Below are 144,179 nucleotides of genomic sequence, written 5' to 3'. Positions count from 1 at the left end.
TCATCACACTTAAACAAAAAACCCTCTCCTGATTAAATTCAACTGTCTGTGTGTTCTACACTTGCACAGGTACAACTAAACATTGTTGGAGAAAAACACAAAATCATGCTAACCACTCAAAATTCAGGGCCATGAACCTTAATAGATTGCTTATTGCTGCCACAGCAATAACAGTATATGTCCCTAGTCTATGCACTCTCCTTCCTCCCTACATGTCTATTACATATTCAACCTCACTCAGACCTCTTTCATCAGCCCCACTCTCAACTGATGAACTAGTTTCCTACTTCACTCAAAGAAAGAAATAAACTAAAAATAAATTCTTAGCCGGGCGTTGTGGCGGGCGCCTGTAGTCCCAGCTGCTCGGGAGGCTGAGGCAAGAGAATCGCTTAAGCCCAAGAGTTGGAGGTTGCTGTGAGCTGTGTGAGGCCACGGCACTCTACCGAGGGTGGTACAGTGAGACTCTGTCTCTACAAAAAAAAAAATAAATAAAAAAAAATAAAAATAAATTCTATTAGTTTCCAACATCACAAGTCCCATCTGTGTGAATCTTTGCCTTTATGTGATACTTTCTCTTCTGTTTCTCAGGATTCACTTTCTGGGCTTCTAGCAATGGCAAATAACTCTGCCTACACATTAGATTCTATCTCCTCTTGCCTACTCGAGGACATAACTTCAGTAATTATACTTTCTCTCTCCTGCATCATCATTTTTCCCTCATTTTATTACCATAAACATAAAAGTTCTATTATTTCTCTTATGCTTACGACAACAAAAACCACTCTTGACCATACCTCCCTTTCCAGATACTGACCCACTTCTCTCTTTCCCATTAATCATATTTTCCACAAATGGTTTGTGATTCAACATTTCCAGTTCCAGAAGTCAGAACTATATATAGTCAGTACCAGAAAGAAGATGCTTTCTGTCTTGAAAAGACCCAAATCAGGCATTTGCTCTTACATTACCTCTACAAACTCAACAGTAGTGTGCTTTTAGGGCTCACTCTGTGAATCTATTCTCAATTCTTATTTTGGGGGGTTGGCTTTGACTGATCTCCACTTGAATATATAATAGGCACCATAAATTTAACATGTCAGAAATTTAATTTACATTACTTTTTAGTCTTCCTCATCTCTGTTAATGACCGTTTCTCCCTTTCAATTCCTCAGGCCAAAAACTAAAACCATTTTTGATTCAGCTTTCTCTTACACTTCATGTACAAACGTTCAGGAAATCCTCTTTGTTTTACCTTGAAATTTTATTTAAGATATGACCACTTCTTGCTAGCACTAGGACCTTGCTCACCTTATTTACTAACTGAATCATTGCAATAGCAACCTTATTGCTTCCTCTCCCCACTTTAGCTTGCATAACCACAACAGCCATGGTAAGCTTTTTTAATATGTAACAGAATCTTCTAATGGCTTTCCAGCTTACATTTTAAACTAAGCCATCGCAATGACCTATGAAGTCCATTTTATTTTTTAATACTTATCTCTTCCCAGTAGACAGTAATCTTCAATAGAGGGTATGGATGATTAATTCTTGTGCTTACTTTTCATCCCATAATGTCAGGAACAGTATGTGGTGCATAGTAGACATACAAGAAATATGTGCTGATAAAATAAATCAATCAGACAGTCCAGGTACTGAAAATAAATGTGATAATAGAGTTTCTGATACATATTTATTTTATTCTGATATTCTAGAATTAGCTGAGGTGGAATGGCAATAGTGTTTACACCACCAAAAACGTGACATCTAGTATTTACAGTATATTGATGTGAGCTAGGCCCCATGATAAGTAATTTATTATACACTGTATGCAATCCTTACACAACCCAGCAAAGTAAGTGAAACTCAATGAAGTTAACGAACTACTTCAAGGTTACCAGTTAATTATCTATGCTATGATTAAAGTCAAATTCTAGCTAACTCTATAAACTCTGCACTCTTTCTAAATTATACTCTACTGCTTCCATAAAAGTGCTAAAGTTTCTGTGGCTTCTATAATTTTATCAAAATTTCTTCCATACAAACTTGCTACTGCTGAGTCAAATCTTCCTTTCAATTGTTCTTAGCTGCGTAAGTAATTTTTTTCTGGCATGTTACTGACTTGTGGTTGCATGTTAATACCATTCCTTGAAGAGTAATTATACTTTCACCAATATTCCCCCCATTTCCTCCAAGCCTCAGCCCCTGAAAACCACCATTCTACATTCTGTTTCTATTAAGTCTGACACTTTTAGATTTCACATTATGAATATTGCCGCACCCACGGCACCACAGCCATAGTGAGGCAGCGCTGTCCGCGTTTTAGAACGCTGGTAAGGAGGCTTGTGCTCCACGGAGCTTCGCCCCCAGCGACCCCTGCACAAACGGCATCAGAAACGGTGCTTTACGTGCCAAGTCACCCGCAGGAGCTTGAACGACCGTGGCAGCCTTTAAAATTTATTACTTTGGCCTGTAGTCCCAGCTACTCGGGAGGCTGAGGCAAGAGAATCGCTTAAGCCCAGGAGCTGGAGGTTGCTGTGAGCTGTGTGAGGCCACGGCACTCTACCGAGGGCCATAAAGTGAGACTCTGTCTCTACAAAAAAAAAAAAAAAAAAAAAAATTTATTACTTTGTTTTTCTTTAGCATAGGTCTGTGTGCTCTGACACTAATCACAATGTACTTTCTCAAGGCTGAACCCACCGCACTATAGGATAAGATAAGGCACAAGCCTGCTAGACTCAGGGCCGCCTATAAGTCAGACACTAAAACGTTTAAGTAATAAATACCATCACAGTAAATATCAATGATTTAGGAGTAAAACAATTTCACAACCATGAGTGGTACTGTTTATTTTAGGTATGCTTTTAACTGCTATCAATTACGAACAGAGACAAAGTAATTACATTGTTAAAAATATCTAAAACAATCAGAGCTTACCTAAACACAAAACTGCAACCGTAAAGAAAAAATTTGTAACTTTCCCAGTAATTCAGAATGACCCTTGTGTAACCCATGACGCCCCTGCCTGTGAGCAGAAGTGTATAAGTACTTGCATAAGTTTCACAATGAATTTGCAGCTGCATACTTCACCCGTGGTGTGCCAGACTGTCATTCCTGCGCCGACCTCTCAACTTTCCTCGTTCCTTCTCCCTGCTTTCCCTCGGACTGGAGCCCACCGACAGGGCGGTCCGCGGCAGAATATCATATAGTATTTATCTTTGTCTCATTTATTCCAACTGTGGCATAATGTTATCAAGATTCATCTATGTCACAAATAGCAGGAAATTTTTATGGCTGAAGAATATGCCATTGTGTATATACCACATTTTCTATAACTATTCATTCATCCACACTTAGGTTATGCCCATGTCTAGGCTGTTGTGAATAATGCTGTAATGAATATGCAAGTACAGATACCATTAAGATACTGGTTTTTGTTTTCTTCATAAGTGGGATTCCTGGATCATATAGTAGTTCTATTGTTAATGTTTAATGAAACTTCATATTGTTTTTCATAATGACTGCACCAATTTACTTTCTCTCCACTGGTGGACAAGGATATGCTTTTTTCCACATCCTTGCTAACACTTGTTATCTTTTGTTCTTTTCCTTTTTGTTTTGTTTTTTATAATAGCCAACTTAATGGTTGTGAGGTAATATCTCATGGTGATTTTAATTTGCAGTTTCCTGATGATTAGTGATGTTGAGCATATGTCAAGCAATAGGCATACACCTATTGGCCATTTTTTTGTCTTCTTTGTAAAAATGTATATTTGGGTCCTTCGCACATTTTCGAATTATTTGACATGTTTTATGCTATTAAGTTATATGAGCTTCTTATACTTTTTGGATTTTAACTCTATCAGATGCCTTGTTTTGAAATATTTTCTCGCATTCCACATGTTGCCTTTTTATTTTGTTCATTGTTTTCTTGGCTGTGCTGAAGCCTGTTAGTTCGATGTAGTCCTGCTTATTTCTTTGTGCTTTTGGAGCCTACACTTTTCAACATACAACATGGTGACTATATTTAATGATATTGTATTGAATACTTGAAATTTTCTAAGAGAGTAGATCTTAAATGCTTTTGCCACACAAAAAGATGATAACTATGTGAGATGCTGTATGTGTTAACTAATTTTTGTGGTAATCATTTTACAATGAATATGTCAAATAACCACATTATATACCTCAAATCTATACAATTTTATTTGACAAGTATACCTCAATAAAGCTGGAGGAGAAAAAGGAAGAGTATTACCATCACCAGGAGTTGTGTCCACAAAAAACTTCTAACAGTATTGAATGAAGCATTTGTTGTTACCTGCCTATACAAAATGTCATCTATAGAATATAATCAGAACACATCAACACAGATGTTCAACAAAATTTCCACCAACATCTTTTTTTTTTTATTAAATCGTAGCTGTGTACATTAATGTGATCATGGGGCATCATACACTAGTTTCATAGACCGTTTGACACATTTTCATCACTCCTGGCTTGTAAAGTTTTTACCAAAATGTCTGCTGCCAGACATATTGGGCTTCCTTTTATGTTATTTGTTTCTTTTCTCTTGCTGATTTTGGATCCTTTGTTTATTTTTGACCTTTTAGAGTTTGATTATTATATGCCTTCAGGTAGCCTTATTTGGGTTGAATCTTTTAGGTGTCCTTTAAGCCTCTTATACCTGGATATTCATATCTCTCTCTCTCTAGGTTTGGATAGTTCCTTCTTATTATTTCTTTGAATAAAATTTCTGCCTCAATCTCTCTGTCTCTATATTATCATTAAGGCTAGTAAGTCTTACATATGCCCATTTCTGACTATTTTCCAGATCTTGGAGGTGTGCTTTATTCTTTTTATTTTCTTTTTCTCCTCTGTCGGTGTATGTTCATAAAGCCTGTATTTGGGCTCATTTATTAATTTTACTTCTTAACCAAGTCTGGTGTAGTGAGACTCTGATGAAGTTTTTAAATTGTTAATTGAATTTTTTAGCTCCAGAATTTGTTTGATTAATTTTCTTATTTTAATTTCTTTGTTAAATTTCTCTGATAGAATGCTGAATTCTTTCTCTGTGTTGTTTTGAAGTTCATTGAGCTTCCTCAAGGCAGCTATTTTGAATTATCTGTTTGAAAAGTCACATAACTCCATCCCTATAGTGATTTTACTTGTGGCTCCAATGTCACTTTATTGGTTACTGGTGCATTACTTAGTCCATTTGGGGAGCTTATGTTTTCCTGGATGTTCTTGATGCTTGCAAATCTTTGTCAATTTACGGACAATGAAGACTTAGTATTTATTCCAGTCTTTGCAATCTGGACTTGTTTGTACTCATCCTTCTTAATAAAGCTTTCCAAGAATTCAAGGGGGATTGAGTGTTAGGACAATTAAGTGTTGAATGTGATTATTAATTTTAAAGCTAGGGGGTACCTTAACCCCAAGAATACTGCAACTCTTGCATACTCCTAGATAAACAGCTCTGATGAATATAGGAAAGTGAGAAAAGCATACCCTGAGTTACCAGACAATTTCCACTCTCTTCCTTCTTTTTCCCCCAATCAGAAGTCTGTCTCTGTGCTGAGCTGCCTGGAGATAAAGGAGAGGAGGGTGGCATAAGTACTCCTGTGGCCACCACAGCTGTACTTGGCTGGTTCACACCTAAAGCCCAGGGCCTTCTAGACTAGCCCAATACTGGAGCTCACACAAGGACTCTAGGTACTACTGCCTGATTACTATTAAGTTTATTCAAGGTGAAAGCCCTCTTTAGTCAGCATGGAAATGGGTTCATCCATCAGGTTGGCAGATTCTCTTCTGTCCCAGGGTATGTCTAAAAATGCCATATAGGAGCAAAAGCCTGTAAATGGTTGCTGCAGGAGTCTGCCTGGTGCTTTACTTTACTTTGGTTGAATTCCTTCCTGATTCTTTTGGCTAAAATTGAGTGTACTTTGGCTAAGTTGATACTGAAGTTGCGAGACAAAATCCTCTGTACTCTTCCTTCTACTTCTTCCAAGTTTAAGGAATCTCTTCATGAACTGTATTATCTGGAGTTGGAAGAAAGGCGATATAGGTACTCCTAGGTCAATGCAGCCAGTGATTCACTGGGCTGCACCATAATACACTGCATCCAAGACCAAAGCAACACCAGAGATTGCCCAAGGACTGTAGTTCTTGAGGATTTACTGCCACTAAAATTTATTTTGGGCCTCATGCCATTTTATCAAGTGTGTGGAGAAACCAGACAGGATTTGAGTTCCTCTGCTGAGATTGACTATTCCCCTTTGGCTCAGGGATAACCTAAATTCTCCATCCATGTGCACCAGCAGAATTCCACTCTGTGTCATGTTCTGCTGTGACAGGGAAGCACTGAGTTCCAATTCAAAATCCCACACTCACTTTGTTCTCTGTCTCCTACGCATACAGATTCTCTCTCTGCTGTGCTATATGTCACTGTGGGATGAGTGGTCTCTGCGATCTGAGACTGAGACTCTCTTTCCTACTCTTTTCAATGCCTCTTTCCTTGACATTATGTTAAAACCAGATACTTTGATTGTTCACCTGATCTTTTGGTTCTCATGGTGGTACTTTCTGGCATGGATAGTTGTTCAATTTGGTATTCCTTAGGGATACAATTATTGAAGGGTTTTATTTTTAGACATCATCCTCTGCCTCCTCTTCCTTTAATTTTTTGATGTAGGCTTTTATGGCTATAAACTTCCCTCTTGGTGCTGCTTTTTCTGTATCGCATATGTTTTAGTATGTTGTGTTTCTTAAATGTGAGACTTAAAACTATGAAACTACTTGAAGAAAACATTGGGGAAATGTCCCAGGACACTGGTCTCAGCAAATATTTCTTGAGCAATACTCCCAAAACACAGCCAACCAAAACAAAAATGGACAAATGGGATCACATCAAGTTAAAACATTTTTCACACCAAAGGAAACAATCAATGAAGAGACAACCCACAGAATGGGAGAAATATTTGCAAACTACCATCTGAAAACAGGTTAAGAACAAGAATATACAAGGAGATAAAACAATTCAATAAAAATGTCCAATAATCTGATGAAAAAGTGAGCAAAATTTTGAAAAGGCATTTCTCAAAAGAATATACGTAAATGCTCAACAGGTATATGAAAAAATGCTCATCATCACTACTCTTCAGAAAAATGCAAACCAAAACCACAATGAGATATCATCTTACCACAGTCAAAATGGCTTTTAGCAAAAAAGGTAGGTAATAATAGATGCTGATGAAGAAAGAGGAACTCTTGTACACTGTTGATGAGAATGTAAGTTGGTATAACCACTATGGAGGACAATATGGAAGTTCCTGCAAAAACAAATAATCCAACTACCATATGATCTAGCAATCTCACTGCTGGGTATATTTCCATAGGAGGGAATTCATTACATCAAAAAGATATCTGTGCTACCATGTTTACTGCAACAGTAGTAAGTGTCTATCAATTGATGAATGAACAAAGAAAATGTGGTAAATATACACAATAAAATACTATTTGGCCCTCAGAAAGAATGAGATTTTATTATCATCAGCAATATAGATGGAAGTGGAGGACATTAAATTGAGGGAAATAAGCCAGGCACCAATATATATATATATATATATATCTCACATGTTCAGACTCATATTTCAGAGCTACAAAAAATTATATAAATGAAGAGCAGAATGATAGTATTCAGAAGTTGGGAAGGATAGTGTAAACGGGGAATAAAGAGATGGTAAAGGGATACAAAAATACAGTTAGGTAAAAGGAATATTATCTAGTGTTTGGTAGCACCATAGGGTGACTAGAGTTAAGAATATTTTAATAAATATTATTAATTATTACTTATTAATTTTATTATATATTGCAAAATAACTAAGAGTGAAATTGGAATGCTCCTAAGACAAAAAAAGATGAATGCATTAAGTGATAGATGTTATCCTGATTTAATCAGCACATAATTCTATGCTCGTATCAAAATATTACATGTATCCATAAATATTTACAACTGTTATATAGTTATAAAAATTTAAAATAAAAATATATACATACATACACATATATGCATTTGAAATACCATCCAAAACCCTATTCATATTTTGTTAATCTATGTAATCTATTGTCATTTTAAGAAGTAAAAATAAATTAAAATGTTAAATAATTTTGCACCTATTTTTAATCTGCCCAGAATTTAGTACAATTCAACCTTTTAAATGACCATTATTATCTATAATTAACACAATTTTATACCATAATTTTTACTTTTAAACAATTTGTGAAAACAATGATTTTTAAACTCATCAAATCAATGTGGGAAATATAGGAAATTTTAATTACAAGGAATTTAACCCTCATCTTCAACAAACTAAGATATTGGGTAATATTTTTATATGGCAAACTAATTTTATAAAGACTCTGAGCCATGCAAAACTAAAGCCTTTTCTTATTATCTTATAGCAGTAGTAAGAAAAGCTATTATGTAAATGTAATTTTCAGTGTCCATAAAAAGAAACAGCATTTAAAAACTTTGTGGGTTTTTTTTAACTTTTAGACAATTTTCATTATCTAGATTAGATATCCCTGGAGTGCATGCAAACAAGTGTATTAGTTTTTGATTAATCTTTAAAGTTTCACCAGAAAGAAGAAAGAGAAAGAGTAGAGAAAATGAAAGGAAGCCACCTCCAGACAAATATGATGTTATCATTGTAAAAGACTAATTATGTTTTCTCTGCAATAAAGAGAAGAAAGTTTAGATGTAGAAAAAGATATTTGACATATATACACGCAAAAGAGAGTGCCACACAACTGCTTTTGACATAACTTGTGTTCTTGACAATTTTATTATGTACAGTTAAAAGCCAGCATGTATTAATCTGCAATGCTGCCATGTGTAAAAAAGAAGGGGATGTCTATCACATTAAGGAAAATGATCTTATAAAAATAAGTCTTCTAATAAGGGTTTCTTTGCTTTTGTTCTAAGATACTCCTCAAATGAACAATCTTACTTATCGCTTCTCGGCCTTTTGGCTAAGATCAAGTGTGAACAATCTTACTTATGTCAAAAGCTCCCAAAGTGGCTACTCCTATTCCAAATTTTCCCTCTTATAATTGTTCCAGGTAGAAAATTATAAGGATACAATTTATCCTTATAATGAGAGAACATTAAGGAAGCAGTGTTTAGCATGTAAAACACATAGTTGTAGAAGAAGAACATCTCATGAAAACAGAATGACCTGTGAGAACAACTCTCCTATATCTTGGTGAATCCAACGTTCAGCTAAAGGTCAACCATCACCAATCGAGGGCCATAAAAACTTTCTGATTCTGGGAAGATGGAACTAAATAGAGAAATTAACTGGAAGACAAAGGCAATGCTGAGGAGGAAGTCATTTCCAGTTTTTAAAATGGTGATGCCTGACAGTGTTCATTCAATCAACTATGGTCTGAGGAAATATTCTAAGCCCTTCAACCACTGGAATAAGATCAAGTATGACTTACTGAACTTATACTTGTCCTCCCCCTATATACTTTTCTTCTTATAAACAAACAGTATTCAAGACCCTAGAATAGCAGATAGACCATTGGAGCAGGTATTATGTGGCTCTAAAACAAATTTATCAAGAAATAATCCAATCTAATAAGGTAACAAAAATATTACAGTTGACCTTATTTCTAATAAAACAAAATAAACTCAATGCGATTTCAGTGAAATGTTAGAGCTCAATTCGGAATAAATTTGCCTTTCAGCCACATGGACAAGATAGAATATCAAACAGAGCAAAACAAAAGGACTCTCAGATATGAATACTACGTCCAAAGCAGGGAATGCTTCAGGTGAATCTCAATGAAACTTCCATATCTGGCAATGTTTTATAAACAAAGACCACCAGAAACATATGGTTAAACAAGTTTTGCTTATTTCTTGCTGCAGAAAGGAAGAATGAATACCATAGAAATAATTTATTATTGAAAAGACTTAATTTCAAAAGGACGTGGGCTTGTGTTAGGTGATTTGGGGGCAAGTATAAGGAAATGGGACTTTACTCTGGATTTGATGCTGTTCGGAAGTAGGATAATGCTATCACTGACAATTTTAATCAATCTTATCTATAGAAAGGGCAGACCAGATCTGACTAAAGCTGTGATTAGTAAGGAAGAATCAGTCACTCATAATAGCCAACAAAGGAGAATGTTAAATATTTTGTAGCTTAGGCAATGTTAATATTTTGTCTGTGCTCAGTAATGATTAAGAATGGTATTCTTTTTGTCTTAATCCACCAAGGCTATAGTGTGACCACGCTGGTATTGATGTTCCATAATATTGTTTATGTTCAACAGGAGAATATCAAGGCATACCAATGAGTCCCTGACTATCCTGCAGCAACACCAAGATACAATAATTCTACATGGCCAGCTCCCGGATGTCAGTGGCTGCTTTGTCTTTCTCATCTTAATCCAAGCCCCCTTTTCCTAGGATCAGCAGACATTTCATTTGAGGTATTTTATAGAATAAACTATAGGGAAAATGTCTTCCATTAGAGAATAAATGTGTCATAAGTGACAAGCAAAGTCCATGTTACAGATACATTATTAAATTGAGAAATAACTCAAATTGGCTTTTGTATAGAAAAATTAAAGTAGAAATGGATAAATGTACATTATATGTCCCTGAGTTTGTATTTTTCATAAATTACTCAAATAGGCTTATTTAAAAGTCTTCTAATTAAAAGTAAACATATCTAAATGAGAACAACATACTCACTTTGTTCAACACAGAAAAGCTCCATAATTTGCTGGAGAGATAATAGAACTGTTACACAGACAAAACCAAAGCTCATAAAAATCTGTTTACCACTGGCCTAATAATAAGTAATCCTCTTTTAAATTTTTTATTTGCAATTAATTTCTACAGGTTGAAAATAAGTCTGTGACTCAGGAGTTTAAAGTTGGCTGGATGAATTCACTATCTCAGTGTCATGCTGGTTGTAGGTAGCAATGGAATGGAAAGGAACAACAGAAAGAAACTTGCGCTAATAAACGGGGTTTGGGCAAGAGGTGAGGTAAGCAACAAGAGTAATGAGGACATAAATAATGGAGAGTCACATCACGTGGTCCTCCAAAACCCATGTAAATTGTCAGGTCTTATGAGGTTGGGTGGAGAACTAGAAAACTGAAGTGAATACACTCCAGCAACCATAAAGAAAGGGCAGAGTTACGAAGGCAATTCCAGGTACTTTTATAGTCCTGTTGGTGAGTTTGGCCTAAAGCCTTGCAGGACTCTTAAGTGAGAGTTCACAGAAAAAAAGTATAAAGAAGATCCTAAAGAATAAACTGCTGGATGGATTAAAATAGAGAAGATAACTAGCAATCTCAGAAAATGGATTACTCCAAAATATAGATTTCATCTTCACTGGTAGTGATGATATTATTTTACCTAGTGTTTTTTGTTTATTTGTTTTTAATACCATAACCCACCTGCCTAACCTCCTGGAATGGGTTCTTATTCTTCCTATGTTGTTTCTAATGTTTGTGATACCGTCCAGTGTTTGTAAAGAGCCAAAACAATAATTCCTTCTTCATGAGAATAATCTATGAACCAGACACTATTCTAGGAGCTTTATACTCATTATTATTTTTCCAGTGTATATTATATTGAAGTTTATTGATTCATTCTACTGTTTTAATTTCAGATCAATATGAGAATACAAATGTTTAGGTTATATTGTTTTTATTTCTAAGGTGAAGTTCCAGTTATATGCTCATTATTTTTAATTCTCCCAGCAATCCAGCAAAGTAGAAATGGGAGACTCAAAGAAGTTGTCTCAATCGGTTTCCAACAACTGGAACCTGGGTTGTTTTGTTTCTGTATTAAGCCATTCACCTTTCACATAGCATTGTTATTTGTCCTCAGCTGTGAAATGTGGCAAGCATGTCCCTATAATCACTGAGTAAAACTTTCACATTTCCCTACCAGGGTATTCTTCACCTGAGCTACTGTCTCTCACAGTAGCTCTTTATGTAATTTATTTTCCACCAGAAACATACACAACCCAAGTTAAGGGAAATAACTATTACTTTTGTGGGTATTGGTCATTTGGTGACTTTTCCCCTTGTGGCTTTACCTGCCTTACAGCCACTTCCTGTGCCTACTGGGTTGCCCTGTCCACTCAGTTATCCGGCTTCCAAATAATTGTCATTGTATGTTTAGCAATACAAATTTTAATATGGTGAGATGGTATCGTTAGTAGAACAAATTTATTAAACTGTAACAGTGTTTAAGCTGCTGGTCATCACTTTTTATTTATTTGGGGAACTAGAAAAACACAAAGGACCATAGGAAAAGGCATTATTTTCAGAGGGCTGTAACAGAAAGATCCAGCAGTAACTGACAATTCCATCCTCCAAAGCTCTCTACTCCCATTAACCTCTGAAGACCTACCTTGAAATTTACTAGAGGAGGTAACTTCTCTCAACAGGATGGCTATTTTTAGGTCAACTTCCTTCCTACTTCCATGTGGAATGATTTCCTGTCCATTATTTTTTTTTATTTATTTATTTTTATTAAACCATAGCTGTGTACATTAGTATGATCATGGGGCACCATACACTTGGTTCATAGATCGTTTGACACATTTTCATCACATTAGTTAACATAGCTTTTGTAGCATTTTCTTAGTTATTTTGCTAAGACCTTTACATTCCACATTTACTAGGATTCACATATACCCTTGTAAGATGCACCGCAGGTGTAATCCCATTAATCCCCCTCCTTCCCCCTCCCTCCCCCCTCCTTCCCCTCCCTTTCCCCTTTCTCCCTATTCTTAGGTTGTAACTGGGTTATAGCTTTCATGTGAAGGTCCTACATTAGTTTCATAATAAGGGTGAGTACATTGGGTACTTTTTCTTCCATTCTTGAGACACTGTACTAAGAAGAATATGTTCCAGCTCCATCCATGTAAACATGAAAGAGGTAAAGTCTCCATCTTTCTTTAAGGCTGCATAATATTCCACGGTGTACATATACCACAATTTATTAATCCATTCATGGATCGATGGGCACTTGGGCTTTTTCCATGACTTAGCAATTATGAATAGGGCTGCAATAAATATTCTGATACAAATATCTTTGTGAAAATCATCTCACCCTTTTTCCATTATTTAATCTACACTGAATGCTCAACCTGTATTTGCCAGTTGAGTTTTTAGGAATTTTAATCACAGTGCTTCTAGGGTTTCTGAATGTCCAAGCTTTCTATTTTGATGTGATTTTATGCCCATTACCCATCCACTGCCTCTTGCCATTATCTGAAACTTTTCAGTCAGAGCTGTATGGTATACCAAATATAACAATAAAAATAGGTAAAATTAAGCAAAGCAAAGAAGTAAACATCAAAGCACTGAGCACAGCATTTATTTTCTCTAGAAATACAGAATTATTTTCAAATGCATTGAAAAAAATCAAGTATCCATTTTCACTATAAAGAGGTACAAATGAACTTGTATATTGTCAAATGGAAGTTTAAACGGACATGAGAAATTATGTCAGCATCATGTTCACCTTATTTTCCTATAAAATAAAAGTTTTATGTTTACCTTTTAGTTCTTTTTTTTTCCCTTTTTATCGTTAAATCATAGCTGTGTACATTAGTGCAATCAAGGGGTACAATGTGCTGGTTTCATATACAATCTGAAATATTCTCATCAAACTGTTCAACGCAATTACTGAGGTGTAACAGATGAATTATCAAAACATACTAAGGTATCCCAGAATTAAGCTATCTCTGGTATGCATTAATTCAATTATATAATATTTCAGAGAAACTCTTTGTGTTTATCAAAGAAAAATAAAATTGCAAATAGTTTTTAATATAATTTCAAAACTTAAAAATTAATTTCCATATTTATTTTAAAAGAAAATTATTTCTTGTAAATAAATTACGGAGCAAAAATATTTATCCTATAGATGTCAAATTATGTAAAATATAAGTCAAAAAGTACTCGTAAATAATAAGTGAATGGACAAACTGCTCTGCTATTGCATCACTTTGTTTTAGTTTCTCTAAAGCCTCTGCAGAGATAGATTTCAGTCAGCTAATGCTACTTCTGAATTAAAAATAACTGTGCATACAGTAGCCTCATCCTGAATTATAAGCTCCTCAGCATATGTCATTACCATATTCAAGTCACAAAATGTTATTAGGAACTTTTCCAATTTTCACAGAGAAATCCTGAGCAAGAATAAAAGAATTTGAAGGGAGATGCACAGAGCAAGTTCATCTTCAAATCTGGATTAGGCTTTTGAAGGCAACAGAAAAAATTTCTTGAATAATACCAAAACCTTCACATGTAGCTCTAGACTAAGCATATTGTGATAAGGATGTGTGGCTGACCTGTCCAACTTAATTTTCCTTGCTGTGTTATTTTCCCTTTCCCTTGGGACCTCTTGCTCTTATTTCACACAGTGGCCCCAGATATGGAAGAGGGACAGCTGAGAGGAATGTATTTGGATATAGGCTGCATTTCCATAAAGTGTTAACCTCACTACATTTCAGGCAATCTATATCATGAGAAAACTCAGAAAGACATAACTTTCTTTATTCACAAAGAGATTAAGTTATTTTAGTACCCCCACAAACAAATCACCCCATTTCCTCCAGGGAAGGACCCACAGGTTAAGATATGGGAAGGAGCAATGATGCAAATGAAAATGCCCTTCAGGTAAGCAGATTTCTTCCTTGTCACACACACACACACACACACACACACACACACACACACACTCCTTAGCAGGTAGAACAAGGCCAGAGTAGCAGCAGATGAATGAAAGAGTCAGACATACCACCAACATGACAATACAGGGAAAAGAATACCTGGTCAGCACCCTAGTGAGAAAAATGAGAAAAAAGCTTGATATTTTTTTAAAAATCACTATAATAATTGATTTCTCAAATGAATTTCTCCCTTATAAATTCATACTGAAGGCCATGCATATCAGGCATAACAAAATATTACAACTTATTTGTACTTACATAGTCTGGAAACTTTCATTTAACCTATTCATTACTGAAACATAAAATCAATCCTTTTCTTTTTGTTGTTTTTGGCTGCAATTACAGTGATTCAGTAGTCAAGATTCTTTTGGTAGCAAGTGACAAATCAACTCAAACTGTATTAAGCCATTAAAGAGGGTTTTAATGGTGTTTTGTGAGACGAAGTGGGAAGGACAGAGTTTGGCAAGAACTGATGGCTGAGCATGTTAGAAAGCTTCTGCATATTTTTACTTTGCATTTTCCGCAATTTGCAGACATAAAGGAAAACATGACTGCCAGGGTAACCTGACTTTCTCATTAATAATAAGTTGGCAGGCTATTGCTGATCACCATGTATGACTTTTACTTTGAGTATGCTATATTCACAACCAAGGTGAATGTCTCTCTCTCCTACCAAAATTAAAATAAATAGATTCATAAGAAATAATGAATATGTACAGTATTTATATGTGAAAACCATTTCATTTAGGATTTCTGGTAGTAGTAGCAAGGTAGTGGAGTTGCTATCATATGTTTTGTAAAATTACTGAAATCTCTAGAATTTCAGCTGTGTTTGGCCCATTTTTTCCATTATGATATAATATAATGCTGTGTTTCTGACTAGGTGTAGATATTATAAATCAGAGATCTCAGTCCCTCAGACACACATACATATCTTTGAAAACACTCAATTTTGAGTGATTACATCAATTAACTAGAAACAGGCTAAAGTTGAAGTGAATAGGGAGAATCATAAGGGTTAAGCCATTTATTTCTAGGAAACAAGGAAATAAAGATGCTTTCATCAAAACAGAGACTTCAAAGGAAAGAGATGAAAGAAAAGTAGATGATCATAACAATACTTTAAATCTGCAATGAAAAATGCCACCTAATTTCAGGAAAGACTGTATGTCCTGGAATAGAGAAGATCTATTCAGGTCACACAGGGAGAACAACAGCATGTGTTTTATGCCAAAATATCCTATTGTGGGCTACATGGAGGAGGGTGACAGAAAGGCAGAGAGAGGGAGGCAAATCATTTAATCATTGCTTAAATCTGTATCATAATCCATTGCTTGTTTCCATTGGAGAATAAATGCTTAGTGTACCACCAGCACCAGCCTTTCGGCACAAGCAATGGGCCATGTGGCCAAGAATATTTTTGTTACCAGGTAGAGACTAACGTTTTATGCTTTCATAAAAGTGTCTTTTTCCATTTAAAGTATTTATTGGGGCAGGGGGATGGAGCAAGATGGCGGAATAGAAACAGAACCTTACTAGCCACTCCTGGAGAACTGGTACTGCAGCCACCTCTGAGGAACTTAACATAGGGACATCACTCCGAGGGCATGGTGAAGCAGTGGTGGACTTCAAGAGTGGACAAGGAGGTCTGGAGCTGAAAAGAGCTCACACAGAAGGCAAGTGCTTGCATATAAGCAGGGGCCAGCCACCAGCCCTCACACAGTCTGGACATGGGAAAGGGCTGTCCTGTAGTTTATTGATTTTGGAATAAATAGCTCCAGTGAGCAGTTTAAAGAGCTTAAACGAGAAGAGGACTTAAACAGTATGCACCAGCTAGGATTGAATACCTGACAGGGTAGATCTCCCATCAGCTTGGCTGCTAACTGTGCAGCACCACTGCGAGAAGGCAGTGTAGGAGGAACAGTATGCAGTGTCCAAGTACATGTCCAGCTCTGGCACACTTGCTGAGCTCAGGCAATTATTCTCCGGGTGAGCTCATCGGACCCTGCAGCCCCAGGAAGGCCATGTTGTTGTCAGGGTCACTGTTTGATGTGCCACTTAAGGAAGCTGGTGAGAGCTTTAGGACCCCAATTACACAGGGATTGGATGCTAATGAAGCAATCAGGTTCTGATTGAGGGCAAAAAACTCAGTAAGACAGGACTCAATCTCCTCTGCAAGTAGAAAGTGGCTTCCAGGTTCTATTTTATATATAGCAGCATGAGTGTTCTCCATCTCCTAACAACAAAGCACCACCTGGTGTCAAGGCAATATATTGCTTGCTCTCTCTCTCTCTCTCTCTCTCTCTATATATATATATATATATATATATATATATATACACACACACACACACACACCCATATATATATAGATATTTCTTCCATTTTTTTTTGCTCCATTTCACAAGTTTTCTTCTTAGGTGTCTTTTTTTTCTCTTTTTTGATGATGTGGTTGCTGAATCAACATTGTTAAAATGTCCATATTACCGAAAGCAAATTACAATTTTAATGCAATCCCTATCAAAGCACCACCATCATACTTTAAAAATCTGGAAAAAATAGTACTTAATTTTATATGGAACCAGAAATAACCTTGAATAGCCAAGACATTACTCAGAAATAAAAATAAATCTGGAGGAATCACACTACCAGACTTCAAACTATACTATAAATCTATAGGGATCAAAACAGCATGGTATTGGCACAATAATAGAGAGGTAGATGTATGGAACAGAATTGAGAACCAAGAGATGAACAAAGACACTTATCATCATTTGATCTTTCATAAGCCTATCAAAAATATAAATTGGGGGAAAGATTCCCTATGTAACAAATGGTGCTAGGAGAACTGGCTGTTGACTTGTAGAGGACTGAAACTGGATCCACACCTTTCACCATTAACAAAAATTGACTCTCACTGGATAAAAGATTTAAACTTAAGACATGAAACTATAAATATTCTTGGAGAGAGTGCAGGAGAAACACTTGAAGAAATTGGCCTGGGATAATACTTTATGAGGCAATTGAAACAACACCAAAAATACATTACTAGGATCTGATCAAACTAAAAAGCTTCCACATAGCCAAGAACACAGTAAGTAAAGCAAGCAGATAACCCTCAGAATGGGAGAGAATATTTGTAGGTTATGCTTCTGACAAAGCTTTGATAACCAGAATCCACAAAGAACTCAAATTTATTAATAAGAAAGAAACAAGTAATCCCATTTCATTGTGGACAAGGGACTTGAACAGAAACTTCTCTGAAGAAGATAGGTGCATGGCCTACAGACACATGAAAAAATGCCCATCATCTTTAATCATCAGAGAAATGCAAATCAAAACCACTTTGAGATATCATCTAACTCCCATAAGACTGGTTCACATAACAAAATCCCAAAACTACAGATGTTGGCATGGTTGTGGAGAAAAGGGAACACTTTGCATTGCTGGTGGGAGTGCAAACTAATATGTCCCTTTTGGAAAAAAATATGAAGAATACTCATGGATCTAAAAGTAGACCTGCCATTTGATACTGCAATTCCTCTACTAGATACATATCCAAAAGACCAAAAATCAATTTATAACAAAGATATTTGCACCAGATTGTTCATTGCAGCTCAATTCATAATAGGCAAGTCATGGAAGAAGCCCAAGTGCCCATCGACCCATGAATGGATTAATAAATTGTGGTATATGTATACCATGGAATATTATGCAGCCTTAAAAAAGATGAAGACTTTACCTCTCTTATGTTTACATGGATGGACCTGGAACATATCTTTCTTAGTAAAGTATCTCAAGAAGGAAAGAAAAAATATCTCATGTACTCAGTACTATTATGAAACCAATTTACAATCACTCACACTTTCATATGAAGAATAGATCACAACTATGGCCCAAAATGAAGGAGGGAAGAGGTGAGGATGGAAAGGGAGGGGGGAGGTCAGATGGAGAGAGTGTGAATGGTGGGATCACACCAATGGTGCATAATGCAAGGGTACATGTCAGATCTATTAGTATAGAGTATAAATGTCTTAACGCAATAACTAAGTAAACAAGATGAGGTATATATTAACCAATGTGATGCAAGCATCCCTAATTCTATATGAAATCAGCACATTGTACCCCATAAATGCATTAATGTATACATGATCTATGTGTTTATGATTTAATAAAAAAATAGTTAATTAAAAAAAACTATAACCTCATCTCTTTCCCTGTATGAAAGTCAAATAAAAATTGATTAAGGACTTAAATCTAAGACTTTAATCTATGGAACTACAAAACAAAAACATTGGAGAAATGCTTCAGGACATTGGTCTGGGCAAGAGCTTCTGAATAAAAATATCCTCAAAGCATAAACGACTAAAGTTAAATTGGACAAATGGGATCACATAAGGCTAAAATTCTTCCACAAAGCAAAAGACACAATCAACAAAGAGACAACCACATAATGGGAGAAAATATTTGCAAACTACCCATCTGACAAGAGATTAAGGATCTACAACATCTCAATAGAAAAAAACAATCAAATAATCTAATTTAAAATGTGCACAAAGGAGCTGAATAGGCATTTCTCAAAAGAAGCTATGAGAATGGCCAACAGTTATATGAAAAAATGCTCAACATAATCAGTCATCAGAGAAATGCAAATGAAAACTACAATGTTGTATCATTTTGCCCTCGTTAAAAGGGCTTTTATCAAAAAGACAAGCAGTAATGAATGTTAGAAAGGATATGGAGAAAAGGGAAGACTTGTACACTGCTAGTGGGAATATAAATCATTGCAAACACTTTGGTTCCTCAAAAAACTAGAAACAGAACTACCATATAATCCAGAAATCCCTTTACTAGTTACATATCCAAAAGAAGGGAATTTGGTATATTGAAAAGATATCTCCATTCCCATGTTAATTGCAGCACTATTCACAATAGCCATGATTTGCAATCAACATAAGTGTCCATAAATGGGTGAATGGGTAAATTGTGGCACATATACACAATGGAATATAATCACAAAAAGAACAAAATCCTGCCATTCACAACAAGAAAGATTGAACCAGAGAACATTATACATAAGGCAAGCACAAAAAGACAAATCTCACATGTCCTGGAATAATCTCATACGTAGACTCATGTGTTGAAGCTAAATATTAAAAATAGTTGCTCTGACAGAGACAAGAGTATAAGAATGGTTACCAAAGGTTGGAAAAGGGAGTGGGGAGGGGATGGATAAAATGAGGATAGTTAATGTGTACAAAACTATAGTTAGATAATTTAGATAGGATGAACAATATTTTATAGTTCAACTAAAGTGACTATAATCCACAATAAGTTAGGGTATACCTTAAAATAATTATACATGTGAAATTTGAATGTTCCTAACACAAGGAAATGGTAAATGCCTGAGGTGATAGATACTGCATTTACCTTGGTTTGATTAACTCACATCATATACCTACAAACATATATAACTATTATGTGCTCAAATAATTACATTGTTTTGAAAGTTTAAATAATAGAAAAACCCTACTGACCTAGAACTTGCATTTTAGTACAGGAGACACACAGTGGCAATATAAGTTAAATAGAAGATTTTAGATAATGTTAAAAAAGTCTGTGAAGAAAAATATAGCAGGTGGGATAGGGATGGCGTGGGAATTTCTATTTTAGATGAGGTGCCCAGGGAAGGCCTCAGTGACATTTTAGTAAATATGTAAGGAAGTGAATAAATGAAAAACGTTGATATCTAAAGGAACGACATTCCAGAATAAGAGAACAGTAAATATTAACAAGGGAAGGGCCTTGAGGCAAGAACGTGCCTATTGTGTATAACAGCAAAAGAGACCAATGTAGAAGTCAACGGAATGAGGTGGGAAAGTGGAAGAAGATGAGGTCACAGAGAGAAGGGGCAGAGAAAGTCAAGCTCGGTGTCCCATAAGTTCTTTTGTGTCAAAGCAGTAGGTGCATGTAAGGTATTCATATTCCAGATACATTATAAAGTTAGAGTAAATGGGATTTACCAGTGGATTGAATGTAGAATGTGAGAGAAAGACAGAAGCAAGGGTGACTCCAAGTTTTTTTTTAGACAGAGCAATTAAAATGATACAATGTAATTTTAGGGGATAGGAAAGCCCCGTGAAGGAGCAGGTTTAGCTGGGAAAATCAAGACTTTGTTTTAATTTTGAGGTATCAATAGACATCAAGTTGGAAGTGCTTGGTAAGTAGCTAGAAATATAAATTTGGAGTTCAATATGGGAGTATAAACAAGGGATATAAATCTATGAGTCAGCAGAATATAGATGGTACATAGAGCCATAATCCTGGATGGGATAACAAGGAATTGCTATGAATAAACAAGAAAGGAGAAGATATCCAAGGATCAGGTCTTAGATAGACTCAATGTTGATTACTTTTGGTTTACCCAGGCAATAGCCTCAAGATTAGCAGTCCTTCATAAAGAGCACAAACCTTAGAGCAAGACCTACACACATTATTGACATTCCAGCCTTTTCAAAGCACTCAACTTTCTCTTCTTTTTCCCATTTCCACATCCCCGTATTCCAAAGGCAATATATCTAAAGGGAAATCTGTAAAGCTTTTGGTGGCAGTTTCTGTATCATTGTTTTTTTTTTCCTGCAAATATATTAAAGTAATAATTATACATGTTCATAGCTACAGTCAAATTATCATTAGTTATAGTTAAGTATAGTTGGTTAAAGCTACTACCTATTATGGTTACTAAGCTATAATCATGATCAATTATGGATAAATATTATCAGTTATAGTTACCAACTAGTTGTGGCTCCTGGTTATGGCTACAAACTGGTTGTAGTTGCAGATGTATGGGAGCTAACTAGTCCCTATTACTAGGCAGTTACCAGCTATCTGTGGTCATTATGATATAGCTACTAACTAGTCATGGTTATTTATTTGTGGTTATTAGCTAGTTGTATTTAACCAGTTAGTCTGATAACTAGTAATAGTTACCAATTTGTGGTAGTTAATTAGTTTGGGTTACCATGGTGGACTGTTAACCAGTTTGTGATCACTAACTAGTTGGGATTTGTGGGTTGAAAATAGTTCGTAGTTATCAGGTTATAGCTGCTAAGTAGTCATATTTACTATTTGTTGCTACTAAAAAGTTATAGTTACAAGATTCTGACTGCTAATTAGTTATGGTTACTAGGTTGATGGTGCCAAAAAGTTGTGGTTGTTAATTAGCGACAAATAGCTAGTTGTAATTTCTGGTTTATAGGTTCTTACTAATAGTTGTAGTTTATAAGTTGTAGCTACTGTTTTGACTAACTTTGGCTTCTAAGTTAGTTTTGGTTACTATGTATTCTTGTTAACTAGCTATGGTTACTGGCTATGACAAGTAACATGTGGCTTTTAGTTATGGTTAATTGGATCTGTGGTTAGTTATGTTAGTTATGCTTATGGCTTGTGAAGTTGTAGTTGTAGCTATAGTTTGCTAAAGTTGGTTATGGGTATAATGTACACAATTATAGGATTATTTAGTTTAGGTGGTCACAGTTATATAGTGATAGCTATAGCTGCATATAGTTCTAATGATATCTGTTATAAATTGTTAGAGTATTATAAAGTGTTAAAATGTTAGAGTTTTAGTATTTGCTCTAGAATTTAATCTATTCACAGATGTAAGTTTTTCCAAAACTGTCACAAGTCATTTCAACTGAACAGCACACATTTTACTGTTTAATTCCACTGCATTCATTTGACTTACTGTTACACAGAGCCTAAGGTGTAAGGTGTTTTAAGACAAAGCCACATACATAAATTTCTAAGCATTCCTTTCCTTCTCTGTTCTATCTGTTATGGCTTCAGGAGGCATCTGGCTATTGAAAAGGCAATCACTTGTGCAATATTTATTCGTAAAAAGGTCACCTGCCCATAGTCTCTGGTTTCTGTCTAATCCTAAAGAAAAATGATCTGGAAAGTATATATGGAGACCTGATTATCCCATCTCAAATCTTTCTTGAACCAATCTATCCTGCACCACACCCCTCACCAACAACCCCCATCTAGTGCTCCTTCCATGAAAGATCTTTTCATGAACTCAAATTTAGAGGTGATTTTAGTCTAACCTTCTTCTCCAAGGCCCTGTGTATAGGTCTTGGGTAGCACAGAATATATTCTAGCCTGTATTAGTTTAAGCATCAGTGTCTCTGTTTCTCTCAGTGGAGCATGAGTTCCCAGAAGATAGAGGCACATACTTCCTTTATTTCTCCGTACACTAGAGCATGGAGGTGATTCTAAACTGTTCTCGTACATAATATTTGTGAAGTCATTCACACTTAACATTACTAACAAAATATCAAAGTTTGGCATGGCTTATTTTCTTTACATACACACATGCATGTGTGTATACATATGCATATGTATTAATCCTAAGTTATACAAAAGATACAGCCCTGGGTTATTTCTGATAAGCCTTTATTTATCAGTTCAGCAAATATTCATAGAGCACTTATGTTGAACCAGGCACTATTCCAGACATGTGAAGCGTATCAGTGAATGAAACAGATAAAGATAATTGTCCTCATTTGGCTTCCCTGCTACTGCCACGAGGCAGACAATAGACGGCAGATACAATGAATAAGTTAATTATACAGCAGGCTGGAAAATGGTAAGTGCTGCTGTGGAATAGAGAACACGCAGAGCTGGGCAGGGAGAAATGGATGCGCCTTCAGGTGAGGGGCAGATGGTAATTTTTAGAAGGGTGGCCAGTGTAGGCCACAAAAAAGTGGCATTTGACTTGAAAGCATAAGGAGATCAGCTATGGGGCTGTGTAGGATGAAGGAACGGCCAGGAAAAGGCTGTGATTAGAGAATGAGCCTGGAAAATCCAAGGACAGCCAGGAGGCCAGTGTGGCTGCTGTGGAGTGGCCTGACTACCTCCCAGCCCCCTTCTCAGGCATGCAACATGCCCTGCACCCGACACACTGCTGCTCTCCCTCTATCCTCCTGCTCCTACCTTGGCCGTGTTGTCACCTGCACCCTGTCACTTCTCACTCACAGGACTTGGACAACCAACTCTCCCTCTCAAGACAGTTTCTGCCTCAGCTTGCTGGGACTTACCTAGTTCTCCTCCCACACTCATTTTCCCAGAGTGTGTCTAATTCATGTCCTTCACTCCAATGCATCAGTCAGTTAATTCTCCCATGCAGAGGCTGCCCAGCACTCCCCATACTCCCCTGACTGGCTGTCATATAGGCAGGAGGACCTCAATCTGATCCTGGGATGGAAACTTGGGAGGTGCCTGTGGTTCCTGAAGGTTCAGGACTGTACTTGTCCTCCTTATACTGACAAGGATGGAATAGTATGTAAGGAGAGCACATTTGTATGGCAAATGGGCACCACACATTTTTCTAAGAATTCCATGCTTTGGGAGAAAAATGTCAGTATTCAATTTCAACTTCAGATTTTGATAACTGTGACACTGAAATTGTTTCTATGACAAGTAAGAAGTTTGGTCTTGTATATAAAGTGTGACTGTATAATAATGAGAACAGAGTTTTACTGATTCAATTCAGCAAATATTTATCAGGTGCCTACGGCATGAAAGGTACTGGACCAGTTAAATGGAGGCCACACGGCAGGCATGCTGTTGCACCCCTGTAGTTCCAGTTACTTCAGAGGCCAAGGTGGGAGGACTGCTTGAATCCAGGAGTTCAAGGTTGCAATGAGCCATGATTACATTACTGGGCAACAAAAGGAGGCTACAGCTTTAGTCCCTGGCCTGAAGGGATCTGGGGAGCTCCAAGACATGGAATAAAAACATGTATTAGTGGAGGTTCAACATTTCTCCAGTACTGTCCATAGTGGGAGAATAAAGAGAAGCATATCCTGATAATACTGGGGACTCACCCTAAGAGAAGAGGGGGTTATCAGCTCCATTTTGGAATAGTGACTTACATAGACCTAAGAAGGTAGATTAGCAAGGTGGCATTCCAAGAGAACATATTTGCACTCATTCACAGAAAAGGTTAGAAAATTGAATGAGCCAAGGAATATTTCAGGGACCATGAGACCTATTGTTATTTAAAGATTCAAAGTTAATTGAAATAGCTATAATTCCCTGGCAGAAAGCCATATTCTCTTTGGGAATATAGAACATAGCTATAGGAATTACATGAAAGGGTGTTGATTTTAAAGAATTAGAAAATTGCAAAGGCTGCCTGCGAGCAATGTAATCCATTCAGGCCCATGGGGAGTGAAGTACAGTCACAACACTGTATGGGTGCTTACAGTCAAGTACTATTGTGATCATATTCAAGACCAGTGTAACTTTGAAACACTCAGATTACAGTCATCATATAAATAAATATAGTGCCATGAGATGAGAGCCATAAGCATTTTATCAATGGTGACACAATCAGTCATCATCCAAAGTCAAAACCCCCATACAAATACTGTATTTTACTTAAAACTATCACTTTGTAATAATAACACAAGGCTTAATAGTGCTTTATATTAAAGAAGGCATTCTCTCATTTTTAATGTCATGTAGTAGCATAACAATTCAATGACATAACACAGATTGGCCAGAAAATATCTGAGTCATAGATTAAGGAACTGAAACTATCGAATGTTAATTGATTTGCACAAATACATAGAACTAGTAACTAGTGGAATCCGACTTCAGTTCAGTTCAATAAACACAGCATATCTTATATATTTACCACATGGTACTCATAATGGAAGAGTTGATAAACTAGAAAGCAGAAAGAAAAAATAAAAGACAATTATGAACACCTTACCCACAAGTAGAACAGCAGACATGCAAACTACTGATGTCAACTCAATGGCCTAAGTCAGTGGGTCTCAACTTTCCTAATGCCCCTTTAATACAGTTCCTCACATTGTGGTGACCCCCAACCATAAAATTATTTTCGTTGCTACATCATAACTGTAATGTTGCTACTATAATGAATCGTAATGTAAATATCGATATGCAGGATGGTCTTAGACAACCCCTGTGAAAGGGTCGTTTGACCCCCAAAGCACTCGCGACCCACAGATTGAGAACTGCTGGCCTAAGTGTTAGAACATATAAAAATCCTCTGAGAGCATAAAGAGTTAGCACCCAATCAAGACAGTGGTAGGTATCAGGAAAAGTAAGCTTCCTATAGGAGATGATACCTGAACTGATTCTTGGGAGACTGACCAAAGGATAGCCAAGTTAAAATGGTCCACTTATAGGGCCACTTTAGGGGGACAGCTAGTAGTATAAAGCAGGATGGCATGTCAGAGGAATTTTGAACAGTTAACTACTGCCATCATAATAGAAGAGTACATTGCTACCCACATTTGGGGATTGGGTTAAATGGAGACCAAAGAGCTGAGAAAGAGTCAACCCAAATTTGTGGGAAAATCCTAAGCATAAACAGCATATAGTTTTAATCTTTCTAAGTAATTCCAATGTGCAGCTAGGTCTGAGGATTTCTGATATAATCTTTCCCTAGGCCATGATTTTCAATTTTTAGTGTGCAAATAAATTGCCCAGGCACTTGTTAAAAATGGAAATTGCATAAATACCTCCCATAGATAGCCAGCTTCATCAGGTCTGGGGCAGCATTTAGTTATATGCACACCCAACATATGGCAGATAACTCTAATGTGGGCAGTAGCCAGAGCACACCACAGGTGACCCTTATCCACTTAAATGTACCCAGCCTCAATATAAAATGATGAGTTTCAAATCTATATTTCCTGTCAGATCTCCTTTCTGCAGGTCAAGAACTATGGAATCAACAACCTAGCAGAGAGCTTCTTTTGGAGGGTCCCAGAGGAACTTAAAATTCAACTTGTCTAACAATGAACCTGTTATCTCTTATTAGCCAATTTACTATTTATCATTGTTCCCAGTCCCAGTGCTGAAAACGTTGCAATGGCTTTCCATTGTGCTTGAGTTAAAATCCAAAAACTTTAAGATGGTCTATCAAGCCCACAACGAGCTGTCCCCTCAGCACATGTCTCCTCTCACCTGTGCCATCATCAGCCCTTTCATGCCTTTTTCTCTCAGCATTATGGATTTCCGTTTATTTCCTACAGAGTATCCTCTTCTCTCACCTCCCGGCCTTTAATGTGCTTTTGCTTCTGCCAACATGCTTTATTGCTTTCTTCCTGTCCATTGTTTAATTTCAGTAAATGTCATTTCCTCCAGGAGGTCCTTCTAGGTTCTATTCCATAACTATATATTCCCCTTCATATGTTATTTGACTCTCAACTTACTGTAGTCCAGCTAAACTGTAAACTCAGTTAGTGAAGAGTCCATGTTTGTCTGCTTCAATAGGGCAGCGGTTCTCAACCTGTGGATTGAGACCCACAGGAACTGTATTAAAGGGCTGTGGCATTAGGAAGGTTGAGAACCACTGCAGTAGGGCATCCCTATTGCCTAACATAATGTCTGGTCTGTAGAAAGCAATTGATAGATATTTTGAGCAATGAAAAGATAAAAGTGGTTTCCATATAATTATTTCAGGAAAGGAATAAGGAAAATACAAACTTCAGACAGAGATTGAAGTGCATATATATTAACCACAGTGCTATATAGCATAGCTAAAAAATAGAGAAAACATTAAATGTTATCATTGGGGACAAGATGGCTGACTAGCAATTACACTTCTCAGTCTATCCCTGCTGGAGGTAGCTGAGTTTGACTGAAGTGAGCTGGGAGCAGTTGCAATTAAGGCATAGATCTCAGGGAGAGGCAACAGAGGCTCCCAGAAACCTCCACCAAGAAGGGCTGAGAAGATGAAGAGAAAGAGGAGGAAAAAGAGGAAAAGATGGTACATTGACCAGATCCAGAGAAGACCAGAATCAAATAGAAGAGTAAAGGGATCCTCTCCTCCCACCCGGGGTCCTCAGGGAGCAATGGGACACAGGAGTTCTTACCTTGCAGGAGAGGGCCACAAGGGACAAGAGAACCAGCTTTCCTTCACCTAGACATTTTCTCCTCTGACTCTCTCCCTTTCCTGACATAAAAGCAATTTTGGCTCCAGCCAGCTTGTAGCCATTGCCATTGACCCCTCCCCCCTGCCAACTGGAGAGGGTGCCCATGCTGAGAAAATCACAATTAAACTCCAGTGGAAAAGAGAGGAAAGCGGGAGGGGATTGTTGTACTCTCACCTAACAGGCACAGTGTAAGGGTAAAAGGCACACCTCCTGGGGGAGGGGCACAGCTACAACTTGGACTCTACCTAACAAATGCAACCAATGTAATCTGATCACCTACACTCTCACATAAATCTGAAATAAAAATATTTAAAAAACTAAAAAAGAACAAAATGAAGGAATCACCTTAACAGACTTCAAGCTATACTACAAGGCTATAGTAAACAAACCTGCATGTTACTGGGACACACAAAAACACACACAAACAAAAAAACAGAAATGTAGAACATTTCAGAGGATCAGAACAGAGAACCCAGAAATGAAATCATCCACATATTGCCATCTATTTTTTTTTAATTTCAGACTAATGTGGGGGTACAAAAAATTATATTCCATAGTTTTTATTTGTGAGGTTCAAGTACAATTTTTAGGTGTGTCTCAGACCCAGGCAGAGTTCTATATACCACTACAATGTACCTGTTGGGGAAGAATACACTCAATCCCTGCTCCCCCTCCCTTTCCACCCTCCACTCTCTCCACTCCCCCCTAGCGTGAATTTCATTGAGTTTTTCTCTCATATGAGCATATTAATCTACTAGTTCCAACTTAGTACTAGTTACGTTTCTTTATTCATTCCTGTGATACTTAGGAGAACAGTCTCCAAAGCCCATTTGATTTTTGAAAAAACATACATTGGGAGAAATAATACCTACTCAATAAATGGTGCATGGACCATTTATTGTAAATGGAAAACTAGATAACCACAAATAAAAGACTGAAGTAGGATTCACAGTTCTCACAACTCACAAAAATTAACACATGATGGATAAAAGACTGAACTCTATGGCAGGAAACTATAAGAATATTGGAAGAAAATGTTGAAAAACACCCTTAGAGATATAAGCCTAAGAAAATAATTCATAAAGAAGATGCCAAAAGTAATCACAGCAACAACAAAAATAAATAAATTGGACCTCATCAACTTAAAAAGCTTCTGCACAGCCAGGAACAAAATCAAAACAGCAAATAGAAAACCCACAGAAAGGGAGAAAATATTTGCATGCCATTCAGCTGATAAAGGACTGATAACTAGAACAAAGAACTCATGAATAAATCAAACAACCCCATTAAAAAATAGGCAACAGACATGAACAGAAACTTTTCTAATGAAGACAGACTAATGGCCAGAAAACACATGAGAAAAATGCTTAGCATCTCTAATCATCAGGGAAATGCAAATCAGAATGACATTGAGATCTCACCTAACCCCAGTGAGAATGGCTCACATATAAAATCCTACAACAATAGATGTTGGCGTGGATTCAGAGATAAGGGAACACTTACACACTTGGTGGGAATGCAAACTAGTAAAACGTCTATGGAAAGTTATATAGAAATACCTCAAAAAATTAAAATAGACTTACCATTCGATCCAGCAATCTCACTGCTGGGTAAATAACAGAAGAAACGAATGTCATTGTCTAAGTGCATCTTACATGTGAAACTTAGTAAATGTAGAATGTAAATGTCTTAACACAATAACTAAGAAAATGCCAGGAAGGTTATGTTAACCAGTGTGATGAAAATGTGTCAAACGGTCTATAAAACCAGTGTATGATGCCCCATGATAGCATTAATGTACACAGCTATGATTTAATAATAAAAAAAAAAAAAAGAAAAGAAAAGGAACACCTGTCCTGGAATGTTCACAGCAGCACAATTCACAGTCACAAAGACATGGAAACAACCCAAGTGCTCAGCAATACATGAATGGTTTAATAAAATGTTATATATGCATATCATGGAGTACTACTATGGCAATCTATCTTCTGTGACAACTAGAAGGAGGGAACTAGAAACCATTCTTATAAGTGAAACATCATAAGAATGGGGAAACAAACACATGTACTCAATACTAATTGGAACTAATTGATACTTAAATGCACATAGGCGAGCAAATCTCAATAAAACTCAAGCTTGGGCGGGGGGGGAGAAAAAGGGTTGGGTAAAATCACACCTATTGGGCACAGTGCACAGTATCTGGGTGAGGAGCACACATATAATTTTGATTCAATATGTATAAATGCAAGGTATGTAAACAAGGAATTTGTATCCCCTACTGTTCTGAAATGAAAAAAAATTGAAGGGAAAGGAAGCATCTTCAAGATGTGCACAGCTCACAGAAAAAAAAAAAAGAGGGATTTTAACATTTTTACTATGAGCATTGCTTTCTACTCAAGCAATCAAAGGACTGAGTTATTTTATGGTTACAAAAATTCAAATGAATGTTCATCTATAGGAAAATGAGTGGATAAACTATTGTATATCCAGGTAAAGTCATATCACATATGCTTTGAAAAGATGTTGAATTTCCAAATATTCAGAATTAAATATTAATTTTATGTCCAGAAAAATTACTTATGAAAAAAAGTCCTGAAAATGTTATTGTTTTAGAAACTATAGGAAGAAGATGGTAGACAGGTTATTTCACCTAGAATTCTACATCAGTCAAGGTTTAATCAGGCAAAGTCATATTATGTACTCTAAATGTAAAGTTTGTTTCTTTCCGTGGGACTTAGAGGCCTACTCAAGGAATAAAAGTGAATGTGGAAAAGAGTTTTAAAAATTCAGAACAGACAAGATAGCTGATAACAAAACACCAAAGCAGGCTGTTCGTAAGTGCTTTCTGGGACCCTGTCAGGATGCAAGTGATTCTCTAGACACTCAATACTAAGTGGATTCAAACACCAGGTCTGTCCACACCTGTTGGAATAACCTCCTGAAAACAATGCCCTATATTTCTCTACTGCATTCCAAATCATCCACAAGTGACTTTCTTGGTGGTGGATTTTAACCTGGGACTGTATAGGGAAGAGAATTCTGGATAAAGGCAAGTCTTATTTCTGGCTTTTCATTTGAAATGCAAATGAAGTGACAGTATAGCTGAATGACAACAAATGATTCAGCCCAACTGCCAATAGAGTACAACCCAAATGTCATCATCCAAACCTTTAGGAAGGCATTGTGGCCTGGTGGAAAGAAAATCAGATTTAGAATGTGAAGACCATTTTTTCACATGTCTGTAGGCCGTGTGCCTGTCTTCAGAGAAGTTTCTCTTCAAGTCCCTTGCCCAGCCTGCGATGGGATCACTTGTTCTTTTCTTGCTTATACGTTTGAGTTCTCTGTGGATTCTGGTTATTAAACCTTTGTCGGAGACATAACCTGCAAATATCTTCTCCCATTCTGAGGGCTGTTTGCTTGCTTGACTTACTGTGTTCTTGGCTGTGCAGAAGCTTTTTAGTTTGATCAGGTCCCAGTAGTGTATTTTTGAAGCTGCTTCAATTGCCCAGGGGATCCTCCTCATGAAATACTCCCCCAGACTGATTTCTTCAAGGGTTTTCCCTGCACTCTCTTCCAGTATTTTTATAGTTTCATGTCTTAAGTTTAAATCTTTAATCCAGGGAGAGTCTACCTTAGTTAATGGTGAAAGGTGTGGGTCCAGTTTTAGTCTTCTACAAGTTGCCAGCCAGTTCACCCAGCACAGCTATGTTAATATTAATAAAAAAAATAGAATGTGAAGACCCAGATTTGGGTCCTAACATCACAGTTTACTTGCTGTGTGACCTTGGATTGTTTCCTGAGCTCAAATTAGTTTTAGTTTACTTATCTGTACCAAGGAGAAAATATCTCTCCATCATCAAATAAGATTAAGTATCTGAAATATTTTGTTAAGTATAAAGTATATGCTTCCTATATCTATTAATTATAATTCAACATTGTATATCTTATCTTCTAATAGGAGCCATCAAAATAATAATTCAAACAATAATAATAATAATGAGATAGAGATTTAATAAGCATAACTCCAAAGCTAGTATCACAAGAAGGTATACTTATTCCATTAAATACAGGTTGATCATTGTAGCAAATGCCAGTACCAGAGGTTGAATGCGGACCAACCATGACGAATATTGGAGACAGAGTGAAAAGCAATTTGTAAATCAATAAAAGTTTAAGACCTGCTGAGAAGTTGGTAAATTCTACAGCTGTATGAAAATGGAATTGTTAAATTCCAAATTGTTTGTAGATGAAGATTTTAATTTTTCTTCTTCTTTTTTTTTTTTTTTGCAGTTTTTGGCTGGGGCCAGGTTTGAACCCACCACCTCCGGTATATGGGGCCAGTGCCCTACTCCTTTGAGCCACAGGTGCCGTCCGTGAATGAAGATTTTAGAAAAGTTAAATTTAATGGTTTGTACCTCACTTAATTCTTAAGAACCAATCTAGTTTTCAAAAACACCATTTGACCACTTTTTGTACTATCACAGCAGAAGAAAGCATCTCAGTTGCATAGTTTCAAAGACTTGAAAAGATTATGACAAAATACTGTCCTACTAGTCTTCCAAATGAAATGTTCAAAGTTAACATTACCTTACCTGACGAAGATGGAATTTCCCATGGACTGTGCTATGGTACCTTCCACTCTCTCTTCTTCAAAAATAGAAAAGAAAGCTCCTCCTGCAAGGAAATGGTGAGATGAATCCCAAATATGCAACACAATCTTTTTCTACACTACTTGAATGAGAGATTACACTTGCACATTGAGATTTCACACATTCTTATTGGCCTCAATGATAATGTGTAGATTTTAAAAATGTGGCAAAAAATTAAAGTTAACAGCCATTAGCAAACCAATATTGTTCCCCTCCTCTAACCTCCAAGAGTATACTACCAAAAGTAATTTCTCATAGATGTCTAAGAATAGACCAGATAACTACTTCACCGCGATGGTGGAAGATTATAGCAGGGCTTCTCTAATGTTAAAGTGTAGAGAAATCACCTGGAGATCCTCTTAAAAAGCAGATACTAACTCAGGGGATGGCCCTGAGATCATGTATTTCTTTTTTTTTCTTTTCTTTTCTTTCTTTCTTTCTTTTTTTTTTTTTTTTTTTGTAGTTTCTGGCAAGGGCTGTGCCTGAACCCACCACATCTGGCATATGGGGCCAGTGCCCTACCCCTTTGAGCCACAGGCACTGCCCAGATCACGTATTTCTTTCATTTATTTCAAAATATTAAGGGGCTACACATATGTCTGGTTAGATGGATCACTTTTGTAATATTTGAGTCACAGCTATAAGTCTTCCCATCACCCACATAGTGTTCATTGTACCCATTAGGTACATGTTTGCCCCTCCTCTCCTATCCCCTCTGCCCTGTGTGATTTCCACTGAGTTTTACTTTTTTCTCTGCACATGTGTGCTCATCAGTTAATTCCAAATTAATAATGGGTATATTTGGTGTTTATTTTTCCATTGTTAAGATACTTCACTTAGGACAATGATCTCTAGTTCCATTGAAATTGCTGCAAAAGGCATGAATTCATCCTTTTTCATGGCTGAGTAGTACACCATGGTATACATATGCCACGTTTTATTAACGCACTGATGAAGTAATGGACACTGGATTGATTCCACATCTTTGCAATTGTGAATGGTGCTGCAATAAACATTTGGGGGCAAGTGTCTATTAGAAAGACTTATTTTACTTTAGGTAGATACCCAGCAGTAGGATTGCTGGATGGAACGGTAAGTCTACTTTTAGTTCCTCGAGGATCTCCAAACCATTTTCCATACAGGCTGCACTAATTTTCAGTCCCGCCAACAGTGTATAAGCATTCCTTTCTCTCTGCATCCACAATAGCATCTATTATTTTGGGACTTTTTAATAAGAACCATTTTAACAGGGGTCAGGAGATATCTCATTGTGCTTTTGATTTGCATTTCTCTGGTGATAAGTGATGTTGAGCATTTTTTCATACATTTATTGGCCATTTGTCTGTCTTCTTTTTAAAAGCTCTGTTCATGTTTTTGTCCAAATGTAATGGTATTGTTTGTCTTGTTTTTAATGATAAAATTGCATTTGGAGAGGTTTAATTAATTAATTTATTTTTTATTGTTTGGTTTTTACTTGGTGATTTTCTTGATTTCTTTATAGATTCTGGTCATTGGTCCTTTATCAGATGAATAGCTTACAAACATTTTCTCCCATTCTGTAGGTTTGTCCTGCTAATTGTTTCCTTAGCTGTGCAGAAGTTTCATGGTTTAATCAAATATAATTTCTCTGTCCTTGTTGTTACGTGATTGCCAATGGAGTCTTAGTCATAAATTTTTCTAACATTTTCCTCTAGAATTCTTACAGTTTCATGCCTCATATTTAAGTATTTTATTCATCTTGAATTAATGTTTGTGAGTGGTAAGAGATAGGGGTCCTGATTAATTCTTCTATATGTGGCTATCCAATTCTCCCAGCACCATTTATTGAATGAGTTCCTTTTCCCCACCATATATTATTGTCTCCTTTATCAAAATCATTTGGTCATCAATAGGGGGTTTTATATCTCTGTTCTCTATACTATTCCATTGGTCTATGTCTCTACTTTTGTACAATATATAGTGTTGTTTATGTTACTATAGCTTGTAGCATAGTTTGAAGTCTGGTAATGTGATGCTTCCAGATTTGTTCTTTCTGCTTAAGATTGCTTTGGCTTTTTTCGTGGTCCCAAATGAAATATAGAATTATTTTTTCTCAGTCTGTGAAGTATGACATTGGCATTTTTTCTTCCTTTTTATTTCAAATTAATATGAGGGTACAAATTTTTAGGTTACATTGTTCTCACTTCTAAGGTAAAGTTCAAATTGTAGGAGAGCTCCTCACCTGGGGGGTGTACTGAATACCCTCACATTGTGCAGATTAGCCAAGAGCCTACCAAATGCCCTCCCTCCTCCCACCAGTCACCCTCCCCCTTCTCTCCTCTCCCCCCTCTCCCTCCCCCTTGCTAGACTATATTTGTGTTTTGTCTATGGAATACTATTCAGCCATAAAATGGAGACTTTACATCTTTTATGTATACCTAAATGGAGTTGAAGCACATTTTACTTAGTAAAGTGTCTCAAGAGTGGGGAAAAAAAATGTATCCAATGTACTCAATACTAATATGAAACCAACATACACTTACATGCTCATACAAATGCTGTTGATATTTTGAAAAGGACTGCTTTGAATCTGTAAATCACTTTGTGTAGTATGGACATTTTAACAATCTTGATTCTGCCAATCCATGAGCATGATTTATTTTTCCATTCGTTTGTGTCATCTTCAATTTTTTTTTCTCAGTGTTTCATAGTTTTCCTTATAGAGTTCTTGCACCTCCTTGGTTCAATATGTTCCTAGAAATATTACATTCTTTGTACTTATTGTGAATGGTGAGTCTTTGATTAGACTCTTAGTTTGACTGTTATTGATATATATCTATATATAGATTTATGTATATTGATTTTATATCCTGAAATTTTGCTGAATTTATTTTTCAATTCCAGGAGTCTCTTGGTGGAGTCTTTGGGGACTTCTAGGAATAAGATCAAGTCAACAGGAAAGATCAATAGTTTGACCCTCTCTTTCTTAGTTTGGGTACCCTTTATTTCTTTCTCTTGCCTGATTGCACTGGGTAGGACGTCCTCCACTATGTTGAATAGTAGTAGTGACAGTGGATACCATTGTCTTGTTCTAGTTCTTAGAGGAAATGCTTTCAAGTTTTCTCCATTCAGCCTGATGTTGGCAGTGAGTTTGTCATATATGGCTTTTAAAATTTTGAGATATGAGTCTTCTATTACAAGTTTGTTGAGGGTTTTTATCCTAACAGACAGATGAATTTTGTCAAATGTTTTTCCTGCATATATTGAGATGGGCACGTCATCTTTTTTTTTTTGCTTCTATTTCATTTATTGATTTATGTACCATAAATTTATTGACCTTAGTTTTATCACTGTGATGATGCTCACTTGATCATGGTGGATTATTTTTTGATACACTATTGACTTTTCTCTCATTTGCTAGTATTTTATTGAGGATTTTTGTATCTATATTCCTAAGGAATATTGGTCTGTAGTTTCCTTTTTCTGTTGTGTCCTTCCCTGGCTTTGATAGCAAAGTGATGCAGGCTTCATAGAATGAGTTGAAGAACATTCCCTCCTTGTGAATATTGTGGAATTATTTCTGTAAAATGGATACCAGCTCTTCTTTGTAGGTTAGCTAGAATTCAACAGTGAATCCATCTGGCCCCCCAAGGGAGCATTGTTGTTCTTGGGAGTTTTATTATTATTATTACTGCTTTGATCTCACTGCTCAATAATGGCCCTTTCAAGAGTTCTGTTTCTTCCTGATTATATTTTGAGAGGTTGTGTATTTCCAGGAGTTTGTATATTTCCTTTACATTTTCTGGTTTATGTGCATAGAGATTTTCATAGCGTTTATGCGTTATGGATGATGTTTTTTATATCTGTGGTAAAAGTTGTCATACCTCCTTTTTTGATTTCTGATTGAGCTTATCCTTTTTCTTCTACTTCTTGTTAATCTAGAGAAAGGTCTGTCATCTGTATTTATCTCTTCAAGAATTATCCCTTTTTTTATTGATCCTTTGTATTACTTTTGTTTTCTATTTCATTTAGTTCTGCTCTGACTTTCATTATTGAATTTCTTCTGCCAGCTCTGGATTTGGCTTCTTCCTTTTCTAATTCCTTAGGTTGTTAGTTTGTGATCTTTCTGTCTTTTGGATGTAGGCATTTAAGGCTATGGATTTTCCCCTGAGGAATACTTTCAGTGTATCATACAGATGTCAGAAACTTCTGTCCTGTTTGTCTTTTAATTCAAATAATCTTTTGATTTCCATTTTAATTTCATTCTTGACTCAACAGTCATTTAGTAGCAGGTTGTTTAATTCCCATGACTTTGTATATGTTTGAGTGTGTCTCTTGTGATAGATTTCTTCTCAAACCATATTCCACTGTGGTCTGAGAAGATACATGGTGTGACTTCAGGTTTTTTTTAATTTCTTAAGACTTGTTTTGTTCCCTACATCTTGAAGAATGTCTCAGGTGCTCTTGAGAAAAATATATAGTCAGTAGTTAATGGGTAGAATGTTCTATAAATGTCTGTTAGAGTCTGGTTTAAGACTATTGTTTCTTTATTTATTTTCTGCTTTGATGATTTGTCAAGCTCTGACCATGGGCATTGAAGTACCTGGAAATTACAATGGTGCCATCAGTTTGCTTAGCTCTAGTAAAATTTACGTTATATACCCTGGAATTCCTGTGTTTGTTGCGTATATATTTAGGATTGTTATGTCTTTCTGTTTAATGGCTCCTTTTGTCATTATATAATGACCCTATTTATCTTTCTTTACCTTTGCTCCTTTAAATTCAATTTTATATGATCTCAGAATGGCTACCCTTGCTTTTTTTGTTTTCATCTATCCTTAATATTTTTTCCCATTCTTTCACAATGAGACCTGTGTGCATCACTGCTTCGATGTGCTACATGGAAATGACAGATGTTTGGGTTGTTGTTGTTTTGTGTGTGTGTGTGGTTTCATTCACTGAGCTAGGCTATGCCATTTTATGGAGCATTCATACCATTTACATTAAGTGATAGAACTGGTATTTGGCTGCTGTTCTATTCATCTGTTGTGTAGTACCTTATGCATCGTTTTCTCTCTTACGCTTTTGCTCTCTTTATAAGAGTTGTGGGTTTTGCCATTTGGGGGATGAATTTATATCTGTGGGTAGATGTTATGCTCATTCACAGACAGTGCTATTCTGAGTATTTCCTGTAAGGCAGGTCTAATCATGGCAGACTTCTTTAGTGTTTGCTTGGCTGGGAAAGAATTAATTTCTCCATCAGTTGTGAAACTTTGTTTTGCAGGATACAACATGCTGGTCTGGTAGTTCTGTTTAAGAATACTGAATATGGGGCCCAATTCCCTTCTGGCTTGGAAGGTTTTTACTGAGTAGTCTGTGGTTTGCTAGATAGGTTTTCCTTTATAGTTTATTTATTGCTTTCATCTTGCTGCTTACAGAATTTTCTACTTCATTTTGACTTTGAAAAGGGTGATTACTATGTGTCCTGGAGATATCCTATTTGTATGAATCTTCCTCATGTTTGATGTCCATCTTGAATCTGACTCTCTGGCAACAACAGAGAAGTTTTCTGTAATAATTCCCTCATTAGGATTTTAGGATTTTCATGCTTTTAACTTTCTTCTTCTACCTCATGGATATCTATAATTCAAATGTTAATTTGCTTCACATAATCTCCCCTCCCTCTCAGTGATTGTTCTGACTTTTTTAATACTCATCTCTGCCTCTTTTCATGACTGGGTTATCTTGAGAGACTTGTCTTCAAGTTCTGAGATTATTTGTTTTCCTTGGTTTAGACTGTTGTTCAACGTTTCTCCTGTGTTCAAAATTCCCTAAATGATTCCTTCATTTCTTAAAGTTCTAGTACATCCTTCTTTAAATTGTTTACAAGTTTTTCATTGATTTCCTGAAATATTTTCTTGGATTCTTTTTCTTGGTTTTAAAGTTTCTCTTCAATTACATTCATCTTAATTACCAGCCATATTCTGAATTACATTTCTGTCATTTTGGCAATTTCCTTGTGGGTGGAGTTCACAGGTATAGCTCCATTGTGTTCTCTGGAAGTTGTCAAAGGACTTTTTTTTTTTTATGTTGCTGGGTTCTACTTATGCTTTCTTCTCATCTGGCTCCTCTTCTCCCATATCTGGATTAATAGGGTTGCAGAGCACGTTCTCTTCTTCTGGGAACTCTCCTACTGAGTTAGGATAAGGGAAGGTCTCTAAATGGAGCTTTGGTGTTCTACTCAAGAATGTTGACAGGGGCAGGGAGTGTTGCCTGTGGCTCAAAGGAGTAGGGCCCTGGCCCCATATACCAGAGGTGGTGGGTTCAAATCCAGCCCCAGTAAAAAAACAAAAAAAAAAAAAAAAAAGAAAGAAAAAAGAATCTTGACCCATCAGGGGAGGGACAGGTGCACTGAGAGCCTGTAATACAGCTGCTCTGTTTTAATTCATTCCCCTGTGATTGTCCCAGTTCAAGCAAGTGCTGGATGATCTTCATGTGGTATTGCAGGATGTTCCCCATCTCATTGTTGGAAGTTTACATTGGGGGCTTTTTGAGACCTCTCTTGGTGGTTGCTATTGTGAGAAATTTCTTTAATCAGGATAATCCTGTGGAGGTGTTAGTAGTAGCCAGGTAAGATTACTTAGGCAATGGTTGTGAAAGACCATTTGCTTGAACCACGTCCATGAGCAATGGCTACTCATGTCTTGGGGATCCTGAGTGAGGCTTTGGCCCTTGTAGAAGTTCCACCAATCCAGAATCAATGGTGGGGATTTAGGGCCTAGGTTCTCTGGAATCCCAAGGTAGTGGTTGCAGGTACAGTAGGATCTCTGGATATACATGGTCATAGCCTTGGGCATAGGCATAATAAGACCTTCAAAGCTGGCTCTAGGGATTATGGGGCCTGAGCCACACATATGGAGTGCTGTTCTATCAGCATGGAGACTGCTAATGTCCAGTTACAGTCTCAGTGGCCCAGGGATTGGATAGGCAGATCAGAGCTGCTGTTCAGCCAAGGCTTTCCTCCCACACCTAAGACTCACTGAGGCTGTCACCCAAGGCTTTTTTGGTGCCCATGGTGTCTGAGGCTTCTCATCTGCTCAGGTCTCATGCAGAGGAGGAGGCATGCTCAGCCCTCAGTCTCAGGGCACAACACAAGGGAGCTTCGGTACTGTCTGCTTCCTACCCAGGCTGGCAGGGGTGATGCAAAGGCCACTGCCAAATGGCTGGGTACTGGGCGGCTTGGCCATCTGTTGTGGAGGACCCAAGATGGGTAGTCACTGGATCTCTCTTACACCTGCTTTCTGGTGTGATGTCTATGCACAGACTCTGAGCAGCTCCCCAATCAGCTCAGAGATCTACAGTGGAGGAGGGATACCCCTTGCAGCTTGAGCTGCCTACGATTTTTATTCCTCTCCTATAAAGAAGTACCCCCTTGGGTTGCTTCTATTGTGTTGTCTTCCCGTTTCCACCAGTGTAAATTGTATTGGGACCCCCAGATTAATCACTGAGTTAGTGGGTGGTGCTTGTAAGAATCAACTCGCTCTCTGTTTGACTGCATCTGTAGATCCTGTAATGAGCTATAGAGTTCTTCTCCCTGACAATGGTTGATGCTTACAGAAAAAAGCCAAATTCAGAGATGTACATTTTAGCCCTTTATGAGGGCTAGGCTTGAATACCCTAGGCTGTGGGAAGGGTCCTATTGCTCACAGGGGGTTGCTTGTTTTCCACTATACCAGATGTGGTTGGGGAGTGAGGCTGGATAGTGTTAGGTTGGACAAGCCTAGAAGGCTCTGAAACACCTCAGCAGTGCTCAGAGGTTGTTTCTGAGGCCCCTAGGAAAATCTACTGGGAGCTGGATATAAGAAGCCTCCTCAAACTGAAAAGACTTCTCATGGGGAAGGGGCTGTCTGAAATTCACCAACTATCGGAGTGATCTCTGCTCCCTCTTGCTACACTCACCCCAAGAGTCTTCCTCCACTGTATGTTTGCAAAGGGGTGTCTGAATGTGTCACATTTGATAGCAGTGGGACCATAAGCTGAGAATATCACACCAGTGGAGCTGCCCAAGTCTGACAGCAGGACTTTCCTGTGGGGGGATGGGCACCAAACCAGATCTACATGGCTTGGATTCACTGTGTACTTTCCTGTCACTTCTGCCCACATGGGATCCCTGGCCTCCCCAGTCAAGCTTTCAAACCTCTCCTTTGTGCCCCCTATTAACTTATTCAAGTCTTGGGTCCTTAGGATCTAGACTGCATATCTCACCCACTGGTGTGCATCTTTGGGGAGTGCCAGCAGGTAGGGAGCTCCCAGACCAGGCACCCTTGGGTCCACTGCAGATCCTCAAGGGGAAATGCATGGGTTCAACTCTCTGTGCAAACCTCAGATTGGAGGACACTCAAGCTAATGAGAGTCAGCTACTCCTGAAACTCTCAATCTGCCCTCCCAGCTGCAGGGCTTGGAGAGGGGAAAGGTAGAAAATGAGCATAAATGGAAGAAATATGAGTCACTCATCCCTCTAGTCCCTCTACCTAGGAGGACACTTGCGCAGAATGTTCAATCTCTAGGACCATGACAGTCTCTAAGCAATTCAGTGGTTGCAGCAGCACGTGGGCTCAAACGAGTGGAAAAGCTTCCGAACAACTCAGTAGATCACTGATTCCCAAAGGCAGGTGGGAAGGAAAAACCTAATACCCCTTTACTGCCTCACTGGGCTCCAAGCCTCTCTGGGTTTGGTCCTCACTAATATCTTTTCTTCTTTTTCCTTTTCCTGATCTGCTTTGTAATTCTCCACAAAATCCCAGCAAGCTCCAGAACTTCCACTGAACTCCACCTGAGCTGTGCCCATTCTCTCCTTTCTTTTATCTGAAACGTCCCCTTCTCTCTGGGATACTCTGGAAAATAATGTCTCTACTCAGCCATATTTCCCTCTCCTCCTCGAGATTAATGTATTTCCAAACAACTCCAAGGTGATGCAGATACTGATGGCCTGAACTATAATTTGAATACCAAGATACTACACTTACGTTTCAAAAATTTGCCTTTTGAAACAATCACCTGAAGTAGTTGTTGAAAATGCATATTTTTATCCTCTGACCCTAGGTGGGTAGCCAGAGGCCCTAAATTATACATCTGGGCAGTGGAATAGGTGAGATTTGAACCCAGGTCCATTTATTCTTGAGCCACTCTTTCCACAACATCCAGATGTAAGAGGAAGCAACTTCTTAGCTGAAATAATTGACTGCATGACCTTGGCTACATCAGCCATATCAAAAAGCTCCAGTGACTCAGATATTACCCTGAACTCTGAGTAAAATATGGATATTCCCTATGGGAACCTCATTTTCTTATTACCTCTTACCCTTGCACTTCCAGACTCACTCTATTTCTGGACAGTCTGCCTGGTATTCAGCTTGACGGTGGTCCTGAACATACCCTCAGAGTAGCCTCAATTCCATGACACGCATCAGGCCCCCAGAGACCAGCAGGACCTGTCCCTGAGACTCTCCATTTGCTCTGGATCTCAGTGTTCTCTTGTGTACAGTAATGGGATTTGAGTAGATGACTGATTCCTACTCACCTTTTCAGGGTACTATAGAATGTGCATTATGTTTCCACGCATCTGCTTGTCAGAGAGCTAAGTCACTTGACTTTTTCCAGTTGATAAGCAGGGCTATTCCTCATCTTTTCTTCATCAGTTTCCTTCTAGCAGGTCAACAAGAAAGAAAAAATAGATAAATGAAACAAAATTCATCCAAAAATATTTCCTTAACAACTAAAAATTGCTACTTTAAAAAGATAGAGCAGTGCCAGTGACTCAAAGGAGTAGGGTGCCAGCCCCATATGCCGGAGGTGGTGGGTTCAAAACCCAGCACTGGCCAAAAACCGCAAAAAGAAAAAAGAAAGACAGTGGTTAAGACATTTTTACTCTGTCTCAATGTCAACCCACTCGGCATTTAAGTTCTATTTTATCACATTGATTATTCTTCCAATTCCAAAAAGATTAGCAGGATAAAAGAAGCCTTATCCCAAACAGGGTCCTGCTGAAACCTAGACAATGAGCTTCCCATCAGTGAACTAACAGTAGTTTTGGGATAGATGTTAATCCTTTTCCTACATAACCTGTACTTATTTTTATTCCTCTGAAGAATGGGTTTGAAAGTAAAATGTAGTAGTTCTTCTCCTTAGACTCTCCCAATACATATTTATCCCATTTGAAGGTTTTGTTTTAAAGACATTTTCCACAATAATTGTAGGCAAAGCACCTAACCACTTATGGGTAAGGCATTGCAGTCTTGAGAAGATGCTTATGTAAAAGGCTCAATGAACTGTGCATGGAACCATTTCAGAACTAAGTGTGAAATTTCATTTATATTTATCACATCCAAATATAGTCATGTGCATCATAACAACTTCTTTGTTCAAGGAGATACCACGTAAGATGGTGGTCCCATAAGATTATCTTGATATCGTGATCTTACCCTAATATAGGTCTAAGCTAATATGTGTCTATGCCTTAGTTTTTCACAAAAAGTTTAAAAATTAAAAATAATTTAAATAGAAAAAACTCATAGAATTAGGGATAAAGAAAAATCTTTCTGCACAATATGTTTGTGTTATTACAAAAATAGTAAAAAAAAATTTAAAAGTTTATAAAGTAAAAAGATTATAGGTAGCTAATTTATTATTGAAGAAAGAAAAATATTTTCACAAATTTAGTATAGCTTAAGTGTGCAGTGTTCATAAATTCTATACTAGTAAACAGTAATGTCCTAGGCCTTCACATTCACTCACCATTCACTGACTCACCAAGAGAAACTTTCAGTTTTGCAAACTCTATTCATGGTAAGTACCATATACAGGTATAGCATTTTCTATCTTTTATATTATACATAGTTTACTGTACTTTTTCTATGTTTAGATATGCAAATTCTTACCATTTTGTTGCAATTACCAATAGTATTCAGTGTAGTAACATGCTATATCAGTTTATAACTTAGGAACAATTGGTGATACCATGTAACTTAGGTGTAGACTAGGCTACATTATCTAGGACTGTGTAGGTACACTCCATGGTGGTTTCACAATAATAAAATTATCCAAGGACATATTTCTCTGAATGTGTTCTCTGTCATTAAGTGAAACACAACTGCATATTTTTGTGTTCAGTTTTCTTCAAACTCAAAGAGGTTAGGCATGTAAAAGTGAAGAGATTTCAGGGCAGTTAGGTTAGTGAGCTCACCTCTCAATTAGTAGACAGAATCCCATGGAACTGAGACACAAGAGGCATATGTTTATGACTGGAGAAAGTGCCCTGTGGTGCAAGGATGTTTTAGGACCAGATGTTTGCTCCAATCGCCTACTAACCCGGTGACTTAGCAGTGTTGTACCAGCTTATAAAAGCCTAATCAGTTTTCAGGATCTTTATAAAACTGGTTAAATAAACATTGACAGTTTGAAATCAACCATGTTGAGACTATCTATATCACAAAAATTGATGCATGTGTTGTCCTAATGAAGAGAGAAAACTCAGGTGGGTTCTTGGCTTTGCATAGGAAAGAATTCAAGTCCAAGCGAACTAACAATGGGTAAGTTTACTGAGATAAAGACAAACAATAGATCCTACTTCAGAGACTGAGTAGGGTCCTCTCTCACACAGGAGGGGAACCCCATATTGGACAATGGTAACATTTTTAAATTTCAAACTCCCCCCACCCCCAGAAACAACCATAGGTGACCAGCATTGTCTTGTGGTCAGGTCATAAAGGTTAATCATAAACTGCTGTCACAGAAAGGTAAGCACAAACAGTTTGCAAGGCATCTGGTTCAGTAATTCATTTATTTTTCAGAGGGTCATGGGCCAGTGCCTTGCTGGCAATTTCCTTGTTCAGTGTGGTTGGGGTCTGCTGCAAAATGGCTGCACTCAAGCCCTTTTGACCTTTATTTTCTGTCATATACCTACATTAAAATCATCCAATGCTACAAAGTAGAGTTTTTCAAAACTACTCATTCATTCATTCATTCATTCATTTCAGAGAACCTATTTAGTGGCATGCCATTGACAGGGCGAAATGTTTCTTTGCCTTTCTAAGTGCTAGTTTTCTCATCTGTAAAATGGGCTTAATAATAATTAGGTCTGCTACTTGCAGGACTTTGGAGCAAAAAAAAGTGGAGACTAATATTTATAAGTGTTTTAAAACTATAAATCAATCTATTAAATGTTTATAAAATATTTTTATCATCTAATTTTCAGTGCTATTGCTCCATAATAACTACATAAAAATGTATAAAGCTGTGGTTTTTATATCATTAAAACTTGCCAAAATATCAAAGACAACTAAAAATACTACTTATTATATAGATATAAATGTTCTGTTGACTGGTAATGTTTGAATGAGTAAACATATATACACCTACTTTTCAAAGCATTATGTATTTATTTGAAGAGTTTTTTTTATCTCACTATATTTCCAAAAAATCTTGAATTATGCCTTATAATAAAGATTTTTATATAACTTATATTCATTGACAGTGGTGATATAAAGAATTAGCAAAGTACCTAGAATAAAAATGTGCAGAATTGTATAGTGTTTTTATAATAATATAAATTACATTTTCAAATAAAAAAAATAACCAGGTGCAGTGGCTCAGGCCAGTAGTCTGAGCTCTCTGGGAGGCCAAGTAGGGTGGACCTCTTGAGCTCACGAGTTCAAGACCAGCCTGAGCAAGAGGGAGACACTGTCTCTAAAAATTAGCCAGGTGTTGTGGCTGGTGCCTGCAGTCCTAACTACTTGGGAGGCTGAGGCAAGAGGATCACTTGAGCCCAGGAGTTTAAGGTTGCTGTGAGTTATGACGCCACAGCAAGCTACCAGGAGTAAGAAAGTTAGAATGTGTCTCAAAAAAAACAAACAAAAAAACCCAAAATAAATAAAAAGTTAACATGTTTAGAAACTTTATATTCTTTTAAATATTCAAAATAATATATTAAACTTAAAATTAGAAATTGTAATTAATAAATATAAAATTTTAAAAACAAAGTTATGTAAATAAAGAATATTCTTTTGGGGAAAATTTTAATAAATCTTGTTTTTTAATATAAGTAGTTATTAAATAGTTTTATAGGAGCTGGAACATATTCTTCTTAGTAAAGTATCTCAAGAATGGAAGAAAAAGTATCCAATGTACTCAGTACTATTATCAAACCAATACATAATCACCCACACTTTCATACGAATGATAAAACACTATAGCCCAGGATGAAGAATGGAAGAGGAAGGGAAGGGGAAGACCAGGTGGAGGGAGAATAATTGGTGGGACCTCACCTATTGTGCATAATGCAAGGGTACATGTCAAATCTATTAAGAGTAGAATATAAATGTCTTAACACAACAAATAATTAAGTCAGGTGAAGGCTATGTTAACTAGTTTGATGTAAGCATTGCAAACTGTATGTAAATCAGCACATTGTACCCCACACATGCATTAATATACACAGTTATGATTTAATAAAAAAAATCATCCTAGTCTTCAATGTTCTTTTTTCCTTTTTTTTTTTTTAAGACAGAGTCTGAAGCTGTCTGCCCTGTATAGAGTGCTGTGGCATCACAGCTCACAGCAACCTACAACTCTTGGGATTAAGCAATTCTCTTGCCTCAGCCTCCCAAGTAGCTGGGACTACAGGCACCCACCATAACGCCCAGCTACTTTTTGTTGTTGTTGTTACAGTTGACATTGTTGTTTTAGCTGGCCTGGGCTGGGTTTGAACTTGCTAGTCTGAGTGTATGTGGTTGGCACCCTACCCACTGATCTATGGGTGCCGCCATCTTCTTATTCTTGCTCATGTAAAGAAATGATGTAACACTTCATATATTTAGCTCTTAATCTATGTAAATAAAAAGTTATGAAAATATTAATCATTTAATATTGAAAAATGTTTTTCAGTTGCTATGTAACTGTTAAGAACATGCTAATTTGTGTATATTTCTAGAACCATGACCTGTAAAAAAAAAAAAAAAAGAAAGAAAATAAAAGAAAAGAAAATCAAAGCTTGGCATTACTGGGAAACAATATGGAACAATCCTCTGCATTCATGCTATTAGAGAAGAAAAATGGGTTAATTTGTCTTTTCTGTTACCTAAGCATTTCTACAACTTGAATACTCCCTGTAGTGCAAAAGCAGTGTCCTTCTCTAATGTCAGCAATGGCACAATTGTATTTTCATACAGATTTCTCCTGTTTGGGGACTTGGGGCAGGATATGTGGGGACTGAACAGTGTTAGTGATGGAAATAGAGGTTTAGTGTCATGGATGACACCATGCCAGCACTGAGCATGAGTGACCGAGGTGCACATGATGTTTTTCTAAAAAATAAACTAATTTCTTTGTCTCTGTGATTACTATCTAGGACCTTTCTAAATTGTTAAATTCACTGGAGGGACCGTCTTTTCCTGGTTGAATGGTGATACCTTGTTAAGCCCCTATGTGTTTAGCACTTTAGATGCAATATCACATTTAATCTTTACAAAACCCTACTATATATTAATTAGTCTTCTTTACTTGTTAGCTATTCTTATTATTCTTACTTATTATAACTATTATTCCTTTCAGACAAAAAAAAAACTACCTCTTTAAATAAACTATCACTTCAAAGATGCATCAATAGCCAAAAGTCTCTAGTAACATACAGAAAAGAACATTATAAATAGGTTCTGTACTAGTTTCTTAGTGATGTTGTAACAAATTATCACAAACTTGGCAGTTTAAAAGATACCAATTTATTATTTTACATTTCCATAGATTAGAAGTATGATATTGGTTGGGGGGGAGAAGTGTGATACAGTTATCACCGTGGGAAAGTTAAGGTGTCAGCAGGGCTGTACTTATTCTGAGGGATAATCTATTCCTTTGCTTTTTCCAAGTTCTAGAGGCTGCCTGTGTTCCTTGGCTCAGTGTTCCTTTCTTTATCATTAAAGACAGAATGCAGAGTTTGACTCCTCCCCACCCTGAATTACTCTGACTTCTTCCTCTCTCTTTTCTCTTTATGATTACATTAGGCTCATCTAGATAAATTCAATCACATCTTCTAAGTCCCTTCTGTCATGTGAAGTCACTTATTCACAGGTTCCCAGGATTAAGACATGGACATTTGGGCAGGATATTATTCTGTCCACCATAAACCTCCATTTAGAATTTCCTACTTCCAACATTTCTAATAAATGACTTTCGACCATAGTCTCCTAACTTCTCACTTTTTAGGATTATTTTTCCTTCACATTAATGGAAAACTTACTGTAAGCCAGATATTGTTCTTGGCAAAGGGATACAGCAGTGAACAAAACCGATGTGGCCCTTCTCAAATGAACTTTACTGTATAGTGGAGGAGATAGAAATTAATCAAGAATTACACAAATTTATGTGAAATGCCACTATTGTCATTGGAGTTTACCCATGCAAGGGTTGAAAGACTGATAGAATGGGTGTATTTTGGAGACCATTGACTGGAAGGATTAGAGTTATAGTAGGTGCAGCAGACATTTACGTAGGATGGTTTACTGTATAATTTTTAATCAATAAACATGTTCATTTAATTTAATTTACAATTATCATTTCTATTTCAATTTTATAGCTTTTGCGAATGTTATCAGTACATACAGACAATAAAAGCATGTTTCAGATGGTTAGGCAGTTGCAAAAATGTGTTAGCTTAACTACCCTGGGAGGGTCATTCCCACTTATTTGGTGTCTGTGCTTGTTTTTATATTACCATTATCTTTTGTGTTTGCACTATTTCTGTAAGCCTGGAAAGAAAGGAGAGTGACTGAACAAAGGGATTAGCATAGCTAATGTCCTTCAGGGCCTCAGGGGTACTATAACTAGGCTGCTGATTATTTTAACTACAGAAGAGATCTCTTGGTTTCCTAGGTTTCAAGAATAAACAAGAGAATTAAATATTTGAGATACAAAAAAAATTGTGACTAGAAGAAGAAAAATCAATATAAATAATCAACAAATAAAGTAAATATTATTCCAAAATAGCCTGCCATACATTTGGTATGTTTACCGAAGAGCTCTAACATCATTTTGGCTAAAGGCAAATGATTTCTTTTTCTCTTTTGTTGTTACTGTTTAAAAACATTAACAGATGTATTTGAAAAAAATATATATGCTCTTTTTCACTATTGTATTAAGTGCAGAAATTCAGGGGTAGGGGAGAACTAGTCTAAAAATCTTGCAGATTTAGGAATCCATGGGGTAGTTCAGCACCTATGCTTCCTTTTTCTCTTCACTATTTATTTAAAACTACTCATTTGGGAGATCAGTTTTGTGTTGATATTCATTTATTTTCCCCAGTTTAGAGATAATTAGTTAGGGCAACAACATTCAGATCTGGGAATTTGCATCATAAACACTTTGTTAGGCAACATACGTTAAATTAAGATGGTTGATTGGGGCTTAGATGGCCTTTAAAATGAGGTTTCTCTGTCTGGGGGCCATTATTTCTTGGAGCCAGGTTTGCTAAGAAACCTGGTGTCCAGGATACACCTGATGAACTTAACTATTTTATCTCTGTATAGAGATCATTTTGAAGCCTAGCGACTTGTTAATTATATTACTACAGGAAAAAAAGGATCTAAATGTCGAAGTGTCATCTGAAATCTGCATGTACTAAATGACTTATCAGATTCAAGTAATGCTTGATATGTATTCTGTAAAACAATGTCAAAAACATTAAGGATATATGGGAGAACAAATTTCTACATAAAGTAGAATGATCTGAGTTCAAGCTAAGCACAAAGTCTTCCAAGATATGAAGGAGAATACCAAGGTCACTGATGAGAAAAGATAGTTTAAGACAATCAAGCAATTCTAATTTGCTTAATTGGCTCCAATGAAGGTTCCTATTTACTTGAAGTCTGCTAACATGAATGTTTATTGCTACCAACATGCCTGTCCTCCCACAGGTACTGGTTGCCCTTTGAAGACGCTAACTTTTATATGAACAAATGTAAGAGGCTTCTGTGAACTGATACATGCTAGAGTTTTTAAAGGAAACTTTGCTGAAAGTAAGCCAAAATCTAGGAGACAATGAATAAGAGAAAACACAAAAAACATAAAACAGTAAAGCTTACAAAGTATAGGTCTCTTATTCTAAGATAACTTGCGCCTAGAGCCTGGCATGTTATGTGCATTCAAAATATTCATTTGAAAAAAATATATATTCACATATATATACATGTTATTTATTTAATTTTTTATTCAAATCATAATAATTGTACATATGTGGTATGAATGGGTTACAGTGTGATGCTTTGATACATGCATACATTGTGTGCATCACCTCAAACATTTGTCATTTCTTTGTAATGGCTGCATTCAGAATCCTCTCTTCTAGCTATTTTGAAATATACATATTTTTGTTGCCTATAGTCACTTTCTATGCAATAGAGCACCAGACCTTGTTCCTAACATCTAAGTGGAACTTTGTACCCATTGACCAACTTCTCCCTATCCCCTCTTCACTACTCTCTCCAGCCTCTAGTAACCACAATTCTTTTTTTTTTTTTTTGAGACAAAGTCTCACTATGTCACCCTCAGTAGAGTGCCGTGACATCACAGCTCACAGCAACCTCAAACTCTTGGACTCAAGTGATTCTCTTGCCACAGCCTCCCTAATAGCTGGGACTACAGGTGCCTGCCACAATGCCCAGCTAGTAACCACTATTCTACTCTCCATTTCCATCAACTTTTTAAAGATCCCATATATGAGTGAGATTATGCAGTGTTTTTCCTTGTGTGCTTGGATTATTTCCCTTGAAATGTTCTCTAGGTTCATCCATATTGTAGCACATACTAGGATTTCCTTTTTGTATGAGGATGAATGGTATTCAATAGTATTTGAATGTGGTGTATATATATATATTATTCAAATACTAATGAATACCACATTTTCTTTCTACATTCATGTGTTGATAAATGTCTTGGGTATTGTGGATAATGTTGTAATGAACATGGGAGTGCACATATCTCTGCAACACACTGATTTCCTTTTCTTTGGATGTGCACCCAGTCATTGGCTTGTTGGATGATATGGTAGTTTTATTCTTCATTTTATGGGGAACTTCCATACTGTTGTCCACAATAGCTGTACTAATGTATATTTCTGCCCATAGGACGTAAGATTACCCCTTTCTCCAGGACTTTGCCAGCATCTGTTTTTTTTTCTTTCTTTCTCATAATAGCCATTCTAACCTAAAAATTTGTACCTGCATATTATTTGAAATAAAAAATAGCCATTCTAATTGGAGTGAAATGATATTGCTTTGTGTTTTTGATTTGTGTGTCACTGATGATTAGTGATGTTGAACTTCTTTTTTTTTTTCATATACCCCTTGGTCTTTTGTACGTCCTCTTTTGAAAAATGTATACAGATCTTTCCCAATTTTTAATCAGATTATTATTTTTTTCCTATTAAATTGTCTGTGTTCCTTACAGATTGTGGATTACCCTTCTCAGATGCAGTTTGCAATTATTTTCTCCTATTGTTTTGGTTGTCTCTTCATTCTGTTCTTGGTTTTTTTTTTGTTTGTTTGTTTGTTTTTGCTTTGCAGAAGCTTTTTAATCTGATATAGTGATATAGTCCCACTTATTGTTTTTGTTGTCTTTGCCTCTTTTTTTAGATAGTCTCACTCTATTGTCCTGGGTAGAGTGGCACCATACCTCACAGCAACTTCAAACTCATGGGCTCAAGTGGTCCTCTTGCCTCAGCCTCCCGAGTAGCTGAGACTACAAGTATCCGCCACAACATCCTAAATCCACCACAGGATTTTTAGTTGAGATTGGGTTTCACTCTTGCTAAGGCTGATTTTGAACTCCTGAGCTCAAGCAATCCTCCTGCCTCGGCCTTTTAGAGTGCTGGAATAAGTGTGAGGCACAGCACCCTGCCCTGCTCTCTTTGTTTGGTAGGTCATATCCAAAAATTCTTTGACTAAACCAATGTTCTGAAACTTTTCTCCTGAGTGGTTTTGTAGTTTTGTGTCTTATGTTTAAGTCTTTAATCCACTTTGAGTTGATTTTTGTAAGAGGTAGGCATTAATTCTTCTGCATGTGGATACCTAATTTTCCAAGCATCATTGATTGAAGGGACTGTTTTTCCCCAATATGTGTTTTGGAATTTTTGTCAAAAATCAGTTTTCTGTAAATGCATGAATTTATTTCTGGATTCTCTGTTCTTTTCCAAATTGTCTCTGGGTCTATTTTCAATGTCATTGTCATGCTGTTGTGGTTAATATTGCTTTGAATCATATTTTGAAGTTAGGTACTGTGATACCTGAAGCTTTGCTCTTCTTGCTCAAGATTGCTTTTGCCCTTTGGGTTATTTTGTAGTTCCATACAAATTCTAAGATTTTTTTATGTGAGGTATGGGGTTATTTATTGAGTATTTTTATTGATAATCAAATACTATAGAGAACGCAAATTAACAGAAAGAAAAGTAAGATGGGATTGGAATTAATGGAAAGGTACAAAAGTTAGGAAATTTCTCATGTCTCCCTTGAAGTATGAACCAGGGAGGTACTATCCTGAATATTTAGGCTGGAAGGAGCACAGAACAAAACTGTGCTCCTATTGTTCACCATGGTAAAAGATATTATCATGTACTCTATGATGAGCAAGGTATTTCAGAGTGTGCTCTCCAAAAGGTATTCTGGCTTTAACAGTAACAAAATCTCCTAAACAAAATGAGTCTTTGTGATGTCTCAGTTACTCCAGGATCTTAAGAGACCATGATTTCTGGCTTGGTGCCCGTAGCACAGTGCTTACGGTGCCAGCCACATACACTGAGGCTGGTGGGTTCGAACCCGGCCTTGGCCTGCTAAACAATGACAACTGCAACAAAAAAAAGCTGGGCGTTGTGGCGGGTGCCTATAGTCCCAGCTACTCAGGAGGCTGAGGCAAGAGAATCACTTAAGCCCAGGAGTTTGAGGTTGCTGTGAGCTGTGACACTACGTTACTCTACCAAAGGTGACATAGTGAGACTCTATCTCAAAAAAAAAAAAAAAAAAAAGACCATGTTTTCATGTATATGTGTGCGTGTATGTGTCTTTGTCAAGAAGGCCCAGGGAGCACAGGATAGGAAGCAGAACCAATAGCACTCACTACCAGCATAGCAACATAAGCCTAAGTGCAGCTGAGTTATACATAGATTTTACACATAAATTCATCATGAAATAATCATAATATTTCATAAATTCAATACTCATTCCATAACAAATAACAAATGACCTACTATTCTATATTCTAAAAGTATAATCATGTTTATACCAATGAATGTGAAATCCTGAATCTCACAGTTAAATATTCAACTGCCATTTAGTATGTGAGGAAAGTTTTTATAAAAGTATGAGATATGTCAAAAATTGTGATGAGGTTTTCCTTTTTCTTTTCTTCTCTTTTTTGGGTTATTACAATTTGCAGATAAAGCTGTTTTTAAATAATGAGGCTTTAAAAACACAAAGGCTCAACTGTACTATTTCATGAGGAATCCTGAACAAGGCTTCTATTTTTGGCAAAGAGAACTGGCAGAAAGGATCAAGGACATCTGTGATTACAATTGCTTCATATTGCTTAAAGGGGCTCAAGTGATTAGAATATCTAGTTGAAAAAAAAAAAAGCCATTATGTCTGTTCAAATAAAGAAAAAAGTGACAAATAATGATTTGTTGCTTCCTGAGAGCACAAATCCCTCAAGCTGAAATTTCGTGGTTAAAGCTTTCTTTACAGTGTTTTATAACAGCCAGAGATCAATGCTGCCCAAGAGAGGAAGGAGGAATGACATGGGCACTCCTCAGAATGAGAAACCTGTTCTTATATCCACGACTACCCAATTGTGCAATCATAAATGGATTACCTAAACTTTCTGAGCATCAGTTTCTCCATCTGTAAAATAGGAAAATTAGGAATATTACTAGGAATGATAGGAATATTATCATTTCAAAATGTTGCTATAAGGGTAAAATTAAATCAGGTCTGTAAAATGCTTTATAAATTCTAAAGTTCCACTTCATTCACTGAATGAAGGTTACGTAAAAGAGGGCTGGTGAATATAATAATAATTACATAGTTATCATTTACTAATCTCTTACTTTTTTTCAGACCCTGAATTCTCTAAGCGTGTGGGTTTTTTTGTTGTTTTTCCCCAAGTTACACAGGACAAGAACAAAGGGATGGAAATGATGAAAGAAGATGAGGGGCAGGAGAAGGATAGTAAGGATTTTATTTGCAGGTAATTTGCAATTTCTTCCCTGAGGAAGAAACTAAAGTGAATGAAGGTGAAACAATAACTAAACACACAATAGGAGAAAAATTTCCTGAGCTGAAAAAGAGTCTGCTTATCAGCTGTCTGTTGTATTTCAGTTAAAGTTAATGAAAACAGAAAAACGTTTAGATTTATCCTGGTGATATGTTTGAATTGCATGTACAAAAAATATCCTACTTACAGCTCAGCAGAAAAATCAGGAAACTTACAAAGGAATAAAACCAGTCTGATATCAGACTTCTGGTCTGCAATATTGAGCACTGGAAGAAAGTGAAGCCATATCTATAGACTTCTGAGAGAAAAAGGTTGTGACCTAAGTTTTCTTTGCCAAGTCAAGATATCATTCATTTTCACCACAAAGAAGTAACAGTCATGAACTGCTAAGCTCTGTATAACAGAACTGGCGAAACAAATGTTAAAAATACAAAATGATCTAATGAAAAAAAATGATCTAATGTTCTACCTGGAATATATAGCAAAAACAACTAAAGTAATAAAATGAAATCAAACAGAATGTTAGCGTTTTCTTAGTTTAAAATGTTAGGGCTCAGGCAATAATCAATTAGGAGATATAATGAGTATGTGATTATTTGTACAGAAAATTACATTCATAGTAGAAACAGAGGACATAAAATGTCTAGGAATACCTCTAGAAAATGCATTAAACCTAAATAAAGAGAACTAAAAATGACATATGAAAGATTCTTTAGGAAATATGATAATAACTGGAAATAATTGATATTTTTAATTATTCCTTCTATAAGAATATTAAATATTGTAAATATATCAATTTTTATAAAATGAGTTCATTTCAAAAGTAATGGAAATCAAAATATCATAGTAAAAAACAAATTAAAATTATATTCTAGCATTATTCTGGGAAAATGAACAGTTGATTCTCATAATAGCTAGGAACATTTTTAAGAAGCAAAATTAAAAAAGACATCGCAGAAAGATTTACTCAACCAGATATTAAAATGAACTCTATGTCAAAGGTGCTAAAGGAGTTTAGTACTGACAAAAGAATCAACATATACTTAAATTGAAAAAATTAGATTGCCCTAAAACAGACTTTATTTAAAAAAACTAACTCAACACATTAAAAATTAATTACTACAAATACATGGTAAAGAAATATTACTTTAAACAGTGTCAAGAAAAGAGGATAACTATTTTTAAATTGCTTAAGTAAATCCTCACTTTAAACCAAATACGAAGGTAAATTTTAAATATATTAAAAAGCTGAAAGTAAAATACAGAAACCATGAAAACTCTGTAGTAAATGTAAGTGGATATTTGCCCTATCATAGTGTTGAAGAATATGAATATTTTAATATTATAGAGGCCTAATATTAAACAAAGTGATCTAAATAAAGAATACTTTTGTGAAGAGGTAACTGCACTCCCATATTTATTGCAGCATTATTTACAATAGCCAAGACATGGAAACAAGCAAAATGTTCATCCATAGATGTACAAATAAAGAAAATGTGGCATATACATAAAATGGAATATTATTCAGCCATAAGAGAGATGGAAATCTTGCAATCTGAGATAGCATGGACGTACCTAGAGGACATTCTGCTAAGTAAAATAAGCCAACCTCAGAAAGACAAATACTGCATGATACCACTTATATGACAAGCCTAAAATAGTCAAATTTATAGAAGCAGAGAGTCTAACAGTGGTTTTTAGGGAACAGGGGAAGGGGAAAACAGGGAAGTATCAGTCAAAGGGTACAATGTTGCAGTTTTGCACAATGAATAAATCCTAGAGATACATTGTAAAAAAAAAATACAGAAAACTTTTGCATTGGTACTTGCTATGAAATGAGCGTATTCTCCCAAATTTCATATGTTAAGACCCTAAGCCCCCACAGGATGTTATTAGGAGGTGGGACCTTAGTGGGTGGTTAGGATTTGATGAGCTCATAAAGGTGGAGCCATCGTGAATGTGATTAGCGTTCTCTAAGAGTCAGGAGAGATTGCTTCCTCTGTCTACTCTCTGCTATGTGAAGGAACACAGAGAAGGCTGCAACCCAAAAGAGAACGCTCACCAGAATTTGACCATGCCATCCTCTTGGTATCTAATTTCCAGCATCTATAATTGTGAGAAATAAATCTCTGTTGTTTATAAGCTGTTAAGTCGTATTTTGTTATATCAGCCAAACTGATTAAAACACTCTACTCATTTCCTCAAGACAAAATACTTGACACTAGCCCCAGATTTATAAAGTGACTTACCTGTTTTTTCATTCCCAGTGCATTGTGTTTTATTAAATTTGCTATTTCCCAAATATATTGGATAGGTGTTATCTCCTCTGATGAGAATATTTAGTTAATCTGATATTTTCAAGTTATAATGTCCATTTATTGCTAGTGGTATAAACCTTGAAATTTCAAGGGATTGAACAAAGTTGGTGGGGCAACATAGAAGAAGGATACTCTCACTCTACCATTTTTCCATTGTAATGTAAGTGAAGATCTGCTGAGATAAGACTGGATAACAGAGTACCTGTAATATTTCAGTCCTAACAACAATAAGAAGTAACTTTGTGAAAATGTCCCTCTTAAATTTGGCTTAGATATGACAAAACTTCCATGACATGAGATGTATCGTGGATAAATTATATCTCATTTAAAATCTTCAACCAAATTTTTCTATGTTGCTTGTGTGCTAGGACACCTAGAAAATAGTTGTGATATTCAAGGAAAGGAAAAGCTCCAAATAAGAAAGCAATGAGAGGAGGTAGAGCATGATGGTGAATAGGACGGACGAGTAGCCCACCTCTCCCATGTCATCAGGTGAGAGGAAGTGGGGTCTGGACCTTTTCCCTGCATGGATTGTTGGTGTGGGCAGACAGCTGGAGACACGCAGCAAATTGGCGGATTGCTGTATATGAGGTGTAATTTAAAACCACGGACTCTGTTGTAGAGATTTTCCCTGCTTGGCCGTGCTGGCCAGCAAGCCCTTTCCTCACGGAGGACAGCAGGTTGCAATTCCTGGCAAAACCCAATTGACACTTATTCCTGAGCCGAGTTTACTGACCCGAAAGGGGTCCCACTCAGAGCCACAAGGGGCTAGGCAACCTGATGGAAAATTGAAGGGAAGGGATCCCACCCGGGAAACAGACATTTTGAATTGTCCGAAATGGTGGACACCTTCCCCCAGAACAACATGAGTGATTAAATAGACTGGACCATTCCTGGTGGGGAATATTGGTGTGGGCTGGCAGTTCAGGCTGTGCAGTGAACTGGTGGGTGGCTGGACTCAAAAGTCCAGATTCAAAAGTGAGACTTTGAGCCACAAAAACTGAGGATAAGGTCTCTGTGCACTGCAGCCATGGGAGCTGGCAGCAGCTAAAGCCAGCGGCAGCCAGCATCCTCCCCCACAGCCTATTGCAGTTGCCACTTTACAGGAGAACATGAGAGCAGAGTGGAAATATTTGTGAAGCGTGGAATCCTGCACCAAGTTGCAAGGGCAGATAGCAGTGCTGTCTGGAACAGAGCAGCTGACGTTGGATAAAAATTAGGTAATAAACTTTTACAGAAACTGTAAAATGGCAATCGGCCAGGTAGGGTTGTTATGATGCTAACAGTGTAAACTGTGAATCAGGTATAAGTCTGGGAACCAGTTACAGCGCCACCTGGTGTCCAGAGAGTATATTGCATTATAAATATATTCCTACAAATGTTGATGCCTACATAACACATATAGATGTATATTTCTACATATATACAAGAATAATATTTTTGTGGTTGGTGCCTTTTTTCTTTTCTTTTCCTCACCACTTTCTTGGAGGATCTATTGTTAATTTTATTATTATTTTTATATATTTTTATATTTATTTTTTCTATTTTTAATTTTTTCTTTCTTCTTTAACTTTTTTATGAACACCACTTTTTTTCTCCTTTTTCACTTCTCTCTTCCTCTCCTTTTCTTACAGTTTCTGAGAGTGCTTACATCAGATTTTTAGAGGTTTTTTTTGTTTGTTTGATTTATTTGTTTGTTTTTTACCTTTCTTTTTTCAATTATCTTACAATTATCAGTATTTTTATTGTAGTTTTTTGTTGTTGTATGTATGTCTATGTGCTTCTGATTGTTTGTCCATCTGTGGGCTTGTGTGTCTTGTAGCCATTTTATATGTCTATTTGCTCATTTGGCCTCAATGAGTTTGGTGTTTTGCTAAATCCTCAGGTTGGCTATATTCCCTAACTCCAATTTCACATTCAACAAGAACAAGCAGGAGGCTAGAGCTCACAGCTAATCGTGCTGTGAATACAAACCTGCAGGACTAAAGACAGGGCCTTAGGCACAGGTTCTGGGAACTCAAAACACCTTCTCTTCTCCAGGGGAATTTAGCAGGGACAGAAACAAATTCCCACAAAGTTATTCTGTTCTGTCAGTAACATATATCAGGGGCAGGGCTGGAACTGAATGAACACCTGCCAGCCTCCATCAAGTGCCCGAGGTTGTCAGGCCTCATCTCTCACTGCTGCATAGAGACAGACAGCAGCGGCCTGGCTGAGCAGATATAGATTTCCTTGTGATTCAGGCAGGTGCAAACCCCTGGAGTATATGCTCACTGCAGGCAACTGGGTCATAGCCGTGTGGGGCTATCAGTGACTGGGTGTGACAGAGGTGAAAGGTGGGGCATCAACCTTCCCAGACTAATCTATTTGCTGGGTGGGTCCTCCTGACTTCACAGAGCACTGGAGCAAATCATATGAGAGTTGTCAACAGACACCCATGATCCAATTGCCAGAGAACTTTTAAGCTCTCCCACCTGACACAGGTGCTGACTGAGACAATTGATTTGGACTTTTGAACTGAGCCAATTGCCCAAAGACTATTCAAGTGGTGCCCTGGGTGTGTGGTTGTAGGAAAGTTTGATTTTCCTTTTCCAATTGTTGCCTGTGGGGGGTGGGGTGACTTAATTGCTGGTATTTCTCCACAGCTGAGACTTCAACCCAGAGTAACTGTTTCACTAGGGTCAAACAGAGACCAACTGAAAACAAGACAGAACCACTTAGCCCCACCAACCAAACAGGTCTCCAGTTTCTCAGGTGGTAGCACTGTACAAGACCTCAACAATGCTTCAGGGGAAATGTCAAATGGTTTAAAAAAATCATGGGGTGGAATCAGCGGAAAAACTCTGGTAACATAAATAATGTGAATAGATCACCCCACCTCACTCCCAAGGAAAGATATGGCAGATGTAACTGAAGATCCCATTCATAAACAGCTGGTGGAGATGTCAGAAATCGAATTCAGAATTTGGATTGCAAACAAGATTAGTAGAATGGAGGAAAACTTGGAATTAGAAATTCGAGGAGCAATTCAAAAGTTGCAATAAGAAATTTGAGAAGAAATTCAAAACTTGTCTCAAGAATTTAACGAATTTAAAGACAAAACCACCAAAGATTTTGACGCACTGAAGCAAGAATTTGCAGCCCTCAAAGATCTGAAAAATATAGTAGAATCCTTCATTAAAAGAGTGAGGCAAGCAGAAGAAAGGGTTTCTAACATTGAAGACAAAGCCTTTACATGTTCCCAAACTCTCAAAGAGGAATAGAAATGGAGACCAAAAATAGATCATTCTCTCAGAGAGCTCTGGGATAATTCAAAGAAGGCTAATATCCACCTCATTGGAATCCCTGAAAGTGATGACGTGGCCTCACAAGGCACAGAGGCCCTTCTCCATAAAATTATGAAAGATAATTTTCCAGACATGCCAAGAGATTCTGTAATTCAGATAGCAGACAGTTTCAGAACCACAGCACAACTCAACATGAATAAGACATCCCCCAGGCATATCATAATTAACTTCACTAAAGTTAATATGAAGGAGTAAATTCTATTTTTTTTTTATTAAGGAGAAAATTCTAAAAGCAAGACATAAGAAATCCATTACCTACAAAGGGAAGAATATTAGAATGACTGCAGAACTTTCTGCTGAAATTTTGCAAGCCAGAAGAAGGTGGTCATTGAATTTTAATCTCCTAAAACAAAATAACTTTCAACCCCAGATCCTGTATCCAGCTAAACTGAGTTTCATTTATGATGGAGAAATTAAATACTTTAATGACATTCATATGTTGAAGAAACATGCCATAACTAAACCAGTTCTTCAGGACATTCTCAGACATATCCTCCATAATGACCACCACAATCCTCTACCACAAAAGTTAACTCACTCAGAAACTTTTGATCAAACTCCAACTTCCACAATAGTGAAAGGATTAAAAATGTCCACTGGATTTTTGAAAAACTCAATACCGAAAATTTTACCAGACTTATCAATAGTCTCCATTAAAGTGAATGGCTTAAACTGTCCTCTAAAGAGGCACAGGTTAGCTGACTGGATACAAAAACTCAGGCCAGATATTTGCTGCATACAAGAGTCACATCTTACCTTAAAAGATAAATATAGGCTCAGGGTGAAAGGATGGTCATCCATATTTCAGGCAAATGGTAATCAGAAAAAAGCAAGTGTTGCAATTCTATTTGCAGACACAATAGGCTTTAAACCAAAACAAAAGTAAGAAAGGATAAGAATGGTCACTTCATATTTGTTAAGGGTAATACTCAATATGATGAGATTTCAATTATGAATATTTATGCAACCAATCAGAATGTGCCTCAATTTATAAGAGAAACTCTGACAGACATGAGCAACTTGATTTCCTCCAGCTCCATAATAGTTGGAGATTTCAACACTCTTTGGCAGTATTGGATAGATCCTCCAATAAGAAGCTGAGCAAAGAAATTTTAGATTTAAACTTAACCATCCAACATTTGGATTTAGCAGACATCTACAGAACATTTCATCCCAACAAAACTGAATACACATACTTCTCATCAGTTCACTGAACATACTCCAAATTGATCACATCGTAGGTTACAAGTCTAACCTCAGTAAACTTAAAGGAATACAAATTATTCCTTGCATCTTCTCGGATCACAATGAATTAAAAGTTGAACTCAGTAACAACAGGAATCTGCATACCTAGGAATATACCTAATAAAGGAGGTGAAACACCTCTATAAAGAAAATTATGAAATCCTCAGAAAGGAAATAGCAGAGGATATTAACAAATGGAAGAACATACCATGCTCATGGATGGGAAGAATCAACATTGTTAAAATGTCTATACTTCCCAAAGCAATCTACCTATTCAATGACATTCCTATCAAAATACCAACATTGTACTTTCAAGATTTGGAGAAAATGATTCTGCGTTTTGTATGGAACCGGAAAAAACCCCGTATAGCTAAGGCAGTTCTTAGTGATAAAAATAAAGCTGGGGGCATCAGCATACCAGATTTTAGTCTGTACTACAAAGCCATAGTGGTCAAGACAGCATGGTACTGGCACAAAAACAGAGACATAGACACTTGGAATCGAATTGAAAACCAAGAAATGAAACTAACATTTTACAACCACCTAATCTTTGATAAACCAAACAAGAACATACCTTGGGGGAAAGACTCCCTATTCAATCAATGGTGTTGGGAGAACTGGATGTCTACATGTAAAAGATTGAAACTGGACCCACACCTATCCCCACTCACAAAAATTGATTCAAAATGGATAAAGACTATCATTTAAAAAAAAAAGGAAGATTCAGAGCAAGTACAACATATTTAAGGCACATAGTAATTAACCTAGTCAAAGTTAAAATTAAGGGAAAAATTCTACAAACAGCAAGATAAAATCAACTGATAGCCTACAAAAAATAAACCTTCAGATTAATTTCAGAAGTCTCACTGAAAACTTAAACCCCAGAAGGCAATAGGGCTCCATTTCAATTTTCTTGAACAAAACAAATTTCAGCCTAGAATTTTGTATATTGCAAAACTAAATTTACGATCAATGAAGATAATATATCATTTCCAAAGAACTGAACACTGAGAGAATTTGTCATAACTAGACCTGATCTTCAGGAAATACCCAGAAGTGAATTATACACAAATATGCACAATAAATACCCACTAGTGCAAAATCTCCCCAAAAAATAAACCTTACAACTCTTATAAAACAATATCACAATAAAGCAAACAAAGCAAAAGCAATAAAGTCCTACCCAACATGATGAATAGAACAGCATTCCATATATCAATAATATCTCACAACATGAACTATTTAAACGCATCACTCAAAAACATAATCTTGCTAAGTGGATGAAAAAACATAACCTAAGTATCTGCTGTCTCCAGGGTCATCTTAACTATAAAGACGCAAAAAGGCTCAATGTGAAAATATGGAAAAAATACTACACAAAAATGGAAACCGACAGAGAGCAGGTGTAGCTATTCTCATATCAGATAAAATTTACTTTCAACTAAAAATGATGGAGAAAAAGTCATTATATAATGGTAAAGGTAGCAACTCAATAAGAAGAAATAATAACCCTAAACATTGACATATGTGCACCCAACACGGATCTCACAGATACCTAAAACAAATTCTATTGGAACAAACAAGGAAACGAATAATAGCATCATAGTTACTGATGACTTCAACACCTCACTCACAGAACTGGACAAATAATCAAAGCAGAAAACAAATAGAAAAACCCTGCAGTTAAATGGGACCCTAAAACAAATGAAGTTAACAGTTACAGAAATTTCTACCCCAAAGCTATTGAATATACATTCTTCTCATCAACATATGGAACATTCAACAACATTGATCATAACCTCTACAATAAAATATGTCTCAATTAATTGAACAAAATCAAAATTACATCTTATAACTTTTTAAGCCATAGTTGAATAATACAATAAGAAACATTGAAATCTACAAAAAGATATGGAAATTAAACAACCTGCCACTGAAGTATTATTGGGTAAAAAGTAAAGTTAAGAAAAAATCAAAAGGAGGCGGCACCTGTGGCTCAGTGGGTAGGGTGCCAGCCCCATATACAGAGGGTAGCAGGTTTGAACCAGGCCCTGGCTGAACTGCAACAAAAAAATAGCCATGCGTTGTGGAGGGCACCTGTAGTCCCAGCTACTCCAGAAGCTGAGGCAAGAGAATCACCTAAATCCAGGAGTTGAAGGTTGCTGTGAGCTGTGTGATGCCAGGGCACTCTACTAAGGGCAATAAAGGGAGACTCTGTCTCTATAAGAAAAAAATAAAAAGAAGAAGAAGAAGAAAATCAAAAGATTCCTTGAACTTACTGAGGGTGATAAAGTGAGACTCTGTCTCTACAAAAAAAAAGAAGAAGAAGAAGAAGAAGAAGAAGAAGAAGAAGAAGAAGAAGAAGAAGAAGAGGAGGAGGAGGAGGAGGAGGAGGAGGAGGAGGAGAAGAGAAGAAAAGAAAGAAAAGAAAAGAGAAAGAAAAAGAAGAAGAGGAAGAAGAAGAACAACAACAAAAGATTCCTTGCACTGAATGACAAAGGATCATAAGCTATCAGTACTTACATATTTGTGCAAAAACATTCCTAAGGGGAAAATTCATATCCTTAAATATTCACATAAAAAAAGACAGAAAGGTCATAAATTAACAATCTAATGTTACATCTCCAAGAGCTAGAAAAGGAAGAAGACACCAAACCCAAAGCCAGCACAAGAAATGACAAAGGTCAAAGCAGAACTAAATGAAATGGAAAACAAAAGAAAACAAAGGGCAAAATAAAAAGTTGTTACTTTGAAAAGATACACAAGACTGACACACTTCTTGCTAGATTAGCTAGGGATAGAAGACAAATGAACCAAATAAGCTAAATCAGATACAAAAACGCAGATATTACAATGACATGATGGAAATAGAAAACATTATTCATGGCTACTATGAAAATCTCTCCATATAAGTACACAAACTAGAAAACACTGAGAAAATGGACAAATTTAAAGAAGCATACAACCTCCAAGGACTTAATAAGGAATAAATAAAATTGTTGAACACACCAATAATGAGCAGCAAGATTGAAACTGCAAGTAAAAAAAAAAAAAAAAAAAAAAAGCACAGGACTAGATGAATTCACAACCAAATTCTACCAAACCTACAATAAACTCAATAACATTAAGAAAAAGGGAATTCTCTCAACTCATTCCATGAAGCCAGTGTCACCTTGATAACAAAGCAATGAAAGTCCACAGCAACAATAAAAAAAAAAAACCTACAGATGAACATCCCTTATGAATATAGGTGCATCCCTTATGAATATAAGTGCAAAAATTATCAACAAACTATTAGCAAACCAAATTCAACAGCATATCAGAAAATGATGTACCATGATCAAATGGGCTTCATTGCATGGTGCAAGAATGGTACAACATACATATATCAATAGACAGGATTCACCACAGAAATAGAAGCAAAAATGAAGTTCATACCATGATCTCAGTAGATTCAGGAAAAGCATTTGACAATATTCAGCACCCTTTCATGACAAAAACTCTTAACAAACGAGGCACAGAAGAAACATATCTCAAACTTATGAAAGCCATACATGACATACCCATAACCAGCATAATACTGAATGGAGAAAAGTCGAAAGCATTCCCACTAAGAACTGAAAAAATACAAGGATGCCCACTGTCGTTACTTCTATTCAACGTGGTGCTGGAGTCTTAGCAAGAGGATTCAGGTAAGAAAAAGAAATAAAGGGTATCCAAATTGGAAAACAAGAGGTCAAACTATTGCTTTTCACAGATAATATGATGGAATTATTATTCCAATCTCACAGAAGACTGCAAAGATTCTACGAGGAGACTCCTGAAACTAATACACAAATTCAGCAAAGTCCCAGGTTACAAAATCAATGTGCACAAATCAGTAGCATAGCTACACACCAATAACAACAGTCAAGATTAGAGTCAAATCAAAGAGTCAATATCATTCACAATAGAGGGAGACAAGATGGCAGACTGAAGCCAGCTTTCAACAGAGGCTCCCATCCAGAAGGAGAGTTAAGGGACAGGAATTTAGTAAGTATCCTGGTGGACTTGAGCCTCACCAAGAGAGAAGGTTGAAGAACGCACATCAACACCGCTGAGGCAAGCTGTGATCACAAGGACGCAAACAAAATCCACCACCAAGCGGACGGGAGTCCCCCGCCCCCATGAGACCTGCTCAAGAGCCCCACAATTGAACAAGCGGGCAGAAATTAAAGGCCCTCCCACTACACTCCAGGGAGAGACCTTCTAAAAACTGGACCTACCTCCCCTACTGGGGTGCCGTGGCGTTCTCCTGCCGGGCATAAAACTGAATAAAACTTTGGGAATCCTTTGCCGGCAACCCTGAATCCCCTGCGCTCCCCTCCCGCCCACTGAGGACTGGAGGCCTGTCCCCCAGGAGTTCAGATCCTTGGGTGATTTCTCAAGGGGAGTGGACAGTCCCCGAGTTGCGACTGGTCAGAATTGACTCTGAGGCACGAGTGAGGAGAGGGCACCGGGCTGAAGGGGAGTCATGCCTTGGCGGCATTTCCCTGCGGTGCAGTGCAGCAACCCTCCCCGGGCACAAGAATGAATAAGACTCTAGCTTCCACGCTGAGAGCTGAGAGCCCCTACTCTCACTCGGGTCTGAGGGCCTATCCCCCAGGAGTTCGGATCCTTGGGTGATTTCTCGAGGGGAGTGCACAGTGCCTGAGCTGCGTCAGGTCAGCGCTGACTCTGGGACACATGAGCGAGGAGAGGGCACTCTGCTGAGGGGAAATCAAGCCTTGGCGGCACTTCCCTGCGGTGCAGTGCAGGAGCCCTCCCCAGGCCGTAGTGTTGCGTAAAACTGAATGAAACTCTAGCTTCCCCCCCCACTCCCAATCGGGGTCTGGGGGCCCATCCCCCAAGAGTTCTGATTCTTGGGGGATCTCTTGAGGGGTGTGGACCCAGCACAAACTGTGGCCGCTCAGTGCTGACTCTGGGGCACGGGACAGAGGAGAAAAGGGTCGCCTGAGTGCCCACACCAGAGCAGCAGTTCCCTGGAGGTAGATCAACAGCCGTTTTTTCCTTAACGGAAGAATGCTCACTTCTGGATATTCTGAGGCCACACCCCCTGTCTCCCTGGGCAACCAGAGGAGGCCACCGGTGAGCGGGGGATTTCATGACACGGCTCACAAACCCGGGAAGCTTCCAGGGCGGGGCCGACCCAGAGAGGTGTTCGGACGCAAATCTCCAGCAGCAAAGACGTTTGAACTCAAAACAGCCAGTCTTCTGTAGGCGATTTCGACAGGAACAGAGACAGAACCCCGCAAAGTTGTCTGTTCTGTTCTGTTAGCAGCATCCATCAGGGAGGGGGCTAAGCCTGAGTGAACACCTCCGTCCCATCACCTGCATCAAACATTCAAAGATGTCAGGCCCCATCTCCTCCTGCTAGATAGCGGCAGTCTGCGGGGGCCTGGCAGACTTCCTTGCGATTCAGGCAGGTGCAAACCCCTGGAGTGTCTGTTCACTGCAGGCAACTGGGTTAGCCATCTGCAGAGATACCAGTGACTGGGTCCGACGGAGGGGCAAAGTGGGGAAGGAGACGTCAACCTTCCTAGACTGCTCTGTTTGCTGGGTGGCTCCTCCTGACTCCATGCTGCACTAGGGTGAGCCGTGTCAGAGGAGTCACCAGGCCCCTGTGATCCAGTTCCTAGAGACCTCTTGAACTCTCCCACCCGAGACAGGTGCCGATTGAGACAGGTGATTCGGACCTTTTGAACTGGGCTAATAGACTTAGGACTTTTCAGGCGGTGCCCTGGGTGTGCAATTGTAGGAAGGTTTGATTCTCCTTTTCCAACTGGGGCCAGAGGTGGGCGGGCGGGGTGACTTAATTGCTGATTTTTCCACACAGCTGAGACGTCAAGCCAGAGTAGAAGTTGCAGTAGGATCGAACAGAAACCAGCTGAAAGCAAGACAGAACCACTTTGCTCCACCACACCAGACAGGGCCCCAGTTTCTCAGGCCACAACACTGTACGGGCCCTCGATAAAACCCCAGGGGAAAAACCAAAGGGAGTAAAATAACCATGGGGCGGAATAAGCGGAAAAACTCTGGTAACATGAATAACCAGAATAGATTAACCCCCCCATGAAAAGATACAGCAGATGTGATTGAAGATCCCATTCATAAACAACTGGCTGAGATGTCAGAAATTGAATTCAGAATTTGGATTGCAGACAAGATTAATAAAATGGAATTAGGAATTCGAGGAGAAATACAAAAATTGTCTCAAGAATTTAACGAATTTAAAGACAAAACCACCAAAGACTTAGACACACTGAAGCAAGAACTTACAGCCCTCAAAGATACGAGAAATACAGTAGAATCCCTCAGTAACAGAATGCAGCAAGCAGAAGAAAGGATTTCTGACATTGAAGATAAAGTCTTCGAACGCTCCCAATCTCTCAAAGAGGAAGAGAAATGGAGAGCAAAAACGGATCACTCACTCAGAGAACTCTCAGATAATTCAAAAAAAAGCAACATAAGGATTATAGGAATTTCTGAGAACGATGAAGTCGCCTCCGAGGGCACAGAGGCCCTTCTGCATGATATTATGAAAGAAAATTTTCCAGACATGCCTAGAGAATCTGAAATTCAGATAGCAGACAGCTTCAGAACCCCAGCACGATTCAACCCCAATAAGTCATCCCCCAGACATATCATAATTAGCTTCACTAAAGTTAACATGAAAGAGAAGATTCTCAAAGCAGCCCGGCAAAAGAAAACTATAACGTACAAAGGTAAGACTATTAGAATAACTGCAGATCTCTCTGCTGAAACTTTTCAAGCCAGAAGAGGCTGGTCATCAACTTTTAATCTCCTAAAGCAAAAAAACTTTCAACCCAGGATCTTGTATCCAGCTAAACTGAGTTTCACCTATGATGGAGAAATTAAATACTTCAGTGACATTCATTTGTTGAAAAAATTTGCCATAAGTAAACCAGCTCTTCAGGATGTTCTCAGACCTATCCTCCACAATGACCAACCCAATCCTATATCACAAAAGTAAACTCACTCAGAACCTTCGGATCAAACTCCAACTTCCACACTGGCGAAAGGATTAAAAATGTCCACTGGACCTTTGAAAAACTCGATACCCAAAATTCCACCAGACTTATCAATACTCTCCATCAATGTGAATGGCTTAAACTGTCCTCTAAAGAGGCATAGGTTAGCTGACTGGATACAAAAACTCAAGCCAGATATTTGTTGCGTACAAGAGTCACATCTCAACTTAAAAGACAAATACAGACTCAGGGTGAAAGGATGGTCATCCATATTTCAGGCAAATGGTAATCAGAAAAAAGCAGGTGTTGCAATTTTATTTGCAGATACAGTAGGCTTTAAACCATCAAAAGTAAGGAAGGACAAGAATGGTCACTTCATATTTGTTAAGGGTAATACTCAATATGATGAGATCTCAATTATTAATATCTATGCACCCAACCAGAATGCACCTCAATTTATAAGAGAAACTCTAACAGACATGAGTAACTTGATTTCCTCCAGCTCCATAATCGTCGGAGATTTCAACACTCCCTTGGCAGTGTTGGATCGATCCTCCAGAGAGAAGCTGAGCAAAGAAATCTTAGATTTAAACCTAACCATCCAATATTTAGATTTAGCAGACATCTACAGAACATTTCATCCCAACAAAACTGAATACAAATACTTCTCATCAGCCCACGGAACTTACTCCAAAATTGACCACATTTTAGGTCACGAGTCTAACCTCAGTAAATTTAAAGGAGTAGAAATTATTCCATGCATCTTCTCGGACCATCATGGAATAAAACTTGAATTGAGTAACAACAGGAATCTGCATACCCATACAAAAACATGGAAGTTAAATAACCTTATGCTGAATGATAGCTGGGTCAGAGATGAGATTAAGAAAGAAATCGCCAATTTTTTGGAACAAAACGACAATGAAGACACAAACTATCAGAACCTCTGGGACACTGCAAAGGCAGTTCTAAGAGGGAAATTTATAGCACTGCAAGCCTTCCTCAAGAGAATGGAAAGAGAGGAAGTTAACAACTTAATGGGACATCTCACGCAACTGGAAAAGGAAGAGCATTCCAACCCAAACCCAGTAGAAGAAAAGAAATAACCAAAATTAGAGCAGAATTAAATGAAATTGAAAACAAAAGAATAATACAACAGATCAATAAATCAAAAAGCTGGTTTTTTGAAAAGGTCAATAAAATAGATAAACCTCTGGCCAACCTAATCAGGAAAAAAAGAGTAAAATCTCTAATATCATCAATCAGAAACAACAAAGACGAAATAACCACAGATTCATCAGAAATCCAAAAAATCCTTAATGAATATTACAAGAAACTTTATTCTCAGAAATATGAAAATCTGAAGGAAATAGACCGATACTTGGAAGCACGCCACCTTTCAAGACTTAACCAGAATCAAGTGGAAATGTTGAACAGACCCATATCAAGTTCAGAAATAGCATCAACTATACAAAACCTCCCTAAAAAGAAAAGCCCGGGACCAGATGGTTTCACGTCAGAATTCTACCAAACCTTTAAAGAGGAATTAGTACCTATATTACTCAACCTGTTCCAAAATGTAGAAAAAGAAGGAAGACTACCCAACACGTTCTATGAAGCAAACATCACCCTGATCCCCAAACCAGGAAAAGACCCAACAAGAAAAGAAAATTATAGACCAATATCACTAATGAATATAGATGCAAAAATATTCAACACGATCCTAACAAACAGAATCCAGCAACACATCAAACAAATTATACATCATGACCAAGTTGGTTTTATCCCAGGGTCTCAAGGCTGGTTCAATATACGTAAATCTATAAATGTAATTCAGCACATAAACAAATTAAAAAACAAAGACCATATGATTCTCTCAATTGATGCAGAAAAAGCTTTTGATAATATCCAGCATCCCTTCATGATCAGAACACTCAAGAAAATTGGTCTAGAAGGGACTTTTCTTAAACTGATAGAGGCTATCTACAGCAAACCCACAGCCAATATCATATTGAATGGAGTTAAATTGGAATCATTTCCACTCAGATCAGGAACCAGACAAGGCTGCCCATTGTCTCCATTGCTTTTCAACATTGTAATGGAAGTTTTAGCCACCGCAATTAGGGAAGAAAAGGCGATCAAGGGTATCCATATAGGGTCAGAAGAGATCAAACTCTCGCTCTTCGCAGATGATATGATTGTGTATCTGGAAAACACTAGGGACTCTACTACAAAACTCCTAGAAGTGATCAAGGAATACAGCAGCGTCTCAGGTTACAAAATCAACATTCATAAATCGGTAGCCTTTATATACACCAACAACAGTCAAATTGAAAAAGCAGTTAAGGACTCTATCCCATTCACAGTAGTGCCAAAGAAGATGAAATATTTGGGAATTTACCTAACAAAAGACGTGAAAGATCTCTATAAAGAGAACTATGAAACTCTAAGAAAAGAAATAGCTGAAAATGTTAACAAATGGAAAAACATACCATGCTCATGGCTAGGAAGAATCAACATTATCAAAATGTCCATACTACCCAAAGCAATATATAATTTCAACGCACTCCCTATTAAAGCTCCACTGTCATATTTTAAAGATCTTGAAAAAACATTACTTCGTTTTATATGGAATCAGAAAAAACCTCGAATAGCCAAGACATTACTCAGAAATAAAAACAAAACAGGAGGAATCACACTACCAGACCTCAGACTTTACTACAAATCGATAGTGATCAAAACAGCATGGTATTGGCACAAAAACAGAGAAGTAGATATCTGGAATAGAATAGAGAACCAAGAGATGAATCCAGCTACTTACCGCTATTTGATTTTTGACAAGCCAATTAAAAACATTCAGTGGGGAAAAGATTCCCTATTTAACAAATGGTGCTGGCTGAACTGGCTGGCAACCTGCAGAAGACTGAAATTGGACCCACACCTTTCACCATTAACGAAGATAGACTCTCATTGGATTAACGATTTAAACTTAAAACATGAAACTATAAAAATACTAGAGGAGAATGCAGGGAAAACCCTTGAAGAAATTGGTCTGGGTGCGTATTTCATGAGGAGAACCCCCCAGGCAATTGAAGCAGCTTCAAAAATACACTACTGGGACTTGATCAAACTAAAAAGCTTCTGCACAGCTAAGAACACAGTAAGCAGAGCAAGCAGACAGCCCTCAGAATGGGAGAAGATATTTGCACGGTATATCTCTGACAAAGGTTTAATAACCAGAATCCACAGAGAACTCAAACGCATCAGCAAGAAAAAAACAAGGGATCCCATCGCAGGCTGGGCAAGGGATTTGAAGAGAAACTTCTCTGAAGAAGACAGGCGCATGGCCTTCAGACATATGAAAAAATGCTCATCATCTTTAATCATCAGAGAAATGCAAATCAAAACTACTTTGAGATATCATCTAACTCCAATGAGACTAGCCTATATCACAAAATCTCAAGACCAGAGATGTTGGCGTGGATGCGGAGAAAATGGAACACTTCTGCACTGCTGGTGGGAATGCAAATTAATACATTCCTTTTGGAAAGAGATATGGAGAACACTCAGAGATCTAAAAATAGATCTGCCATTCAATCCTGTAATTCCTCTGCTGGGCATATACCCAGAAGACCAAAAATCACAACATAAGAAAGATATTTGTACCAGAATGTTTATTGCAGCCTAATTCATAATAGCTAAGTCATGGAAAAAGCCCAAGTGCCCATCGATCCATGAATGGATTAATAAATTGTGGTATATGTATACCATGGAATACTATGCAGCCTTAAAGAAAGATGGAGACTTTACTTCTTTCATGTTTACATGGATGGAGCTGGAACATATTCTTCTTAGTAAAGTATCTCAAGAAGGGAAGAAAAAGTACCCAATGTACACAGCCCTACTATGAAACTAATTTGGGACTCTCACATGAAAGCTATAACCCAGCTACAACTTAACAATAGGGGGAAGTGGGAAAGGGGGGAGGTGGGTAGAGGGAGCGCGATCGGTGGGATCACACCTGTGGTGCATCTTACAGGGGTATTTGCGAAACTTGGTAAATGTAGAATGTAAATGTTTTGGCACAGTAACTGAGATAACGCCAGAAAGGCTATGTTAACCACTGTGATAAAAATGTGTCAAATGGTTTATGAAGCGAGTGTATGATGCCCCATGATCATATCAATGTATACAATTATGATTTAATAAAAAAAATATATCATTCACAATAGCCACAAAAAGGGGGAAGGGGGAAAGGGAGGGGAGGGTGGGGGTGGGTAGAGGGAAGGGGATTGGTGGGATTACACCAGCGGTGCATCTTACAAGGGTATGTGTGAAACTTGGTAAATGGTCTGTGAAGCTAGTGAATGATGCCCCATGAATATATTAATGTACACAGCTATGATTTAATAAAAAAATAATAATAATAAAAATAAAAAATTAAAAACACAATAGCCACAAAGGAAATAAAATATCTAGGAATATAATTAACCCAGGGGGTGAAAGATCTCTACAAAGAGAACAATGAAACACAGAGGAAAGGAATTGCAGATGACAAGTAGAAAAACATATCATGCTCATGGATCTGTAGAAGCAACATTGTTAAAACTTCCATGCTACCCAAAGGGATTTATAGATTCAATGTGATCCCCATCAAAATGCCAGTGTCATATTTCACAGGTCTACAAAAAATAATTTTGTGCTTTGTTTGGAACCACAAAAGAGCCCAAATAGCCAAAGCAATGTTAAGGGAAAAGAAAAAATATGGAAGCATCACATTACCAGACTTTCAGGTATACTAAAAGCCTATAGTAACCAAAACAGCATAGTATTGGCACAAAATAGAGACACAGACCAAGGAAGCAGAACAGAAAACCCAAATATAAAGCCAACCATAGACAGCCTACTGATCTTTGACAAACCAGACAACAGTATAGACAATGAAATGAAGTCCTCTTCAATAAATGGTGCTGAGAAAATAGGATAGCCCCATACAGAAGAACCTAACAGGATCCATCTCTCACCACTTAGAAAACTTAGATCAAGATGGATAAAACAGTTTAATAGAAGACATAAAACCATAAGAATTCTACAAAGAGGTGCTGGAAAAATTCTTGTAGATATCATCCGTGGCAAGGAATTTATGAAGAATACTCTGATGGCAATCACAGCAATCTCAAAAATAAATAAATGGAACTTGATTAAATTTAAAAGTATTTTCACAGCCAAGGAAATAATTAAAAGAACAAATAGAGAAGTGACAGCATGGGAGAAACCATTCTCAAACTATACCTCTGAGAAAGAACTAATAACCAGAATCTACAAAGAACTCAACCAAATCTGCATAAAACGTCAGACAACCACATTAAAAACTAGACAAAAGACAAGAACATAAGCCTTGCAAAATAAGATAGACAAATGGCCAATAAACATATGAAAAATGCTCAATGTCACTAACCATGAGGGAATTTAAAATTAAAGGCAAAATGAGATATCACCTCTACCCCAGTCAGAATGACCTTTCTTATCAGAGAAATGCAAATCAAAACTACTTTGATATATCATCTAACTCCAGTAAGATTAGCCCATACCCCAAAATCCCAAGACCAGAGATGTTGGCATGGATGTGGAGAAAAGGGAACACTTCTACACTGCTGGTGGGAATGCAAACTAATACATTCCTCTTGGAAAGATGTTTGGAGAAGAATTAGAGATCTAAAAATAGATCTGCCATTCAATCCTATAATTCTTCTACTAGGCATATACCCAGAAGACCAAAAATCACATTATAACAAAGATATTTGTACCAGAATGTTTATTGCAGCCCAATTCACAATTGCTAAGTCATGGAATAAGCCCAAGTTCCCATCGATCCACGAATGGATTAATAAATTATGGCATATGTACACCATGGAATGTTATGCAGCCTTAAAGAAAGATGGAAACTTTACCTCTTTCATGTTTACATGGATGGAGCTGGAACATATTCTTCTTAGTAAAGTATCTCAAGAATGGAAGAAAAAGTATTCGATGTACTCAGCCCCACTATGAAACTAATTTATGGCTTTCACATGAAAGCTATAACCCAGTTATAACCTAAGAATAGAGGGAAGGGGGAAGGGAAGGGAGGGAGGGGGGAGGGGGCAGAAGGAGGATGGTTGGTGGGATTACACTTGCAGTGCATCTTACAAGGGTACATGTGAAACGTAGTAAATGTAGAATGTAAATGTCTTAACAAAGTAACTAAGAAAATGCCAGGAAGTCTATATTAACCAGTGTGATGAAAATGTGTCAAACGGTCTATAAAACCAGTGTATGGTGCCCCATGATCGCATTAATATACAAGCTATGATTTAATAATAATAATAAAAAGAATGACCTTTCTTAAAAAGTCTGAAGTCAATAGATGTTGTTATGGATGCAGACAGTTGGTGGGACTACAAATTAGTATAATCACTATGGAAAACAGCATGGATATTCCTCAAAGAATGAAAAGTAGACTTACCATTCAATTCAGTAATCTCACTATTGGGTATATACTCATAGGAAAAGAAGTCATTTTATCAGAAGGACAACTGCATGTGAATGTTTACTGCAGCAGAGTTGACCATTTCAAAGATTTGAAATTCACCCAAGTGCCCATCATGTCATAAGTGGCTTAACAAATGTGGTATATGTAGGGAATGGAGTAATACTCACCCATGAAAAAGGGTGAATAATGTTTCTTTTTAAAAATTTGGAAGGAACTGGAGGACATTATCCTAATCAAAGTATCTCAAAAATGGAATAACAAACACCACATTTACTCTCTGATAAACTAGAACTGAACAATAGGCACATATGTGCAATTAGGGAACTAATAGTTATTTAAACTCAAGTAGAAGTAAGAGGAGATGGAGGGGAGGGGGAAAAAGCTACCTAGCAGGTACAATGTACACTATTTGGGTGATGAACTCATAGCCCTTACTCAAGTATCACAAAAGCACTCCATGTAAGAAAAACATTTACCCTTAATGTTTTGGACAAGAAAATAAATTTTACTTCCTCTCTAATAGACTAAACCACCATATGTGTTCAAGTGTTTCTCAATTTCTTCCAGATATCTTTTTTTTTTTTTTTGAAACAGAGCCTCAAGCTGTCACCCTGGGTAGAATGCTGTGGCATCACAACTCACAGCAACCTCCAACTCCTGGGCTTAAGTGAATCTCCTGCCTCCACCTCCCAAGTAGCTGGGACAACAGGCCCCCATCACAACGCCCGGCTTTTTTTTTTTTTTATTTGTAGTTGTCATTGTTGTTTGGCAGGCCCAGGCTGGACTCAAACCCACCAGCTCAGGTGTATGTGGCTGGCGCCTTAGCCACTTGAGCTATAGGCACAGGACTCTTCCAGATATCTTTACAACAACATAGTTTTGTTGGCCCAATGGAGATGGAAAAGCATGAGTTATGAAATGCACTCTGATATACTCTGAGCTGGCTGATTCCTTTGTTTTCCTTATACAGGGATATAAGACCTAGCTAATGAAAATTGTCATTTTCCTTTTCAAACTGAAGGAGACACACAGATTCAAAGGTATACAATAAACACAGACCTTTTCTAATGATATATAGGTAGTACTATGAATTCAGTGCTCTGAACTACTGATAATCATTAATTAATTTGCATAGGAATCACCTGCATATTTCCTTAAAATGCATATTCTGATACAGTAGGTCTGAGGCAGATCCGAGTCCAAGATTCTGACTTTCTAACAAGGTATTAAATAATGTATGGAAATATGTGAAAAATACATTTATGTATTTAAAATTCATTGAGCAGTTATGTAAAATTAATTCTCATATGACATATTTTTAAAAATGCTATATCTTAAATAAACTGCATCAAGGGTCTACATTACCTCCTAATCTGAGTGGTAGGAAAGGCATTACCTTTATACGTTAGTGGGATTCTTAGGCAAGCACTATTAAATGATGTCCAATGAGACCCAAATGTTCACAGTCTGGATACTTGATGCTATTATTGGTTCAGATTAGCAAGATTCCTGAAGGGACATAAGGACATATTACTAAAAATTAATCACATTTACAATAAATTAATAGAATTGACTTAACTGAATCTATAAAGAAATTCTCAAAATCAAAGCTAGATAGAAAGAATAGTTTTTTAAAGGAACTACACATGTATATTTGATGATTCTATTATCTCTGAAAGCCATGAAATTGGTGGTTATTATTCATTGAGTTACCTTCAGAGAGCTTTGCCAAGTTCCAGTGTAATTTCCATTGCATTTGTACTAAATTTATCATTTCTAGTCAGGCCAATTTTAAATTTACTATAATCAAGATTCTATTTTCTTTCCTCTTTCACGTGATCACCTTTCAACCTTGCTTGGCTCACCATTCTTACTATGATAAAAATTTAAACTCCAGTCTTCATTTTGAGATTTAATCCCAAATGCTCCCTTTGATTTGCAAAATTACTTTTGAACCTCTTTTCCACAATTAGAGAGTCTCTTATTGGAGTCATTTGTCAAGTACTCTTCTCTTATCATTTTATATTGCTCAGACATTGGGGAAAAAAAGATTCATCCTCCTTTTTAAACTGCTATTAACATAGCTACATTTTCAGATTTATTACTAAGACTTGGAGTTTCTACTCAGAATAAAAGATTATGCTAGTCACCTTATAGAGTACTTCATGTTAGATTTAAATGTTAGGTCAATTATAAATTCTTTATTTCTCTCTCAGTGAGTATGTGCTTTGGAAAGTCAAGCAAAATCTTTCCTCCATAAATGAATTGAGGTAAGGTTTCTTATCACATCATTTCATAGTGCTGGTCTAAGAATTTCATAACATAGAAGTTAATGCATTCAGTAAAGTGGATTATTGATATGGTTTGAAAAGACAGCATTTTTAAGAATTCATAATGTGAGAATTAATTTTATGTAAAAACTGGCTCAGATAGTATTTTCTACATACATCTTGAAATTGATTATTTTCAAGATTGTGCCTTATGTACTTTCTGGACTTATAATTGATTATTGTAAACTGAAACCAATAGTAGTGTTAAGAACCAAAGTGTGGAGGGAGCAGAGACAAGATGGCTGACTGAAGCCAACTTTCCACACAGGCTCCTGTCCAGAAGGAGAGCTAAAAGACAGAAATTTAGCAAGTAACCTGGTGGGTTAGAGCTGGCCAAGAGAGAAGATTGAAGAACGCACATCAACACTGCTGAGGTGAGCTGTGACCCCAAGAATACAAACAAAAGGTACAAAATCCATCACCAAGCAGATGGGAGTCACCTTTCCCATGAGAATGGCTCAGAGTACCCCATAAACAAATGAGCAGAGTCCAAAAGTCCTCCCCTTATATCCCACGGGAGTGACCCCCCTAAAAATTGGACCTACTTCCCCTACTAGGGTGCCATGGCCCTTTCCTGCCAAGCATAAAACTGGATAAAACTATATATATTCTCTACCTGCAATTCTGAGCTCCCAGAACTCCCCTCCACTCTCACTCTGAGGTCTGGAAGCCTGTCCCCCAGGAGTCCAGATTCTTGGGTATTATCTCGAGAGGTGTGGACAGGGCCTGGACTACTGCTGGCCAGTGCTGATTCTGCAGCACAGGAGTGAGGAGATGACGGTAGGCTAAGAGTGAACCACACAGGAGTGGCGGTGCTCCAAAGCACAGAGCAGCAGCCGTTTTGGCAACAATAGGGCTGAGGAGGCCAGGCATCTTCTCTAGTGGCAGCCAGTGGCAGAAAAGATCTGGGACGGAAATGCAGTCCCATGAGTAAACGGAAACGCAGTCCCATGAGTAAAGAGTTTGCCTGAGGCGGTACCGGCCTGGGTGGAACGCAGGGACTAGAAAACGCACACCCAGAGCTGGCAGATTTCCAGTGCAGGGCTGACCCAGAGGATGGCTTTACTGAGCCTAGACACACCCAGCCCCCAGGGGATCATTAGCTCAGACAAAGGAGGGCAGGAGGCTAGAACTGACAGCTAACCATGCTATAAATACAAACTACTGGGCAGCAGGACAGAAAGGGTCTGAAGCGCAGGTTCTGTGAACTAAAAACAGCTTCTATTCTGCAGAGCAATTTAGCTGGGACAGAAACAAATTCCGCAAAGTTGTTCTGCTCTGTCAATAACATTGATCAGGGGTGGGGATGGAACTGAGTGAACAGCCCCAGCCTCCATCAAGTGCCCGAGGTTGTCAGGCCTGACCTCCCCATGCCGGATAGTGGCAGAGACTAGCGGCCTGGCTGAAGAGACATATATCTCCCTGTGATACAGGCAGGTGCAAATCCCTGAGTATCTGCTCATTGGAGGCAACTGGGTCACAGCCCTGCGGGGTTATCAGTGACTGGATGTGATAGAGGTGCAAGGTGAGGAAGGAGGCATCAACCTTCCCAGACTAATCTATTTGCTGGTTGGGTCCTCCTGACCTCACCGAGCACCAGAGTAAGTCATATTTGTGTTGAGTTGTCAACAGAACCTTGCGATCTAGTTGCCATAGACTTTTTAAACTGTCCCACCTGAGACAGGTACTGACTGAGACACTTGATTTGGACCTCTTGAACTTGGCCAATCACCAGAGGACTATCCAAGTGGTACCCCTGGGTGTGTGGTTGTGGATAGGTTTGATTTTCCTTTTCCAATTGTTGCCTGTGGGGGATCGGGTGACTTAATTGCTAGTATTTCTCCACAGCTGAGACTTCAACCCAGAGTAATTGATTCACTAGGGTCAGACAGAGAATAGCTGAAAACAAGACAGAGCCACTTAGCCCCACCACACCAAGCAGGTCCCCAGTTTCTCAGGCCGTAGCACTGTACATGTCCTTAGAAAAGCTCCAGGGAAAAAGGTACAGACACCAGTCCCAGCTTTTGGGCAAAGGGCTGGTTAATCATGACTCCTGGAGCCCAGAACTCAACTTTTCTTTATCCACTCATCTAGTCAAACAGTGTAAAATAATCATGGGGCAAAATCAGCATAAAAACTCTGGTAAAATAAATAACCAGAGTAGATCAACCTCCACAAGGAAAAATATGGCAGATGTAACAGAAAACCCCATTCATAAACAGATGGCCAAGGTGTCAGAAATTGAGTTCAGAGTTTGGATTGAAAACAAGATTAATAGAATGGAGGAAAAGTGGGAATTGGAAATTAGAGAAATTCAAAAGTTGTCTCAAGAATTCAACAAATTTAAAGACAAGATCACCAAAGATTTTGACACATTGAAGCAAGAATTTGCAGCCCTCAAAGATCTGAAAAATACAGTGGAATTCCTCAGTAACAGAGTGGAGCAAGCAGAACAAAGGATTTCTGACATTGAAGACAAAGGTTTCAAATGCTCCCAAACATTCAAAAGGGAAGAGAAATGGAGAGCAAAAACAGATCATTCTCTCAGAGAGCTCTGGGATAATTCAAAGGTTAATATCCTCCTCACTCAAATCCCTGAAGGCGATTAAGTGGCTTCGCAAGACACAGAGTCCCTTCTCCATGAAATTATGAAAGATAATTTTCCAGACATGCCTAGAGATTCTGATATTCATATAGCAGACAGTTTCAGAACCCCAGCACAACTCAACCCAAATAAGACATCCCCGAGGCACATCATAATTAACTAAAGTTAATATGAAGGAGAAAATTCTGAAAGCAGCCAGACATAGGAAAACCATAACCTACAAAGGGAAGAATATTAGAATGACTGCAGATCTCTATACTGAAACTTTTCAAGCAAGAAGAGGGTGGTCATCGACTTTTAATCTGCTAAAACAACATGACTTTCAAACCCAGATCCTGTATCCAGCTAAACTGCTTTTCTTTTATGATGGAGAAATTAAATACTTTAATGACATTCACATTTTGAAGAAATTTGCCATAAGCAAACCAGCTCTTCAGGATATTCTCAGACCTATCCTCCATAATGACCAGCCCAATCCTCTACCACAAAAGTAAACTCACTCAGAAACTTTTGATTAAACTCCAACTTCCACAGTAGAAAAAGGATTAAAAATGTCCACTGGACTTTCAAAAAACTAGATACCCAAAATTTTACCAGACTTATCAATATTCTCCATTAATGTGAATGGCTTAAATTGTCCTCTAAAGAGGCACAGGTTAGCTGACTGGATACAAAACTCAGGCCAAAACTCTTGTTGCATATAAGAGTCACATCTTACCTTAAAAGATAAATATAGACTTAGGGTGAAAGGATGGTCATCCATATTTCAGGCAAATGGTAACCAGAAAAAAGCAGGTGTTGCAATTCTATTTGCAGATACAATAGGCTTTAAACCAAAAAAAGTAAGGAAGGATAAGAATGATCACTTCATATTTGTTAATGGTAATACTCAATGTGATGAGATTTCAATTATTAACATTTATACACCCAACCACAATGCACCTCAATTTACAAGAGAAACTCTAACAGACATGAGCAACTAGATTTCCTCCAGCTCCATAATAGTTGGAGATTTCAACACTCTTTGGCAGTGTTGGATAGATCCTCCAATAAGAAGCTGAGCAAAGAAATTTTAGATTTAAACCTAACCATTCAACATTTGGATTTAGCAGACATCTACAGAACATTTCATCCCAACAAAACTGAATACACATACTTCTCAAAAGTTCACTGAATATACTCCAAAATCGATCACATCTTAGGTCACAAGTTTAACCTCAGTAAATTTAAAGGAATGCAAATTATTCCTTGCATCTTCTCGGATCACCATGGATTAAAAGTTGAACTCAGTAACAACAGGGATCTACATACTCCTACAAAAACATGGAAGTTAAATAACCTTATGCTGAATGATAGCTGGGTCATAGACGAGATTAAGAAGGAAATTACCACATTTTTGGAACAAAACAACAATGAAGACACGAATTATCAGAACCTCTGGGATACCACAAAGGCAGTCCTAAGAGGGAAATTTATAGCACTGCAAGCCTTCCTCAAAAGAACAGAAATAGAGTAAGTTAACAACTTAATGGGACATCTCAAGCAACTGGAAAAGAAAGACCATCTCAACCCCAAACCCAGTAGAAGAAAAGAAATAACCAAAACCAGAGCAGAATTAAGTGAAATTGAAAACAAAAGGATTATAGAACAGATCAATAAATCAAAAAGTTGGTTTTTTGAAAAGGTCAATAAAATAGATAAACTTTGGACTAACCTAACCAGGAAAAAAGAGTAAAATCTTTAATTTCATCAATCAGAAATGACAAAGATGAAATAACAAGAGATTCCTCAAAAGTTCAAAAAATCCTTAATGAATATTACAAGAAACTTAATTCTCAGTAATATGAAAATCTGAAGGAAATAGACCAATATTTGGAAGCACATCACCTTCCAAGACTTAGACAGAATCAAGTGGAAATGTTGAACAGGCGTATATCAAGTTCTGAAATAGCATCAACCATACAAAACCTCCATAAAAAGAAAAGCCCGGACCCAGATGGCTTCATGTCAGAATTCTACCAAACCTTTAAAGGGGAACTAGTACCTATATTACTCAACCTGTTTGAAAATATAGAATAGGAAGGAATACTAACCAACACGTTCTATGAAGCAAACATCACCCAGATCCCCAAACCAGGAAAAGACCCAACAAGAAAAGAAAATTATAGACCAATATCACTAATGAATATAGATGCAAAAATATTCAAGATCCTAGCAAACAGAATCCAGCAACACATCAAACAAATTATACATCATGACCAAGTCAGTTTTATCCCCAGGTCTCAAGGCTGGTTTAATATATAAATCTGGTTTAATTCATAAATCTATGAATATAATTCAGCACATAAACAAATTGAAAAACAGAGACCATGTGATTCTCTCAATTGATGCAGAAAAAGCTTTTAATAATATCCAGCATCCATTCATGATCAGAACACTTAAGAAAATTGGTATAGAAGGGACATTTCTTAAACTGATAGAGGCCATCTAAAGCAAACCCACATCTAATATCCTATAGAATAGAGTTAAATTGAAATCATTTCCACTCAGATCAGGAACCAGGCAAGGTGCCCATTGTCTTCACTGCTTTTTAACATTGTAATGGAAGTTTTGGCCATTGCAATTAGGGAAGAAAAGGGGATCAAAGATATCCATGTAGTGTTATTGGCTCAGAAGACACCAAACTTTCACTCTTCATAGATGATATGATTGTATATCTGGAAAACACCAGGGATTCTGCTACAAGACCCTTAGAAGTGATCAAGGAATGCAGCGGCGTCTCAGATTACAAAATCAACATCCATAAATCGGTAGCCTTTATATATACCAACAATAGTCAAACCGAAAAAACAGTCAAGGACTCTATTACATTCACAGTAGTATCAAAGAATATGAAATATTTGGGAGTTTATCTAACAAAGGATGTGAAAGGTCTCTATAAAGTGAACTATGAAACTCTATAAAAAGAAATAGTTGAAAATGTTGACAAATGGAAAATCATACCATGCTCATGGCTGGGAAAAATCAACATTGTTAAAATATTCATACTACCCAAAGCAAAATACAATTTTAATGCAATTCCTATTAAAGCTCCACTGTCATACTTCAAAGATCTTGAAAAAATAATACTTCGTTTTATATGGAATGAGAAAAAAACTTGAATAGCCAAGACATTACTCAGAAATAAAAACAAAGCACGAAGAATCACACTACCAGACCTCAGACTATACTATAAATTGATAGTGATCAAAACAGCATGGTACTGGCACAAAATCAGAGAGATTGATGTCTGGAACAGAATAGAGAACCAAGAGATGAATCCAGCTACTTACCATTATTTGATCTTTGACAAGCCAATTAAAAACCTTCAGTGGGGAAAAGATTCCCTATTTAATAAATGGTGCTGGGTGAACTGGCTGGCAACCTATAGAAGACTGAAACTGGACCCACACCCTTCACCATTAACTAAGATGGACTCTCACTGGATTAAAGATTTAAACTTAAGACATTAAACTATAAAAATACTAAAAGAAAGTGCAGGGAAAACTCTTGAAGAAATTGGTCTGGGTGATAATTTAATGAGGAGGAGCCCCCTGGGAAATTGAAGCAGCTTCGAAAATACTGGGACCTGATCAAACTAAAAAGCTTGTGCACAGCCAAGAACACAGTAAGTAAAACAAGCAAACAGCCCTCAGAATGGGGGAAGATATTTGCAGGTTATGTCTCCAAAAAGGTTTAATAACGAGAATCTACAGAGAACTCAAATGTATTAGCAAGAAAAGAACAAGCGATCCCATCTCAGGGTGGGCAAGGGACTTGAAGAGAAACTCTTCTGAAGAAGACAGGTGCACGGCCTACAGACATATGAAAAAATGCTCATCATCCTTAATCATCAGAGAAATGCAAATCCAAACTACTTTGAGATATCATCTAACTCCAGTAAGATTAGCCCATATCACATAATCCCAAGACCAGAGATGTTGGCGTGGATGTGGAGAAAATGGAACTCTTCTACACTGCTGGTGGGAATGCAAATTAATACATTCCTTTTGGAAAGATGTTTGGAGAACACTTAGAGATCTAGAAATAGACCTGCCATTCAATTCTATAATTCCTCTATTAGGCATATACCCAGAAGACAAAAATCACATTATAACAAAGATATTTGTACCAGAATGTTTATTGCAGCCCAATTCATAATTGCTAAGTCATGGAAAAAGCCCAAGTGCCCATTGATCCACAAATGGATTAATAGATTATGGTATATGTACACCATGGAATATTACACAGCCTTAAAGAAAGATGGAGACTTTATCTCTTTCATGTTTACATGGATGGAGCTGGAACATATTCTTCTTAGTAAAGTATCTCAAGAATGGAAGAAAAAGTATCCAATGTACTCATCCCTACTATAAAACTAATTTATGGCTTTCACATGAAAGCTATAACCCAGTTATAACCTAAGAATATGAGGAAGGGGGAGAGGGATGAGAGGGAGGAGGAGGATGGGCAGAGGGAGGGTGTTTGGTGGGATTACACCTTTGGTGCATCTTTCAAGGGTATATGTAAATGTAGAAACTTAGTAAATGTAGAATATAAATGTCTTAACACAATAACTAAGAAAATGCCAGGAAGCCTATGTTAACCATTGTGATGAAAATATGTCAAATGGTATATAAAACCAGGGTGCCCCATGGTTGCATTAATGTACACAGCTATGATTTAATAATGCAAATAAAATAAAGTAAATAAAAATGAAAATAAAAATACAAGAAGAAAGTGCATGGAAAACTTTTGAAGAAATTGGTCTGGGCGAATATTTTATGAGGAGGAGCCCCCCGGGGAAATTGAAGCAGCTTCAAAAATACACTATTGGGATCTGATCAAACTAAAAATCTTCTGCACAGCCAAGAACACAGTAAGTAAAGCAAGCAGACAGCCCTCAGAATGGGAGAAGATATTTGCAGGTTATGTCTCCGAAAAAGGTTTAATAACTAGAATCTACAGAGAACTCAAATGTATTAGCAAGAAAAGAACAAGTGATCCCATCTCAGGGTGGGTAAGGGACTTGAAGAGAAACTTCTCTGTAGAAGACAGGTGCATGGTCTACAGACATATGAAAAAATGCTCATCATCCTTAATTATCAGAGAAATGCAAATCAAAACTACTTTGAGATATCATCTAACTCCAGTAAGATTAGCCCATATCACATAATCCCAAGACCAGAGATGTTGGCATGAATGTGGAGAAAAGGGAACACTTCTACACTGCTGGTGGGAATGCAAATTAATACATTCCTTTTGGAAAGATATTTGGAGAGCACATAGAGATCTAAAAATAGATCTGCCTTTCAATCCTGTAATTCCTCTATTAGGCATATACCCAGAAGACCAAAAATCACATTATAACAAAGATATTTGTACCAGAATGTTTATTGCAGCCCAATTCATAATTGCTAAGTCATGGGAAAAGCCCAAGTGCCCATTAATCCACAAATGGATTAATAAATTGCGGTATATGTACACCATGGAATGGAATATTATGCAGCCTTAAAGAAAGATGGAGACTTTACCTCTTTCATGTTTACATGGATGGAGCTGGAACATATTCTTCTTAGTAAAGTATTTCAAGAATGGAAGAAAAAGTATCCAATGTACTCATCCCTACTATGAAACTTATTTATGGCTTTCATATGAAAGCTATAACCCAGTTATACCCTAACAATATGGGGAAGGGGGAGGGGTAAGGGAGGGAGTGGGGAACATGTACGGAGGGAGGGTGATTTGTGGTATTACACCTACAGTGCATCTTACAAGGGTACATGCGCAACTTACTAAATATAGAATATAAATGTCTTAACACAATAACTAAGAAAATGCCAGGAAGGCTATGTTAACGAGTGTGATGAAAATATGTCAAATGGTATATAAAACCAGGGTTCATGCCCCATGATTGCATTAATGTATACAACTATGATTTAATAAAGTAAAAAAAGAACCAAACTGTGAACATTGGAACCTCATTGGTCTGTACAATAGAACGCTGTGCAGTCATGCAAATCATGTTATAAAAAATATAAAAATATTTTATAATGTGGGAGAATAGACACGATTTATTATGTGAAAAAAACAAGTTACTGAATAGTGTATGTTCCAATTTTAATTCAAAGCATCATTCCAATTTTGTTTGAATTCTAATGTGAGTGCTACACAATATGTGAAGGCAATGCAAAATGATTTGTGGGGTTTCTTACACAAAACTTAAGAATTTCAAAAAGCCAACAGCAGAACATTAAACCAAGCTTAGGACCCTTTGGAAATATAAGGTCCTGTACAACTACCCAGGTTGCTCACCCATGAAGCCAGCTCTGGGTGTGTAGACACACACATGCATTTTAGGTAGAAAAAACAAATATACACCCAAATGCCAAAAGGTTAACACATATATCTGAAGTGTGACCTTCTGGGCAATATTAATTTTCTTCTTTGTAGTTGTGTGAATGTTATATATCTTTGACAATTAAAACATGCTATTAAGAAAAATAACAATACATTTTATAGTTATAAGATGAGACATTAATCAAAGACAGGACAATATTCCAGGATTAAACATAACTGTTGTTTTGTCTTCCTAAAATGTGTCAAAGTACTAGACACTTTATATGTCATCTCTTGTGAGGTAATAATACTTTCTCTTTTATAGATTCTAAGAATTAAGCAACTTGTTAAGTGATAAAAGAAGACTCTCAGGCTTAATGCTAGATGTCCATACTTCCCCAACATTATATGAATCAGAAATAAGAAAGGCTAGCTGAGATATAAGAAAAAATACCTTTGAGCAATCCCATTAGTATGCATTTGCACAAGAATGTTTATAACAGCATAATTCACAATTGCAAAGATGTGGAAACTACCCAAGTTTCGTTCAAACCATAAACGGATTAATAAATTGCAATACACACACACACACACACACACCATGGAAAACTTCTAAGCTGTAAAAAAAGATATAGACTTTGTATCCTTTGTAACAATTTGGACAAGATACTCCTAAGTGATGCAACACAAAAATGTAAAAGTGGGCATTAAATGTACTCAGTAACTTGAAACTAGTAGATTAATAATAACTGTATACCTAATCTAGAGAAAAAGGTGATTAAACTCAAGTAGAGGGAAGGAGTTGCGTAAGTTCACAACCAATGGGTATATTGCATACGTGTAGGGCACACGTCCCGTGTGAAGGACACAAGTACAACTTGGACTTTGACCTTACAAAAACACACTGTGTACTCTAATCATATGTGCCCTCACATTCTGAATTTTTAAAACATATATTTTTCCCATCCAAGTTTGTTTTACCCTCTTCCTAACAGAGATCCCAGTTTGATGCTACTCCGGAATCCAGGGGTTCACTTCCTTCTTCAGCCCCTGCCCCTTGGAGGTTTCCTTTGCACTGCCTTCTTCTCTGTCTTGGCATCTGAAGAAGCTTTTCTTCCTGCTGTTTCCACACACTGATGACACTCTATGGGCAGAGCTCCAATGTCTTTTCACTAGCTCTGTTGCCATGCTCTTTAGCATATTTAATAACTGTTAGCTTAAAGCTTGCAGTGTATAAAACTGTTTAAACTTTTTTTAAAAAGGATTTCCAATATTTTTTTGTGAAAATAGAAGTTAGTTTGCTAGCTCTTGCCTAACGGGCATGAAGAGAAATATGCCACTCTTCATTGGATGAAAAAGCTTCCATTGCAAGGTTGTTGCAAGTTAAAGAAAACTGATTACAAAAACTATATTCAATGATATTATTTTACATAGATATTGTTATTTACTTCTATAGTTACACTTTTAATGCATAAGTATAAATAAAAGAATTGAAAACATTTATATAGATACAGAATTAGTACTACCCATGTATATTGTGTACCCTTACTTTTTAAAAAATATTTGGGTAGGAAAGTATGCATTATACAAGGCAAGATACAGTAAGTGTGTCCAACATGTAGATACTATTCGCTGTACCTGTTATGTGGGTTTTCTGTTTTGTTCCATTGTTCTATGTCTACATATGAAAAAATGCTCATCATCCTTAATTATCAGAGAAATGCAAATCAAAACTACTTTGAGATAACATCTAACTCCAGTAAGATTAGCCCATATCACAAAATCCCAAGACCAGAGATGTTGGCGTGAATGTGGAGAAAAGATTATTGCTGCCTCAATTTCTGCTTATTATAGATCTGTTCATCAATTCAATTTTTTCCTAATTGAATTTTGGGAGGTTGTGTGTTTCCAGAAATTTGTACATTTCTTCTACTTTTTCAAGTTTATGTGCATAGAGATTTTAATGGTATTCACAAATTATATTTTGTAATTCTGTGGTGTCAGTTGTAATATCTCCTTTTTCATTTCTAATTGAGCCTGTTGATTACTTTATCTTCTATTATTGGTTTATATAGCAAGTGGTCTATAATTTTATTTCAGTGCACAAACTTTTTTCTTTGTTGATCTTTATATACTTTTCTTGATTTTTATTTTATTTTTTTTTTGTGGTTTTTGGCCGGGCTGGGTTTGAACCCACCACCTCCAGCATATGGAACCGGCGCCCTACTCCTTGAGCCACAGGTGCCACCCTACTTTTCTTGATTTTTAATTTAGTTATGCTCTGACCGTAGTAGTGTTTTTGCCATTGTTGTTGTTGTTGTTGTTGTTGTTGTTTCTTCTGTTGGCTTTGGGTTTGGTTTGCTCTTTCCTAGTTCCCTGAGATATATCATTAGATTGCTAATTTGTAGCTTTTTTTTTATTGTTGAGGATTCATTGAGGGTACAATAAGCCAGGTTACACTGATTGCAATTGTTAGGTAAAGTCCCTCCTGCAATCATGTCTTGCCCCCATAAAGTGTGACACACACCAAGGTCCCACCCCCCTCCCTCCGTCCCTCTTTCTGCTTCCCCCCCATAACCTTAATTGTCCTTAATTGTCCTCAAATAAAAATTGAGTACATAGGATTCATGCCTCTCCTTTCTTGTGATGTTTTACTAAGAATAATGTCTTCCATGTCCATCCAGGTTAATACGAAGGATGTAAAGTCTCCATTTTTTTTAATGGCTGAATAGTATTCCATGGCATACATATACCACAGCTTGTTAATCCATTCCTGGGTTGGTGGGCATTTAGGCTGTTTCCACATTTTGGCGATTGTAAATTGAGCTGCAATAAACAGTCTAGTACAAGTGTCCTTATGATAAAAGGATTTTTTTCCTTCTGGGTAGATGCCCGGTAATGGGATTGCAGGATGAAATGGGAGGTCAAGCTTGAGTGCTTTGAGGTTTCTCCATATTTCCTTCCAGAAAGGTTGTACTAGTTTGCAGTCCCACCAGCAGTGTAAAAGTGTTCCCTTCTCTCCACATCCACGCCAGCATCTGCAGTTTTCAGAATTTGTGATGTGGGCCATTCTCACTGGGGTTAGATGATATCTCAGGGTTGTTTTGATTTGCATTTCTCTAATATATAGAGATGATGAACATTTTTTCATGTGTTTGTTAGCCATTCGTCTGTCGTCTTTAGAGAAAGTTCTATTCATGTCTCTTGCCCATTGATATATGTGATTGTTGGCTTTTTTCATGTGGATGAATTTGAGCTCTCTATAGATCCTAGTTATCAAACTTTTGTCTGATTGAAAATATGCAAATATCCTTTCCCATTGTGTAGGTTGTCTCTTTGCTTTGGTTATTGTCTCCTTAGCTGTACAGAGGCTTTTCAGTTTAATGAAGTCCCATATGTTTATTTTTGTTGTTGTTGCAATTGCCATGGCAGTCTTCTTCATGAAGTCTTTCCCCAGGCCAATATCTTCCAGTGTTTTTCCTATGCTTTCTTGGAGGATTTTTATTGTTTCATGCTTTAAATTTAAGTCCTTTATCAATCTTGAGTCAATTTTTGTGAGTGGAGAAAGGTATGAGTCCAGTTTCACTCTTTTACATGTGGACATCCAGTTCTCCCAACACCATTGATTGAATAGGGAGTCTATCCCCCAAGGTATGTTCTTGTTTGGTTTATCGAAGATTAGGTGGTTGTAAAATGTTAGTTTCATTTCTTGGTTTTCAATTCGATTCCAAGTGTCTATGTCTCTGTTTTTGTGCCAGTACCATGCTGTCTTGAGCACTATGGCTTTCTAGTACAGACTAAAATCTGGTATGATGATGCCCCCAGCTTTATTTTTGTTACAGAGAACTGCCTGAGCTGTACGGGTTTTTTTCCGGTTCCATACAAAACGCAGAATCATTTTTTCCAAATCTTGAAAGTACAATGTTGGTATTTTGATAGGAATGGCATTGAATAGGTAGATTGCTTTGAGAAGTATAGACATTTTAACAATGTTGATTCTTCCCATCCATGAGCATGGTATGTTCCTCCATTTGTTAATATCCTCTGCTATTTCCTTTCTGAGGATTTCATAGTTTTCTTTAGAGAGGTCCTTCACCTCCTTCGTTAGGTATATTCCTAGGTATTTCATTTTCTTTGAAACTATGGTGAAGGGAGTTGTGTCCTTAATTAGCTTCTCATCTTGACTGTTATTGGTGTATACAAAGGCTACTGACTTGTGGACATTGATTTTATATCCTGAAACATTACTGTATTCTATAATGACTTCCAGGAGTCTTGTGGATGAGTCTTTGGGGTTCTCTAAGTATAAGATCATGTCGTCAGCAAAGAGGGAGAGTTTAACCTCCTCTGCTCCCATTTGGATTCCCTTTATTTCCTTGTCTTGCCTAATTGTATTGGCTAGAATTTCCAGCACTATGTTGAATAGTAAAGGTGACAGAGGACAACCTTGTCTGGTTCCAGTTCTAAGAGGAAAAGCTTTCAGTTTTACTCCATTCAGTAAAATATTGGCTGTGGGTTTGTCATAGATAGCTTCAATCAGTTTTAGAAATGTGCCACCTATGCCTATACTCTTCAGTGTTCTAATTAGAAAAGGATGCTGGATTTTATCAAGTGCTTTTTCTGTATCTATTGAGAGGATCATGTGATCTTTATTTTTGCCTCTGTTAATATGGTGGATAACGTTTATGGACTAGCGTATGTTAAACCAGCCTTGCAACCCTGGGATGAAGCCTACTTGATCATGATGAATGACTTTTTTGATGATAAGCTGTAATCTATTGGCTAGGATTTTGTTGAGAATTTTTCCGTCTATATTCATGAGTGAGATTGGTCTGAAATTCTCCTTTTTGATTGGGTCTTTTCCTGATTTTGGTATCAGGGTGAGGTTTGCTTCATAGAATGTGTTGGGGAAGATTCCTTCTTCCTCAATTTTTTGGAATAATTTCTGCAGTACAGGAATAAGCTCTTCCTTGAAGGTTTCATAGAATTCTGGAGTGAAGTCATCTGGACCAGGGCATTTTTTAGTTGGAAGCTTTTTTCTTGTTTCTTTGATCTCAGTGCTTGAAATTGGTCTGTTCAGGAGGTCTATTTCTTCCTGGCTAAGTCTAGGGAGAGTGTGCGATTCCAAATATTGATCCATTTCCTTCACATTGTCAAATTTCTGGGCATAGAGTTTCTGGTAGTATTCAGAGATTATCTCTTGTATCTCTGTGGGATCAGTTGTTATTTCCCCTTTATCGTTTCTGATTGAGGTTACTAGAGATTTTACTTTTCTATTTCTACTTAGTCTGGCCAATGGTTTATCTATTTTATTTATTTTTTCAAAAAACCAACTCCTTTTTTCATTAATTTTCTGAATGATTCTTTTGTTTTCAATTTCATTGATCTCTGATTTGATTTTGGATATTTCTTTTCTTCTACTGAGTTTAGGCTTAGATTGTTCTTCTTTTTCCAATTCCATAAGATGGCTTGTGAGATTGTTGATGCGCTCTCTTTCTGTTTTTCGAATGTAGGCATCTAAAGCGATGAATTTTCCTCTCAAAACTGCTTTTGCAGTATCCCACAGGTTTTGGTAGCTTGTGTCTTCATTGTTGTTATGCTCAAGGAAGTTAATGATTTCCTGTTTTATTTCTTCCTGCACCCATCTGTTATTCAACAGAAGATTGTTTAATTTCCATGCCTTTAGGTGGGGTTGAGCATTTTTGTTAGAGTTGAGTTCCACCTTTAGTGCCTTATGGTCTGAGAAGATACAAGGTAAAATTTCAATTCTTTTGATTCTGTTGATATTTGTTTTGTGTCCAAGGATATGATCAATTTTGGAGAATGTTCCATGGGGTGATGAGAAGAATGTATATTCTTTATCTTTGGGATGGAGTGTTCTATATTCCTCTATCAAGCACAGTTGTTCTAGGGTCTCATTTAAATCTCTTATATCATTGTTTAATTTCTGTTTAGAGGATCTGTCCAGCTCTGTAAGAGGACTGTTAAGGTCCCCTGTTATTATGGTATTATCAGATATCATATTGCTCAGACTGAGTAAGGTCTGTTTCAAGAATCTGGGAGCATTTAAATTGGGTGCATAGATATTTAGAATTGAAATGTCTTCTTATTGTATTTTTCCCTTGACCAATATAAAGTGACCATCTTTGTCTTTTTTGACTTTAGTTGCTTTAAAATCCACATGTATCTGAAAATAAGATCGCAACTCCTCTTTTTTCTGAATTCCATTTGCCTGAAAAATTGTCTTCCAACCCTTGACTCGGAGCTTTAATTTGTCTTTTGAAGCCAGGTGTGTTTCTTGCAGACAGCAAATGGATGGCTTGTGTTTTTTAATCCAGTCAACCAATCTATGTCTCATCAGTGGGGAATTCAAGCCATTAACATTTATTGAGATAATTGATAAGTGTGGTAGTATTCTATTCGTCTTATTTGGTGAGAGTCCATTGCTTAGTTTTATCTTTTGCATCAGTGTGGAGGTTAGGTTCTGTCCTTTAATTTCTGAGTTCTTACTTTGCTGCTGATCCATTGTGGTGGTCAGTGTGTAGAACAGGTTGAAGTACTTCCTGTAGAGCTGGTCTTGCTGTGGCGAATTTCCTCAATGTTTGTATATCCATAAATGATTTGATTTCTCCATCAATTTTGAAGCTTAGCTTAGCAAGGTACAGAATTCTGGGCTGGAAATTGTTCTGTTTAAGTAGAGTAAAGGTAGATGACCATTGTCTTCTTGCTTGGAAAGTTTCATTAGAGAAGTCTGCGGTCACTCTGATGGATTTGCCCCTGTAGGTCAACTGGTGCTTACTCCTGGCAGCTTGCAGAATCTTTTCTTTTGTCTTGACTTTGGACAGGTTCATCACAATCTGTCTTGGAGAAGCACGGTTCAAGTTGAGGCGACTTGGGGTCCGATATCCCTCTGAAAGCAGTGTGTCAGAATCTTTGGTGATATTTGGGAAATTTTCTTTTATAATAGTCGCTAGTATGGCTTCCATTCCTCTGGGGCATTCTTCTTCCCTTTCTGGAATTCCTGTAATGCGTATGTTGGAACGCTTCATAAAGTCCCATAATTCTGACAGTGAACGTTCTGATTTCTCTCTCTTCTTTTCTGCCTCTTTTATTATCTGAGTTATCTCAAAAACTTTGTCTTCTACCTCTGAAATTCTTTCTTCTGCATGGTCTAACCTGTTGCTGATACTTTCCATTGCATCTTTAAGTTCCCTAATTGACTGTTTCATTTCCTTCAGCTCTGCTATATCCTTTTTATATTGTTCATATCGTTCATCTCTTATTTGATTCTGTTTTTGAATTTCCTTTTGGTTATTTTCCACTTTATTAGCAGTTTCCTTCATTGTTTCCATCATTTCTTTCATTGTTTTCAACACGCGTATTCTAAATTCCCTTTCTGTCATTCCTAACATTTCTTTATAGGTGGAATCCTCTGCAGTAGCTACCTCATGGTCCCTTGGCTGGGTTGTTCTGGACTGGTTCTTCATGTTGCCTGGAGTTTTCTGCTGATTCTTCCTCATGAGTTATTTCTTTTATCTGTTTCCTTGCCCTAATTTTCCTTTCACTTCCTCTTGCTCTTTAAGTTCTCGTGCCAGTGGACTAAGGGTTACAGGACCAGAAGTGTGAGAAGGTTGAAGAGCAAAAAAGGGATGAAAGAATGGAGGACCGAGTGATAAGAAAAAGAAAGAAAAATAGAGAAAGGAGAGGGGATGGGTAAAAGGAATATTGACAAAAAGAAGAGAGGCACAGAAAGAAGGAGACAGAGCCAATATAGGTGTACAGTAGGGTACTTTGATACAACCTTAAAAAGAAAACCACCTTCTGGGGGTGTCCAGTTGCGTGGTTCCCTTGAGGTCAGCAGCTCTTTGCTAACCTGATCAGACACAGTACCCCACCTCCACCAATTAGAGAGGAAAGACAAAAATGCTATAAATCAAACCAAGACAAGCAAACAGAAAACTTTACGGGATAAAATTGGGTGGAAAACCAAATAATAGCGGTAGAAACACTAGCAAAAATGAAGTTCTAATTATTGAAATAGGCAGCAAAGGGAAATTATAATTAAACTAGAAAAATAGAGAAAGAAAAAGGATCTGTATGGAAAAGGTTGAACTTAAAAAACAAAACAACATCAAAATATACAAAAAAAAACAACCAAACCAAAAAAAAAAAAAAAAAAGAAAAACACAAACAAAAACAAAGCAGTATGTATATGTTATTGAATATTGTCTGGGCAACATGTGGTCTTCTGGGGTATGAGATGTTAATCACAGTTCTGATACGACTAGAGGCTGCTAGTTTCTCAAACCCCAGCAGGTAGACACCCTAAATCTCTCTTCACTCCACTTAAAAGGCACTTTTAACTTGTTCACTTGCTGAGCAGAAGCTGTCCCAGGGAAGTGCTTGTCGCTGGAATCACTGCTGAAGTGGCTATCCACTTACTCTGTGTGCCAAAACTGGTCTCCCTCTGCCCCCGAGGGTTAGGGCTGCAAGGCGGCTCAGACCCCACCCTTAGGCTACTTGGTCGCTGGGTTACCAGCTCCCACCCAATTTTAGCTCTGCAACCCTGAGGGCGGAGCTTGCCAGGGCAGATCACTCACAATGTCTGCCTGTGACCCAGAGCCAAACACTATTAGCTCCGTCTGGCTCAGCGGCTCAGACTGGGGCCCTAGACAAAGGCCAAATTTCTCCGCACTCCCGCTCAGGCTCTCCCCAAGGCAGTTCAGCTGAGTGCCAAGTCCAAAGACACCAAAACAGTTCACAGGTAAGGCCTTTCTTGTGTGCAGTCTCGCTGCTACTGAACTTACAGTTGCGTGCGGGTTTAGACGGATTGAACACACACGACCACTTGCCGGTTTTCCACTGTTTTAGTCCTCCTCTTGGGGTCCAGAAGTCTCTCGCTGACTCCCTGTATCCTCTCAGGGGTGATGATAGGCAGATCCCACCAGCCAGAGATGCCTGGAGTCCTATCTCCCCAGACTCACGGTGCCCAGATGCAAGGAAGCTGTTACTCGGCTGCCATCTTGCTCCGCCTCCTGGTAATTTGTAGCTTTTATGGTTTTCACTGTATTCAGTTAAGGCTATGAATTTTCACCATAGATATTATTATGTTTTATCCCATAGATTTTGATAGTTTGTGACTTCTATGTCATTGATCTCAAGGAATCTTTAAATTCCCCTCATAATTTCATCATTGATGCAATAACTACTTACCAGCAGGATAATTAATCTCCATGACTTTGTACAGAATTGGGCATTTCATTTGGAATTGATTTCTAGTTTTATTGCAATGCAGTCTGAGAACATAAGGTATGATTTCAACTATTTCTTTTATGCTTCTTAAGAGTTTCTACTTTGTGCTGACTCTAGCCATATGTCTTGGTGACTGCCTCTTTGCAATGAATCTCCCCGTTGTTCATTGAGCTTCCTGTACCTGAATGTTAAATCTCTAGTAAGACCAGAAGGTTATCCCTTGTGTATTTTCATCTTTGCATGCTGGAATGCCTAAGAGTTTTATATTTGGGCATTTTACATAATTCCATCTTTCTTGTTCATTCCTCACAATGATCTGTTCATTATTTTTAACTTACTAATTTAATTGAAAGCTCATATGGAAATAGGAAAATACTCAAATAGCAAATACAATTCTTAGAAATAAAAAATAAAATCTGGAACCATCATGTTACCAGATTTCAAGTTATACTACAAGTCCATAGTAATCTAAACAGCATGGCACTGACACAAAAATAGAGACTTACATAGATCTAGGGAACAGAATAGAGACTCTAGAGATGAACCCAGCCATATATTGTCATTTGATCTTTGAGAATCCTAGCAAAAGCATGCCTTGGGGAAAAGAATCCATATTTAACAAATGGTGCTGGAAGAAGTGGTTCCCCACATGTAGAAGACTAAAACTGGACCCATACCTCTCACCATTGAAAAACCTGATTCTTGCTGGATAAAAGACTTAAATTAAGACATAAAACAATAAAAATTCTAGAAGAGAGTGTGGGGAAATGCTTGAAGATATTGGCCTAGGAAAAAACTTTATGAGGAAGACTCCCCTGGCAATTGCAGCAACATCAAAAATAAATAACTGGGATTTCATCAAGCTAAAAAGCTTTTGCACAGCTAAGAGTACCACAAACATAGCAAACAGAGACAGCTTTCAGAATCAGAAAAGATTTTTGCATGTTATGAATCTGACAAAAGCCTGATAAGTAGAATCCATAGAGAACTCAATTTAAACAACAAGAAAAGAGCAAACAATCCCCTCTATAAGTGGGCAAGAGACTTGAACAGAAACTTCTCTGAAGAAGACAGACATATGGCCAAGAAACACATGAAAAAAATGTTCGTTATCCCTAATCCTCAGAGAAATGCACATCAAAACCATTCTGAGATATTACCTAACTCCAGTAAAATTAGCCCACATCACCAAGTTCCAAAACTGCAGATGCTGTCGAGGATGTGGAGAGAAAGGATCATTTCTACACTGCTGGTGGGATTGAAAACTAATACAACCTTTATGGAAAGAAATATGGAGAATCCTCAAAAATCTAAAAATTGACCTTTCATTTGATCCTGCAATTCCATTACTAGATACATAACCAGAAGAACAAAAATCATTTTACCACAAAGACATTTGCACCAAAATGTTTATTGTGGCTCAATTCATAATTGCCAAGTTGTGAAAACAACCCAAATGCCCATTAACCCATGAATGGATCGACAAACTCTGGTATATATGTATACCATGGAATACTATTTAGCCATAAGAAGATGGAGACTTTATGTCTTTTATGTTTACCTGATGGACTTGAAACACATTCTTCTTAGTAAATTATCACAAGAATGGAAAAATAAATATCCATTATTCTAAATACTAATATGAACCAATATATAAACAATTACTTGCTCACATGAACAATAAAACACAAATATAATCTAGTACAGGAGCAGGGGGAGGAGGTAGGGGGGAGGGATGAGAGGGTGGATGTTTAGCAGAAGGGGGGAGGGAATTTGGAGAGATCTAACCTAACGGGCACAATGCATTGGTGGATACCACATCCACTGGGTGAGGGACTCTTTTACAACTGGAAATTTACCTTGGAAGTGAGAAAAATGTAACCTAAAAATTTGTACCCTCATATTAATTTGAAATAAAAAAGAAAGCTCTATTTTTTTCTTTAACATATTGGTCTCTTTAGTGAATATTTCATTAATTTCATCAATTATTTTTCTGGTTTATTGAGTTGGTACTCCATTTTATCTTGGATTTCATTGATCTCACTTATGATCTATACTTGGAATTCTTTTTCCGTCATTTCTATATTTCCATTTTGGTTAGTATCCATTGCCAGAGAGTTGGTATTCCATTTTAGGAATGATAGTGGGTGACCTTTTGCTCTGACTTTTCATAATCCTGGAGTACTTATGCTGATTTCTTCTCCTTTGGAACAGATGTCCCAGGTTGTAAGTAGGGCCATGGACCTTCCTGGTAATTTCTTATTCTCTGCCTCAACAGAGGTGGGTGGGAAATGAGGGTGTTGGGGTTGGATAATGTGAGCTTGCCCCCAGGCTCTACAAAGGTTTGTGAGGCATCTGTTGCAGCAGGATTCAAAAATCCGCTCCAGACTTCTGGGGAAATCTGCCAGGGTAGTGCTTGAGTGGCCTCACTGCACCAGAATGTCTTCCTACGTAGGTGGGTCCATCTGAGATTCACAATGTCTGTCTAGCTTCACACCTTCTTGCACCTGGCTTTCCAGACCTCTTGGAGTGCAACTCAGTGATATGCCATTTCAGTGATTTCCTGTTTAGGTACCCCAGATCCACGGTAGGCCTCCAAGTCATGAGTACCACTTTCCATGGAAGCCTCACTTACTTTTCAGCACAAACTTCTCTCTCAGTCGGAATGGTTGTGAGATGGGGTGCTGTTCCCAGTCAGCCTGAGTGCCTGAATGAACCATCTGGTTTCTATGCCACATGGGTCTGCACATACCCTTTTCATAGAACCCACCCTAATCAAACAGGACAATTTTCCTGCAAAGAAAATGGGAACTCTCCCAACTTGCCACATCTCAGAACCCCACTATATTCTACTGTCAGATCTGTCCAGGTGAGCTTCCTCAGCACCCATGTCCAACTTACACACTTCCCTTCTGTGTCCCCAGCAACCCACTCAGGTTAAGGAATATTTATTTAGTGCTTTCACTAAGCCCAAGAGTGGTAACAAAAACATTTGGTAATATACAGAGTAATTGTTCAAAAGAAAGGACATAAAGTGTTTATAGCCTTGTGTAAGATTATGTTTGGTACACAAATAGATAAAGGAAGAGGAGAGGAGGTTGAGCTCCATTTTCTGACAGAGGATGAGAAAAACTGACAGGAGCTCTCTAGAGAGATGACAGGTAAAGAAAATGTGAGAAATGTGATGGCAAGAACAGACATCTCCAGGCTTAGAGTTGATTGGAATGGAAAGAATATTATACATAACCTAATTAACTTAATGCATCCTTAATCAGGTTAAGGAAGTGTCTACATTTTAAAGCTTCAGAGACATTTAGGCCCTGAGAAAATCCTTGGAGAAAGAAATCAGGACATGATATATAAAGTTGTGAGGAATAATAGACTTACACATAATTCTAAAGGAAACAATGAAAAAGAGGATATTAAATTGCTTACTATTGTTTTGTATATTTCATCATCTCATGTTTAAATTGGGTCTGCAAATAACTTCTTACTCATAAGGCTTTTTATTATTAATGCATATATTATTAAACCATTCATAGGCTTAAAAACCATTTTGGAGTTTATAAATAGTTCAATTTTTAGTATAAATTGACAGTCCCCTGTCACTTATGCGAATTCCTTCAGAAAAATAGGTTTTGTGTGAATTCCCAAGTGGCCAGCCTACTCTGTCAAAGATACTATAATTCTAGACACTTACAGACTCCTGGTGGCAGAATTTCCAGGGACTATGGGGTTAGCATTCACAAATATTCCTAATCAGTCTTTAGGTTGATATATAGCCCCCTTAAAAGACAAACTATGTTTGAGTTGTGCCTTCCATGTCAGAGATTTCACATTGTATGCACCTTGACATTTTTGAGTTCTGGGACTTTTTAGTGACGTAATCAGTGACTATGCAGCCAGGCCAATAGAATTTCCACTACTGGAAAGAGAGTTTTAAACCAAACGCATCCTTACAGCTTGTTTCTACCCTCCAATAGGTAGGTGAACAGGTCCCAGAGCATTGCTCTTATTTCAGCCCTGTTGTTACTTACTTATTTATTTATGTATATATTTATTTTTGTTCTTTTGCTATTTTTGTAGAAATTGACAAAACATACACTTAAAGAAATGAATTTTATTTTTGTAAGTTATACACCAACAAAGTTGATTGCTTTAAGTAAACAAGAAAGTGCAACTCATCAGGAAATAAAAACAACCTCTGTGAGAAGAGATGAAAGAAAGTCAGGAAGAACATTATCAATTCCAGTATTTACCCAAAATAAACTAAACTTTAAAATAGAAGTGATGGATTACCTGGTGTTGGCAAAATCACATTTTTCTGCCACCAAGTAGTAGTGAGCACTAAAGAGATAAGCTAATTTCAGTAATAAAGAAATTAATTAATTTGCATTTTTGAACACTTGAGTATTTTGCCTGTGAAAATTGACATCTGGCTTCTTGTTAATTAGGAGGACATCTATCCCTCATACTTGAGGTATAAAGATCACTTATGTTCTTGGAAGACCTGGTCCCACAAGATCGATTTTGTTAGCCCTGTTTTTATATTAAACCACTCCTCAGTCCTGGAGTATCCCTTCCTGGAAACTATTCCCAAGATTTGTTTTATATTTTCAGGTGGCTGTTTAATAAGGCTTTTCATCTCCCTAACTTTTCTTCAACCAGCAATTGTAAAGCCACCATAAAAAATAACTGTTTATATCTATATACATTCACGTTTTTATCCTTTCTTCTTTAGTTAATCCTTCCTTTTAAAATTTAGGTTTCATATTATGTCTTCCTATATTATTTTATTCTCAAAATTTAAATTGTAAAACTGTAATTAAAGTTCATATTCCAAATGATGTAAATATTCACATTTTATTTAAATGTATTTTCAAACCAAGCCTTTTTTTCTAAAATTATTTCTGATTTTTGTATTTCCAATGCAGAATATTAATTTCTACCAAACATGCACTTACAAAATGAATTTTATTGAGAGAATAATTGTAAAATTCTTTTCTTTACATGTACAAACATGCCATAAGAACCATATGCTTCTAGGGGCAAGTTAGTCAATCATGCTAAGCCTCAAATTTCACATTCATTCAGTGGAATTCAGAATACCTCACATAAATCTCCTACATCTTCTTGGTTTTAGTACTGAAACTACTATTTCCTGGGAACTCCCTCAGTCCAAGGAAGACAAGGACTACACAGAGTTATTGTGAAGTTAAAAGGAGATGAAAAGCAGGCAGCTTGGCATCTAGCTCACAGTGAAATTTCGAAGGTGGGCACTCCCTTTAGCTCTTCTTCCCATTCAATTCTCTTGCCCTATAAAGAGTGAATTATTTAAGAGAAAGTCAACACTGTGATACTGTGAAATGACAAATCTGGGTTCCATTACTGAGAAGCTGAGAGACCTTAGTCAACTCTTCTTTACTCTGTGCCTAAGTTGCCTCAGGGGGACAACAGTGATAATTATCATTATCCTTACATTACAGTTGTCACTAGGATCAAATTAGAGTTTATAAAATTACCCTCTAAGCTAAAAGGCATGGTAAACACAAGTGCTGTAAGTACAGACTTTCCAAATACTGTGATACTGGATCTGACAGTATCTTCGTTCTAGGGTCCAATTCATGGTAGCTGATGTAGTGTCAGCCACAGTCACCTGTTGAACTTTACCTTGAATTAGGAAGAGTTTTAAATTAAAGCATGCCTTACTCTAGGATTATTATGTGGTGTAAACATCCCACATTCTGAGAGTACCAATGCATATATTCAATGCTCACTTCACCATATTCTCTCACACTACAAACCCCTACCATCAAGCATCTTGTCTGTCTTCTATTTGCTCTACAGACTCGACAGATTTTCACTATTTCAGGAAATATCCAAGCATATAATCAGCACAGTGGCAGTAAATTAGAACTCTCTGCTACAGCTGGGGTTTCATTTGCTCCCCTCCCTAAGGCCATGCAAGGTCATTCTGATTGCCTACTTACCTAGAAAGGAGAGCAAAATTATGGATTCACTTTCAATGACCACGGGCAATGGTGTAATCACCAGTAAAAAAGAAAAAAAAATGTGTCTCAGTTGTGATAAATTACATGGTCAAATAGGGTGAGACACAGTTATTAAAAAAAAAAAAAAAACACAAGAGGGGACTAGCGTTAGAACTCTACTCCCTAATGTCAGAATGCCTTAGTTAAAACTCAAGTCATGCAGACATTATGCTTTCTAAGGAGCTTTCATAACAGCTAACCATTCCAAGATAATTCTGTCCTTAATTCCTGACACAGCATCTGGCACTTAGAATGCAACATGGTGTAGTAGAAATAAAATCGTACTGGAAGGGCAAAGAGAAGCAATTTTTCCACTCCTGGATCTGCTCTAAGAGATCTTTGTGACCCATGACATGGAGGCACTTGATAACTATTTTTCACCTGATGAATGTATTAATATTATACAAAATATAAGAAGTAGATGTGTTTTTGAATACAAGAAAAATAAAAGCCTAGTGCTTCTCAGTGCTATAAAGTATAAAAATAAAAACATGCACATAAAGAAAAAAATAATGATCCTCCAATCAGAGGGGGCAACATGAAAAGATTTATCAAGAACTGAAGTAGGACAGAGTGTTCTTACTAGCTAGTACCATGAGTAAATAGTAGAAGTAGGGACCTGGAAAGGGGAAAGAAGTGGAATTGGACAATTGGAGAAGAAGCAGAAAACATAAAGGATGGATTGTGCTAAAGTCTTGGAACATTACCCTATAGTTAGTGGGGAGTATGGGCTGGGGGTAGCATAGGATTATTGTTATTACAAGAGACTTTTTCACAAAGACATTACTATACTGGTAATATGAATGATGAATTGGTCACACAGAAACTGGAAGAAGGAAAATGATCAGGTTAGAAGGCTGCTGCAATAGACAAGGAAAAGATGTTACTGGCTTAAATGATAGTTCCTGTAATAGGATAATCATCGTTGACTTTCGAAGTTTGATGGGCTGCCACCCTCTCCAAGAAAAAGATAATCCTACATCTGCCCTATTGAGCCTTCCCCCCACCTTAATACCCCACTCACTCACAAGCCACTGAACTCTCCACCTTTCCCCTTCTGAAGCCCTAAGAGTCTTGCTTTCTACAAGAGAGGATGGGCGGATCTATGAGAAACAGAAAATGTAACAATGTAATAAAAAGATGTTTTATGAATTGTTTGTTTGTTTTCAATCATATTGAGCTAGGTTTGGAGCTAGAGAGAGAATTTAGATATGAGAAAGGCTCTGGAGAAAATATGGATGAAAAGAAAAGGAACAGGAACAGGGGATTTTTAAGGTTCAGTGCTATAGATTATGAGTTAGACCTTACACTAATACTTTTCAAGCAATGATAGCAAAAAATAAAATTATTTTAAAATCTTTTATTGCTTAACTATGCAGCTTGCAAGATGAGATGACATGCATTAACAGATTCAAAAGAAGGTTCCCATTTCTTGAATGCCTTCTGTCTCCATTACACTGGGCATTGCATTCAAGATAGGTATCAAGATCACCATTTTACAGATGATGAAACTGAGAAAATCTCAGTAACTTTGCTCAGGCAGTATGGCAAGTAAGTGGGAGAACTAGAATGGATTTTGTAGCCTGTACTCTTTATACTTTATTTCCATGACAAAACTGAAAAGAGCTCAGTAACTTTGTCAAGGCAGCATGGCAAGTGGTAGCAAAACTAGAATGGATTTTGTAGCCTGTACTTTTTATACTTTGTTTCCATGAGGGCCAGAAGTAGATTTTGCATGATGATTTTACAAGTAAGCAACTCATCACTCTCTTTCCACTCTACAGTGTTGCTTTCCAGGCCTGGAGTAAGGCAGACACAAGAATGCTGAGAAGGGAATGGACTGAAAATACATTTGGAGGAAAAATGAACAGAACTAGATAGAGAATCCATAGCTTGTTAGAGATGTAGGTGAATAGGTAGGTTTTTCTGAGATAGATGGTGAGGTTATAGTCCAATATTGTGATGGGTAGGGGAGGAGCAGATTGGAATATGGAAGAGAAAATGTTTAGGAATGATGAACTGAAGGCTTTTATGGCTTTTCCAGTTGGTGATGACCCAAAGGAACGCATTAGTACAGAATGGAACTTGAACTTGAGAGGGTCAGGGCCAGTAATATTGATTTTTGAACTTTTACATACAAGTGAGAATTATATTAATTGCGGTGATTAAGATCACACAGGAAGAGTATTACAGACTTCCTGGATCCAGGACACAGAGATCTCTTCTTGTGAAGATAAATTTCTTTATCAACCTCACTGAACCTCTTAGCTACTATAATAACATTTGTTAGAGAAAGTATATATTATTTTACGTAAGAAATTACTGTTAGCATTGTTTTAAATGTACAGAACTAACTAACGGGCACACATGTTCATAGAGAGAAATAAAACTCCCCAGGATTGAGAACCACTGCTTTGGAACTAGACCTCTACATCTAAGAATTATATATAAAATGCTACCAGGATTGAGAACCACTGCTTTGGAGCTAGACCTCTACATCTAAGAATTATATAGCAAAACTATGTATGTATATAGGCATTACCTGTCTATAGAAGACAGTCCTAGTATTTGTAGCAAAATGAAATTTCCGGGTGCTAGGTTACCTGGAAAAGTGTCTCTAACTAACTCCCAATTCCATTTACCTTTTATTTAGTCTTCTAATGGGTTGTGTTGTAGTCTATATGATAAGAATAACCAAAGACTAAGATGAAAGTTAAGGGACATAGTTGTTCCTAATGGATCTTCAAAATGCCAAAAATGGCCAATAATATTTGCATGAGTTAATTTTATTCCATTTCAATAGATATTGGATTTGGGGAGGCATGGTGCCACAATAGTTAAGAGTCCAAACCCTAGTTCAGTCACTAATTAACTCTGTGGATTGTGATAAATTACCTACCTTTGGTGCTTCCTATGTATTTTATTTTTATTTTTATTTTTTTATTTCAAATTATTGAAGGATTTACAAATGTTTTTGATTACATGGTTCCTTTTGTAATTCTTGAGTCCCAGCTATAGATGTGCCAATCACCTAAACAGTGTTCATTGTACCCTTTTGACAGTTTTCTTATCCCTTCTCTCCTTTCCTCCCCTCTGCCCCTTGGTTGATTTCCACTGAGTTTTATTTCTCTCTATGGACATGTGTGCCCGTTAGTTAGTGCTATACATTTAAAACAATGCTAACAGTAATTTCTTGGATAAGCTTATGCATTTGTTTGACTTGTCCTATGGATATTTACTGCAGAAACCCAAGAGATGATACGGAAATCATATTCATAAAACTTCACTTGGCAAACTTGATAAACTCTGGCAAAGAGCAGTTGCAACTTTATTTGCCCTAGAAGAAAAGGAAACAAATAAATACAGTATTTGATACTGAAATATGAAATATTGTTACATGGTTGTTACATGGTTACCCTGTGCTGCTACAAAATTACCACCTATAAAATTAGGCTCCTCAATCCTCAGAGCAAATGGAATCTTAGTCATTTAGTGAAGCAGCGTTGGTCCATAAGGACTATTATTAGTTTCACCTTTATACTATAAAATATTTCACTTCCACTAGTTATTAAGTCTTTGTGATGCATTCTGTCTTCATAGCTCTTTTTAACACCATCCGATACTATATTTTATACATCCATGACAGGTGGCACTTACAGAAAGATGATAAGCATGTTTGCCATCTCAGTGCCTAGTGACTGATTTATTCAGAGGTCTTTTTTGAACTTAAATTGCTTTTATATTGCTATAGACTCATATTTGTTTCATTGTAAATAGAACAATGCCTGCCCTGGTTTAAATCAGTCCTCAAACCAGCAAAATGCTCATCTTAAACACATAAATAACCCAGGATATCAGCTGGAGTTGGCCAGCCCATGCTCTCCCTCTGATAGTCTCTCCCACTCTTAATGTCTTTCTACTAAGGCCTCCAATGCACAAAAGGGACTTGAATTTCTGTGTTCCTCTTTGGATCTTAGGTAAGGTATGTAACCTCTCTGAAATTCAGCTATTTGCTCCAGAAAATTGAGCCAATCATGCCCACCTTGGATGGTCATGTGAATTAAAGAAAATCATTAAAAAGTACAGCATCTAAGTTGTAGTGAATACCTAGTAATGTAGGTAATTTTTATTATTCCCCAATTCATGTATTCATTGATTCACCATTCATTGAGCACTTTCTATGTGCCAGGCTAGCAGTCAAAAAAGAAACAATTTTCTTCCCATCATAAGACAAAAAATAAAAAATATATATAAATAAAATATAGAGAAGGTATTAGAGAGTAAGTGCAATAAAGAAAAACAAATGAGAGAAGCAGAGGGGATGGGGTGCTCTCACTGAATGGGTACAGGGTCGGGGTGTTTGGCATACTTTTTGTGTGTGAGACATAACCACAAGAGGGACCCTACCTACCAAAATCAAATATGTTGACCTGGTTGTTTCTACCTTCACATTAGCCTGAAATAAATTTACCTAAAGAAATAAAAAGAAAATAAAACAAGAAAAAGAAAAACAAATGAGAAAAAGGAGGTAGAGTGGCAGGGTCAAGAGTGCCTTCAATTTTATATTGGGTGGCCAGGAAAGGCTCGGGAATAAAGAAACCTGAATGAGCTGTGGAGACAATCAGCCATGCTGAAAACAGAGCAAAGAGTAATACAGACAGTGGGGACTGCTAGTCCAGGGGCATGCCTTGCATTTTCACGGACTAAAGGTGTTAGTGTGGTTGGTTGTTACACAAAAGCACCCTTAGGCAATACACAAAAGTGGGTGTGGCTGTGTCCCAATTAAACGTTACTTGAAAGCAACTGAAATTTATATTTCACACAATTTTCTCACCATGAAATCTATATTTTAATATATTAAAATTAGTTTAAAATTCCTTAGCTCAAGTGGGCCATACAAAAACAGACAGCAGGCTGGAATTGACTCATGAACCACAGTTTCTGGGCCTTGAAGGCCATTGTGAGGGCTTTGGCTTTTACTGATTGAGATGTGGAGAAGTAGAGACACAGATGCGATTTGCAATTTTAAAGGATCACTCTGGCTGCTGTGTTGAAGGGAGGGCAAACGTAGCAGCATAGATGTTGTTATTATACTTATTCAAGGAAAAGGCAATGGTGGTTTTTCTCAGGATGGCAGTGGCAGAGGTAGCAGAGGTGGTGATAAGTAGATAGTTAGTGGATATATTTGAAAATCTACCTTCAATGTTTTTAGATTTCCGCATCTATATATATATGAGTGATATTAGCCTACCATTTTCCATATTAATCTAGACTTGTTTTGCTATTATAGCTCTACCATCAACTTGGAAAAAAACAGGAAAGGGGATTTTTCTTATTTGTTTATATTTACTAAAAAAATTTATAAATAGTAAAATTATCTCTTCCTTAAATATTGATAAAAATCCATTATAAAACCATGCAGGACATATTTTCTTTGTGTGAGTTTTAATTACAGATTCAATTTTCATCTTGAGTAGATTTGGTAATATCTCTTTTTGTACGATTTTGTCTATATCATAAATTTTCAAACATTTCATCATAAAATTGTTCATAATGTCTTCTTCAAATTTCTACTGTATCTCTTATTATATCCCCCTTTTCATTCGCATTTTGCTTTATTTGTACTTTTCTTTTTCCTCGATCTATTTTACTAAAGGTTTATCAATTTTAATTATCTTTTACAGATTACACTTTTGATTTTGTTAGTCCTCTCTTCTAAATATGTTTCTACTTTGTACATTACTATTTTTATTCTTATTTTTTCTTTCTATTTTGTTTGGCTTTATTATATTTTTTCTAACTCTTTAAGATTATTAGCTCATTAGGTTTCAGCTCAATCTTTTCATAAAGTTTTAAGACTGTACATGTTGCTGACCTGGTGTGCTGGCTCACTCCTACAATTCTAGCACTCTGGGAGGCCAAGGCAAGTGAATTGCCCAAGCTCAGGAGTTTGAGAACAGCCTGAAGAAAAATGAGACCCCATTTCTACTAAAAATTGAAAAACTACCTGGGCATTGTGGTGGGCACCTGTAGCCCCAGCTACTTGAGAGGCTGAGGCAGGGGGATTGCTTGAGACCAAGAGTTTGAGGTTGCTATGAACTATGACACCATGGCACTCTACTGAAGGTGACAAAGTGAAACTCTATCTCAAAAAGAAAAAAAAAAGAAGATTGTGTATGTCCTACTTGAACTGTGTCCAATAACTTTTGATATGTAATATTTTCTTTATTATACGAAGGCATTTTCTAATTAATATCATTGTTTCTTCTCCAACTACTGAACTATTTATCAATGTCTTTGTAACTTTCTAAAAACTATGTTTCATTAATAACCTATATCCTACATTCTTATTGATTGCCTGTGTGGGTCTATATGATATTCTTTGAAAGTTTTTTAAGTCTAACTTTATAAATCTTGTCATCACTAACAAATGAACTGACTCTAAATTATCATTTTCAGGCATCCTCTCACTTATCATCTCCTGCTTTTCTAGCTTCCTTGTATTACAGCACCCATTATAACAGTTCTTTGACCACATAAAGACATCTAAAAAAATTAACTTACCACTTTTTAAATTATTTATCACCTCCTGATACCATCCCCTCTCATCCTACCTGTCATAGCTTCCAGAGCCTAGCACCTCTGACCTTTAACATACATACATCTTTAACTGCCTTGACCATCTTTCAAGGGGGAAAAAAGAAAACTCTACCACTGCTCAAACACAAATATCTCGAGCTTTCATTTATATGTCCAAATGTCATTACTGAAAATAACAATGATGCTGATCCTTACTTCCTTTTTTTTTATAGATAGGGTCTCACTCTGTCACTGAGGCCGGAGTGCAGTGGCCCAATTATAGCTCACTGCAACCTCAAATTCCAGGGCTCAAGAGATCCTCCCACCTTAGCCTTCCAAGTAGCCAAGACTACAGGTGTACACCAACACACCTAGCCATGATGATTCTTACATTAAATTTAGGGTGACAATTCTCAAATATATACTCAAAACTGCTCAAGTACCTAATCATATTTTCTTTGTAAATTTACTCTTCTGTATAAATGCCACCTTCCCTATTGCTTCAACGGGTGATCTGGCCTAGATCCTATGTGAAATAACACCTACATTAGAACACTGGATCCTATGCTTTTTTACCTATCCAAGCACTTTGCTCTTGCAATTGACTACAGTCTTCTGCAATATGAATTTCTTGTTACATACCAGACAATAGCTTTCAGTATGTAAATATGATACTCCCATACTTTATGAAGAAGACTTCCATGGCAATTGCAACAACAACAAAAACAAACAAATGGGACTTCATTAAACTGAAAAGCTTCGGTACAGCTGAGGAGACAACAACCAAAGCAAACAGACAACCTACACAATGGGAAAGGATATTTGCATATTTTCAATCAGACAAAAGCTTGATAACTAGGATCTATAGAGAACTCAAATTAATCCACATGAAAAAAGCCAACAATCCCACATATCAATGGGCAAGAGACATGAATAGAACCTTCTCTAATGCAGACAAATGGCTATGAAACATATGAAAAAATGCTCATCATCCCTATTTATTAGAGAAATGCAAATCAAAACCACCCCAAGATACCATCTAACCCTAGTGAGAATGGCCCACATCACAAAATCCCAAAACTGCAGATGCTGGCGTGGATGTGGAGAGAAGGGAACACTTTTACATTGTTGGTGGGACTGCAAACTAGTACAACCTTTCTGGAAGGAAGTATGGAGAAACCTCAAAGCACTCAAGCTAGACCTCCCATTTGATCCTGCAATCCCATTACTGGGCATCTACCCAGAAGGAAAAAAATCCTTTTATCATAAGGACACTTGTACTAGACTGTTTATTGCAGCTCAATTTACAATCGCCAAAATGTGGAAACAGCCTAAATGCCCACCAACCCAGGAATGGATTAACAAGCTGTGGTATATGTATACCATGGAATACTATTCAGCTATTTAAAAAAATGGAGACTTTACATCCTTCGTATTAACCTGTATGGAAGTGGAAGACATTATTCTTAGTAAGCATCACAAGAATGGAGAAGCATGAATCCTATGTACTCAATTTTGATATGAGGACAATTAAGTACACGGTGGGTGTGGGGGAAGGGGAGAGCAGAGAGAGAAAGAAGGAGGGAGGAGTGGGGAAAGGAAGAGCAGAGAGAGGGAAGGAGGGAGTGGGGTGGGGTCCTGGTGTGTGCCACACCTTTTGGAGGAAGACACCATTGTAAGAGGGACTTTACCTAACAAATGCAATCAGTGTAACTTGGTTTCTTGTACCTTCAATGAATCCCCAACATTAAAAAATAAACAAATAAATACTGTAAAATTCAGAATTCCCTAGAGAAACAATCAATAGTATATATAGGTATATATAGTATATCAATAGTATATATATATATATAGATAGATAGATAGATAGATATTTATTTTGAGGAATTTGTTCATGCTGTTATGGATGCTACGAAGCTGGAGGCCATGAAAACGGTGTTGTAGTTCCAGTCAAAGCTCAAAGGCTTAAGAACCAGAGGAACCTCTGACTTCAAAAACCTGAGAATGAGGAACACCAACATCTGAGAGAAGAAGATAAATGTCCCAGCTCAAGAAGATTTAGTTCACACTTTCTCCATATTTTAATTTTGGCTCTTAGATAATTGGGTGATGCCCACCCACATTGGTGAGCATAATCTCCTTTACTTAGTCTACCTATTAAAGTGCTAATCTCTTCCAGAAACACTCTCACAGGTATATCCAGAAATAATGTTTTACTCAGTGTCTGGGTATCCCTTAGCCCAGCCCAGTTGACACATAAAATTAACCATCACAGATGCTAATGTCTAGATCTTTTATAGCCTGATACATCTATTTGGGCCCTTCAAAAATCAGGCTTCAGGATGGGATTAGATTTTTAAGAGATTTATTGTGAAATACAATTGTGAAGGATGAAGGTGTTGGAAGCATAAGTAGTTGGAGAGAGCCCTTAAAGATCAATGCAGGTCTGATATTTATAAAAGGAGAAATTCAAGGAAAATGGATTAGTTAATTCACATGAAAAAAGCCAACAATACCATATATCAATGGCAAGAGAGATGAATAGAACCTGTCTCTAAAGAAGATAGATGAACGGCTAGCAAACATATGAGAAAATGCTCTTTGTCCCTAATTATTAGAGAAATGCAAATCAAAATCACCCCGAGATATCATCTAACTCCACTGAGAATGGCCCACATTCTCAAACCCAGGAATGTATTAACAAGAATGGCCCACAAAATCTCAAACCCAGGAATGGATTAACAAGCTGTGGTATATGTATACCGTGGAATACTATTCAGCCATTTAAAAAGATGGAGACTTTACATCCTTTGTATTAACCTGGATAGAAGTGGAACACAATATTCTTAGGAAACCTTCACAAGAATGGAGAAGCATGAATCCTGTGTACTCAATTTTGATATGAGGACAATTAATGACCTAGTACACAGTGGGAGATGGGGGAAGGGGAGAGCAGAGAGAGAGAGGGGAGGGAGGGGGTGGAGGAAAGGAAGAGCAGAGAGAGGGAAGGAGGGAGGGAGGTGGGAGAAGGGAAGAGCAGAGAAAGGGAAGGAGGGAGGGTGGCGGGGTCTTGGTCTGTGACATACCTTTTGGGGGCAAGACACAATTATAAGAGGGACTTTACCTAACAAATGTAATCAGTGTAACCTGGGTTCTTGTACCCTCAATGAATCCCCAACGATATATTAAAAAAAAAAGAAATTCTTAATTGAACTTAGTCCAACTCTATTTCATTATCTATTATAGAAAGCTGTGGAAGAATTCTTTTTTCTCTGCATATCCTTTTTTATTTTAGATTAATATTTGGGTACAAATGTTTAGGTTACATTGTTTTCATTTCTAAGGCTTGTTCAAGGGACCTAGGAAAGTCCAGATACTACATGACATCACTGTCACATTTTCCCAGAAGTCAATTCAATTGTATGCATAAGGGAGACATAACTAAGCAATGTAACACTTATTGTTGCCTGGTTGTCCAATGTGTGGTGCTGCATAAAGATTATGTGAGTCCTGATTTGCTTCTCTGTGGTGCTGAATATCACAAAAATTATGTGCTGACCTTATTTTTGTTCATCAGCTTTCATTAGTGTTTGTGTATTTAATGTGTGACCAAAGATAAGATACCTCTTCTTCTTCTTCCAATGTGTAGCAGAAAGAAAAAAATAAAATATTGGGTACCTTGGACATAGTTTTGATCTGAAAACCCCAAGCTGCATCTCAACTGTATGAGCTGGGATGTCTATAGTTGTAAATGGCAACACAACTTGTATTCAAACTAACGAAAAATATATGAGAATTTTTTTTCTCTCAACTAACAAGAAGTCAAGAGGTTGGGTAGACCCCAGACACAGTTCTGAAGAGTAACTCTCCATGATTCTTTGACTCATTCCTCTTCCACGTTCTGGTGTCATCCTGAGGGTAGTGACAATGTGGCTGCAATAGTTTCCACTGCCATATACAGATATGATAAAGGACAAAACGCAAGGGAAAAAAAGGTCATTGTCTTTGGTTTCACTAAACAATTAAAAAAAGAGAAAGAGTTTAGAACAGTCTTTCCCAGCAAATCCTTCTGCAGGTGTTAATTGGCCACAATTCATTTACAAGTCTATCCCTTAACTAATGAATGGAAAGGAGAATGGGATCACCATGAATCCCTTACCAGTGGTGTCAACCTCTACCCTGTCACTACCCTATAGGGCATTGGAAATGCCTAGAAGTACTTTTTGTTGTCATGATGCTTGGCAAGAACTATCAGCAACATTTGAAATAGTGCCACACAACAAACAAACTTTCTGAAAATATTAATAGTATTCTTGCCATTCTTTAACTTCCTTTTTTAGAAAGTTCAACACTTGAATAAAGAAACTAAGAGCTACTCCTAGAGCTGACGGTAAGGTCATTCTTCTCTAAATCACATGGATGAGGAACGCCTACCTAACCATAATCAAGATTTTCTTCAGACGGAGTGATGTGGAGAATGCTTGAATAAGCAGCCACAGTGTTATCAATTTCTGGTAAGCAAATACAGAACTATTAGAGTTCCCCTTTGTCCTATCTACTCAGACTAAACCTGAAAACAAAGGTAGTTATCCGATTGATCTTTAGCCCTAAACCCACACCTGTACTTACATCTTAGTTGAAGAGAAAAGGCTGGTTTAAGAAACACCAGTTGACTGTCAGAAATAAAGCACTCAAAAAGAAATAATTTGATACATACTGCCTAAGAGCCGAGCTAATCAAAACTCCAGACATGGGAAATAGGAAGAGAACGTAGAAATAAAGATGCCAGAGCCTCTAGAATTCAGGGGAGCTGGCCTTAAGGCCTTGTTCAGTTTCAATTGCCTGAAAAGAAAGAAAGAAAAAGAAAATTTACTGAGTAAGATCATATAGAAATGTATAGAGCTCCCTCCATAAACAGTAAGAAACTCAACATCAGCTTTACAAATCGTCCCTGGTAGAGGTGGGAAAGTGAATAGGTGTTCTGACCCTGAACTGTCTAGCTGTTCTTTTGCAGTCCTTTTGTCAGTGACTTCCTTTAATGAACTAAAACATATTTTCTTATCATTACCATTTCAAAGTTGCTAATAAAGCTTCCTGATGTTTTCTACTACCTTAATATCTCATAAAACTGTCAGGGAGAAGGCTGTTCCTAGTTCTATTGTAATAGTACAGTTATTTTCTTACGGTCACCATGGTCTGTTAGTTGGTTTTTAGCTTTTAGTCTTAGTGCTTTTATACTTACTGCTTTTATATATACTTCTCAGTGCATTAAGACCTTACTAATTTAGTTTTACTTCAGCTTTAGAAACATATTACTTTAACTTCTGCTATTTTTAAATATTACTATGATAGTCTCAGTCTGAATAAAGAGCCCATGCCCATCAAACTAATTATCATTCTCACAGCACAAAGACCTGCATTTGAACAATGCTTTCTTCAGGGAGCAAAAAATCTCCTGTCTCAATGGCAGTGCAATGAGTTCTCACCATCTGCAGAACAGATAGTCTCTCAGACCATGTTTCTGTGGATTATTGGTGCTCTGTGACCTGGAACAAAGTTTCAGTCGCTAAAATAGAATTTGATGATTATTCTAATTTCTAAAAATCTTGTTAGATACAATTTTCTTATTTATATGGCCTTAATGAAATAACAGTTATCGTTTTCATTATGAAAGTTATCCATTCTTATTATGAGGAATTTAGAAAACCGAGAAAGGGTATAATGGCCAAACTAAAAAGTACTCTTTTTTCTTTTTTTTTTTTTTACCAGCCATACTCCTGTTGAAAAACTATGATTAATATATTTGTGCTTTCCCTTACATTACTTTTCCATGCATATGTATAAGCTTTAAAAAAAGTCTGGGATCACACTGCATATATTGAAGTATATCCTATTCTTCATTTAATATAGCATGAAAATTTAACTTTTTTGTTATATTATTTTAAACTCGGGAGTAAAGATTTTAAGCTAATCATATTCCTCTATTCACTGCACATTTCATCATTATGGCGAGTTTCAGGTCCCTTGTTTATTTTTATTGTTACTCTTGTCATTGTTAAGGCTTATTCCCTTTTCTCTCAGATATGTATATGTCCTTATAAAATATATAGTATGGTTGCATGTGTCTATTGCACTTTAATTTATATAAAAGACTTTATACTATAGAACTTGTCTTATTTTGTTTTTCCTTTTTTATCACTGTTTTTTTTTTTTTAATTTTAGATTAATGTGAGGGTAAAAACAATTAGGTTACAATGTTTGCATTTATTAGGTAGAGCCCCTGTTATAGTTGGGTCCTGCACCCAGGAGGTGTGCCATATACCCTTACCTTGTGCCCATTAAGTGGAAGTACATCAATCTCCCACCATCGTACCCTTTCCCCACTCCCTTTTTCCCTGTCATCACACCTTGAATTGAATTGAGTGTTTCTCTTGTGTGAGCGTATATTAGGTCATCTACTGCAGCCATTCTCAACCTGTGGGTCATGACCCCTTTGTAACAATGAAAATACATCCTGCACATCAGATATTTACATTACGATTCATAACAGTAGCAAAATTACAGTTATGAAGTAGCAACAAATATAATTTTATGGTTGGGGGTCACCAAAACATGACAAACTGTATTAAAAGGTCACAGCATTAGGAAGGTTGAGAACCACTGATCTACTGGCTTCATATTAGTATTGAGTACATTGTATATTTGCTTTTCCATTCTTGTGATACATTACTAAGACGAATGTATTTCAACTCCATCTAGGTAAACACAAAAGATGTAAAGTCTCCATATTTTCTAATGGCTGAATAGTATTCCATGGTATGCCACAGTTTGTTAATCCAGTCATGGGTTGGTGGGCATTTGGAAGCAACACAAATGCTAATCACAGACAAGTTTTAAAAGTTTATCCTTGTTGCCATAACTAAAGCCAGTTCATTGCTTCTATTATCTGCAAAAATTTTGTATGGTATCTGTCTACTACGTTATGTTTACTCATTACCCCTAGAGATGAACACCTAGCCATCTATGTACAAATTTATAAACAGACTTGTATGAGATAAATCCTCTAGTACAAATGCCTGAAAGATGTACAGCAATAGGTATATACATTTGTTAGTTTTAATAATTAGAGCCAAATCCTCTCTAGAATAGCTGTCCCATATCACATTCTAAACCAGAGACATTCCTTTTCTCATATCCTTGCCAGCATTTGATATCTGGCTCTCTAAATTTTGATAATAATGTTATAGATATAAAGAAATATAATATTGCTATTTTAATTTCTAATTAGTAGTGATATTGAGCATCAATTTACTAATCAAGAGCTTTTCCACAGCACGAGGGACTTCCTAGCTATATCTCTGTACGATTCTCTGCTGCCAAATTAGCCAATACTACTAAAGAAAAAAAAAAAAAAAAAACTAAAGAAATCCTTCAGAAATTTTCAACATTGTGCAAGAGGTTCTAGCCAGTGAAATAAGTAAAGAAAAATAAATATAAGGCATAGAAATGCGAAAAAATAATGTAAACGTGTCTTTATTAACAAATGGCTTTACTAGCTATGTAGACAATTATAAGCGATCCAAAAAGAAGCTGGCAGAACTAGTAAGGGAATATAGAATGGTTTCAGAGTACAAAAATGAATTGTATTATTGTATATAAACAATGAACAATTGGAAAATGAAATTTATGATGTAATGTTTATAATGGCCAGAAAAATAAGAAGTATTTATAAAAATATAATACTAGTATCCTGAATAATTAAAAACATTGATGATGAGGGCGGTGCCTGTGGCTCAGTCGGTAGGGTGCCGGCCCCATATACTGAGGGTGGCGGGTTCAAAGCCAGCCCCAGCCAAACTGCAACCAAAAAATAGCCGGGCATTGTGGCGGGCACCTGTAGTCCCAGCTACTCGGGAGGCTGAGGCAGGAGAATCGCCTAGGCCCAGGAGTTGGAGGTTGCTGTGAGCTGTGTGAGGCCACGGCACTCTACCGAGGGCCATAGGATGAGACTCTGTCTCTACCAAAAAAAAAAATTGATGATGAAAGAAATTTTAAAAGACTTAAGATGAATGTAGAAATATGCCATGTTGATGGATCAGGAGACATAATCTTAAGATATAAATTGACACAAAATTGGTCTATCAATTCAACACAATCCCAGTCAAAGTGCTAGGAAATATTTTGTAGAAATAGGTAAGTCAGTACTGAGATTTGTATATGGACACAAAGGATTAAAAATAGCCAAAATAATTTTTATAAAGAACAAAGTTGTAATATTTGTGCTATCTTATTTTAAGACTTCCAGTGAATTAACATTAATAAAAGTGGTATGATATAAGTGAAAGAGAAGGATGTGTAGATTAATGAAACAGACCATAGATTCCAAAAATGAACCTACACACCCTATTTGTCAACAAAGTTGACAAAGTAACTCAATAAAGAAAGCTAGTTTTTCCAACAAATGGTTCTGAAACAACTGAATATCCACTTAGAATAAATTAACCTTGACCCTTGCCTCACAATATACAAAATTAATTGAAACAGATTACAGACCTAAAAGTAAGAGCCAACACAAAAATTTATAGATAAATTTATAGGAAAAAATCTTTATAACATTACAATAGGCAGATTCCTTAGATAGGACAAAACAATGCACAGACCAACGGAAAAAACTAATTAGACTTTATCAATATTGAAATGTGTGGTTTTGGAAAAACATTGCAGAAAAATATGATATTACAACCCAATACAAATGGGCAAATTAGTACAATAGGCACTTCAAACAAGATATATGAATGATTAATAAGTAGAATGAAAATGTCAGCATCACTAGTCCAGAGAGAAATGCAAGTTAAACTCACAATGAAATATGCATGAATATGGCTAAAATTTGAAAGACTAAAAATTCCAAATGTTGGTGAGGATGTAGAGCAACAGGAAATCTAGACACTGTAGGAAGGAAAACAGTTTGACAATTTCTTAAAAAGTTAAACATGAGACCCTACATATTTTGTATTAACCTGGATAGAGTTGGAACACATTCTTCTTAGTAAAGTATCACAAGAATGGAGAAGCAAGAATCTAATGTACTAAATCCTAATTTGAAGCCAGTAGATGATCTAATACATACCCACATAAGAGAAAACTCCAAGAAATTCAAGGAGGAGTGGGGGAATGAGGGAGCAGAGAGAGGAGAGGAATGTGGAGGATATGGGATTACAGTGCATCACACAGCTCTTGGGATCAGAACACAACTATAAGAGGGACTTTACCTAACAAATGCAAGAACGATAACTTAATTCTTTGTACCCTCAATGAATCCAAACAATAAAAATATATATTTTTTATTTTTAGCAGTTTTTGGCCAGGGCCGGGTTTGAACCCGCCACCTCTGGTATATGGGGCTGTCGCCCCACTCCTTTGATCCACACGCGCCACACAAAAAATAGTAAAAAATGTGTCAAATGGCTTATGAAAAAAAAAATAGTAAAAATTTAAACATGTACTCATCATACAGCCCAGCAATTTCACTACCAGGTATTTACTCCTCACAAAATGAAAATATATGTCCAAAGACTTTCTCACGAATGTTTATAGAAGTTTAATTTAGAATATCCAGAAATTGGAAACAAACCAAATGTTCACTAAAAGACAAATATGTGAACTTTGATGTCTCCATACAATGGAGTATTTCTCAAAAATAAAAGAAATCAACCATTAATATATACAACAACATAACCAAATTGCAAAAGATTTTGGATGAATAAAATAAGTCAGAAAAAAGATAACTCAAATTAATTAATAAGAAAAGAACAAACAACCCCAATTCTTTGTGGGCAGGAGACATGAGCAGAAAATTCTCTGAAGATGACAGGTGCATGACTAATAAACACATGAAAAAAATGCTCAGCATCTTTAATCATCAGAGAAATGCAAATCAAAACCACTTTAAGATATCACCTAACTTCAGTAAGAGTAGCCCACATCACAAAATCCCCAAACTACAGATGTTGGCATAGATGCAGAGTGAAGGGAACACTTCTACACTGCTAGTGGGACTGCAAACTAATACAGCCTTTTTTAAAAGAAGTTTGGAGAATTCTCAAGGATCTAAAAGTTGACCTGCAGTTTGATCCTGCAGTTCCATTACTAGGTATCTTCCCAGATGAACAAAAATCATTTTAGGAAAAAGACATTTGCACCAGAATATTTATTGCACCCCAGTTCATAATTGCCAAATCATAGAAGCAGCCCAAATGCCCGTAAACCCATGAATGGATTAACAAATTGTGGTATATGTACACCATGGAATACTATGCAGCCATAAAAGAGGGAGACTTTATATCTTTTATGTTTACCTGGATGGAGCTGGAACATATTCTTAGTAAAGTATCTCAAGAATGGGAAGAAAAAGTATCCAATGTACTCAATACTATTATGAAACCAATATATAATCACTTACACATTCATATGAATGATAATATCGTCCAGCAAGAAGGAGGGGACAGGAGGGAGAAGGGAGGGGAGGGGGAGGGAAAGTAGAGGGAAGATATTTGGTGGGATCTCACCTAATGTGCATAATGCAAGGGTACATTTCAAAACAACTAAGAGTATATGATAAATGTCTTACCACAAAAAATAAGTAACTGAGGTGATAGTTACATTAATCAGTTTGATTTAAGCATTCTACATTGTATATCAAATCATCACATTGTACCCCATATGTGTATACACTTACAGTTTAATAAAAATTAAGTTAAAAAAAGAAAAAATCCTACCTTATAATTTCATTTACGTAAAATTCTTAAATAGTTTAAACTCTAGTAATTCATGGTATATATATATATACCACAGCCTGCCAATCTATTCCTGGGTTGAGGAGCATTTAGGCCGTTTCCACATTTTGGCGATTGTAAATTGAACTGCAATAAACAGTCTAGTACAAGTACTTTATAATAAAAGAGTTTTTTTTTTTTTCCTTCTGAATAGATGCCCAGTAATGGGATTGCAGGATCAAATGGGAGGTCTAGCTTGAGTGCTTTGAGATTTCTCCGTCCTTCCTTCCAAAAATGTTCTATTAGTTTGCAGTCCCACCAGCAGTGTAAAAGTGTTCCTTTCTCTCCACATCTGTGCCAGCATCTGCAGTTTTGAGATTTTGTGATGTGGGCCATTCTCACTGGGGTTAGATGATATGTAATGGTGGTTTTAATTTGCATTTCTCTAATAATTAAGGATGATGAGCACTTTTTCATGTGTTTGCTAGCCATTTGTCTGTCTTCTTTTTTTTTTTTTTTTTTTTGGTTTTTTGGCCGGGGCTGGGTTTGAACCCACCACCTCCGGCATTTGGGACCAGCGCCCTACTCCTTGAGCCACAGGCGCCACCCATGTCTGTCTTCTTTATAAAAGGTTCTGTTCATCTCTCTTCCCTATTGATGTGTGGGATTGTTGGGTTTTTTCTTGTGGATTAATTTAAGTTCTGCATAGATCCTAGTTAGTAAGCTTTTGTCGGATTCAAAATATGCAAATATCCTTTCCCATTGAGTAGGTTGTCTATTTGCTTTGATTGTTGTCTCCTTGGCTGTACAGAAGCTTTTCAGTTTAATTAAATCCCATTTGTTTATTATTGCTGTTGCTGCAATTGCCATGGCAGTCTTCTTCATGAAGTCTTTCCCCAGGCCAATATCTTCCAGTGTTTTTCCTATTCTTTCTTTGAGAAATTTTATTGTTTCATGCCTTAAATTTAAGTCCTTTATCCATCTTGAATCAATTTTTGTGAGTGGAAAAGGTGCGGGTCCAGTTTCAGTCTTTTACATGTAGATATCTAGTTCTCCCAGCACCATTTATTGAATGGGGAGTGTTTCCCCCAAGGTATGTTCTTGTTTGGTTTGTCGAAGATTAGGTGGTTGTAAGTTGTTGGTTTCATTTCCTGGTTTTCTATTCGATTCCAAATGTCTATGTCTCTATTTTTGTGCCAGTACCATGCTGTCTTGACCACTATGGCCTGGTAGTACAGCCTAAAATCTGGTATGGTAATGCCCCTGGCTTTGTTTTTATTACTAAGAACTGCCTTAGCTATACGGGTTTTTTTCTGGTTCCATGCAAAACGCAGAACCATTTTAGGATGTTCGTATTTTAATAGGGTTGGCATTGAATCAGTAGATTGCTCTGGGAAGTATAGATATTTTAACAATGTTGATTCTTCCCAGCCATGAGCATAGTATGTTCTTCCATTTGTTAAAGTCCTCTGCTATTTCCTTTCTTAGTGTTTCATAATTTTCTTTATAGAGGTCCTTCACCTCTTCTGTTGGGCATATTCCTAATTATTTAGTTCTCTTTGAGGCTATGGTGAAGGGAGTTGTGTCCTTAATTAACCTCTCATCTTGGCTGTTGTTGGCGTATGCAAAGGCAACTGACTTATGGACATTGATTTTATATCCTGAGATATTACTGTATTTTTTGATGACTTCCAAGAGTCTTGTGGTTTAATCTTTGGCGTTCTCTACCTATAAAATCATATCATCAGCAAAGAGGGAGAGTTTGACCTCCTCTGCTCCCATTTGGCTGCCCTTTATTTTCTTGTCTTACCTAATTGTATTGGCTAGAACTTCCAGCACTATGTTGAATGGTACTGGTGACAGAGGACAACCTTGTCTTGTTTCAGTTCTAAGAGGAAAAGCTTTCAGTTTGACTCCATTCAGTAAAATATTAGCTGTGGGTTTGTCATAGATAGCTTCGGTACATGTATACCATGGAATACTATTTAGTCATTTTAAGAAAATGGAGATTTTGCAGTATTTGTATTAACCTGGATGGAGGTGGAACACATTATTCTTAGTGAAGCATCACAGGAATGTAGAACCATGAATCCTATGTATTCAACATTGATATGAGGACAATTAATGACAATGAATGACAGAGTGGGGCATGGGAGAAGTGGAGAGCAGACAAAGAAGGAGGGAAGGAGTGAGGGAAAGGAAAAGAAAAAAAAAGAAAAGAAAATAGTGACTAATTCTCTCATAAATTAGATTTAATTTTGACCAAAGTACATTACTTGAACATTAATTTTTAATTCAACTTGTTATATGTTGTTTAGGATCTTACATCCTCGTTTATAAGTGAAATGTTTGTAATTTTCCCTTTATAATAATATATTTTTCCAATTTTAATATCAGGTGTATCCAGATGAAGTAGAATGATTTTGAAGTATTTCTTCTTTTTCAATTGTCTATAAGATTTGGTATGATCTGTTTTTTGAAATTATCTTTTGTTTTTATTTATACATATTAGTTGTCTATTTTTTGAGACTTTGGAAAAGAAATAATAATAATAAGTTAACTGATGACTCCATACTAAACCTGAGAGTCAAAGCATTCTATGATAGACTTAACTCTTATCTGACAATGTGAATGTTACTTTTTTTTGCATTATTATTATTGCTCAATATTTCATTGCAGCAATCATCTGATTTTTTTTCCGAATATATTTATCTTCATTAATTCTTTATGAGGTTTTTGTTTCTAGTCCTTATCTTAAACACTGTTATTGTTATTAAATTTTAAGCCTTTTTAATTTGTGAAGGCAAAAAGTGGAAACCAAATAAACCCATGTATATGTATAGAGAAAATAAAAATAAATAAATAAACTCCAGTAAGAGAAAGCATGTTATGAGGGGCCTAGGTGAATGGAGTGAATTGACCGCAAAAGAGCACCAGGGAACTCTTGAAGATGATGTCAGTACTTTATATCTAGCTTGAACTTCATTGAACTGTATACTTGCAATGGTTCATTTTATTTTCAATAAATTACAATCAATTAAGTTGACAAAATAATGCAAATTGACCTGCCTATAAAAAAATTATGAAATGGCAAAACCACCACTACAATGAGATTCTGATATTAAAAACAGATGTCTCATGAAAACCCTAAAATTTCAGGATTATTTAAAATATTTTATGAGATTGATGAAAGAGACAACATAGGTACTTGAGAAAACTTAGTGGCCAGGCCTGGTGGCTCACACCTGTAATCTTAGCACTCTGGGAGGCCAAGGCAGATGGATTTCTTGAGCTCAGGCATTTGAGACTAGCCTCAGCCAGAGCAAGACCTCATCTCCAAAAATAGCCAGGTGTTGTGACAGCTGCCTGTGGTCCCAGCTACTTGGAAGGCTGAGGCAAGTGGATCACTTGAGCCCAAAAGTTTGAAGTTGTGCCCCACCCACCAGAAGAAAAGAAAAAAAATTTAGAAAGTTTAGAAACACACTATATTTACAGAAAAAAAAATCTTAAATACAGAGGAAGTATAACATTGTACATGTGTGTGCATATATGTGTATGCCTACCTGTGTGTTTCTTGGAATAGGGTGGGGTTATAATTAGTGGCATGGTTATTAAATCAGCAAAAGGTGTCTGTGATTACACTGAAGCTAGAGGAAATAAACATGAAAACACCTACAACAGATGAATAATATTTGAGACTTCTTGATAAGGATGGCAAAATATATGCATATTAGAAATATCATGTAGAGGAAAACACATTCTAATGTCTTGAAAACAAAATAACCAGGCTTTATCCCTGAAACAGTGTAACCTTTCTGTATAATTCAAGAATGCAAAAATATGATTCATGTCAGAGACTGAAAAATTCAAACATGGCATCTGCCATCTACAACTGTAAACAGTGTACAAATAACCTATTAAATGGGGCAATCCATAAATATCTGTGCATGTGACAATCCTCTTTCCTATTTTAGGAATTTAAGATCCTCAAATAAGGCTCAGCACAGTGGGTACAGCGCCAGCCACATACATCGAGAATGGAGGGTTCAAACCCGGCCCAGGCCAGCTAAACAATAATGACAACCGCAACAAAAACATAGCCAGGTGGTGTGGTGGGTGCCTGTAGAAGAGAATCTCTTAAGCCCACGAGTTTGAAGTTGCTGTGAGCTGTGATGCCACAGCACTCTACCAAGGGTGACACAGTGAGCCTCTGTCTCAAAAAAAAAAAATCCTCAAATAATCAGTAATAAAAATACAATCATTGAGTGAAGAGAAATAAAGAGTCCTGCTATCTGTGACTACAAAATTACATTATAAGGATTGCTTCCCCCGAAAGAGAGAACATCTCTTGGTTATTTAAGGAAAAATCATTGGCCATTAATATATACAACACAATTAATACTAGGATGGCTCTGTAAATTATGTAGCATGAAACCTATGGTGAAGAATACATCTCTTGTTTAAAATTAACTTCTGTCTTCTGTTAAACCTTCCCTAATACATTCATTTGTGGCTTGCTGATTTGTATTATTTATTTTGTAATTATTTTTTATTTACTATTTTACTTGACTCCCTCCTTTGCTTGTCTAATTTCTACCACCCCTAGTAAGTCCAGTTGGAAACCTAGCTTATATTAGCCTATAGTTTTCTCTAAGTTCACATAATCATACACAAACTTTGCATGATTGTTTTTTCACCATTTATACAAATTGATTATACCCATTTTGTTTTTTTATCTGAAAACGCACCATGGAAAATTCCCCAAATCATCACTCAGTACAATTCTAATTCATCCTTTTTGATGTTTGCATAGTAATCCACAACATGCCTGATCTATAATTTAATTAACTACTTCCTATTGTTAGGAATTTCGTTTGATTCCTAAATAAACATCCTTATAAACTGGGCTTTTCTGTCTATGGCAAATCACCAGGAGTAGAATGATGAGTCAAAGGGTACATAATTTTTAGAGTTTTTAATAGATATGAAATTTCTTTTCCAAAATGCTGTACAATAATCTACAGTTTAATAGCAGTATCTGAATACTCATGCCTGTAATCCTACAATTATAAATGATAGTGGCTTTTTTAAAAACTAATCTAATAGTAGTGGCATTACATTGTTATTTTATTTGCGTTTCCATGACTCACTAATGAGTTTCAACATTGTTTAATGCATTTTTGGCAATTTGGATTTCCTATTTTGTAAATTTTCTATTCTTTTTTTGTTCACTTTCTGCTGGATTCTTTTTCTCCTTTTTAATGGGTAAGAACTATTTATATTGCAGATTAAAAACCTTCTTTTCTGAACTCCATGTGGCAATCCGTTTGTTTTACAAGTCTATTTTCTATTGACTTTAATGATAATTTCACAGAACATTTACAAAATTTATAGAACAAACATATTTGTTTTTGTCATAGATTCTAAATGTATAATCTTATTTAAGAGCATTTCCCTCACCTCCAGTTTATACATACAGTCTCCTAAATATTTTTTGTAGACTTTTTATTATCTTACATTTTAACAGTTAAATCTCAACCTATCTGGAACTTACTTTTGTATTTGGTATAAGATATGGGTACATTTTTAGTTCCTTCCAGATGGAGAGCTACTTGTGCCAGAACAATTTGATGAATAATCCATAATTTTCTCACCAAACTTAAACCTGATTTTGACATATATAAATTTTTCATATATATGAGGACCTATTTCTACTAATTTCTACACCAAGATCACCAATATTCACCAAATGTTCCCATTTTCCTTTTTTCTACAAATGAAGTCTAAAAATCCTTCCAGGGGCTCTAGTTTCCCTACAGCCCCCCTCAAGTAGTATCTAATTCTCCATCACACTTTCATACTACTATATGCCCACTACCCTACAGAGAGGTAAGTTAAGTATTCTTCCTTCTTACTGCTGCATCAGCACCATCCTTTCGACGTTTTTCTCAGTACCCTCCAGCTTTGAATCCTGCGTCACTAGCCTATACAACCCATTACTCATAACTTAGAGGGTCAACTACTGACCCTGAGTCGCCCTTCATTTGTTCCAGACAGCTTCTGGATCACTGTCACTATTTCTAACAAATAGAGATTGTGCCCCACCCGCCATCCCATATCCATTCCCTTAAATGTCTTTTGTTAAGGTCGCCAATAATTTCCAGAAAGCTAAAATCAATAGTTAATTATTAGCTTTATCTTACCTTCTTTAGCTGTGGCATCTGATCAGTTAATCACTTCCCTTACTGTGAAGCATTTAATTATGAATGTGGCTTCGAGAATATTTCCTTTAAATGATAGAAAATCTAACAGCCCTTTCCCTAGGTCTGTTCTTTATCTACAATCACTCCCTTGGCCATTTCATCATTTCATAGTTATAAATAACAGTTACATATGGCCAACTCCTAAATTAAAACTCTAGCCCATCTTCTGCCCTGAACTCAAAATGCTTATGTTCAACCACATTTTCAACATTCTTACTTGTGCGTCTAACAAACATCGAAAACGTATCATTTTTATGTCAGGGTTCAGGGAAGGAAACCAAAACCACACTCGCTATTATAAACAAGGAGTGATTCAATGCAGTTATAAAAAATTCCTCAAAAAGTCACTGAGATGATAGAGGGTGTAGCCATACTGATTTTCTTGTTTCTCTTTAACACAACTTAACAATTGCACTGGATGTTCCCCATGCCAGGGGTGCTATTCCCCAAAATATCAGCTTAGCTACCTTCTTCTGTTCAGGTTTTTGTTTAAATATCATTTGCTCTAACAAACCTACTTTAAATTGTAACCTATGCCCACAGCATTGCTCATCCCTCCTTGCTTTTCTCTATAGCATTTGTAGCACTACAATATACTTCTATATTTAACTTCTTTTTAGTTGCCTACTCTCTACTCCTCCACTAAAGTGCCACCTTCATGAAAGAAGAACATTTTTCACTGTATTTCCACTGTTTTCTCTCCAGTACCTAGAACAAGTTGAGCTCAAACAGATAAAAATGTACTGGTTAGATAAATGAAGGAATGAATTTCATCACAATGGCTTCATTTTATGTTCTGATATCCAGTAATGAAAGTCCTCTCCATATGACTTTTAAAACACATTTCTTGGGCTTGGTACCTGTAACTCAGTGGTGAGGGTGCCAGCCACATACACTGGGGTTAGCAGGTTCGAACCCAGCCCGGGCAATGACAACTACAACCTGTGACAGTAGTCCCAGCTACTTGGGAGGCTGAGGCAAGAGAATCACTTAAGCCCGAGAGTTTGAGGTTGCTGTGAGCTGTGACACCACAGCACACTACCAAGGGCGACATAGTGAAACTCTGTCTCAGAAAAAAAAAAAAATTGGCTATTTTCTGGCATTTATTTTTCCATTTAGATTTTGAGTTCAAAATTTACAATTAATTAAGTGAGGTGAATGCTATGTTAACCAGTTATATTCCAAATTGTATATAAAATCAGCACATTGTACCTCATAAATTCAGTAATGTACAGTTACAATCTAATAAAAAAATAAATTTTGAGTTCACTGAACACATGATTTGTTTTTACATGTTGAACAAGTATGTGAGATCCCTTAGACATGTTGTTATTTTTGTTGTTTCTTTTTATATCAGTTGGTTGTCATCTCCAAAATGTTGGTCATCACTCAAAGAGTGAAGCAGTTTTCCCACTGTGGGAAGCAGGGGAGAAGCAGGTGGCCACTTAGTTTCCTGATGAAGCGGCTAGACAAAGACTGCAGGTTCTCATAGTCTCCTCTCTTGGGCGGAGGGCATAAGTATATAGGCCACTTTTCATCTCTTTGGGGGTCTCTTATGGACAAGTAGATGAAGCACACTGATAACATTGACCTCGAATTTCATTAGAGCTCTGTGGTACATGCTTGCCCCCAAATCCCTCTGTATTATGACCCTAATCCAAAATCACATATACTTGTCTTTAAGACTTCCCAGTCCCAGCAGAAGAAAGCTCTGAATTGGTTCTCTCTTCCCATAATACCCCAAAGCTCTATTTGCCACATAGATAAGGATTGACCCAGCAACTATTGACTTAGGGCATAAACAATGACTGTTTTTTTTTTCTCTTCCAGAATATTTTTTTCACTTTATATGTGGCTAGATAATATTTTCGAAATACATATATTAACAATGTGATTGCTTGGTATCCTTCCCTTGCCCTTTACGTCACAAATTTGAGCTATCAGATAATAAATTGCCATCATTTAGGGAAGAAATATGACAGCATCAAGCAAAAGAAGTACCTTCTCAGATTTTGAAACCCAAACTTCACTCCCTTTAGAGAATGAGTTTGGCAAGAAAGCTGCAGAGTAAGAGAAAGACATCCTCATTCCCTAGGCTAACGTGGAATTCCCCAGACTAGGAGAAAATACAGAATCAGAGAAGCTACGAGAGGGTAGAGAGAGGTCTAAAACACAGAGGTAGGCAAATCCTTCTACATAGGTTTGTGACATATAAGGGCAGGATGGACTTCTGCCCTGTTGCCAGAGGACAGACCAAGGAAGTGACGAACTGCAGAATAGAACTGGCTATGCAGTTCTTTTGAATAACTGAGCCTTAGGCAGGATTTTCCTTGTTCCCAGCATGATGCAGAGGCAGCGCGGTGCTTTCTATATGCCCCAACATGAAAGAATGCAGAGGAAACAGGGACCCAAAGGGACCACTCAGTAAGGATTGATGCATATCATCTGGTGACCTGCATGCCCATTTTATTGCAAATAGGATGTCCTTATGGCTGCCCTATCGAATATAAATGTGGACAATGAAATAAAGGACTAAATGAATCACCAACACCTTAACACACGTAACCTCCTTTAAAATTCAGGCACAATTCTAAGGAAAGGAAGGAATCTTGAGTAGACTCACAATAATTCTTTGCTGTCCTAAAAAATGGCATTATAAAATAGAAATCAGGTTGTTTTAGAAAATGAAGTTAAAGTTTGTACAACTCTTGTTTGTAGTCTGAAATTAATTTGCATCTAGTATGTCATTATTTTACTTCTCTTAATTGTTTCTCTATGTTCTCATATGTTCCTTCAATTTACGTAGTGACATAGCGTTGGTTCCTCAATTTCCTAATCCGTATCCATTTATGTGGCCATTTTTATAATATCTAACACATTTTTTGCAGCCCTTCTGGTATTTTCTTTTTTCAGTGTATCCCTTCCATTTATCATTATATTATTCAGGAAAATTTACCACAGGGTGTACATCTTAATTGAATCCAATCAATTATTTTAAGTATGTGTAAGCTTGCAAAGGGTAATACAAAACTCATGAAAAATCATACAAATCCACTAAATGGTGAAATTCTAACAATCAATAGCAGGTCTGTTTAAAGTACATTTGGATAATCTGACTAGGTATCACTAACTGCATGGAAAAAAATGAGTGCAAATAAGCTTCTAAATGTTATCTAGTACTTCCTTTTGTCAAGGACAGAACTGAGGGGCAAAAGAATCAAGTCTGTCAAACCCAGAAAAAGTCATTAGTTATTTGAAACAATAACTATGTTCCTATCTCTCAATTCCTAAATTTCACCTATAAAACCTCTATCGTCTTTTTTTCTTCATATCCCTTAAACTCATCAAATTGCTGAATCCCTCATCCCAGGCCACATTCATTTCCAGTAGATGTAGTTTTATAATACAACATTAACTCCATCAATACCCATAGAGATACAGTTTGATATAGCATAAATCAAGGTTAAAAGATAATTAAACTATAAATTAAATAACATATTTGAAATGTTGAGGTTAATTCAAAACCGTAAGGAAGGGTAAGAATTACTATGTGATGGTAATGGTGAAGACTCACACAAAATAACATACAAGTAAATAATTTAACCAAACGATTACTTATTTTAAACAAGGGAATTAAAACTTGATGCTTCTATATTGTTAATGTTAAGCTTCAATGTCTTTTGGAATAAAAGACGTGAAGAACAGATTGGATTCATTCTCAAAAATGTTTGATTTACCTATATCTCTACCCATATATAGAATTTTCTTCATTTTAATCAATTAAATATCACAAGTAGAATTCTACGCTTTTTACAGTAGCAAAACTTTTACATAAATCCCGATTCACACTCCCAATGGTCTCCTATTACAACTGTAGTTAACAGATATTATGCATCTGGCATGTGTAACCTGCAGATGTTAATGTTTTATACTAATGATATCAGCAATTTTCCTGTTAATTTGTATTTTACTGCTACAGTTAAATGACCTAAATATCCTCAGCACTTCTACACAAGTTCTGTTCTGCATACTAATATGGACAAGGCAGGAAGAGAAGGCTGCCTGATTGCAATGGACTTGGCAGACAAACAAAACAAGTCAATAACAGAGGAGCACGGGCCTGGAGCATCACCTGCATGGATGTAGCATCCCCAAGCACTGCAACATTCGCATGAGGATGCAGACATTGTTGAGGGGATGCTCCTCTCAAAAATAAGGAATATTACTTGTTTATATTTTTTAATCATATCTATATTTCTTTTCATAAGTAGATTTTATTATTATGAGGAATTTTCCATTTATACATAATCTGTTAAAAGTTATTGAAAACAATGCTGAACTTTGTCAAATGCTTTTTTCTGTGTCACTTGAGATTACTTTTATTGTTTTTTAACTTTCATCCTGCTAATGAGATGTAATACATTTGTTAATTTGTCTGTGTTAAACCAGCCTTGTATGCCAGGGACAAATATCAGTTGGTTATTATCTTAGTCCATTTTCTAAGAAATAAAGGACTAACAGAATACCTGCAAGAGGGTCATTTAATTTTAAAAAGAATCTATTCTTACAGTTCTGCAGGCTGAGAAGTGCAAGGTTGAGGGGCAGCATCTGGCAGTAGCCTTATTACTGGTGGTGATTCTACAGAGTCCCAAGGCAGTGCAGGATATCTTATGGCAAAGGGGCTGAACATGATTACGTCTATATTTCTTTTTAAAAATTAAAAACATAAAAATAACACTTAGTATTCATGCACAGCCTCTCCCCAATGACCTCGGATTATATTTTCTCAAGAACATGGACAAATGCTTTCGTTATAGCACCTTTGCTAAGTTGCAATGAATTCTGGCATTTTAATAGGAAAAAAATGCCACATCCTATTACAGTATAGGGACTCCAATACCAGTTTTTTTGCCATCTTTGGAATAAGGAATGCTTTGCTGTGTGGATAAAAATATATGAGAAGCTTTATTTAAAAAAAAATAAAAGGCACTTCAATTGTTTATACAACTGGTTGTTTTGAAAACAAGTGAAATTTCAGCAGCTTCTATCTAACTAGGTTTTGTGACACCAAGGAACATTTTATAACCTCTTTCATTATAACATTTTAACATTAGGGTTATGGGCAGATGGTAGTCCAGAAGAAGTCACGCACACTCAAGTCTTTCCAAGGAAATATAGTCAGATAGGAAAGGTTGGTCATCCATAATAACAATGAACTAGCTAGGGGCCATAACACAGGGTCACCTTACACTGAAAATTCAAATAATGTTTGTAGATTTCAGCCACGTGCTTTACCGTGGCAAACAATCATAACATATGTCATATCCCTATCCAATTAATAGTTATCCTAAATTCCTAACATTTAATAAAAATGTATCAAGGACAGTTGAGGAAATTTCCCAATATAGATTCAATTTTGTGGATGGTGCACTTTCTTTGCCCTTTTATTTTCAGTGTTCTCTTTTACCTTTCCATAAGAAATAGATTTATAGCCCAATTCAGAGAAGCATTTTGAACAAATAGCCATTGCTTCTCTGCACAAAATGACAACCATATTACAGGATCCATCTCCAGGTACGGAAGCCCACAGTCTCCAGTCCTAGTTTGCTTCAGTGGAATTTCTTGAATAGTTAGTGCTGAAAATAGCAAATGGTTAGAGCCAGAGAGTCCCAGAAAACGCTGGAAGGAAATGTAACTATCAAAAAGAGAGAGATAAAGCAAAATGGAATCCATTTGTATATGGAGGACTGAGTTATAGCGTCTGGCATGTAGCAGGTAATTAAAACATAGTGATAAGTAAAGCAAGTAACCCAAACAGGAAGAATATGAGCTCCTTACTCCCAGTGAGTAACTGCTCTTAAATTATTAGTCTGTAATGCAAACTAAATGGGAAAATCCTAACATTAATGCTATCACAAATATTTGTTTAAAGTATAACTTTGACAGAGGACTGTCAAACTTTGAGAATGTGTCTTCGTCTGTAAAATGGGATGGAAGTAATAACATGTGCATTGCCTAGCTCCCTGTGTTCATGTGAGTGCAGTTGGGTGTGTGGAGTTATCCAGGCATACACGTGAGGGCAAAATGGCATCATATTTGTACCTGCCAAGTAAATTATGTGATATATAAGGCAATGTCTCTTTCTATTTTCATTATTTATTTTCCCCCAGGCTGATTTAGATCAAGTCTCACTGAAGCCAGTTCTTTCTGGTTCATATATTTTATGGCAATACCTAGTGCTAAGAAATTCTGCTTTCTTATATCAAGAGGTTACGATGAGTAAGAAATATGTCAAACTGAAATACTTTCTCACAGTTACAATGAGGTGATAAGGTTAAAAATATAATTCATAGATTAATTGGATCAGATGGGTCAATAAAATGACTCTTGCATTATATAGTGAGTTTTACCAAGACAAAGGAAAAGACTAAATCTATGCCAGCCTGGAATATTATCAGGTGTGGTAGGATCATGCCCCAAGAAATCAATTATTTTCTAACTGCCTTGAAATATGGGTCTTTGCTCTTTTAATCTTAAGGAAGTAGTGCTGAGAGCTGTTGGGTATAACAGAATTCTTAGCTATGGTTATAAAAAAGAAAAAAAATCACTAATATCTGCAAGCTCAAAGGAATGGGCTAAGAATAGCTTCCAATCTATTCTATTTAATCTGGAATTTTCAAAACAAGTTTTAAATACAGCTTGTTTACTTTGTAATAGTACGATAATTCTATAAAAATGGAATAATGGCTAATCACCCAAATTGAGAAAGTTGTTAATTTTAAAAAATTAAGATTTCACTGTTAAATGTCATTTGAGAAATAAAAGTGCTATGGATAATTAACTTGTCATATGTATACTGTTTCAATGTGAAAGTTTTGTTTCTAGTAAATTTCCACTGTATTTAACTTTTCAAATTTATTGACAGGATATTGTTTTGCATCTTCTCTTACCATGTTTATAATTTCTATGCTATTGTTAATACCACCTCTTAAACTAATAGTTTTTTATTTTATTTTAGTCAACCCTATTATGTTTTTCCTTGGGCAAACTTATCAGATGTTTGTATGCTTTCAAACAACTTTTGGGTTTGATGATTTACTGATATGACCAGAAAATAATTTTTTCAATTAATTTCAGTAATTTGTATTGTTCCTTCCCTCCCATTTTCCTTAGTTTTACTTTCTTCTTCTATATTCATGTGTTGAATGAAGCACTTTAATCCTTAGCATTTTTTTATATATATAACACTACATGGTATAATTTTTCATCCATGTACCATTCTAACAGCATTTTTTTCCTGGAATGAGGCACTTTTCTAGTCAATCATCACTAAATAATAATTTCATTAGGTCTTTTCATGGATTCATGAGTTATTGATGCATGTATTTTTTATTACCAAACTTATAAGAAAGTGATGAAGTAGGTTCCCTTATTGTTATTTATCTTGTTTTATTTGATGTTGTTATAATCACAAAAACTGATCTTCATGGTACAATATAAATCATTGAGTGATAGTTTAGACTTCTTGTACAGGCTAGTCCAAGGTCATTTTATTTTGTGAATATTCCATTTTTTCTTGAAAAAGTTGTATTGTCTATCCATTGAGTGAAATGTTCTGTATCTATACGTTAATCAAGTTCACTTAGGAGGCTGATAAAATTATCTATATCCATATTATTTTTCCATCTTATTCATTGAAGTTTTGTGGGTTAATTTTTAAACAATTATTCTCCAGTTCACTCGTTGTTACTTTGTATTTTTAATTTTTATTATTTATTTAATTTCAAATTAATATGAGGGTACAAATTTGTAAGTTACGTTGTTCTCACTTCCAAAATAAAGTTCAAGTTGTGAAAGAGCCTCTCACCCAGGGGGTGTGCTGAACACCCTGGCAATGTGCATGCACATTGGGTGAGATCTGCCAACTGCCCTCCCTCCTCCTGCCAATCATTCTCCTCCTGCCAATCATCCTCCTCCTCTCCCTCCCTCCCCACCCAATCCCCTTGCTAGACTGTATTTGTGTTTTATTGTTCATATAAGTGTGTAATTGTTTGTATATTGGTTTTATCTTGAGATATTTTTTTAAGAAGAATATCTTTCAACTCCATCTAGGTAAACATAAAAAAAAAACATTTTAATGGCTAAATATTATTCTATGGCATACAAACATGAAAGCAACCCAAATGCCCATAAACCCATTGTTACTTTTGAATTTTCTTTACTTTTCATCACTTTAAATATACCTTTTAAATAGTCTTTTCCAGGTCCTTGAAATCTGCATTTTAGGGGGTGCTAAACTGTCCTTTGTAATATCAGCTGGTTTCTCCTCATTGTGATTTGTATGATCATGTGATTTATAATTCTTTTTTTATGTAATGAATTGCCAAGCTTAGAGCCATTTTATTTTTTCTTGTCTTTCTCATTGAGTTTCTTGTGCTGTATGTTCCAAAAAGTCCTTACAAAGTAGTTTTCCATATCTTTAGGGGGTCCCCATAAGATATTACAGTGTTTGTCCCATTTTGATTTTGTTTTGAGGGTTTGTAGGATTTCACCCACACAGGAAGTACACAATTACAAGTCATACCTATATCTGGCACACATTTGGGATTTTTCATGGGTGAATTTTCTATTTTGTTTCACACAATATGAGCAGGCAGGCAGAAGTTGAGTGTCTTCTCTGCTTTGAAGGCCAGTTGGAGAAATTTTCAATTTCCTTTTTAAAAGCTTTTACTTGAAGTAATAGTATATGTACAGAGTGTGCAAATATATATATATATACATTTTAAGAAAGAAAAACTGTTAAAATTATAATACTCAAAATATATACTGATAACATTTGTTATCTTGTACATAGTGTCTTGTATCTCTTGTAATTGCAGAAATCAAATGTAACTTAAGCATTACAATTTTAATACAGTTTTACCTTTTTAAAAATATATATACAGTTTTGGCACCGTGTGTGTGTGTGTGTGTGTGTGTGCATGTGTAAAGACAGAGAGAGAGAGACAGAGAGAAAGGGACACTTAAATGTATACAGCTTAAAGAATTTTTATAAAATTTCATTTGTATAATCAGTACCCAAATAATAACAGTAAGAATAACAGAATAGAATATTACACACAACTGAGAAGACCCCTTTATACCCCCTTTGCAGTCACTGTCTTTCCACCAACATTAATCATTATCCTGAATTCTCAAGGCATAGACTAATTTTGTCTGGTTTTGAACTTTATGCAAATGGAAGCATATAACATGTGCTCTTGTGTGTCTAACTTCTTCTCAACATTATGCTTCTGAGATTTCTCTGTGTGGTTGCATGTGGTTGGATTTCATCACTTCTCGTTGTTGTATTATATTGCTTTACGAGACTATACTATTACATTGATACAATTTGGCCAATCCACAGGTGATAGTCACTAGGGTAACTTTTAGCTTGAGGGATGTCTTTTTGCAAACATGCTGGCACCACATTAAGAGAAAAGAATTAAGGTCTCCATGGGTTTCGGCTCCAGCTCTTTGGTCTACCTCTCCCCAATTTTCTGGTGCAGGAATTTCTTCTTGTGGAACACCATGACACAGCACAGTAAGTTAAGGTCACTGCTGAAGATTTCATTTTTCTTATTTTCTGCAACTTAGGTTGAGCTCAGCTCACACCCTCTTCCTTTCTGTCTCTGTCTGTCTCTATGTGTGTGTGTGCATTTATAAATACATACATGTGTACACAAATATACATGAATATGAATACATGTATATGCACATCATATGTGTATGCACATATTTATTAAGAAGTCTATGTCACCCAGAATATCTATGTTATTGTAAAAGATATGGGCCTGTCCATATTTGACTAGTTCTCCATTTTAGTCCTCCGTTTTATTTTCAGTACACAATGCTGCCTGAAGCTTCTCTGTCTTTTTTCTCTGACCAAGTAGATTTTTTGCTGTCACCTTCATGGCAGCACACAAGCTCTATTACAGTGCTACTACCACCCCTGCAATAATCCTTTTACGTGTTAGAGCCAGAATGATGCACGGACTGAAAAAAATATAAATCTCTATCTTTTCTTCCGTTATTGTGTTTTTTTACAGAATTATTGAGGAAAGTATGGGGAATATGCTTTTAACAAATAAACAGGAGAAAATCAGAGAACCCTGGGATGTGCATGTAATTACACATGTTAGGAATGTGTATGCAGTCAGGCCTTCACTTGACAGCTATCCCACAGGAGGAAATTTGCCAAATTGCACAAGATTTCCATATGAATATATTATTAGTAAACCTAAAAATACTCCTATGACGATAAGCATCCAGTGAAGTAGAAACTCCAGCAATTAGTTGGTGAATCTGTTAAGTTTGGTCAAGTGGCTAATTTCAACATTTCTGTTTGAACTTTGAAAGCTATGGTTACTTCTACTCTACACTTGTGTAGACAAGTCATAAATGAAAAGCAATGCATCCTGTTGGCATAATAGGAAAAGTATTTGTCTATATGAAATGCTGTCTATAGAACATACTTTTATATCCCTTGCAATAAAATCTTAGGGCCAGAGAAACAATGTGGTTACTTAGCAACCAATGTGTTGATGATCTAAAACTGGGTAAAACCAGATAAAAATAAATAAAATCAGGAAATCTGTTTACATCAATATGAATCAAGTCTTATATTTTACCAGTGCAAGTTAAAACAAATAAGCCACACCTCTTCTCAAAAATATAAACTACCATGCAAATAAATGGTAACTCCATACCTTCCCCATGAATCTTTGCTAACAACTTAAAGTTATTATATTTTTTTGCCACTATAAAGAATTATCATTTGGACTTATTAACAATGCTGATGCACATTCTAGGAAAAATGGTAATGAATTTAACATGATACCTTGAGAGACGGACCTTTCTCTAAAAGATGTGAACAGCCAAATAAACATGTCTAAAACACGTAAAAGAGGTTCCCAAATCTCTTGCCATTAGAAGTGCAGAAGAGTTAAAGGAATATTCTTCCAAGGTATCTTACTATAGGTGGAAAGAGAGGCACTTACACAACCTGACTATAAGCCCCATGTGAGTAGAGGCCAGGTATATTACATTCACCATGAAATTCCTTGCATGTAGCACACAGTGCCTAACGCATGGGAGACGTTCAGTATATGATAAATGAATTTCAGAGGAAATTACTTCCAGAATAATTAGAGACTGAACAAGGGAAGAATTCACACAATCCATAGCCGCCTTTAAAGCCAAGGGTCCAAAACAGCTGTGAAATGATTTTTAAAAATTGAATCATCAAATAGGAAAATATTCCCATTTTCTTGCTGTTTTACAGATTTAAAGGCCTTTTTTGTCCATTATCTCAAAGGTACCCTATATATTTCTGAAAAGATCGGGTCAAATGTTATCATTTACAATCCATGGATGCCTAAGAAAAATACTATAATAGACATTTTATTGGGAATGCTAAGACCAAAATGATACTTTAAATTGGTATGTATAATACCTCATATGACTTACATCCTCTTGAGAGCATATGTTCTTTATGCAGGATTTCCTCATCATGTCTTCCCACCTTTTCAGACTCATGGCCTAGAAAGTAAGTTGTTGGAAGCCACACCTATAATCACCTTTTTCCTTGTATGCCTACATAATATAGATTTTAAAGGCAGGGTTTCCAATTACATTCAACATGGAGAGCTCTTTGAGTAAGACATTTTATTTCAGTGGTGGCTAGTTCTCTAAAAGCATCAATGGAGAGTTGAGTGGAGGAAAGGGCAGTGGTCACTCCTCTGGGAATCAGTAAAAAGCTGAAGAGGATGATAGGACAGCCCCTATTACATGAGAGATCAGAAGAACACATGACAACTACCATTTTTGAACTCATCATTCCCTCATTTTTAGAATTTTCTGATTTGAAATTTCAATAAGCCTTTTCTGCCTCCGCAACATATTTCAACTTTCTCATATTTGCCAAAAAACTTTTCCTAAATTTGTACTCCAGAAATATCCAGGTTAGGTTCATCATTTTCTCCCAGCTCCTGAAAAGGATGGTACATAAATATTATTAGAACTCCTGTGTTCATTATGATTAGATTGAACTAATGCAAACACTGCAACTCTGTGCAATAATTTCACTACTGTTATACTTTGGATGCTGCTACAGCAGAATGTGCTAGTCCTTAACATCTTGAAGTTTCCCCAACTGGCTCTGTGGACATGAATTATTCCCATAGTAAACATTTTAGGATCAAGCAGGGACTCCTGTTAAAAAATGTTTGTCGGCATAACATTGGGCACCACATTACATGCAAAAACACAAATTGCAACCACTGTAAATTCATAAACATCAACTGCAAATGAGCCCTCAATGCTACCTCTTAGCCTATCACATCTCTTTAGCCAACATTCCTACCATTTATGAACATCTGTTTCAAACATCCTCCAAGCTATTCAATTCATAAACACACCTACCACCTATCTCTCTCCCTCTTCCACAGGATCTTATTTCATACCTTAAAGAGGCGAATGCTCATTTCTTGCTGTTACTAAATTTATATTTATACCTAATATATACTTTATTTCTACTACATTTAACATTAGAGCAGTGAATCCTTTTCCCGTCTATGGTCAACTTTCCACCATTCTAGGGTCCAGTTCTTTTCAGGATCCCCCACCTTACACTAGCAATTATTTCTTATCTCCTTTGTAGATTAAATAACTTCTTTTCACATAGATCCTTGTGTTAGATTTAATCATGCTTAAGTCTCCACAATTAAAAAATTTAAAAAATAAATTTAACAATACCTCACTGAATACCACACTCCCTCTGGTTATTTTCTGGTTATTTCTATTTCCTATCTTTTCTCCTCTCCTGACCAAATCTGTCCCCTGTACTCAAAATCTTCCTGCATCTCTTCACAATTCACTCAATCGGACTTTCACCAATATCACAATTAAAGTCACTGATGACTTCCATTTTTCTAATAGCCAGTGAACACTTTCCAGGTCCACTTACTATATGGCAACAGCATTTGATATCATTGGCCACTCCTTTTTTTTTTTTTTCAAACACTCTCTTCACTTGGATAACATGACAAGATATCCTTTTTTAATCCTTCCTTTCTGTCTACTTTTTCTCCATTTTTATTACATATTCATGTTCTTCTTCCTTGTCCTTAAATATTAGAAAACATCATGACTCAGTTCTAAGCTCAATTATTTCATCATTCCCAGGAGAAGTCACCCACATTTATGGCTTAAATCACCACCTATATACAGATGGTGCCCAGTTTTTCATCTTCCATGTAAACCTCTTTTTGTAATATAAGCTCTACATTTCCACCTGTTTACTTGAAATTGCTTCTTAAATGTCTCAAAGGTACCTCAGAATCAATATGTCTAAAATGGAGCTAATAAATACTCTACAAGAAATAACTTCATCTTTTTCCACCGTTCCCTGTGTCAGTTAAGAGTACCATGTTTACTGTGTTATACAAGCCAGAAATCCAAGAGTTGTCATTATCATTTTTACCTCCCTCATAACCATATCCAATGATTACCAATTCCTATTTATGTTACCCTCAGATTGGATCTACCACCTCTCCCCATCTTCACCACTACCACTCTAGTCAAACTCACCACCATAACTCACCTACACCATTGCTATAACTTCCTAAATGCATTGCTGGCAGCTGCTCTGGTTCCCTCCCAATACATCCTCTTGTACGCAGATGATCTTGAACAAAAATGCAGAATAGGATACATTACTCCCTTGCTTATAACTTTTTTTTTTTTTTTTTTTTTTTTTTTTTGCAGTTTTTGGCCAGGGCTGGGTTTGAGGCCACATCTCTGGCATATGGGGCCGGTGCCCTATGCCTTTGAGCCACAGGCTCCGCCCCTTGCTTATAACTTTTTAATGACTTTTCTTTGCTATTAACTTAGGGAAAAACAAAACTCCTTAATAAATTCTATATAGTGTAATCTTACCTCTTTTGGTACATCAAACTCACACTCTCTATTATCGGAGTACATTCAAATTCTTTCAGTCATTCTTTTTTCTCTCCTCATGGATCTCTGCTTATACTTGCCCTTTAGCCTGAGACATAACCTCCTTTCCTTAACCAGTTATACTTATTTTTTAAATTTCAGATTAATATAAGGGTACAAAAGATTAGGTTACAATGTTTGAATTTCTTAGGTAAAGTCCCTGTTGTAGTTGTGTCCCTCACCCAGGAGATGTGCCATATATGCCTACATTGTGCCTATCAGGTGGGAGCACACCCATCCTCCTCCTCCTCCCTACCTAGTTATATACTTCATACTTCAGATCTACCATCCCTTCTTCAGGAAATCCTCCCTAATTATAAGACTCATCCTTTGTAGTATTTGTCTCAGCTACCATTTGTCATCTTTTATGATTATTTGTTTAATGACTCTGTTTACTCAGAGGACTATAGGATCCAAGTGGTTACAAAACATGCTTATCTTGCCCCAGTTGTGTCACTAGCACTTTGCTTAACATTAGTTGCATAGTATACAGCCAATGAATATTTGTTGAATTAATATGTACATAAATCAGAATAATAAGGAAGGCAGGAGAAGAACTTATAATTATCAAAAAAAGTCTTGGTGAAATAACAGTGATTTACTAAAAAAAGTATGACAAATAAAATAAAATAAAATACATTTAAACTAGCCACATCTTTTGTTTACTTTTGCTGTTGTTGCAATTGCCACGGAAGTCTTCTTCATAAAGTCTTTCCCCGGGCTGATATCTTCCAGTGTTTTTCCTATGCTTTCTTTGAGGATTTTTATCATTTTATGCCTTAAATTTAAGTGTTTTATCCATCTTGAATCTATTTTTGTGAGTGGAGAAAGGTGCGGGTCTAGTTTCAGTCTTTTGCATGTGGATTTCTAGTTCTCCCAGCACCATTTATTGAATAGGGATTTTTTTCCCCCAGTGTATGTTCTTGTTTGGTTCCTGGAAGATTAAGTGGCTGTAAGATGTTAGTTTCATCTTATGGTTTTCTATTCAATTCCAAATGTCTATGTCTCTATTTCTGTGCCATTACCATGCTGTTTTGACCACTATGGACTTGTAATATAGCCTAAAATCTGGTATGCTGATGCCCCCAAATTTGTTTTTACTACTAGGAAGTGCTGTAGCTACACAGGTTTTTTTCTGGTTCCATACAAAACGAAGAATTACTTTTTCCAAGTCTTAAAAGTAGGATGTTGGTATTTTAATAGGGAGGGCATTGAATCAGTATATTTCATTCGGAAGTTTAGACATTTTAAGAATGTTGATTCTTCCCAGCCATGAGCATGGTATGTTCTTCTATTTGTTAATAATATACTCTGCTATTTCTTTTCTTAGTATTTCATAATTTCCTTTCTAGAGTTCCTACACCTATTTTGTTAGTTATATTCCCTAGGTATTTAATTTTCTTTGGAGCTACTGAGAAGGGTATAATGTCCTTGATTTCCTTCTCATCTTGGCTATTATTGGCATATACAAAGTCTACTGATTTGTGGACATTGATTTTATATCCTGAGACAATACTGTATTTTTTGATGACTTCCAGGAGTCTTGTGGTTGAGTCTTTGGGGGTTTCTAAGTATAAGATCGTATCATCAGCAAAGAGAGAGAGTTTCACTTCCTCTGCCCTCATTTGGATGCCTTTAATTTATTTCTCTTGCCTAATTGTGTTGGCTAAAACTTCCAGCACTATGTTGAATAGTAGTGGAAATAGAGGACAATCTTGTCTGGTTCCAGTTCTAAGTGGAAAAGCTTTCAGTTTTACTCCATTCAGTAAAATATTATCTGGGGGTTGTCATAGATGGCTTTGATCAGTTTAAGAAATGTGCCACTTATGCCTATATTCTGCAGTGTTCTAATTAGAAAGGGACACTGGATTTTATCGAATGCTTTTTCTGCATTTATTGGGAGGATCATATGGTCTTTGTCTTTGCTTCTGTTGACATGGTGAATGACGTTTATGGACTTGTGTACGTTAAACCAGCCTTGCATCTGAAGAGACAACAACCAAAGCAAATAGACAACCTACACAATGGGAAAGGATATTTGCATATTTTGAATCAGACAAAAGCTTGATAACTAGGATCTACAGAGAACTCAAATTAATACACATGAAAAAAGCCAACAATCCCATATATCAATGGGCAAGAGAGATGAATAGAACCTTCTTTAAAGAAGATGGATGAATGGACAGCAAACATATGAAAAAATTCTCATCATCCCTAATTGTTGGAGAATCCACCACAAATCAAAACCACCCTGAGACATAATCTAACCCCAGTGAGAATGGCCCACATCACAAAATCTCAAAACTGCAGATGCTGGCTTGGATGTGGAGAGAAGGGAACACTTTTACACTGCTGGCAGGACTGCAAACTAATACAACCTTTCTGGAAAGAAGTATGGAGAACCCTCACAGAACTCAAACTAGACATCCCATTTAATCCTGCAATCCCATTACTGGGCATCTACCTACCTAGAAGAAAAAAAAATCCTCTTATCATAAGGACACTTGCACTAGACTGTTTATCGCAGCTCAATTTACAATTTCCAAAAATGTGGAAATAGCCTAAATGCCCACCAACCCAGGAATGGATTAACAAACTGTGGAATATGTATACCATGGAATACTATTCAGCCATTTAAAAAGGTGGAAACTTTACATCTTTTGTATTAATCTGGACGGAAATAGAACACATTATTCTTAGTAAAGTATCACAAGAATGGAGAAGCAAGAGTCCTATGTAGTCCATTCTGATATGAGGACAATTAATGACCCAGTACACAGTGGGGGGTGGGGGAAGTGGAGAGCAGAATGAGGGCAGGAGGGAGGGAAGTGGGGGGAGGGGAGAGCAGAGAGAGGGAAAGAAGAAGGGGAGTGGAAGTAGGGAAGAGTAGAGAGAAGGAAGGAGAGAGGGGGCTTGGGGAAGGGAAGAGCAGAGAAAGAAGAAGGGAGAGAGGTGGGGGGCATCACAGTATGTGACACACCTTTTGGGGGCAGGACACGATTATAAGAGCAACTTACCTAACAAATGCAATCAATGTAACCTGGTTCTTTGTACCCTCAATGAATCCCCAGCAATAAAATAAAATAAAATAAAATAAAATAAAATAAAATAAAAATAGGCACATCTTTTCTTAGCAAAAGGCAAGGACATCCCCATATTGAGTAGATACTATGTATGACATGGCATTAATTAATAGGAAGTTCCAATAATGGATGCCTTCTAATGTGCTAATATTTTAGTTAATTTGTTATAGTATTTATTTTTATGAATAATATTCTGCTGACTTTGTTTTTAGATTTTGTTACACTCATTTCTTTTTTCTTTTTTTGAGACAGAGCCTCAAGCTGTCACCCTGGGTAGAGTGCTGTGGCATCACAGCTCACAGCAACCTCCAGCTCCTGGGCGTAAGCGAGTCTCTTGCTTCAGCCTCCCAAGTCGCTGGGACTACAGGCACCTGCCACAACACCTGGCCATTTTTTGGTTGCAGTTGTCATTGTTATTTGGTAGGCCTGGGCTAGATTTGAAACCCCCAGCTCTGGTGTATATGGCTGGCGCCTTAGCCTCTTGAGCCACAGGCACTGAGCCACACTCTTATTTAGTGTAAGTATTTTATCTCCTACTTTGCTCATCCTCTCATTTGTTGAAAATGTTACATAACTATATTATTTCATTTAATCTTTATACAAAATTGTGAGAAATATTAATGTTATTATGACCGTGTTACAGGTAAGAAAATGGAGTCTCTAATGGGAAAAATATATTGCCTAAGGAAACAAGTAAAATAGTAAAAAATAGGTAAGCTTCTCCTGTCACTGAAATGACTTATCTCTAAAGGATGTTAAAGTAAGTCCAGATATGTCTATCCTTTCTTTGGGAAAACTAGCTGCCTTCAATGTTTTTCTAAATGGTTTTTTGAGCTTCAATTAAATTAAAATAACCTTCTTAAAGATAAACTATTTCCATCTTGCAAGTGTATACAGCCTAACTAACAGTTTATCCTTCATTTGTGAGTACATTAAATGTTTTGTGTATGCTACAGAATCTCAGCTATCACTTACAGGTGGTTTATTATTTATATCTACTCCATGAAAGCAAAACTTTTAATAAACAGATGTATTTCTTAATGATGAGCTTATGAACTCTGTTTCATGGCATATTAAGGATAATATTTATCACCTCATTGCAGCTAAAGTATATGAGTCACGAATTGATTTAGAAAAAATGTAGATATAATTTGATTGGAACATTATTGAGCTACAAATGGTCTTTGGCCTTTTGGATTAATTAATTATCGATAATCAATATACAATATACTCCTTGGATTATTTTCTTATCATTTTTGAAGGTGGCCACTCTGGCAGGTGAGAGAAGTGAATGAATTCAAAGATGCATTACTAAATATGAATCTATTACATATATTTTAATGATAAATTACAATTAAAGCCAATACCTTGAAATCAAAATTTCCAAATCATTGTAGTTAAAAAAAAAAGAACTTTGCATCCCTGCAATCTTGTTGACATTGGTGGCTAGTATTGCTAATGTGATTCTGTATTTTTAGAAACAGTTTTACTTAGGATGCATAATAAACTGATTTCATTGATATATTTATGAAATAAATACATTAAAGGACAGCAATCTTTACCAACAAGTATGTGTGAACCCTGAGATAATTCTATAATCAATAAACAGGAAAATATCTGCAAGACATATCTGAGTTTATCTACTCTAAGTTGCATATGACTTACTATGTCATTCCTAAATCATCCAAAATGCAAGACATAAAACCATATACTTTGTTACACTTTTCTACTAAAGTAAGCTTCTTGAAAAACTAATCTTTCATGTACCGGGAGAAGAGTATTGAATAAATGTTTCTCATGACCCTTTGACATCTCTGCAGCATTTGATATGTTATCATGTCAAAATAATATGATTTGCCAGATGAATTACAGGACGCTTAGTTAAATAGTTAAATTTGAATTTCAGATAAACAACACATTTTTTTTTTCAGTGTAAATCCAGCCCATGCAATATTTGGGACATGCCCCATACTAAAAAAACCCTTATTTATCTGAAATTCAAATTTAAATGTGCATCCTGTATTTTTGTTAAATAACGCAACCTTACTTCCTGCTCATGTCTTCAGTTACTCCTGTATTATTGCTCTCTTTCTTCGTACTGTGGGTAGTAAATCTACGCTTTCAGCTCTTTAATTCTCATTTTCACTCACAACATCTTTCACTAAATTTTATGGTGGTATTTTTAAATGGATGTTTTTCTTATCTTACTGCTTATGCAAGTTCCACACACACAGACCTTATATACTAGCTACCTGCAGACCACCTCTGCTTGGGTATCTCACATTTACATCAAATCTAAAATATCAGATATGAAGCTTATATGTTTACTCTCCAACTGGTCATTTCTGTTGCTTGAAAGGATACCAGCATTTTCCAGGTTTATAATGCTTTGTGTTTAACTTTCATCTGTGTGGCTCGTTTGTCTTGACCATCATATCCAGGCAGTTATTTAGCCATGCTGGCCCCTTCTTTGCAAGGATTTCTTTTCTACATTTTTGCTGTCATTATTCATCTCTAAGGACCCCTCAAAATATCTCCCAAACTAGTTCCTCTTTGGACACTTTTTAAGGGGAACTGTTTACCTACAGTATTCAGTCTTGGCATTGAATCAGTAGAGGAGGCAGTGTAATGTAAATTGAGGATAGTCATACATAACATACAGGATA

The sequence above is a fragment of the Nycticebus coucang genome, chromosome X (assembly GCF_027406575.1).
Source record: "Nycticebus coucang isolate mNycCou1 chromosome X, mNycCou1.pri, whole genome shotgun sequence".
NCBI classification, from domain to species: Eukaryota; Metazoa; Chordata; class Mammalia; order Primates; family Lorisidae; genus Nycticebus; species Nycticebus coucang.
This window is presented reverse-complemented; position numbering follows the sequence as displayed.